Source organism: Anomalospiza imberbis, chromosome 16 (genome assembly GCF_031753505.1).
Source record: "Anomalospiza imberbis isolate Cuckoo-Finch-1a 21T00152 chromosome 16, ASM3175350v1, whole genome shotgun sequence".
Lineage (NCBI taxonomy): Eukaryota > Metazoa > Chordata > Aves > Passeriformes > Viduidae > Anomalospiza > Anomalospiza imberbis.
In genome coordinates, this window is record NC_089696.1 from 16499889 (window position 1) to 16641559 (window position 141671).

The following is a 141671-nucleotide window of genomic DNA, read 5'->3' on the forward strand; positions in this document are numbered from 1 at the left end:
GCAGCAGCTGCCATTGCTGCTGGGGATGTGTCCGACCATCCTGCCTCTCCATTAAACACCAGGGACAAGCCCATGCAGCTCCTGCAACCTCTGCTCTCAATCCTGTTTATTATACACAAAATAACGGAGTGGTGTACGACCCAAACTGCAGTTCCAGGCGCCCGCAGGGGCCTTTCCGCCCGCTCCTCAGGCCGCCATTTTGTGCCGGGGAGGCGGCGCCGCCCGGCGCCTCACGGCTCCGCGGCCGGCAGCGACCCCTGGCGGGCGGAGCGCAGCGCGGCGGGAACGGGGACGGGGACGGGGACGGCGACGGGGGGAACGGGGACAGCAGCTGGGACAGCCACGGGGGTAACGGGGACAGCAACTGGGACAGCGACGGGGACAGCGACGGGGACAGCGACGGGGGGAACGGGGACAGCAACTGGGACAGCCACGGGGGTAACGGGGAGACCAGCTGGGACAGCCACGGGGACAGCGACGGGGGTAACGGGGACAGCAGCTGGGACAGCGACGGGGGTAACGGGGACAGCAGCTGGGACAGCCACGGGGGTAACGGGGAGACCAGCTGGGACAGCCACGGGGACAGCGACGGGGGGAACGGGGACAGCAGCTGGGACAGCCACGGGGGTAACGGGGACAGCAGCTGGGACAGCCACGGGGACAGCGACGGGGGGAACGGGGACAGCAGCTGGGACAGCCACGGGGGTAACGGGGAGACCAGCTGGGACAGCCACGGGGACAGCGACGGGAGGAACGGGGACAGCAGCTGGGACAGCCACGGGGGTAACGGGGACAGCAGCTGGGACAGCGACGGGGACAGCGACGGGGGTAACGGGGACAGCAGCTGGGACAGCCACGGGGGTAACGGGGACAGCAGCTGGGACAGCCACGGGGGTAACGGGGAGACCAGCTGGGACAGCCACGGGGACAGCGACGGGGGGAACGGGGACAGCAGCTGGGACAGCGACGGGGGTAACGGGGACAGCAGCTGGGACAGCCACGGGGGTAACGGGGAGACCAGCTGGGACAGCCACGGGGACAGCGACGGGGGGAACGGGGACAGCAGCTGGGACAGCCACGGGGGTAACGGGGACAGCAGCTGGGACAGCCACGGGGGTAACGGGGACAGCAGCTGGGACAGCCACGGGGACAGCGACGGGGGGAACGGGGACAGCAGCTGGGACAGCCACGGGGGTAACGGGGAGACCAGCTGGGACAGCCACGGGGACAGCGACGGGAGGAACGGGGACAGCAGCTGGGACAGCCACGGGGGTAACGGGGACAGCAGCTGGGACAGCGACGGGGACAGCGACGGGGGTAACGGGGACAGCAGCTGGGACAGCCACGGGGGTAACGGGGACAGCAGCTGGGACAGCCACGGGGACAGCGACGGGGGTAACGGGGACAGCAGCTGGGACAGCCACGGGGACAGCGACAGGGGGAACGGGGACAGCGACGGGGACAGCGACGGGGGTAACGGGGACAGCGACGGGGACAGCGACGGGGGTAACGGGGACAGCAGCTGGGACAGCCACGGGGACAGCGACGGGGACAGCGACGGGGGGAACGGGGACAGCAGCTGGGACAGCCACGGGGACAGCGACGGGGACAGCGACGGGGGGAACGGGGACAGCGACGGGGACAGCGACGGGGACAGCGACGGGGGTAACGGGGACAGCGACGGGGACAGCGACCGGGACAGCGACGGGGACAGCGACGGGGGTAACGGGGACAGCGACGGGGACAGCGACGGGGACAGCGACGGGGACAGCGACGGGGACAGCGACGGGGGGAACGGGGAGAGCAGCTGGGACAGCGACGGGGACAGCGACGGGGGTAACGGGGACAGCGACGGGGACAGCGATGGGGGTAACGGGGACAGCGATGGGGATAATGGGGACAGCGACGGGAACATCGACGGGGACAGCAACTGGGACAGCGACGGAGATAGCGACGGGGATAGCAACGGGGACAGCAACGGGGACAGCGACGGGGAATAGCGACAGGGACAGCAACGGGGACAGCGACAGGGACAGCGACGGGGATAACAATGGGGACAATAACGGGGATAGCGGCGGGGACAGCGACGCGGATAGCGAGGATAACAGCGAGGATAACAGCGGGGATAACGGGGATGGCCGCGGGGCGCGTTGTGGTGGTCACGGCCGGAGCCCCTCGCCCGGTGCCGTCCCGCGGTGCCCAGCAGAGGGCGCTGTCTCCCCGGGCTGAGCCGCTCCTGCCTCCGGCGGGACCGGCCCTGACCCGGCCTGGAAGAAATTTCCCGAGATATCCCATCTAACCCCCATTCCGGCAAAACTGCGGGCTGCTGCTTCTGCTCCTATTGCTTGTGACCTGTGAGAAGGGACTGACGGCCCTGGACGTCAGCTGGCACCAGCTGAGGCAGGTGTGAGCAGGTGCTGCCTGGTGCCCCGATCTGCCGCACGGGGCAGAGGTCACCGCTCGCGCTGCCCGCTCCAGCGCCGGCTCTGCAAACTGCTGAGCCGTTCTGGGCCCGAGGGGGCCCCAGAGACGCTCGAGGGGCTGCCCGTTGTTGTGGCTCTTACCCTGTGGTCCTGTGCTGGCCCCTGTGCTGTGCTGCCTCCGGCCTGGTGCCGTGGGGGAGCCTGGTCTAGCCGCGGCAGTGTCACAGCCTCTCCAGCGGCCAGGAGCTGCCTGTCCCCGAGGAAAACGACATGCTGCATAGTCCCTTACGAGCAGAAACTACCTTGACACGCTTGCTGGGTGGGAACTGGAGCCATTCCCTGGGCTGGCTGTGCTGCCGGCGTGGTTGAGCACAGTGCAGCCCAGCTGCCTGTCAGGCGGCCTGGTACATGGGCACAATGTGCTCCTGTGGAGCAAGGCTGGGTTACAACAACTTCTCCTTTTACCTCTTCTTCCCAAAGGAACACAAAGAAAGGCAATTCTCTGTTCTGGGCTCTTTCATTTTGTGTGGCACTTTACTGCCAAGGGGAAGGTGCAGTAAAAGCCCCAGGCAGGGTGGCAGCAGTGTCAAACAATGGGAGGGAGCTGCTGTGCAGCTGAACAGCCCAGCTCAGCTGAGGTTCCAGATCCCACCACGGCTGTTATGAGCAGCAGCAGGAGCACCGCAGCTGGATCTGCTTGCTCAGGAGGCTTTGCCTGGGCAATGCTTCTGTCCAAGGGCCCGACTGCCTCCAGGGCTGACTGAACTTTCTGTCTGCTGGGGCTGGGGGAGGCTCCTGTCCTGTCTGGTGCTCAAGGGGGAGAAGCAAAGGCTGGTCCTGGGTCAGAGGCAGCTCCCCCTCTCCGGGATGCTCCTGTTGGCTGCTAGGGAGCAGCTGCCTGCATTTAGGATCAGCTGCTTGCCTGCTTGATTCCCGAGCAGCAGGCAGCACTGCACCTGCTGTGAGAGTTCAAGTAAGTTGTGTTTGTTTCTGCATTTCTTTCAGCTGAGAAATTCACTCTGAACTTTTTATCCTGTTTTTCTCAGGCAGGAGAGGCCACTGTAGGTGAGGTGGGCGGTGGTGAGCATCTATGTTTGCTGCCTGTTCATGAAGAGCTTTCCCAGCTGAATTACCCTGCAAACTCCAGTGGTGTGCAGGCAGCCCACATCTGTCACACACAGGCCAGCAGTGCAGTGATGTCGAGGATCCACTCTGCTCTTAATGGTGCTGGAGGCTCCTCAGACTTGATTCAAACTGCACAGTCACCCTCAGAAAGGCAGTGGAGGGAACTTGGGGGCTTGGAAGAGCAGGATTTGCTGCATTCCCTGTGGGATAGCCAGGCTCCCTCTGTGTGGAAGATCCTCATGTGGGCACAAACAAGACCAGACCAGGATCAGGAGGAGATGTGTCCATCCAGCCCTCCCCAGTGCCTGGTTTTGTTCAGGTGTCTGGAGAAGACAGAAGGGGAGTGGGTGCCAAGGGGCCTGCTCAGCAGGTCGGAGCACCTGCACAAGCCCGTGGGGAGCCAGCCTGTGTGCTGACCCAGAGAGCTGCAGCCCACAGCACGGCAGGGAGCAGGGCAGGAGGATCAGCATTCACCTGCCCTCCTCGCTAGAGCTGGGACTGCAAAAGCAGCGCCTGCCACTTCATTCCACTCTGTTAAGCACCTGTAACCGTGACCGACAGCATGGCCCCAGGCAGCTGCTGCTCTCTGCAGTTCCCCTGTATTTCTACTGTGCTGGCAGCACACAGCCAAGCAAAGGATGAGTGTAGCTGCGTAGAGACACTCAGGTTCCTGAGGTGATGTTGAGGAAACTGCAGCAAGGAAAACAACAGCTTTGTAGGGAAATCCAGAGGCGGGGAAAACAGCTGTGACAAAGCCATTGTGGCACAGCTTTCTGAGCACATAATGAAAGCTGGCACTAGGCTTGGGCACCTGGCCCTGCTGGTGGACTCTTGCTCACTTCATGCCCTACTTGCCAAGCTGACCTTCTGGCCTGGTGCCTTCCCTACACCTGTCACCAGATGCATCTCCATGGATGCACTGCTCCTCCCTGTAACAGCCAGGACCATGCTGTGCCCCAGGTACGCTGTGAAGCCAGCTCCTGCCACAGTGCATCCATGCTGTCCCCTGCCTGGGGAACAAGGACCTTGGGATCATTCCCATCCATCCCCAAACTGCCAGAGCAAGTCCTGGTGCCATCAGCTGGCATAGAGGGGAGCCACTGGAATGGCAGAGGATCCCTGGGACACAGAGCTGCACTTGTGCTTTTAAGCATGCCGGATGTGGGCAGAACTACCACTGACACCTGATTAAATGGGGATGGATGTCTGGTGTCTTGTGGACAGTCATTAAATGGACAGACTGTAAAGGATGTGCTGCCCTGATTGTCTTGGGAACTTTTCCATCTCAGTGAAGACAGACAAAGCCACACCTGCTAACTCTTTGCATGCCAAGACTTGTGGGACAAGAGGAAACAGATGGTGCTTTGTATTCACACAAGATGAGAGCAGAGAAGTCTGTTCTGGCACTTCAAGTGTGAGCTAGGCAAAGAGCAGTGTTCTCTATCTTCAGATAAAATCTTCCCCTGAATATGCTCATGTTCTGGCAAAAAACTTTGATTTTTTAATCAAACCTTGGCTGTCCTTCCTGCTGCATCAGCCCTTGTCCCCATGTGACAGAGCTGCAACTGGGAAGAAAGAGCATTTGATGTCATGGAGTAGTTAAATGTTTTGCAGCCCCCTCCAAGCACCCCCTGGGCCTCCCCAAGGGTATCCCCCCACCCCAGCAGAGCCCGCAGGGTAGGAGTGTGCCCAGTGCTCACTCAGCCCCTGCTTACCCTGAGCTGAACGTGCTGGGTGTGTGTCCCAAAGAGCTGCTTCCCAGCAGCATGGGGGACGCAGGTGACCAGGCCAGTGGCTCTGTGCCAGTGGTTGCCGGCAGGTGCCAGGGTAGAAGTGACTCCCTGGCCATGCAGGGCTCAGTGGCTTCTGCAGTGTCAAAGGGAACTTTGGAGCATGTGGCTGTTTTATTTGCTCAGGAGCAACCTGGAGCCCCAGGATGAGATCAGGAACCTGTGAGAATTTTCAAATCCTCCCTTTGCAATAAATCAGCATCTCATTGCATATGTTACTTATCAGCTTAATGCCATCCTTATCCAAAAAGACTAATCCAATTCCTCTAGAGAGATGTGTCTGATTAGATTAATTAATCTATTTGCACTGGAGACTTTCCTAATGCTTAAACATCCTTGGGGCAAATTCCTCTCTGAACCCTGAGTGTTCTGTCTTAGTTGGGGAAGAAAGGGGAGAAGGGCAAAGGCATTGTCGAGGTGGAAAAAAGGCCCTGATGCTGTGGCTGCTTCAGTCAGATCAGAATGGGGAAGGGGTTTTGGAAAGCTGGGCGCTCCTCAGGGATGCTGTGAGCCCTGCAGCTGGGTGCCAGCTCCCTGCCCCACATTCCCAAACCCCATGCTGGACACTAGCAACACCACCCTCCTTCCACTGTGGCACATCTGACCAGGTAGCTCTGCAGGGGCTGCTTCTGGCATTTTTCTGAGTGTCCCCACTTTTTATACATATTTTGAATAGAAAGTTTGCCATATCAAGCTAATCTAACTCTCATCAGAGCTCTCTGTGGACAAAACCCGGATGGAATCAAAATTATGATTTTCTAATTGCCAGCTGGTGTGGGCACACATATTTGTAGCCATTATCTTATAGCCATTATTGTAGCTGCCAAGATAAAAGCTTTGGAAAATTAATAATTTTTGCTCAGGAATTTGCTTAATTGCACCAAGAGTATTGTGCTGGTCAGCAATGTGTATGTGAGGAGCTGGGGGGTGGGAAGGGCAGCAGGGCCCCCTCCTAGGCAGAGCTGGGGCTGGCAGCTGTGCTCTAGAGCCCTGCTGTGGCAGGAGGATCAGAGCTGGGGGCACAGAGCCGAACACCATCCCCACCACTATTCCCACTCTCTGGCAAGGTCTAAAAAATATCATTAACATTTGTATTCAGATGTGCTCTCCCTGCCCCTTCTCGCATACAGCAAAAGAGGTGATTTAAAATTTATCAGCAAGTGTCAAGATAACCTGTGCAATTCAGCATCAAAGTGTAAAGACCAGTGCGAGATGACAGCTGCAGCATCCATGGAGTCACATGTTTTATCCCAGTAAGTACATGAAAATTGCAATGTGCTTTTCTGCAATTCAGGCTGAAGGGCTCCTTTAGCACCGACCAGCTCCTGATATCAAAGTGAATGATTTCTTTCATTATTCCTGGTTATGAAGCCTATTTTCTTGTTATTTGTCATTTGTGAAGCAATTTGGTTTAAAGATGGCTCAAAGCTTTTGTATTGAGCAATCAGGAAGAAAGTAGGGAAGGAATAACTAAAGAGAAGATTGGGATTCTTCATCTCATCCTACATAACGAAACAGGAGCTGTCACATGTGGAGCAAGACCCATTCCTAGCAGCTGGATTGCATGAGCTCTGTGAGGGTCAGGCGATTTCCAGGCTGGTGGGGGTGCAGGAGAGGGGTTCAGCTCAATGATTTCAGCTACTCGAGAACTAACAGCTCCTCTGGGACATGCTGGGAATTTAAGTGACTTTGGAGCCAGCAACTTTCTGCAACTCACAAATTTGGGCTTAAGAGCCAATCAATTGTGCAGTTGTTTTTGCACCACCAGAAATGGAGTATGGATCTGCTAGAGGAATTTTAGAGGGACTTTTTATCCTCCCGTCTGCAGCTGGACTGCTATTCCTCATGCTGAAAAGCCAGCCATAAGAGTGTCCTGAAAAGCAGCCCTGTGCTGCTGCAGGGCTTATATATCGCTTGCCGAGGAGCAATACCGTGGCAGCAGCTAGGAGGGAAACAAGAGGCAGAATCAATTCTCCAGCAAGTGTTGTTTGATTTTGTCATAAACCCCTAATATTCCATATTTAAAAATGTAGCTACTCAGCCTGCAGATGAAAAGCTGTGTCATTCAAATGCCACGGAGGGCAGCTGCAGGTGGTGAGAGCCTGCCGATTCCCAGTGCAGGAGATGGGCACGTGGCTGGCTGGGGCTGCTGGGCTGAGCCAGCCCAGCCCAGCCCGGCCCAGCTCAGCTCAGCTCAGCTCAGCTCAGCGCAGCTCAGCGCAGCCCAGCGCAGCCCAGCCCGGCCCAGCGCAGCCCGGCCCAGCTCAGCTCAGCTCAGCCCAGCCCAGTTCAGCTCAGCTCAGCTCAGCCCAGCGCAGCCCAGCGCAGCCCAGCCCAGCCCAGCCCGGCCCAGCTCAGCTCAGCTCAGCTCAGCTCAGCCCAGCGCAGCCCAGCGCAGCCCAGCCCGGCCCAGCTCAGCTCAGCTCAGCTCAGCGCAGCCCAGCCCAGCGCAGCCCCCTCACACCCTGACCCACACCCCCTCTGCAGCGCCGCGTCTCTGCCGGTCCGTGCGGGACCGTGTGCCCCAGCGCTCCCGCGGCCGGAGCCAGCAGCACGCCCTGTCCCAAAACCGCCCCTGCCCGCAGGACACGCGTCCCTCCCCGCGGGGCTCTCCCGGTTCGTGCGCTCGGCTGGAGCCCTGCGGCTGGGGGTGTCCCCCGGGGGGCTGGGGCACCCCTCAGTGCGGCTGGGCAGCGTCTGCGGGGGTGCCACGCGTGTCCTCAGCACCAGGGGCTTGTCCTGTGGCTGTAGGAGATGCTGCTTGCCATGAAGACCTGCTGGCGTTTTGCACTCCAGATGAGCAGCTTTGCTCCAAGTGCAGAGGCAGGAATACCAGTGCTTTCCACAGGATATTTTTACTGGCTGCTCATGGAGAAGTGGCACTGCAAGTCTAAAATAGCTAGTGATGTAAAAGCAAATACAGGGAATGTGCCTGCAGAGGCCCCTCCTAGAGGAGACAGATTCCATCTGCTCTGGTACCAAGCACATTTCAAAGGAGTTTTAGTCCAGTTTCAGGAATTTGGTTCCCTCTCTGCACTCTGTATTTTGAGACTGAAATGAAACAGGGTGACGTGAGCAGGTTTTAACATGCACACAGCATCCCTCCCCTCTCAGAGCCTGTCACAGGGCAGCCCACAGCAGCCCCAGCTATGTCTGCAGTGGGTCCCTCTGGGTGGTCAGGGACTTTCTTGGGGCTTCCTGCCTTTGGGACTCTTAAGTAACACCTGCATGTTCCTAATTCAATGAAGATTTATGTTTTTTCAACGATTTTTAAAAATAAAATCTTTTCACCAGTGAACACCTGCCCCTGGAATGCTGTTACCAGCCAGAACAGCTCCCTGGTTTTCCTTGTGGTGGAGCCAAGCTCCTGAGACAGTGCCCAGGCTGTCACCCCTTGGTGCTGTCTCCGCGCAGAAGGGGACGTGGAGGAACTAGGAGGGCCCAGAGTGGCTGGGGTAGGGACTGGGGCCAGCACCACCTCTCCCCTCCTTGCCTACACCAAGGCACAGCTTTAGGGGTCCTTCTGCTCCCTGTCCTTTGTCTCCCCACGTTGCTATCCCACCTCCCTGCCCTGTAACATCTCTCCTGGTCCCTACATGAGACATCTGCTGAGAGGAACGTGAATACAATGATCCCCTTATCAAGCTTGCCTTTCTCCCAGGAAACCTGCAATTAGCTCTGTGCTGATTAGAAGTCCCTGCTAATGAAGGGAGCTGGTGAAGGTGGGCTGGGGCACAGCAGGTAATAGTCATGTTGGAGCAATGAAAATTAATTGTAAAGGCAGCAAAAATGTAAAAGCGTGTGGTAAGTGTAATGCATGATCAAAGCAGAGTGCCAGCTCCTGTGCTGCCCTCCAGCCTTGCTGTGCATCCCAGCCCCCTCAGTTTGCCAGGACTCACCGCTGGGCATTGAGCACCTAGACAAGGGAGAATGTTACGCCCAGCTCAGCAAAGGGCCCTGCTGCCTGGTGGCTCCAGGCACGGCAGCCTGGCCTCAGCTCAGTGTCCCCACCCACGGGGACACACTGCTCCATCGCTGGCCATTGGATGGGGTCACCTCACGGACTGGGCAGAGCAGCCTCTGCCCACCCAGAGCCGCAGCCAGCACCCTTGGGACCCCAGGAGCTATCCCCTGCCTGGGACTGACAGAGGGACACCCAGGCTCTGCAGCTTCTCCTGCAAGACACACACATGTAGTGGCTCTGTTCAAGTCTGCATTCTTAAAACTAAAAGTCTGGAGGCAGAAAGAAAGCCTCTTCTATGACTGAAAATTAAAGATACTGCTTCCTGATCATTGTAAAATTGACTTCTAAAAGAAGATACTTAATTAAATGTACCCATTCTTCTGACACTACTCAAAAGATTTAAGTCCAGGAATGATGCAGAGATACAGAGGGATAATGTATTCATGGGGATGGTTATCTGCCTCATAAAGGCATTATGAAAGTAGCAAAAGTAATTGCATTATATTTATGTCGATTCTCTTATTTAACTTGGCTGCAAATGAAGTATTCTGTATTGAACTGCAACCCATTTTAATTTACAAAACCAGCCCTGCTTTGCTCAGTAGTATTGCAACTAATGAAAAATGACTCAAAGGAGTAGATCTTTTCCATATGAATGCTCGTGTAGACCTCAAGCAGGCACTCGATGGATGGAGCAGCTGCTGGGGCTGAGGAGCTGTGGGCTGGTGGGGAGAATGAGCTCTAGCTTGCTCTGAAACTTGCAGGGGTGGAGGGCTCGTCTCCTGGGAGATGCAGCTGGAGGAGCTCCTCGTCTCCCCTGGGGCCTTTTGGGAGCTCTGCCTTCAGCCTTGTCCCTGTGAGCAGGTCCTGCTGCAGCCCGCTCTGCTCCTCAGGGCCCAGCTCTGCTCCCTTGGGCTGGGATGTTCCTAAACTGAGGTGCTGTCTGTCTTGGGCACTTTAGGGAGGAGCGGGGCTGCATGGTGCTGCCCATCAGGTGACAGTGACACCTCAGGCAGCAGAGCTGCTGGAGTGGCAGGACGTGCCCTTCGCCGCAGGCAGAGAGGCAGCGGTGGCAGCAGCCTCCTGTCCCCATGTCACTGCTGTGCACTAATGCAGCCTGATGTTTCTGCACGCAGAGGCATTCCTGAGTGTGCTCAAACATGGTAATTTATTATTATTTATTTACAAGTGACAGAATGTCTTCTGACCTTTCTGTCCTGCTGGGCTGACTCTGAAGCTCTGGCTCTAACAGTGTCTTGTACATCTAAAGAATGCTAAAAGCAATGCTGTCCTGGCCTGAATCCTGGCAGCACGAGGCTGGTGTGGCCACGGGAGGCCGTGTTTGCTCCGGCTGAGAGGAGCAGTTGGAGGCAGCAGTGCTGGCATGGTGGGCTCAGGACTCTGGCTCTGTACCAGTGGGCAGGGAGGGCTCCAGGCCAGGCAGCCTCCCTGACGATCAGCTCCTCCTCTCTGCCATGCTCCAAAGTGCTTTATCTCCCTCTGCATCCTCCAAACCCAGCCTCAGCTGCCTCCATCAGCAGGTCCCTGCATTCCCATCAGTCTCTCAGCCCAACGCTCTGCATAACATCTGAGGGAAGGCAGAGGCCCTGCTGTCCTGGGGCCTCTCCTGCACTCTCTGCTCCATCTCCAGCTGGCAATGCCTCAGTGCTGTGGCCATCAGCCCAGTTCTCCTCACTGGAGCCAGGAGCGCAAGTCCCTGTCAGTTTTCTGCAGCCATTGTGCCCTCTCCTCCCCCTCCTGCCTCTGCTGCTCTGCAGATTCTGGACACCTTGAGGATGCACTGCCCTGCTCTGAATTTTGGCTGAGCAAAACCCTCCCTGTACTGTGGGCAGGGCTGGGAGCCCAGAGCAGAGCTGGGGCTGGAGGACCTGTGATGGGTCTAAAGGCTTCTGCCCTTCCAGGTTTGTCAGGGAAGGTTGTGTTTGCACAATGCCAGGGGTCACTGCTCATCCTCCAGGTCTCTGGTAGTGCGGGGTGGCTCTGCTGGGTGAGCTCCCCAAACCCTGCCCACGGCACCCTGCACAGCCCTGACATGCTGCCCGAGGCAGCTGCCTGGCAGAGGCACTGCAGCGCCAGCCTGCTCCGTGTCCCTCACCCCCTCTGTGGTGGATGCAGGAGCGTGGGTGCTTATGAGGCACATCTGAAGGCCACCGCTGGCGGGCAGACGTGGCAATACAGAGATTTTCATTGCTGGTGACAATATTAATGTTGCGTGATTTACAGTCTCTGGCGCGCTTGCTCTGCACAGCAGCTGCTCGGGCCCATTTGGGTGGTTTAGATCTGTCCTTGAGGGTGTAATAGAGTTATTGAGAGGGCGCAAACATTGATTGATTTGTATTGACTTACTTGGCAGACAGCCTCATGTGGTTGTGTGGGAGAAAACGTTTGGGACAGGGGACCATGGGATAAGGGACAGGGACTCACTGGGTACTTACTGGGCACCCCAGAGCCAATCCCACTAATCTGTCCTGGAAGTGCAGCTGCAATGTGCTGGGCCACATCCCTGCCACTGGAATTTGGTTGCTAACTCTGAGCAGCAGCAGAGCCCAGTGTGGCCCTGTCCTGGTGGCTCGTTGTCAGGTCTGTGTGTGGGCTCTGCCTGGTGCCACTGGCGCTCAGTGATCCCCAAGGCAGATGCATGTGCCTACTGCAGCTAACCCACACCAGATGGTGGCCTGCTCTCTTCATTCCAGCCATCCAAGGCAATCACAGAGCTGCTGCCAGTGTGTGGGCTAAAGGGGCAGTGCTGGAGGGAAGCTTGTGAACATATTTCTTGCCAGCATGACTGATGGCAGGACTAGTGCCCTGCACATCTCTGCTCCCACCACACAGCAGTAATGAGATGGATGCAGAACTGGGATCACTGTCATCAGGGCCAGAGGGCAGGAGCTGTGGGAGCAGCCAGCCCAGCTGCCGCAGCAGCAGCAAGCGAGGGAAATGCCTCCTCAGCTGGCAGCTAGGGGCACAGGGTACCGGTACAGCTGGGCTCCAGCAGCCCATCGCCACCTCCTTCCCAGCAAGGGCCAGTCAAGAGCCCATGAGAGAGGGCAAGGGGCTGAGTGAGTTCAGGGGACCCTGCCCACCACACCTGGCTGCACAGGGCCATGCAGAGCTGCAGCTCTGCCTTGCCCTGTCCACAGCAAAAGGGGACCAGCCTCACACCAACACCTGCAGTGACAGCCTGCTCAGATGGGGACAACCCCCTGAGGGCAGTGGGAAGCTCCTGGGCTGGCGGGCGGGCTGCCCCTGCTCCTCTGGTGCTCCAGGCATGTGCTGTGACAGCTCCCACTGAGTGGCACCCCAAGACATAATTGAATTCACACTTGGGTTTAACTCATTATCCTGTCAAGATTCTGGCATTCCAAATGATTCACACTTGCTTCAGTTATAAGAATTGAGGTGTTTAGACAATTCTACCCACCCGGCCTTCTACCCATCCCCTGCCTGGTGTTCCTGGCTGCCAGGTGTGTAACCCATCCCTGCTCCAGCCCCCCGGTCCGAGGAGGGTCTCCCCTGGGATTCAGCCCTCCCTCTTGTCCCCCTCTCTGCCTGGGCATAGTGAGTGTGGCCCCTCGTCAGGTCCCTCACGGGTATGGTTCAAGGTGGTGCTGGGGACCTGAGTGGTGCAAGCACTCCCCTTCCATTCAGAAATGAGCAGCATTCACTGAAGGCAGCATCCGTCCTGGAAGTGCCCTGCAGACTTGCCAGGAAATTAATAGCTCTGTTTCCTCCTTCTGTGGTGCAGAATTGTAATTCTTCTGGCACAACGAAGAGCTCTGCCCAGTGGTGCAGGAGGGACGGATCGGAGCAGGCTCTGCAAAAGGACATTTAGAACTGAGCTCTGGAAAACATTTATCAGCAGGAATAATGAATAGCTCCCTGTGCACATATGGGACAGGCAGGAGGTGAAAGCTGTGGACAGTCCCTGCTCAGTACTGGGAGGTGCTGCTGGAGCCCACGGGCAGCTCTCCTGACCCCCTGGGATGGAGAGCAGTGCAGGGTGTTGGAGGGAGGGAGGGCATCTCCGTGCAGGAGCTCCCTCATTCTCCTTTAGCTACCTCCCATCAACCTCCCAAATCCTCCCCACAGATCCCACACTTCTGGGGCCTTCTGAGGGCACAGTATCCCACTTTGGTCTGTGATTCTTTTATCCAAATCACCAGGTTGATACTGGAGCAACTTATAAGCACCCAGGACCAACTTTGGAGTGTTTAAATGAAGAAATTAAAAAAAAAAAAAAAAAAAAAAAAGCAAGGTAAGAAACAGTTACATCATTTGCTGTTTCCTTGATATTTTAATTAAATTCCTTGAAAAGAGCCTGAATATTTCCTGCCTGAATATCACAGCTTGTGGCCTGGCACTCATTGGTCCCTAGTCCATAGCCTCTCCCTTCCTTTAGGAGCCCAACTTTGGGTCTGATCAGCCCCAAGCCAGGAATCTTCCTCCAGTCCCCCCAAAATCACTGCAGTGGGGTGCAACTAGCTCCAGCACGTTCCATGCCCTGGGACAGGGGCTTTGGTGAGCTGCCAACGCACACACAGGGACATGCCCCAGACAGACAAGAATACAGGCTCTGAGACAGTTTAATGCCAAGCTCATTTTTGGGTTTTATTCCTTCTTGCCCATGTTGCCCCTCCCTTTCTGTGCTCTGAAAATATAAACCCGCATCACAACTCTACTCTGGGCTCTGAAAGTCATCAGTCAAAGACGTGTAAAATATGTATTTGTAACAGGAACATAAATTCATCATCTTTGTAACAAGTAAATACTTTCTATTTTGAGTTCCATGACAAAGTGTGTATCAAGACATATTATGTGAAATGGACAAGTTAAATTCAATTGGGCCTGAGTTAACATCACCATTAGAAACTTGACTTCTGCATTTCCAAGATTTTGAAATTTCCAGTCCATAATTTCACTGGTGAGGTCACATTGAAGAGATGGCTGGTCTCGCACCTCTGGCAAATCGAGGAGCAGAGGTTTATGCAGCATGTCCTGCTTCTCTGGGAACGACAGAGACAGCTTTCTGTAATCATAAAGGAACGCATTCACCTGCAGATTGTTAGCTCAGCCCCCTTGGTGCAAGTGTGCTCGTTGAAATACATCTCAACTCTTTAACAGAAAAGATAGAAATTCCTCTGCTGTTCATCTCCAGTGTGTATATAACAAACTGCTGAGCTCCAAGCACTGATCTCAAACAAATACTTATTCAATACTCAAGATTTCACCATTACTTTTGAAAGCATAATTGTTATTTTTCTTTTTATACTTTACAGAGGCAGAGAGAGGCAGGGTGGCTTTTCTGGCCCATACCTAGCTTTGCTGTGGGCTGTGCTCCCACAGGGCTCATCCTGTGCCCAGCCAGGACCAGGGCTGTGCTGACGTTCCCCTCCTCAGTCCCTGATCCACTTGCCAGCATGTGGGGTCACTTCTCATTGGGCAGGCCAGCCCTTGCCTGAAGCTGAGAGAGAGTTCAGATGAGAAGTTTTGCTGCTGCTGCTGCTGATTTCAGAGCAGAGCTGGGGATGAGGTGAGGGCTGGGACCCGCTCAGAAGTGAAAAGGCTTCATCATGGTGGATGCTCCAACTCATGGTGAGGTGAGGGCTGGGACCCGCTCAGAAGTGAAAAGGCTTCATCATGGTGGATGCTCCAACTCATGGTGGGGATTTTGGAATCAAGTTGTGACCTGCAGTTGGTCTCAGCTCTTCCAGCTGGCAGACACTGAGTGGCACCTGAGGATAGTCCCATAATTGTCCAGGGTTTCTGTGTTGGCTTCTGAGCCATCCACAGAAGAACTGTGTGAAGTTCCACAGCCTCTGGAGCTCAGTGCGGAGCACTCGCAGCCCTGTGATGCTGGCAGTGGGGCAGTGGCTGGTTCCCTGTGAAGCTGTGCCCTTGCACAGCCTGGAGTGCTGTCCCCAGTGTGCAGCCAGGCCCCAGCTCCATCACTGCTGCCATGGCGTCTGGGGCTGCCACTGGCACCCGCCCTGCAAGCACCCTCACGAAGCAGAGGGCAGCGGAGCAGCTGAGATTCATTAGGCCTTAAATCCTACCAGAACGCAGACACAGGAGCGCAGCGTGTTTGTTTTTGAGCAGGGCACATGTCACAGTAAATGCCAGCGGCCTTGGTGCTCAGAATAATAAATGTGCAAACAGCAATTAACAGTTGCGTCTTCTGCGCACATGCAAAGGACATAATTAGCCAGTTCCATCTGTTAATTATACCTGCCATGGTGCAGATATTCATATCCCAGCCAGAACTCAGAGGAGGAAGGTGAGCTTGTGCAAGCAAAGCTCCTCTCATCCAAACATTAGATCCTTTGAGCCTCTCTTGTGTGTTGCTCAAAGCAGGAGGGCAGCAGCTCCCATTCCCTGCTCCAGCCCCTCGCTGGGGCTCTCCCTAGTGGCATTTCTCCACTTTGTGAGGCCTCAGCAATTGCTTCTCACTGGAAGTACCTGCAGAGCCCTCTGCAAGCGTTTTCCAGAGATAATTTGGCTCGAAGCCCATCCAGGGTGGCTTTGAACAGGGTGGATCCTGTACTGCAGCAGAAGGTCTGGGTCGGAGCCTGGGGACTGATGAGGCTGTGCCCAGCTCAGGCAGAGCAGGAGCATTACACAGTGCTCTGGCAGAGCCCTGTGTGAGCTTTTAGCTCCAAGGAGGTGGAGGATGCATGTGGCTGTCCTGCCACACAGCAGCTGTGGGTGAGGGTGGAGGCAGCGCTGGGGGAAGGAGCCAAGCTTCAGGGATGCTGCTTGGGGGCCATTGCTCCAGCTCCCAGCCCTGCCAGCTCTACCATTAAGAGTAACTCCACATTCCAGTGGGGAGGGCAAAGACCGAGCCCTGGCTCACAGCCCCATTCCTGTGTGCTAATTTCAAACAGACTTGCAGGATGTGCTCTCATGGATCTAAGCAAGCAGCAGAATCTTAACTATCAGAGCTCCTTGCTGGCTGATAAAATATGGATAAAGGAGCCATCACTTCAGAGCAGCAGGAAGAAAAATAATTGCCAAGGTTGGCTCTCATTTGAATATTGTTAAAACCCTTGTAGCGTGGTGATGGCTGCTGCAGGTTCATTCTGCTTCTGGGAATAATTTTGCCAGACAAGATTTCACTCGGCACAGAGCAGTGGTAACAAGGGGTGCCTGCTAATTGTCCCAGCAGCCCCAAGTGGTCTGCCTGCTCCAGTCAGGTCCCCTCCACCCTGGCGCAGGGGAACCTCGGGTGTCACAGCCCCACACACCAACTGGGATGCAGCCCTGGCACGGGGCAGCAGCAGGAAATAGTGTGAGCCATGGAGGAATGATCCACGGAGAGAGGAGCTGACTTTTGGTATGATTTGGTTGGGTTTGAACAGGCTTTTTAGGGTGGGTTTTTTGTAGCTTTTTTTCCCTGAGCTGGTGCAGAGGCTGACAAGGACGGTAAAGTGACACTGACTAATTGAATTCTGAACTAGCAGGAGCAATGCAAATATCTGACAAATTGATTTAATTGCGTTCACGTACAATAAAGCTGAGATCTAAAAGGTCAGCTAGAAAATGGAAAGGGTCCCTGGAGTACTAACAGGAGGAAGCTGACTTTAATACACATTCATCACATTTTATCATCTAATTAGTTCACACAATGCCAGACTGATAGACAGAGGCCTAAACAAAAGTATCGATTGATTATTAGCCACATATCTATCATATTGCCTGGAGCTGGCTGTCAGCACGGCTGGCAACTCCTGCCCAGTGTATCAGCAGAGGGGGGCATTTGATATATAGTTTTTCTATTGCAGAATTTAGACTCTGGAAAGTGTTTTACACAGACACTGAATGATAAAGATCCCTGCAAAAGCTCTCTAGCAAAACCACCATCAAAACCCAGCCAGTCTTGCCTGCATTGAGAATATTTATGAGCGTGTGGGCAGCCAGCCCTGCTCGGTGAGGAGTGTCCAGCCCCAGCATTGCTCAGCACCTGCGCTGCGGTGCTGGTACACTGCTCTGCCCCCTCTAATTCCCCACGGTGCCAGCAAACCCCTGGGACACTCGAGCTCCTTTCCCGTGCTGGTCCAGAGCCAGTGCTTCACCTTTCCTGGCTGGGAGCCTCCCTGCAGAGTCCCACAGGAGAGAGGGCAGCTCCAGGGCGGGCTTGGCATCCCCAGGTGCTGCGGGGCTGAGCCCAGCTCGCGTCCGTGTGCTGGTGGCAGAGCCCCTGTCCGCTCTCCCGGCCCCTCAGCTGCGCTCCCGGGACTGTATTTACTCCTGATCAGTAAAACAGCAAACTTGTAATTCCGTCAGGAGCGGGAGTGGCTCCGGGGTGGCCGGAACCGGTCCCTGTCAGCCGGGGGGAGCTCTGGCATCGCCGGCAGCTCCGGCCTTTGATAACCCACCCTGGGGCTCAGACAGAGGCGAGAGGATGACTGCCGACAGCGGCTCCTCGCTGCCCGCTCCATCCGCCACCCACAGCTGGCTCTGGAGCCACCAGAAACCGGTTCTGCCGCAGCCCAGGGGCCACTTTGGAGGTGTGAGGGGACCCCTCCAAAACATCGCACAGAGCACGGCCAAACCAAGCATTGAACCGAGTCTGCAGAGTCACGCTCCAGTCCTGCTGCACACCTACACCTGCCTTTATTTGCATTATTTTTGTCAGAACATATGGGATGGGACCTCACTAAAACAGCTCGTTTTCCCTTTTCCTTTTTCTCGGGCTTTATTAATTTATATTCAGGATTATCTAATCATTTGGGCTTTAAATATCTACACTCAGAAAAAAGAGATTTGACTATGGCCTGATTCAGAAGAATTAGCTTCTGCAAAGATTGACATGTTCAACAGCTGCCAAAATAGCATCAGACTTGCAAAGAAAATGTCTTCACTTTTTATTGTTAAAAAATGAGTGGAGTTAATAACGGGGATGGGGGCATTGGATCTGCACACAGATTGTGCTGGATCCAGTTGTTAAACAGGCTGAGATCAGACCCCAGAAGCAAAGCAGCTCTCAGTGTGAATGTTCACACACGGAGTGGGGTGCAGGCTGGAGCCCTGCGGGGAGCCCTGGTCAGACCTGGCTCACCTGCGCGGCAGCACCTGCAGCACAGCAGCCACGTCTCGCTCCCGAGCCAGCCCCAGTGCTGGGAAAAGCTTCGCTCGGAGCCCTCCTCTGCGGCAGGGCAAGGCTGGCCAGGGAGCATTCCACAGAGGCTTTGGGATGTGCCGTGCCCGCCCCCCTGGCCGCAGGCAGGACTCCCGGGCTGGACACCGTTGGCCAGCGGTGGAAGGAGCCCGTTCCTGGCAGCCCTCCAGCCGTGCTGGAGCAGCAGCACGCACCAGCCTGCACCAGCATTTCATCGTCATTCTCAGGGCTCTAGGAAGGGAGCAGAAGGGCCTGGGCTCTGACCTGGAGAATGCTCCCTGCGTTCCGGTGTTTAGCCTGACCCTCATTATCTCTCTGAACAGACCACAGCTAATTTATTTTGAACAAAGCTAGAAATAAAAGGATAATCAGGTTATCCCAAATAACCTACCGAGTTGCAATATCTAATCTAATCTAATACAGCTACAACATCTGTATTTTCTGATACACTGGCACATTTGTTTTACAGAATATTGTAATGAAGCTGAAAAACTTGACAATGATATTTCTTTTGTCCCTACCTTCAAGGAGCAATAGTTGGCTCTCCAAAAGAATATAAATTGATGCCAAATGTGGGAAACAGGGTTTTTTTGCAGTAGCTGTCATTTATTCCTGACTTTGAGCAGAAGCCCCCTCCCTGCAGCAGTGAGCACATGTGGACCCAGCCTTTCCCTGGCTGGTGGGCAGCGTCTGGAGCTGCCTTCTGGAACCTCCACATCCCCAACAAGTTGAGTTTCCAGCCAGAGCCCCTCACTGAGCTTTCCCCAGGCCCAGAGCTCAGCACTCGCTGGCCCAGCTCCTCGGGGGTCTCATGCCCAGACCCCCCGGTGGAGCAGTGGGTGTCACAGTGCCACAGCACCCACAGCCACTCTGCTGGCTCCAGCACCGGGCACACATTGCACCAAGGCTGTTTGTTTAACTGCAGGAAAACGGCTAGGTCTGTCAGCTGGGGTGAGAGCCGCTGTGCCGCCCACCACACTGTCCCCTGCTCAGCCCTGCCTCTGCCTGCGAGGGTGCATCAGGGCCTCTGGCTCTCCTGGAGTGCCCTACAGGACCCCCTTCTGTCCTGTGCTCTCCTGGCCACGTGGATAATTTCTCTGCACACACAACTCCCTTGTGGCTCCTTCTGAGGCCACCCAGAGCTTCTCATCACCCAGAGCATCCCTGACAGGCATGGGCAGAGCCCCTGGCCCCTGTGCCCGAGGTTCTGGGTGCAGGATCTGGCCCCCAGCCAGGGTCTCTCTGCAGGTGCTGGAACAGCTCCCAGCAAGCAAAGCTGCACAACAATTGCAGATTTTCTATTTATGCTCTTTTTTGCTTTCAGCTCTTTAGCTCTGCTTATTCTGCAGGGATTATGTGCTACTCACCGCTGGCCGATTGCTTCAGTATTTTAATTCCTTTTTTAGCTGTAAACCCATTTTCAACACTCTTTCAAGGAAAGCAGCAGCCACCACCGATTGCTGCTACTGGATTGAGGCCAAAGGCAGGGCAGCGTCTTCCCAGCTCCAGGGCAGGAACTGTGCAGGGGCCCTGGCACCAGGAGGTGCTGGCTTTGCTGGCTGTGACAGTGGAGACTCTTCCTGAAGTCGTGATGAAACTTAGGGCAGCTCATGTTACAGGCTTTACTTTCCCAGGCATGTTACTTTTATCCCAATCAGTGGCTGTGGCTCCCTGTGTGCCTGGCTGTGGTTGTGCCAAAGGGGACCCTGCCAGTACAGCAGGAGTTGCTGGCTTGGGTGACAATCCATAATTCCCCAATTTTCATTTAAATCGAGCTTTGTGCTGCCTTGATGAGGGAATGTATTAAAGCCAGGATGGCTGATGGTTTTTAAATAAATTCCAAGATGAATTCCACACATATCCTGCATTAATGTAGAAGGTGGAGATAGAGGCTGGGGTGAGCTGAAGCAGAAAGTATACTGTAAATTGAGGCTTGGCACCGAATATAAATGGCAAAGGTTGCTGACTGCCAATAACAGTGAATCAGCCTGAGCAGCAGAGCGATAAGCAGCGAGATGGATTTCCTCCTGCCCGGGCAGGCCGAGGGGACAGCCCTGGCACTCAGGAGCACTGGGCACACGGTCTGTGCTGGTCCTGGGGGGACACAGCAGTGCCACACGGTGCTGAGGTGGGGGTGCCCAGCCATACCTCCCCTGGAGCTCAGCAGCAGCCTCGGGAGAGGCTGAGGCCCTGCAGGTGCCTGTCGAGGCAGAAACACAGCGCTGAGCGCAGCGAGGCTGAGCTCAGAGCTGCTGGCACAGGAGGGCACACCTAGAGGGGCTGGGGGCACCCGGCCCAGGGCACTGCCAGCTGCTGCCAGCTGTGGCCCCACACAGGGCTCTCTGTGCCAGGGAGACGCTGCTCTGCGGCAAACACCACCTTGGTGCCTTGGCAGGAATTTTAAGTGTCTCTCCTGAGGACACACCTTGTGCCATGTGCACAGGGAGGACTTCCCTGTGCCTCTCCCATGGGAAGGTGCAAGGGGAGTTAAGGAGTTTCTGAGGCTTTTGCTCTCCCAGACAGCCTAGGTAAGGAAAGGTGATTGTATCAGCAGCAGGAGAGGAGAGGGGAGAAAAGGAAAATCACCACAGAAAGACAATTCTGAGAAATGAAAAGACAAATCAGAATGTTTTTATAATGAAAAAGGAACCTGCACAAAATTGTTTTTGATTAATTATCAGTTAACTGAACTTATTAAATTCAAATTATTTTTCAGAGGGCCACATGAGAGCTGGGCTAGAGAGCAGGGAGATGTCAAACCCGCATTGCTGGCAAAGTTTGCTTTCCCCAAGCGAGGAAAGTAAGAGAGAATTCTGCCCAGCCTTTGCTCAGCCACTTACCAGGGGGCTGTTGGCAGATAACAGTAGTGTTGGATTGGTGTACTCCAGTAGAATCTTGTGGTAAATTACCTGCAGGTCACCTCCTACCTACCTCTTCACACAGGAATGCTGTGCCACCGGACCCCGTGTTATCACACCCTGTGTGCTCTTATCACACCCTGTGTGCTGTGCTCTCCTAGTGCCAGGCTCCCCATGTTCCAGTGGCAGAGTGATCTGCCCAGGTACAGGGAGGCTGCCTCGGGGGATCGCCTGCTCAGGATCACCCAGCGCAGTTCTGCAGCCCTGGGAGAGGCCTGGATTGATGTTAGCAAGGTGGGACAGCCGCTCTTGACTGCCAGGACTGAGCATCTGAACTGGGTCCCAGGTCCTCCAGGAACCCCAGCTGGAGCGGGGTCCTGCCAGCGATGCTGGGCTGCCACATTTGCTTCTCAAAGGCAGAATAGCTCCAAGGTCACACACAGAGGAATCTTCAGGACTTAGTGCCGGCACTAATCCCAGGTCTGAGACTCAGGAACAAGTCCTGGTTTGTAAAAACATCCCCCAAATCATCCATGTCAGCACACTCTTCCCAGGCTGGGTTTTGCCATGACAGCAGCCTGATTCCTCTGACCTGGAGGATTATTCCAGATTTATGCTGGGATGTGAGAAAACCAAGGACTGATCAGGCCTGATGGGAACAACAGAAGGCAAATCCCAGCTGTCTTCCTAACATGTCCCTAATAATTAAAACCTTTTAACATAATAATTTTGCAAACAGATTTATCACAAATCGTCTGACAGCCAGTCTGCTCCTGGAAATCAACCCTCCCGTCCCCAGCTGGGAGGAATCCACAAAACAGGGCTTTTGTGATGGCCAGTCCCACCCCCCTTGGCTTGCTGGTGCCTCTCCCAAGGACGGTGAAGTCAAACAGATTCAGGCACTTCAGATCCTTGGGGCAGGAATGGCCCCAGTCTCCCCAAGATTTAGGTGAGCAACTTTCAACCTGCAGAAGCTGTTTTCCAGGAAATGATGAGCACTCACTGAAACTCCACGGGAGTGCCACTGCCTCAGGTCCTTGAAGATCAATTTCCATGTGGATCTCTCCAGCTGTGCTCTTGGCAAGGTGATGTGATTCTCTTCTGTGTAAACAGCCATAACTTCAGAATTACCAAGGAAAGACAAGAGACCCCAAGAGATGTGTAAATGACCAACTGTCTCATTAATCAGACACAAATGCAAGCCCAGCAATGGCTCTGGTTGCTGAGCTGGAAAATGCTTAAATGTATTTATTGAGACAGCAGGAATAGTGGATCCCTGCCCAGGACTATGAGGTCCAAGGGCTGGGATGTGGCCATGCTGGCAAGTGGGCCTGGAGTGCTGCTGGCCTGGGCACCCATGTCCTGCACTTGAGTTTGTTCCTGCCTCACCTGAGCCACGGCTCTTCCACCAGTGGGAGTCAGAGCCCAGGAGCTGGACCCCACATTTGCCACAGAGCTGCTCTGTTTGGGATTGTGGCACCGTCTGCCTTGCACAGGCACGGAGGAGCCGGGATGTGTCTGCATCGCTGAGAGCTACAGCAAGGCTGTGCCATCCATCCTCCCAGGTTGCCATGCCAACGAAGAGGAGACAAGAACCGATGTAATTTGCAGAATCACCCTCTTGACACAAAATCCAAGCAGCTTGTGAGAAGTAGGGTGAAAGATGTCAAGGGATCAGGGAGAGACTCTCAGTGCCTCTCTGCATCCTGCACATGGCTGCGTTCCATTTCCCAGAAAGGATTCTGACACCTCTGCTACAGAGCTGGCAGTACAGGACCCAGACACCAGCCCATGGGAAGGTCACCTGGCAGTGGGATTCCATGGGAAATCTCAGCACAATGTACCTCAGCATGTGGTGCTGTGATGATCTGGGTGGGTTGCTGACCCAATGCTTGGAACTGCCTCAGGAACTTCAGTCTCCTTCCCCATTGCAAGGGAAGGAGGGAGAGAAATGGTGAAAATTGCAAAGCCCTTTCTGCTCGTCATCCTCTTATTGTCATGCTTGAAGCCAGCTGGGACTAAGGATGATGAAGACTCAGCATTGTTCTTCTGACCAGCTTCTGCCCAAGGAGGTTCTTTCCCTGGAGAGATATCCCAGGGGCTGGAAGTGACTGCCTGTGCTGAAGGTCTTGCTCAATAGCTGATCGCATCCATGAAGCACAATCCATCATGTCCAGTCATCCCTGGAGCCCTCCAGGTTTGTCTTTCTGAGTGCATATCCTATTTGTATCCTACACAATGACACTGGAAACACCGGAGCTCCACGCTGTGCTGCCAGGAGCGGGGCCTGCCCAGTGTTGTTCCATAGGCCAAACAACCCAAGCAGTGGGGAACAGGGCGTGGGGCTACCTGTGCCATTGCCTTGTGCCCAGTTGTGGGTGTCCCCCAGCCAGAGGTCACAGGATGAAAAGAAAAAAAAAAAATTTCTTCATACATCCTGTAGTGCTGCTCCATCTTCCTCTGCAGCAGCCTCAGCTCCTCAGTTTCTTTTCACCTCTGTGCAGTTGCCACCCTGTGCCCCGTGCTCCAGCCTGGGTCGCACTCACTGCAGACACCCTGTCACCTGCCATATGTGCTCTGTGCCTGGCTGGGGCTCTGCTCCCACCTGGGGTCCTTCCTTGCCAGCGTGATGGACGTGGTGAACGAGTCATGGGGCCTCAGTGTCCTGAACAGCTGCACAACATTTAATTCCATGTTCCTGCTTCAGCCTCTGATCTGAAATCTGAAAAAATACAGATTGCTTTTGGAAGGAGTTTTGGGGTTTTCATGGCTGTCTGGAGCATCTGGGATTACAGGATCAGGTCAGAGCATCTCAGCACTGGGCTGCCATCATCACCAATCAATATCCCAAATTACCTCTTCACACCAAAGGTGCTGTGCTAATTTTCATGGATCCCCTGCATTTCATGCCCTTGGTGTCCTGTCATGCACTGGTAGTTTTAGCCCACAAGCTGGAGCGCAATATGCTTATGAGTAATAGCATCTTATTGGAGTGTAAAGATGTTCCTATTTCACTGATTTATCCTGCACTTAAACTAATTCAGAATTCACTTACTTCAGAAGTACTGGAAGCAAAATGCTCTCTGTAAATAGCCTCACTTTTCTAAACTGATATCGCTGAATGGGAAGATGGAATAACTCGCACTATCTATTTCCCCTCAGAGGGAGCATCGCTGTATTATTTTGACTGTTTTCCATAATGAGGGCTATAGTTGATTCTTCTCTAAGAAAGGCTCATGGTCTGGGAAGGACTAGTTGACCTTTATGGCAGAGTTTTTTGAAGCTCTGCTCAGGTGAAGCTGAAGTTTGTTTCAGGAGCGTCAGGCATCCACTCTGCTGCCAGCCCCCTGCACCATGGGCTGAGTCACAGTGCCCGACTGCAAGCCCTGAGCCCCTTGCTTTGGCATCGTGAGAGCTTTTGGCTTTTCCTTTCCTTAAACATTCCCAAGACTCTCTCAAGTTTATGGGCTATCCCTTCTCACATCATGGAAGAAGATCTGCACCTGGCCAAGAGTGGTTGCATTGCTCAGCTGCGGGAGAAAGTGGCACAGCTGGAAAGGGGGAAGCAAGGAAAGGGCAGGGGTTGTTCCCAGCACAGTGTTGGCCATTCATGGGACAGGGACAAGGAGAGCAGGTGGGAAAGGGCCCAATGATCCCTGCATAGGTATTTCCACCTCCATCCCACTGTTCTTTCCCCGCCCTGTCCTGAACTCTGGGCAGATGCATCTGCCTTTCCTTCTGGGTCACTGCTCCAGTTTGGAGCCAGTCCAGGAGCTCCCCAAAATCTATGCTGGGGATTAGAGAGGTCTGGGAGCTGAGTGCCACTGCAAGGACAAACCTGGCCCATGCTGGCCAACCTGCTAGAGTTGTTGGAAGAGGGACCAGAGGCACAGAGGGGTGTTGAGGGCTGGGGGCTGCTATCTGGTCCTGCTGCCACAGCCCTGGCAGTGGCCAGCTGCCAGCGAGGCCAAGCCCTGCTGTTCCCAGCCAGTGGAACAGAGGAAGAGGAAGGTACAGAGAAGCACAGCAGGGCAGGGGGGGCAAGTGCAGCCTGGTTGTGGCCCTGACAGCCCTGAGAGGAGGTGGTGTGAGGACATGGGGGCTGTTCCCTGAGATCTGTGGGCTGGAACTGCAAGTAACATGCTGGCCTGACATGCACTGACACCAGCTTGCCCAGTCTGTCCCTTGGCACACAGCAAGGGTTTTCTGCTCCCAAATGAAGCCAAATGTTTTTTACATGAGTTGATTCTACCTGGAACTCACTCCTGCAGCTGGACTGGATCACAAACTGAATACATTTGCTGTGTTCTCACAGCAGGGGATAAGCTCAGATTGCAGGATTCATCAGAGAGGACTACATGTGGCAAGCACCCATTTTGTTTCCTGGTCCTTCTCATCATCCCTCAATGTTCTGTCCTCCAGAGCAGGACTGGTCCATCTCTGGCAGCTATGGGATGGGAAATACCATCTCCAGGGAATGCTTTCAGAATCAATCCCAAGTGAAATAATTCAAAATCCTGAAAGAATCCCTCAGGAGCCAAGAGAGTAGAGCCCTGCCAAGGAGGTGGCATGGGTGTTGCTGAAGAATAAATCTTAGTGGTAGCACACTGGGTACCTTGTTACCAGGCAGAGTGATAAATTAGGCAGCTCATGGAAGAGCTACAGAAATTATGAGGTAGGTGGAGGATCTATCTAATAAGCAGGGATTACATTACTGAAATCAGTAGGGCTTGCCTGAGTGGCAGGTGAGGGGGGAGAAGGAACCATACAGGGAAGGGGAGGGATGGGAGAGAACAGATGATTTACAGGGACTCACACTGGCCGGGCTGCAGCATGTGGCCCATCTCCTTGGGCAGCCAGGCAGTTCTGGAGTGGCCCTGCAGCTGCTGAAGGGGGCATTTTAGAAAGCACAGAATATGTTGATGAAACATTTCCAATCCAGCCTCCTGATAGTAATGTGGCAGCAGGCCATGCAGCAGATGAGCTGTGTCCAAGGTCCTCAGCTCTGGACTCTTTGGTAGGTATGTCCCACTTCTTCCCATTTCAGGATTTCCCCCAGTGCTTTAGGGACTCTTCCAGCACCGAGTGAGCAGGGCACTAACAGTGGGACTCACAGGGGTCAGGTGGCAGGGAGTAGGGAGGCAGATGGTCTCATGGCTGTCCTGTTAGATGTTTGTCCTTGTCTGACTGGCTGCACGGTGTCTGATGGCTCAGAATGAGCTCCCTGCAGCCAGCACTGTGAAGTCTGTGGCAGCAGCAGGACAGGGCCGTGCTTGAGTCACAGCTGCCCTGGAGGCAGCCCTGGCTGTGAAGCTGAAGCCACACAGCTGGGGCTGGTCTCAGTGTGATGCAGCTTCTGCAGCCTCTGCCACTCTCTACCAACCTTTGTCAGCCTTTGCCAGTCTCTGTCAGCCTCTACTCCTGTCAGCCAGTCTCTGTCAGCCTCTGCTACCTCACCAGCCTCCATCAGCCTCTGCAGCCTCCACCAGCCTCCGGCCCTGCGTGTCATGCCCTCATCAGGGCTGGGATCGGACAGTGTGACTTCTGAAACTGGGATCAAAGTCACTCTGTGACCACAGGTGACCTCTGCCTCCCTCCCTGCCTCAGTTTCCCTCCCTGCCTCAGTTTCCCTCCCTGTAGCCAAGCGATGATACTCTCAGATACTTTGCAAATCAGAGACAGCTTCTCTGTGGATGCTGTCTTCCCCTTTCTGACTATCATTACTGTTTAGCCCAGGATGGAGACAGCCAACTACCACCGTGTTCAGCACAGACTTGTTATGTCATCCTGCCGTGCAGTCAGCAAAGGGCTGCCTGTGCAAGCCCTGGTCCTCATTCTGTAAGAACCGAGATAAGAGTGGCAGATTATCTCCTGATCCTGTGCAGATAGAGCCACTCACCCATTTTCACCGCTGAGTCCATGACAGATGGGGCCATGGATGGGGCCATGGATCGGGTGCTGCAGTGCCCTTCCCACAGGAAGAGCAGCCAGTCCCGTGCTGAGACAGATCCAGGGCATCTGGCATCAGGCTTGGACCTGAGCTTGCAGGGAGGGAGCAGGCTTCTCGGGGCTCTGACCTTGAGCTGCAGCCCCCTCACGGGGGCACTGGTCCGGCTGAGCCCTGTGCAGCCCTCCTGCCGAGGCCGTGTCCCTGGGGGTGCTGGCTGCGCCAGGCTGGGCTCAGGGTGAGCAGGGCACCACAGCCTCTGGCTGTCTCCATCTGCATCTCCCCAGGGAAAGACAAGGCTGGCTCTCCACAGCACCACAGGGATCTGGGTGGGCAGTGGCTGACTGAAGGAAAAGTGGGAGGGAGGAGGGGGAGCCCCAGAACTGCAAGGGGAGGTTTAGAGGGAACAGGTCTGTAATTCAGTTGTTCAACAATGGACAGAAAAATTCCTGGTTTCAATCTTTTCTTGATTTTCCTAAGGGCTTGTTTGTCCCAACAGTGGCAGAAGAAACCAAAAATCCGGAAGCTCCTGCATTCCCTGTGTTTGCCATAGCCACTCTGATTGCTGGAACAATGGGAGCCAGGGGTGTTCAGCACCTTTGAGTGTGCAAAGGCAGACTTCAGGAGCTGGTGGGACCTTGAGGGACCATCTGTGTCACCTGTGAATGCCTCTCCTCTCCTCTCCTCTCCTCTCCTCTCCTCTCCTCTCCTCTCCTCTCCTCTCCTCTCCTCTCCTCTCCTCTCCTCTCCTCTCCTCTCCTCTCCGCTAGCACACACATCTCAGGCTGACTGGCTTTCCCTCTGGCTCCACTTTCAGGACTATACACTGGATAAATCACATTCCACAGCATATTTGTGGTACACGCATTTTTCCAAGTCCAAGAGCTGTTCCTTTTTTCATAGCAACAGTGAACAGCATATCAGTGAAACAGTGGGTTTGGTGCCTGAGCAGCTTGCCCAGTGATGTCTTCTTCCACATTTGTAATTTTAGGTCAAGGAAATGAATGTAGGTTCCCAGACTGGGCCATTTAGATCACAGGAGCTGCTACTAACAACCATCAGAATTACCAATGATTCTAAACCTGAAGCTGTTTCTATGAATGGGAAAATGGTTTGACAGAGTGGAATGCCACTGCAAAACATCTTGAGTGCCTTCTTTGACTGGAGTTTAGATATCATTGCAGTTTTACTGGGTTTTTTTGCTATTCAGTATATATTTACAAACTTTATTCATTCCCTGAAGGATGTAGAGCACTGTGTGAATTAATCCACTTCTTTTCAAGGTGTTTCATTGCTTCTGTTGAAAAGTAAATAATGAGGAGGAATTTTGGGAGGTTAGTCTCTGAAGTTTCCTGAAAAATATATTCCTAGTGTTTGTAAAAGTCAGGAAATTGAAGTGATAATCTCTGGAACTTAGTACTTAGCAGAAGCAATAACTGGAGTATTGGCATGTAGAGATTCTCAGGCCAGAGACTCTCCTGCAGGGACCACATCCTGGCTCCCAGCTGGGCCCAGTTCTTTACAAAGAATTCCAGTTGCAGTGTAAAACCTTCCAAGAGAAGTGTCCAGTGATATTCCTTCACAAATTATTACAAAAGGAAATCACTGTCCTTGTTAAAATACACCTTTTTCATTGCACTCAAATTAGTCTAATTCCAGATTCTCTTCAATGGATCTTGTTAAGCCTTTGATAGATTAGAGAGCCCTTTCCTGTTAGAGGGTTCCTGCTCTGATCGGTGCTTGTGAATGACAACAGGAGCATGGAACTAGAAGGGACAGCTTGGGCCATCAAATCCCATTTCCCTGCAATTGCTGGCAATGATGTTATAAAGTCCATTTCAAACTCAATCTTAAAACTAATTGCATACCTTGCCCCCAACGCTCCTCTCAGGAATCTGTTCCAGAGCAGCATTTCTCCCACTGTTAGAAACCATCTGATTTCCAGCCAAAAGTTATTTGTGCCAACTCATACCTCTTTGTTTTTGTGCCAGTACAGACTATTATCTGAGGCCATTTTCCTCTTTTTGGTGCTCATCTGCTTGTGCATTTAGAGAACAGGGACATGCTCTCCAGCTCCCTTCTCACTCAGCCAAACATACCCAGGCCCCCCTCAGATGGGCTCTGCAGTCTGAAGATGTCCTCAGAGTCTGACTCTGCTCTGCTTCTCTTCCAGTTTCTGTTCCTGGAGCAAAGGTGAGAATACTGGAGCAGATAATCCCATGTCTAAGCAGTGAGCGTGCCAGCCCTCAGCCATCTCAGCCTTGGAGTGGAGTTCTGCTTCCCCCCATAAGCCAGGCCACTAGCTTTTGCACAGCACCAGCTGAAAGGGCTTCCCAGCCTGTTATGTGTCAAACATGGCTCTGACTGGAGCCTGGTCACCAGCATGTGCAGTCAGGCCCTGCTGCTGGTGCAGGGAAGGGCTCTCAGCTGCCGACCGTCACTTATTGTCACATGTCCCCATGACCAAGGTTCTGGGGCAAATCTCAGCACTGCTGTCCCTGTGGAGATGAGAGCGTCACAGGCATATTGCCCAGGTGGGGCAGCCACAAGTCACTCCAAGCGATGGGAACTTAGAAAAAACTGCATGCAAGGGGTGGCTGTTCCATGGCTGCCCAGATTCATTTCCCTTTGTCAAATTCAACTGATCTTGATCCCTGCCAAAATGTGGGGCATGAACTAGGTGATCTACCCAACCAAACCATCCAGGCAATTCCCAGTTGGCCTTGCTAGATTGTCCACTGCTGCCTGCCTAGGAAGTGCTCCCATTGCTAATTGATGTGCCTTGGAGAGGCAGGTATGCAGGGTAAATACAGAAGCCTCTAAGAGCAGAACTGTCAAATAAAGTGTTACACTCCATCAGCTCCTATTGCATCCATGGCTGAACAGCACTACCCAGCATTGGATAACACTCAGATCTGCCCATGGATGCGTTTGACATCCACGCAGGAGAAATACACACTCTGTGATGAATCAGGAGCCGGAGCCCAGCAGCAGGCATTTAAGGATGAACCATTTGTTTTAGAGGGCTTCACATTCTGGTTATAAAATTCCTCTGGGCTGGAAGCTGGTGCCCAAGAAGAAATTGTCTCTCCGTTCTGCGTGGTTTGCTGTAAATCCTGTTAGTCTCCCGTGCAGCACGTCACAGGAGCTGGAGCCACAGGGATGTCAAGCTGGGGCATTCTGCTAAGCACTGCAGTTTGGGTGTGTTCTCAGTGTCAGAAAGACCAAAGCACTGTGACTTCATTAAATAGAGTCTAGTTTGAGGTTTATCTTATTTTGGAAACTGAAAACTATTTGGGTTTTGGCTTGGGTTGGGTTAGGGCTTTTTGATATTGGGGAACTCAAGAGCAGGCTTGTAGCTGCCAGCAGGTTCTCTGTGGGTTCTCCAGTTTGGAATAAACGTATCTCCATGTATGAGAAGGATTCATCTCTCTCAAGGTAAATCCATACATACCAGAACAATTACACTAGGGGCCATGTGTATGTGCTAAGCAGAGCAGCCAAGCAAAGCTGCTCTGCCAGGGCCTCCTGGGAGCGTCCGTCTGTCCCCAGCCCTGCCGTGTGACCCACACTGCACCTGCTGGGATGCTCATCTAGGCTTCAAGCCTGATTTCTGAATTTGCAGCAGCCTTGCTGTGGGCTGGGGCAGTCCAGACAGGAACCGTGTTCCTCCCGGTCAGCGCCTGAGGGATGCCCGAGGCCAAGTGCTGCTGCCCCTGCAGCTGTGCCGCCCCTGCAGCTGTGCAGCTCCTGCAGCAGTGATGCCCCTGCAGCTGTTCAGCTCCTGCACCTATGCAGCTCCTGCAGCTGTGCAGCTCCTGCAGTTGTGCCGCTCTTGCAGCACTGGGCTGGGGCACGGCGCGAGGCAGCGCCGTGCGCGGGGGACATGAGGCTGTGCATCTGTCAGCTCCAGTTAGTCCCCACACATTCACATTACTGTAATGCAGTTGAAAAGGAATCCACAAGTTACAGAAAATGATTTACAGGACACAAGACACTGCATTTCAGAGGTCTCATGTGTGCCATAAAAAATATATTATGAAGGAATTATCTCCATTGGAACTGGAGCTACACAGAGAGAACACATGTCCAGCTGAGAGCAGCATTGAGCTTTTGTTCATTATGGGAAACATTGGTGCTTTTCCTCTTTTTTTAATGAATACATTTCTCAGCTCCGGGTAGCTACCTAATATTGGCACTTAATTTTTGTTTCCAAATGTTGCTTTTGCAATGAGACCAAGCATAGCTGGGACTCCAAAGGTGCATCACTCTGTGGAGCTGGCCGTCCTGAGGGATTTAGGTCAGGCGAAGAGTAAAGTCAGGGCTCTGAATTTCAGGAATGCAAACTTCCAGCTCTTCAAGGAGTTAGTCAATTAAACCCCTGGGAAAATGCCCTCAGGGACAATGAGCAGAGCAGGGCTGGAAGGTCTTTAAGGGCACTTTCCATGGAGCACAAGAGCACTTTCCCAGGCACAAGAAATCGGGCAACGAAGGCAGAAGTCTGACATGGCTGAGGTAGGGCCTGCTGGTCAAACTCGAGGGGAGGTAGGAAATGCACAGGCAGTGGAAACAGGAAGAGGTATCATGGGAGAAGTATAGGGAAACTGCCTGGTTGTGTAGGGATGGAAACAGGAAGGCCAAGGCTGGAGCTGAGCTTGGCAAGGGACATACAGAATAACAAGAAGGGCCTCTGCAGATATGTCAGCTGAAAAGGAAGGTCAAAGAAAGCAGTGACAGGACAAGGGGAAATGGCTTCACACTTACAGAGGACAAGGTTAGATTGGATATTGGGAAGAAATTCTTCCCTGTGAGGGTGGTGAGGCCCTGGCACAGGGTGCCCAGAACAGCTGTGCTGCCCCTGGATCCCTGGAAGTGTTCCAGGCCAGGCTGGACAGGGCTTGGAGCAGCCTGGGATGGTGGAAAGTGTCCCTGGCCATGGCAAGGGTTGGACTCTATGACCTTGAAGAGTCTCTTACAATTAAAAACATTCCATGATTCTATGTTCCCTATGCAACAGCAAGCTTTGGAGATGGGTTTCCTCTGTAAAACCTGGGCGATTCCCGGGCTTCCCCTGCAAAACCTGGGCCACGGCTCATCAGCTGGAGGAGCAAGAGGAAGCTCTGTCGGCTCTCTCCCATCCAGCCTCACCCAGAACATCTCTGTACAATCCAGTAGTTCCCCAGACCGGTGAGTGGAGAAGTGTCACTGCCTCCAAATTCTCATCCTGCTCACAGGCAGGAAGAGTTACACAGCATTCACAGATGCACAAGGCTGGGGACACAGTCTGCATTCTCCCAGTGCTGGCTCAGAAGTGCAGCTGTGGCCCTTGTATGTGTGAACATAGAACTGCTCTGCAGCTTTTGCCAGTGGGGTCGGTGCTGGCTCTTTCTGGGATGTGCTGCCCCCAGGTAGTGCTGGCAGTGGACGTGCACAATGTTACATTGCTGCTCGTTCACCTGTGAGGGTTTTAGCACATGGCCGTGTTCCTCAGTTCCTCTCTGTACACGGCACTGCCAGCATTGTTCTGCTGTGGGGCAGGACGCCAAGGGTTGTGACATGCTCCAATATCCCAGGACAATACCCATGATGGAGAGACTCCTGGAGACCCCAGACGAGGTGTAGGAGAAAGCTGAGAGACAATAATGCATTCTTTCCTCTCACAAAATACATCCTAATGCCAAACCTGAGAACTGCAGGTGGGAAGTGACAAAACGTGGAGCTGGAAAGAGGTGATGGCTGCTCCAGAAAACTGTGAGGAGAGAGGCTGTCAGCCCCAACCCGCTCCACCAAGGCTGGAGACAGAGTTCCTGGAAGAGCATTGTGCAAGGGTGTAATTGGCTTCATCTACTAGTGCAGCTTCTGGCACCTAAACTATGAACCCTCCATGCTCCAAGTTAAGTTCCTGCCTGCTCCTGCCCACGGTCTGCCACCTCTCCTCAGGATCCCAGGAAAAAGCAGGCTGCCCTAAGAAACTGTCCCAGATCCCTGAAAGGCCAGAACCAGGGACCTGGGCCGTGCTGCGTGGGGCTGTCCCAGAGGAGCTGTCTCAGCAGCTGCAGGCTCTGTGCAGGAGCCATGGGCAGGGGGACAGAATAGACTTCGGGGGAGGTGGAGGGGAGCAGGCCAGAATGAGAGGCCAAGGAGCTGTGGCGCGGGGATTTTTGCAGGGGAAAGGAGGAGGATTTGTAGGGTACAGCTGACACCGTCCCTGTTTCTGGGGCCCTTCGCCGAGTGTTGGCACGAGTGGCTGCGGCAGGGCGGGCGGCTCTGGGCAGCACATGGGGCAGGCGGGGTGTGGGGCAGCCGAGGGCTGTGCGCGGCGAGCCGGGCGGGCCAGCGGGAGGGACTGCGGCAGCTGGCCTGCCCAGGCCGGGGGTCTCCGGGCTGCCCGGCCGCTGTCCGCGGTGCTGTCCGCGGTGCTGTCCGCGGTGCTGTCCGCGGTGCTGTCCGCGGTGCCGCCGCTGCCCGGCCCGGCCCGGCGCGCTCCCCGCGCTCTCGGCGGCGGCGGCGGGGGCGGCGGCGGGGGCGGGCCGGGCCCTCCCCGCGCCGGGAACGCGCTCCCGCCTCCCACCCGGCACAAAGTTTCGCGGCAGGAACTCGGGCGGCAACAGTGCGGAGCCGGTGGCACCGGAGCGCGGCCGCGCGGATCCCCAGCGCCCCGGTACCCGGCGGGGGCCGGCGGCGACCGTGCCATGCGGGCCCCCCCCCCACCGGCGGCGGCGGGGCGGGCGGGCAGCGGCGCCCCATGCGGCTGGGGCGGCCGGGCGGCGGCTGACACCATGTGCGCCCGGTGCCCGGGGCGAGGAGCGGGGAGCAGTCATGTCCCCCCCCGCCCAGCCGGGGGTGCCGGGCGGGCGCGGCTCTAAGGGGCCCCCGGCGCGGAAGCTCCTCTGCATGTGCAGCCTCTCCCTGTGCCTCACCTACCTGTGCTACAGCCTGATGGGGGGCACCGGCCCGGCCGCCCTGCGCTCCCCGGCCGCGCTCCCCGGCTCGGCGGTCCCCGGGGCCCCGCGCTCCCCCACCGCTCTCCCCGTCACGGCGGCCCCGCGCTTCCCCGCCAGCCCTCCGGGCAGCCCCGGCGCCCCGGCCCCCTCAGCCGCTCCGCCGCGGGCCTCCAACGGCAGCCGGGAAGGGGCGGAGGGCACCTGGCTGCGGACGCAGCTGGCCCCCGGGGAGGTGATCACGGCGCAGAGCGGAGCCTTCGAGAGGGACCCGCAGGAGTCGAGCACCACGGACGAGGAGCTGAGCCGGGCCGGCAGCCCGGGCAGCCGCGGCGGCGGCGGCAGCAGCACCACGCCGGACTACGGGGAGAAGCGGCTGCCGCAAGCCCTCATCATCGGGGTGAAGAAGGGGGGGACGCGGGCGCTGCTGGAGGCCATCCGGGCGCACCCCGACGTGCGGGCCGTGGGCACCGAGCCCCACTTCTTCGACAGGAACTACGAGAAGGGGCTGGAGTGGTACAGGTGAGGGCGGAGGGCTGCGGGCGCGATCCGCGGCCCTGGCGGGGAGGGAGGAATGCGTGTCCGTGCGGGGCGGGGGAAGCTCCTGCGTGGTCCCGGGGGTTTCCTGTTGGCCCCCGGTGGGAGCCGGGGCGAAGGCACGGGCTCCGGGACCGCCGTGGGGCCGAGCGGCGGGGCCGGGGCAGGCGGGTCGCCGGGGGCCGCGCCTGGCCGCGATGGCGATGGAAAACGCGCTGTTCTGGTGAGAAAGCAGGAAATCTCTGCTAACATCCCTCTCGGTTGCTCTGAGTGTGTGAGCATACCATAGCACTTCAGCTGCTGTTGGTATAAAATACACCTAAATAGGTCGGTAATTAATAATTACTGAAATAAACAAGATCGCAAGTTATTCCAGGTGCTGCTAGGGCTGAAGGATGCTGCCTTCCTGGGAGCACAGGCTTTGCTTCACAAATAAGGTTTACTCTTTATTCAACAAGTTCTATGTTAGGAAGTTTTTTTTTTCCATTGACAAGATCTAATTCTGTTCATGAAGAAGTGTCTAAATACTGTTGTCTGGTGTTGGGTAACATTTTAAAGGAATTTTATGCTAAAAGTCCTGGTTATTAGAAAACACTGGACTGCAGTAAGGAAATGTTAAATGTCTTGACAGGTTTAGGAAATCAATGGCTTGTGATGGCTCAGTGTTCTTCTCTGTCTTTAAAAATTTCTGAGCAGAATGCAGCACACCAGTAGAACTTAAAAACTCCCAGTAGCTCTGTAGTTCATGGTTCAAAGCAAACCGTACTGGTTCCTGATAGAAGGTGGTCTGTGGCTGAGCTGGTGAAGTTCTTGTTGTGGTTAGTATGGCAGCTGTTTAGTTGCTCTGCAAATGAAGCTAAAAATGAGAGGCAGTAGGCAAGTTACTGCCTGGATTATCTGGTCCCTCATTATTAAAATAAAGTACATGGTCTGCATATCAGGGGTATTTAAAGGTGAGAAACTCCAGGCAGTCTTTTGTGGGGATTGTGGAAGGAAATCTTTGCCATACTTGGTGTGGCATCCGCTTGGCTCTGGTGAAATGCTGTGGGATTTTCTGCAGGGATTTCAAGAAAGTGGACATCAGCACTGAGAAAGTGAGGTTGTCCCTGAGAGTGTTTTTGGTGTGCTGCTCTGATGGGGGGAAGAACTAAAGGACTGGCTATGGTTATTGTGTTTATAGGTATAATTTCAGACACAGTATTTTGTTGTAGTGAATATTCCTGGAGGAAAGGCTTATCTTGAAAAATAAGTTTAGAAAACTGGCTAGAAGAGGATAGAAAGCGGCACATAAAAAAAGTATGGTTTTATTCAAAACAGGCAGAAGAAGATCAAGCACTGAATATGATGAGCAGCTGCTTTTTCATCTTTAAAGTTATGCTACTAGAAAAGGGCTAGTGAGTGGGTGTAACTCCTCTCATGGAGTAAGAGGCACACACAGGTTTTCATTTGCAGAGTGCAGTTTGGTATTTTCTATCCTTGCAGCAGCTTTCTGGTGTATGCTGCTCATTTCAAGCCCTGGAGCTCTGCTGCCTGGGCAGGAGAGGTGGGAGAACAGGTTGGGGCACCCTTGGTGTGCGAGGGTCTGGGCAGAACAGGCTGTGGGATGGGTAAAGAAATGACTGGTGTTCTGTGCCATTGCAGCCCTGGCTGCCTGACCTGCAGCCATCTTCACACCTGCCCAACCCAAACACATGCTTCTCCCCCCCTTCTTCAAGAGTGTTCAGCCTTGCAGGGGCAGGACACTGCTGGTGGTCTGTGCCTCAGCAGCAGCCACAACTTCCCTGGTGCTGTACTGGTGCCAGGCTGTCGTCATGGGCTGGCTTTTAGTGCCATACAAACACAAACCAAAAGCAGAATGGGGAAAGCTCACCGTCCATCCCAGCAGCTGCTTCTTCCTGACCTCTGAGATCACCTGATTGAGTGCACCGGGGAGGCTGACAGCTCATAGCTGTGTCCCAGGTAGAGTAATTGGAGATTTTTTTTCCTGTCCACAGAAATGTCAATGTTTTTTTTAACAAAGAAGCAACTATTAAAGTCATCTCCTTGTGGTGACTTCTGCATTACACACTGTGAGCTCTTAACACGGTCAGGTTTTTTCTTACATAGTGAAATAAGGGAATGGCATACCTTCCAGGTTCCTTGCTTAGGTGTTCAGTCACAGGATTATCTCCCAGTCTCAAAGAGCTGGAGGAAAGGGAAATGCCTTCTTCACCTTGGTTTCTCCTGTAAAATGGAGATGGCACCAGGGCATTGCCATTTCTTTGTGTGTACTCCATGCTGCATTGCCAGTGTCTTTGCTGCCTTGAGATTGAAAAGCCCTAAGTGCTCTGGATGTGTGGTCCAGGATCTCTCTCAGTGGCTGGAGTTGATGCAAGCACTGGGCCAGGGGATGCCAGCTCTGTGCTGCTGGGGACAGGGTGGCATGTCAGGACGGCAGTTCTACACTGCCTGCTCTGTTTTTTCCTGGGAACCTGTACGGAAAGCTGAAGGTTTGTGTGCTGTCTCTGATCTCTTTAGCTCAGTTCATTTGGCAATTGCACACAGAGGTCTTTCCACACACGAACTGGTGCAAACTAGGCCAAGATTAGTTTTGGTTAGTTTCCATTATTCTGCCAGGATTGTATTTATGGTTGCAGTTTATGATTCTGTCCCTCCTAGTGCTGGGTTGTCTGAAGGACAAGTTCCATGGTACAGCTTTCCTTAAACAACATCCAATCTTCCTCTGCTGTTCCTTTGCAAGCCGTTGTCTTTAACTTGCTCCCTCCTTCCCCAGGATATGCCAGCTTTCCTGCAGGAGCTGCTGCTGATTTTTAGCCAGTGTCCAAGTGTCCCCCTGCTCTCTCACGTGCCCAGGCACAGTGATCTCTGCATGTCCCCCATGGCCAGGCTGGACTGCAGGCATTTGCTCTCTCCGGTGTGATGCTCATGCCTCAGTGGGCATGCCCCATGCCATGAGCTCTGCCCTGAGCTATCCTGCATTTGGAAAAGCCCCGAGAGCCTTTCTCAGAGCCAGAAAGGATGGCAGAATGACAGAGAGGCCTCTGAGGCCAGGGAATGGAGATTACATCCATAAATGCTCATTACAAGCACAGGCACAGCATTTGGGACATGTCTGAGTTCCCTGCCTTGGCATGGATCAAGGTCACACAGTCGTGTAGGAATATTATGGATAATGGGAACAGCAAACTGCCTGCAGTATCCCACACCTGGACAAGTTTGTCTCCTTATGGTGCTAGGGGCCTTGATTTGGTCTCAGAGAGGAGAGAGCCCAGGGAGGTGGGCAGGGGTCTGCAGGGGAGCCCTGGAGTGGCTTTGTGTGACTGGAGAAGGAGGGGAGGTGAACCTGTTTGGACTGTGCAGTGGCCACGCTGCCCTGCACTGGCACTGTGGGTGGTGCACCAGGCTCACCTGTGCAGATGCCAATATCTCGGGATGCTCAGATGCTGCTGGTGACTGGTCTGGGGACTTTGGAAGAGAAATGCTGCAGATGGCTGTGTGAAAGCCACACAGTGGGAGCTCCAAGCCCCAGCCTGGGGGGGCTTTAGTTGTGTCTTTCTGCTGGTGCAAATGACCAGCACAGGAGACCTCATCACTTGGGCACCCTTGAGGTTTTCTGAGCTGAGTGGAACAGCCCAGTGTTCCCAGCCACTGTCCCCAGCTGCCTGCAGGCTTAGCATGGTGAGGGGGTTCAGTTATGTCATGTTATGCTTTCAAGGCTATCTTGACATCCTGCCTTTAGCAGACAAACTGGGGATTTGCAACAATATTTTGAAAACAAACTTGCGGTTTTAACACCAATATGATTTCCATAACACAAAAAGAACACCTGAAAGTGGTGAGTTGAAATTGAGTTTTAAGGTTTGCTGACTGGAAGAGTTAAATTCTGTGTGTGCATGCACATTGCTTTACTCCTTGCTTCCTCCTCAGTGGAGCCCTGATGGAGAGGCTGCAGCAATATCTGTGATTAGATCGCATTCCCCTCTCTGCCCTGGGCCTCCAGTGCTGAGCACATGGACAGGGTGTAGCTGTGTGTGTGGAGTGGCCCCGCTGCAGGAGCAGTCACCATGACAGGCAGTGGAGTGGCTTGCATGTCTAATGCTATTTGCACTGCTTGTCTGGGTTTTTTGAAGTGTTCTCCCGAGCAGTCAGGCCTGAGTGTTATTTGGTGAGCTGCTGGCCTCATACAAATAATGAATAATGCCATGACAGGGAGCTCTTCTCTCAGTAATAAACACGTGCTCACGAGTGAGCGGTTACGTGGCGCCGCTGGCTCTGGCTCCAGAGCTGGCACTCCCATTGCATCCCTGTGGACACTGAGCTCGTCTGTATGGGGCAGGTGGCTGTTGTGTGTTGCTATTTCTGCCACGGGCTCTGCTCCCCATGGGGCCGTCTCACCTTCCTTCCTGTGCTGACCTGGTGGCTGGGGCAGTGGGGCCCAGCCCTACGTGATCCAGCCTTGGAGCATGATCCAGCCTTGGAGCATGATCCAGCCTTGGAGCACCCAGCTTTTGCTGCCAGGGCTGCTGGCAGGAATTGTGTCCAGGGATGTGTGTGGGGACCCTTCTTCAACATCCCCTAACAGCTGTTGGGCAGCGATAGCTTGGGGCCGTTTCAGCCTCATCCCACACAGTGTCACCTCGCTGTGAGCTGTAATTGTGTTGCTGGCTAATGCCTGTGCTGTTCTGATCAGCTCAGGGCATTCAGGAAATCAAACCCTTTCCATCAGCACTGTGAGCCTGTGCTGACAGCACTGTGGGAACACCTACAATGGAAGGATGGATTGGGGTCTGCTGTTGCCCACAGGCACAGCTGCAGAGCCTGGGAACTGCTGTGTTTCTCTGCAAAAGGCCTTCCCAGAGTGTTGTACCCACTGCACTTCTGGTAACTTAGGGAAAGTGTATTGATTTTGTTTCTGGGCCCTGCTGTGAGTTGGCTTTTGCTGAAAGGTAGTGACTCAGCTGCCTCTCTCCTCTGTGGATCCAGTGTATTGGACTTTGCTGACACCTGGGTCAGCTCTGGGCTGGGGACTGTGAGCAGGGGTCAGGCTTTGTGCTGGTTGGCCTCCATGTTTCACCCACCTGGGGACTGAGAGGCCATTCCAGCAGCAGGTATGGATTTTCTTCTGCATCCTGCAGCTACTGCAGTGAATCTGCTGTGTGCCAGAGCTCAGGGTCTCCTGGCTCTGCCCCTGCCTTGTGTGCTGGGTCAGGGGAACCCACCCTGCACCTTCCTGGGCAGCAGTTGTCTCCCTCCTTTCTGCTCTGTTTTAGCTCAAGGAATGAATTGTGTCTATTTGCAGTGTTTTATCACCTGATGGTGGTTATCCACATGCTGCTCAGTTGTAGTCATGGGAATGGCAGCTGCTCTCAGCACCTGCAGCCCCTATGTGCTGCTCTGGCTCTTCCTGCAAAGAGAGTGACAGAAGTGCCAGGGCCAACACACTGGCAGGAGAGCTCTGGAGCACCCGTTCCCGCAGGGCTTGTCACTGCTTCTGCCTCCGTGTGGAAGGTATTTGTGGTTGACTGTGAGCACAAAGTTCTGAGAGAAAGGTGGAAGCAAGAGGGGGAGGCAGCAGGGTGCTCCCTGTGCCCCTTGGCAGCCCCCAGGCACCGGCCCCTTGGCAGGGAGGTGTCCGGCCCTGTTCCCTCAGACAGGTGGGGTGGAGTGACCAGGGTGATGTCCCACCACCGAGCCCAGGGGTTCTGCCCTGTGCCCACTCTGATCCCGGTGTGTGTGAGGAGCCTGGGAACAGGGGCAGCCACACAGCTCTCTTGGGAGGGCTATGGACACAGGGCTCAGCACACCAGCCACCTGTGCTGGGGACGCCTCTTCCAATGACTGCTGGAACATCCCTTGGAGCATGTAGGAAACTGGCACATGTCACCATCCCTGAAATCTTGGAACTGTTGCACTGTAGTCTCAAGAACATCCTTTCTCTAGGATTTTGCTCAATAACCCACTTTGTAAACATGCTGGTGCTTTGCTGCTAATGGTTTAAGTGTTGTTTGTGATGTCAAAGTTTGTGAGCATTGCTCTCTTTGTGAGTGCAGTACTGCTCGTGCATGTAGAGTTACAGACAACTCAAAAACAGGCCTGGGGAAAAATAGCCCCTTGGAGAAGCAAAAGGGGAAGTGTTGGGTGGTCAAATTCTCTGGTTTAAATGATACACCTGACCCCTGCTTGCTCCCTGGCTAGCAAGGCTCACTCTGCTCTGTGCCAAGCCCAGACTGGTGGAGAAGGAACAACAGCTTCTCAAAGAAAGTTATGGGCAAAGGCTTTAGATTTTCAAAGTCAAAATTCCAACACAAATTTGTGACACCTTGTATCGACAAAGGTCAGAGTATTTTTCTTTTCATGGATTTCTTTTACCTCGTCTTTTCATGGGGACTCCTTTTCTCTGAGTCATTATTTCATGCACTTCAGCAGAAATTTTATTGCTTTGGGGGCTGGGCTGATTCATGTGGGACATTTTTCACTGCTCAGAGTATGATACACAGAGATAATTTCTTTGAAATTATTTTTGCTTGAAGTGGTTTCAATGAATTGCGAAGGGTATGAGGGTATGAGCATGAATGAATGGCTGAAACATTTGTATGGAGTCCAAGTGAGGAACCTGCACAGTCAAACTTTCCAGAGCATCCAGTGTGGATATTGTAATTTCACTGCTGTGTGCATGTGAGCAGCAGTTCATTTTAGGCTTTTAATCCACTTTAAAATAAGCATTATTTAGGGCTGTATGAGATTTGAATTGGTTTCCCCTATATTTGAAAAAGTTTGAAGGAAACCCCAGAATTACAAGTGTCTGTTCAATCACAGTGAGAAATTCCTGTTTAGATCAAAGGTACCTGTCGGGGGCATGGGGGAGTGGCTGGGCAGGATTGGCCCTGACCCTGCCAAGAGCAGCTCCTCTCCCTGGGCATGGCCAAGCTGTTGCCCAGACTCTGCTCCATGATGGCACATGGGCACTGCTCTCCCCATTTGTTATTTAGGTAGCTGCAGTTTCCAGCTGAAGGAGAGCGTTGAAAGCTGACTGTAGAAGGCTGGGGAAAAAAATCATACTTATGAAAAGGGAGAAGAAAAAGCCAAAAAACAGCCCTCAGAAAAACCCTCCAACCTTTTTTTTTCAAAGTCTCCCATTTCCCTCTCCAGTGTCAACACACCAATTTAGTAAATGTTGCAAGGCACAGTATTTCCCCCCTTGTCATATTATACATCCAGGCATCAAGGATGGATCATAAACTTGCTCTTTATGGCTTTAACATTTCAATTGCTAGTCACATTTTATGTAAATTAAGGTATTTACCTTGACAAGCTCTCTTGTGAAGTACAGTACTTCTTTACAGAATATATTTGGCAATATAAACAGGCCAAATGCTGGGGGTGGATGCAAAATTCACAATTGATTTTTACAGCTAAGTAGGATCCTCCCAAAATATACTGGAGTTGTCTGCTCTAATCTTGTCAGTGCCTGGAGAAACTGAGGCAGGGAGACCTGGGGGAAGAGGAAATAGCAAAGGGACATCAGTTATAGCCACCGACCTACTAAACAGAACAAGCTTTGGATAAAAATAACTCCATCTGCCAGACTTTATTTTGTATTACAGAGATTGCTATAACACATTTCAAGCCAAAATCTGATTTCCATTCCCTTCAAAGCCAGGCTGGACTGGACTTGGCCCCCTCCTTTATTAGCGGTAATCATTTTGGATCCGAGCAGAGCAGTGCTGCTGTGATAACCCAGGTCTGTGGTTCTCCTTTGTTTTAGAGTGAATTTCCTTTCATCTTGCATTGAGATGGGTACAGTAATATATTTAGTATTAGTGTTCATCCACATCTGCAAATAACTTTATTTCAGCCCCAGCTCTGCCCTCTCTGTATTTGTTCTTGATGGACTCTCCCATAATTAAGCCGAGCTGTGAGCACGCTCGTGGGAAGCCAACGTCAGCATCAGGCCTGGCTGTTAAAGCCTGGCTGGATTGCGCAGCCCCCAGCAGGAGCTGCCACCATCCAGCCAGGGTGAGCAAACCCACCCAGCCTGTGTGAAGCCAACATGGGGCCGTGCACCAGCCCCAGAGGCTTTGAGGCTCCTCCAGGTGCTTCTGTGCCCCGGGAGGCTCAGCTGCTGCCCACCTCTGAGCCCCAGACATGTGGGAAGGGGTCACCTCCCAACTCAGTCCTGCGTGGAAGGTGCTGCATCACCTGTGCAGGTGACAGACTGCCAATTACGTGGCTCTGGTCCTGCTGGTTCAACAACAAACTGACTGTTTTCCATCCAAAGTGCTGATTCAAGAAATGCTGGTGGCAGACCTATGGATCCTAAAGTCGTTGCTGCTGGAGGTCTTTAACTGGCTGCTGGTTCACCCCTCCTTGGTCTGTTCCCCGGGGGAGCGCCACCATCGATCCTGCAGTGCCCCTCCCTGCACTGTCAGCACTCACAACCTTCAAGCTCATTTTAGGGCTCTTTATTTGTACCCTTTTAATTCCTGAATTACCAGTCACCACCTCTGCTTCATGCTCTGTGGCACTGGAGCCTGCAGAGCCAGAGGGTGCACTGAGGGACACTGGTACGTCAGGAAAGGGCTCTGGGTACCCTAGGAAAGGGCTCTGCCTCCGCTACGTGAGCTGTTCACCCTGCACAGAAAGGCAAATCCACAGTCAGGCGTGATCTAGAGGGGCTCTGGGGCACCAGGCCATGTGGTGGGGATGGTGATTTTGCAGCATGAGGGAGGATGTTGGAGCCGTGGGTGGTGTTGGTGCTGAGCTGTGCCACAGAAAAGAGGATGTTACATCTGCCAGGGGCCCAGCCCTGAAGGGAAGGCACTCAGCAGTGTTCCTGCTCTTGGTCTTTGTTAATGGCTCCTCCAGAGAAATGGGTATCTGGCCAAATGAGCACAATCCAGGGCACCAGGCACCCAGCAATTGCTGTTGTAATGTGCATGACCCCCAAGGAGCTGGGTCTCCAGGGCAAACCCTGAGGGGCTGGTGCAGTGTGGGGGGCCAGAGACTCCAGGGCTGCACAGCCCCTGGGATGGGGCAGCCGTTGTTTGGGCTGCTTATCCTGTGCTGCCAATGTGGGGAAGAGGCTGCACAGCTCTGTTGTTGGATCTGCTACACACGCTGGGATCTGGAATCATAAGGGCTCCTTACTCAGCTCAAAATCATCTAGACCCTCCCCAAAAAATTGAAACACTGGAAAAATGCCTGAGGCAACATCTTCATTGGTAAACTAAAGCATCTTGCTGAGAATTTCATAGACCCAGCAAATCATAATGCAATTTCCTATGCAAAAGGGTTTATCTCTATCTAAATATTATTCCGCACTGTTACTCATTGTAGGGAAGTTATTGCTCTCCCAGGTTAACTGATTGAACTTTGGAAATAGAGCTGCAAGCTTATTGTACAGACAGGAGCTTGACTTTTATTGCTCCTAAATTGTAGTGATACTATTAGATGTAAGTAAAACATACACTCCATTAGAAAAATATTTAAGTTTGGTACCACTTTAAAATTAAAAAAGATTAAAAGAAGCATCTCTGAAGTCTAGCCCACCATGAAATTGGAGTCTATTTGGTATGTGAAATGTGTGATACAAATAGCCTAACAATTAATGACAAAGGAATAGCTGGGATGGATTTATAGCTTAAACTACCCTGGATTTCACAAGGCTGGAGTGGCAGCAAGGGAAATGTGTTATTAGATCATTACAGGCTTTTCTGCTAGAGCCACTGCTGCTAAAGTTACGGCAAGGTGTTTTATTATTACTCTGTTCCCACATAATACTCTGAAGCACTCTCGTCTCGGGATATGGTCGTCTCAGTGGGAGGCGACCCACGTCTCTGCTGCAGATGGGTTCTTTTGGAAAACCTTAACAGCAACTCCTCAGCCATTTTTTTGCAGTAGGCAGTGGTGAAGAAGTGCTTTCCTGTGGCCAGGCCGTGTAAGGAGCTTGTTCATTAGTGTGTAAGTTCAGAGCTGCTGGCTGTCAGCGGGGTGATGGAGCTGGGGGCTCTGGCTGGTGAGGGCCCCATGGCACCGTGGTGGGTCCGTCTCCTGCTGCCCAGTTCCGGGTCCTTCCCCCTGGTGCTCTGGCATGGTTTTGCCCAGCGCAGCTCTCCCTGTGACCCCTATTAACTTTTTCTAATGCTTGGGGTGTGTTGCAGGCAGAGGTGAGCCTAAAGCTCTTTGCTGTGCCCGGAGGGTAAGGATTTGGGATGCTGGTGTAGGGAGGAAGGGAGGGCTCTGCAGAGAGGTGGATTTCACCAGTGCCTCTGTCTTCTAGTGAGCCTGGGGAGAGCTGAGCCCCCAGTTACCCCAAGGCTGGGGAGACACCCTCACCCTGCAGTGCTGCTGCTGTTGTTGGGGATGGTCTCAGCTGCAGCCCTTTCCCTCTCACATGTGGCTGTTGGTGTCCAGGAGGGACTGAGGCACTGTATGCCCCCAGCAGCACACCCAGCAGCTGTGCTGTGCCTTGGGCTTTCTCTCGGGGTGGGAAAATAGTTTGAGGCAGGACTGGTGTTTTGGGTGCCTTTGGGGTGCAGATTCAGGGCTTGTGGTGCCAGATGAACATTGTATGGCCCTTGGGAGTATAAACTGCATTTCTAATCCAGCTTTCTCACCTTGCACTTCCTATGAGAGTCATCTTGTACTGGTGCCTCTGTGCCAGAGCATGCAGTGCAGGTTACGTATCTCCTTCTTCATTAATGGGATTTATATCCTTGGTGTTCCTTGCTGGATGACTTAGTATTGTAATGAAGAACATGAGTGCTGCCTTAATTAAAATGTAACCCCCATGTTAATATATATGTTGCCACTGAAAATTGAAATTCACTGAAAACTGAATTTAAAAGCTTGTGGCAGGTGTAGCTGGCATCATGTGAAAAGGGAGGTGATTTGGGGTGAAGTGCCCCAGCTCGGCAGCCCAGCCATGCAGAACTGTGCTCAGCCATGGCAGGGGCTGAGGTCAGAGCTGCCTCCAGAGCCCCTACAGTAGGCAGGCAGCTGCCTGCCCCACCACCTGGCACTGGGGACACCACAGCTGTCCCAGGGCTGTGTGCCGCCACCTGCCCTGCGCTCAGTGTTGGTGGGAACCTGTGCCAGTCCTGGTGCTCGCTCCCAGGATGTTCTCTTTTACCAGGGAGGTGCAAAGCAGCTTAATGAACCAGAGAATTTGTTCCACAATATTACTTAAAAAAAAATCTTGTAAATGCAAACATTCCAAGCCTGTCTCTGAGCTGTGCATGCATTGCCATTGGCATATGATCAGTTATGAAGATATTTTGCATTCAAGGGTTTGTGGTTTCTAGGTCCATGAATATTCAGGCTCCAGCTCGCCCTTTTTGTCTGTGTTCCACACCTACCTTTTCCATTCCTTTGTGCCTTTTTTTTTTCCAGTGGATTCAATTAGTTCTATTTGCTGCTTTAGCAATAAAACAATTCCCTCTGTGGCATTAAAATGAGTTTCTTTCATTATTTCATTTGGCTTCTTGTTATATGTGGAAGGAAGGTGGGGAGCTGTGCTCTGTGCCCCAGCTCACAGGGGCTGCCAAACCCTGGAGGATATGAGATGTACTTGGGGCAACATTAGGAATTAATGAAGGGCATTGCTGGTGCAGAGCCGCAGGAGCTGCGCTGACAGAGCCACATTCAGAGCCACCAGGAAAACCTGACCAGTCCCAGAGACTTTCGGTAGGACTTTGGCACCTGAGTCACTGCAGTCTTAATGTGCTGTTCTCCTGACCGTGCTTGAGTTGTTGGGTCTGGTCAGTTCTCACGTGGCCCTTGCATTACCTGTTGGTAATGAAACGCAGGGACTGAGCCCCTGTTTGGCTTGGATGAGGCACAAGTCAATGTGAGCTGAAAGATCAGTTAAACCAGCAGATGGGTTTGTGGAAGCCGTGTGCCTTGTGCATGGCAGAGGGGCTGAAGCTGGTCGAGGGTCTTGGTCCCATTTCCTCCCTAAGCAGAGCCAAGTGCAGTGTGAGGAAAGCACAGAGGCACTGTGAGAGCCAGGATAGCAAGGATCGTGTGGGCAGTGTGTACAGAGAATTACACAGAGTGCCAGAACACTCTCGTCTGGCTACTCCTGGAGTGCCCTTTCAGGGGCTGCAATGGCATTGGGAGTGCGTAGTGCGGACAGAGCCATAAATCATTCGTTTCGCACTGTGCTAAACACAAATCCTATTAGTGCACTGAGGAGCATCTAAGTAGAGAAAAGAAAAAGGCAAGATAGAAAGAGGAAACGAGATTTAAATCTAATTGTTTTTCTGCCTGTGTTTCACCACTGTTTGGCTGGGACATGATGAAACGCAGAGGAGAGCCACACAGGTGGGAGTGGGAGTCAGTGGTGGTCCTGCTCTGCTGCCCTGGACAGCTGACACAGGTGTTGAAGGTCAGTGAGAGGAGATGTGCTTTTGTCTATTCAAAATTATTTTGTAAATTACTTTTCCTCCTCTTTCTGTTACTGGGGAAGGTTAAAGTGGTTGTGCTGATTCCAGTTGCTTTTTCATTCTGAAGTTAAATCTAGAACCAAATGAGAATTTCCAGGCTGGCGGAGGGGCTGCAGACCCTAGGGTCTGACAAGCACCCAAATTTTTGGAAAAAGTGGTTTGTGCTTTTCCTCTCCCCACAGAAAGGCCCGCACCCTTTTGGAAAGTGAGCGGCCACTGGTGCTGGCTGCCTCCAGATGGAACTGCAGATTCAGGCAGGATGGGTGGCTGCCAGTGTGATGGGTTAGTGACAGCAGGTTTCAGAGGGACAAAGTAAAGGAGCTGAACAAGGAAAGGTGTCTATTAGGTATGGAAAACCATTTTAAAAGGGAGCAAAATTAGAGCATGCAGTAGGGTAAGTTGGACTGCAAAGTTCCGTAATTAATCACACTGTTGAAACTTGGAAAGGAAATAAATGTCATAAAAGGATTTGTCTGAATAGATTACAGGCAAATCAGGAAAAAAAAAAAAAGGTGGGGTCATCATGGCCATGGAAATTGTGCTCTTCAGAAATCTTCGATAATCCTCACAATCAATTCTGCATTTCTTTAATAGCACTGTCTTGGATTAACTGCTACCTGCATCCAGACATTAAACAAAGTATCAAGTATTTGTCTCTCAACAATAAGCTTGGAAATTGTTTATTTCCCTACTTGTCTTTTGCAGTGTATTTCAGTCCTGTGACCCAAGCTGAAATCCAACCTGCCCAAGGTGCCCAGCACTTGGTCCTGCTGGCTCCTGCCCCAAGGATCTGCAGCATGGGAGGGTTTTCTCATAAACCACTTGTTTGTTTGTGCAGACGATTACAGTGGCTTTGCTATACAACAGTGTGTTTCTCTGCAGCAAACAATCTGCTTTATGGGTTTTCCTAGGAAAATATCAGCTCGCTATGCTCACTAATATGATTCAATTGTGTTGTGTTATCTGACCTTTAAGGAACTTGCAATCTATAATGACATGGTTCTACAGCAGAGCCACTAGTAAAAAGCCCTGGCTCCTGGGGAATTCCGGCTGCAAATAAGTGAAGCCCAGCTACAGAGGCAGTAACAAGGCACTTTAACCCCTTGGCTGCTGGCCTGCGGGGGTGGGTCGGCATCCCTCTGGCAAGAGATGTGTGTGTGGGCAGCTGGAGGTGGGAGCGCAGTTCTGTCTGTCCCATCCAGGAGCACCCAGAGCTGGTGCCTCTTGCCCCTCTCCCCAGAGGGCACGGTGGGAAACGGGACAGGGAGGCACCTGCTCTTGGCCAGCAGAGCCGCCGGTGTTGGCTGTGCTGAGCGGGCAGGAGGGGGTCACCCATGCCCCGTTCCCTGTGCAGCCCTTGGCAGGGGCGGCGCAGGCTTTGCCTGCCGCAGGCTTTGCCTGCCGCCTTCGTGTGGTGCCACGGAAATGATTAATGCTGCTGTCACTGCCACCCACCCACCATCCCGTCTGTCCACTTCACTCCGGGCACCCTGCCACTTGTGGAGGCACCAGCACGCTCTGCTGCAGATGGGGGACCCCACAGATGTCCTCTTGCCCTCCTGGCGGCATTGGGGTCACGTCACTGCCAGCACTGGTTCTGCGCTGCTGCTGGAGATTGCGGCACTGTCCTGATCTGGCATAACATGGCCTCTGTCCCCCACTTCTCCCTTCTGGTCTGCCAAGGTCCCAGGGAACATGGCACTGCAACCTACTGGCTTCATGGCACAGTGTAAGCTCAGGAGGCAAACTGTTAGGTGCCCACATCATCCTTTAGCTGTGGCTGTTCTTTTCCCACTTGGAATTTATCCGCAAGGTGCAATGTGGAGGTCTGTAGGTCTTGGTCTCAACCAAGACTGGAGTGACCGCCAGAGTGACCCCCGGATCGTAGATCAAACAGCCTGGTTTTCTCAGGAAGGGATGTGCCAGCCACAAGCTCATGCTGCTGGTCCCTCCCTGCATCTCTCCCAGCACGGCTGGGAGGACCTCAGGCTGGAGCAGGACACGGTGCTGTTGAGGAGGCCTTGGGAAGCCTCGGGGTGTCTGTCCACTGTGCTCTGGCTGTATTTTCAGCCCACTAATCACTGTCTGATCCCTCTGATTGCTTCTGTCTGACCTCCCTCCACGGCCGGAATGCTTTACCTAAGAGGCATTTCAGGGATTTTATTCAGCTGAGTGAAAGATGGAGAATAGTCAGGAATCTGTCAGATCCAGGAAACTGGCAAGAGATAGGGAACTTGAGCAGAAAAGCAAACACTCCAGAGATTCACAGAATGATCTGGGTTGGAAAGGACATTGAAGATCATCGAGTTCCATCCCTCCTTACACCCAGGTGCAGGGTGGTGTGGCTGGAGCACTTGCTAGCGAAGACTGAGACCAAAAGATTTTGAAGGATTGGCTTATCAGAAGCTAAGGACAGCCTGTGCCAACTTCTAGGTGCTGGGTTTTAAGAAAGTTTCCTCAGTCTACTGCACCAGCTTTTGGCAGAAATCTTTGTGAAACAACTTTTCCACTGAGGAACAGGAGATCAGAGAACTGTTCCCTTTAACACTTGAGTGTGCATGAACTTGCAGGGATATTGTTTGAAGCTCTGCTACCCTTGTTAAAGGTCACTTTTTGATCCCATCAAATACCCTCTTTACCTGGAGATAAGATTTAAAAATGGAAGACGAAAGAGAAAGGGCTTAAGGAAGAAGGAGAAGCGGGAAGCTGGCTGAGCAGCCTGTGCCTGGCTGGCAGCAGGGGGGAGATTAAAGCAGGTGCTGGCACAGCTGGGAAAAGGGCTCTGCAGGGTGGGGACAGAGAAGAAACAGAGGGGCTGGGGCATCTCCAGGGCTGTGGGGCAGCCCCTTGGCACATCTGGCGCCAGGAGAACTGCCCACCCTGTGCTGCTGGTGCTCCCTTGTCCTGCCAGAGCCTGCTGCTGCCATCGCCACAGCGCCGAGAAAGGAAACCGCGCTGGGCCAAGGTTGTGGCTGAGGTCAATAAATTATACATGACAATTAATCTTAGAAACCTGTGATTCGGGGGAGAAAGGCGAGGACACTGCGGATCCTGAGCTGGGCTGGCAGGCGGGTGCCTTGGCTCCACGTCAGCCCAGGGAAGTCAGTGAAAAACAAGTCTGTGCTGGGATGCTGGGAGTCAATGTGAGTCACCCAGCATGGCTGGCACACTCTGGGTGCCCTTCCCGGCTGGCAGGGGGTGCTGGCTGTCACTGCCCGGGTCGGGGGCTTGTTCCCACTTCCCTGTGGAGTGGCTGGGCTGTGGTCCCAGGGTGCTTGCCTGTGGGAGCTATTCAGCCTCACGCAGGCCAGGAGCCCCCCATGCTGGGGGTTCAGCAATTGTTTGCCTGGCACAATCAATTCCCATTTGAGATGTTTTAAAATGTATAACTGTCTCCTTGAGACTACAGCATTCAGCAGGTGGTAACACTCAAAGCTTTTTTTTTAATCTGTAGTAAGGATTTACAAAGGAAACCTTGACTTTTAGATTGATTTTTAAATAAGCATAAATTTAGCTGTTAGTGCTTGAAGTACATATTGGATTATATTCTTCTGCAAACAGAATATTCTAATTGATCTTGCTAATAAATAATGAAAGCCAGCCCTGCTACATATAATTCAAGGTTACAATGCATTTTGTATCAGCAGCACTAGGGAATTTTTTAACGCTTAAAAGATTATTTCTTTTGAATAAGGAAAAAAATGGGGGTGGGGGGGTGAGACTAAATGCTGAGTTTTTCTCTAGAATTTCCTTTTGTTGTTTTCTAAACTGTAGTTAGCAAGTGTCACTGTTTGAGGCCCTCCTTTACATATAAAGCTAAACCTAAAAGCCTGTGCCTCTCCCCTGTGGCACCCCTCAGCAGTGGCAGCAGCCAAGGATGTGCAGCTCAGCCCTGGCTGCCTGCGGCTGGCCCTGTGGCTGCCTGCAGTGGCCCTGTGGCTGCCTGGTGGGTGGGGTGGGTCCAGCCCCCTTCCCACGCTGTGTGGTGGGTACAGGTGACAATGGCGAGGGCACAGGAACCCCGGGAGGAGCGCAGTGCTGGCCCTGGCACCTAAGAGCAGCTGAGGATTGTGTTATGCTCAGCCTGGCACTGATCAGAGCTGTGATGGGTGGCTTGGCTGGGCAAGAGCAGCTTCAGGGAGCCTCTGTGCTGGGCCAGGCGCGGGCCCTGCGCAGCCTGGGCACGCAGAGCTGCCTCTGGGGCTGGGCTGTGAGCTGGGCATAGCCACAGCTCCTGGCAAGGGTACAGCGCTGCCAGCCAGGGCCGCTGCAGCCGTGCCCAGGGACAGAACGGCTGCCAGCAGCTGGGGCACTGAGGGTGCGGGTTATTGTGGTTTGCAGATGTGCTGCAGGCCCTCGGAGTGCAGAGCAGGCATTAATCACCCGGTGACATTGCAATTACCATAGCGGACAGGCATTTATTCGGCATTGAAGTTGTAATTAGGGGAAATAACTATTTCTTCCCCATTCACGGAAGTTGCAAGTTGCAGCTGGCCAGCTTTGCCCTGGTGAGTTTGTGCAGCTCAGCTACACTGGCTTTGCCACGGGGCACAGAGCTCTTGTGCCCAATGGAGGTGACACCTGCTGTTACAGGGACATTCACAGCAGCTGTCCCCACTCCATAGCACAGCCTCTGCCTCTGGGGTGGCAGCAGTGACTGGAGCAGTGGAGAAGGCAGGGCACCTAGTCCAGGGTCATGCCACCCCACAGGCACCACAGGTCAGGGACACAGGACAGTATTGCTCCCTAATTCCTACAGTATTTCTCCAATCTCAAATGCCCTCAGCTTGAGGACCAGGATAGAGGCCAGGCAGGTACCCAGTGGGGACTGGCAAAGGATAAAGTTGTATGGCTTTGCATCCCACTGGCTGCTGGAGGGACAGCAAGATCTCCAGGGCTAGGGCAGTGGCCCAGCCAGCCAGTGGGTCAGGGCTGAGTGGATGCAAAAGGCTCCATTCTGTTCCACCCCTGTGAGACCAGCTCCTCATTCCTGAGAAGAATGCTGTGTACTTCGTGCTGGGACCTGCCACTCCATTCCCCACTGGGGACAGGGCAGGGATCCATAGTGGCACATGTGTTTGCTGACCCTCTTGCTGCCTCTCTGCTCCTGCTGCAAGAAGCCATTTGTTTGTAGAGTCAAGAGTGGTGCAGGAGGGTGAGCCAGTGCAGGTCTCCCAGGCAAGAGGAGACATTCCTGTCATCCTTTTCCCATAGGCAGCTGGCAATCACTCTCCCACCAGCTGGAGTGACAACATGATCGGCCAGGAAAAGCATAACAATATTAAAGAACTGCTGACACCTCATGGGAAATTCACTTTGAAATATTTTATTTAGGTGTGTGTCTGTGGATTTTTCTGCTTCTGCTCTCCTTGCTCCACACCCCAGGGAGCACTCTCTGGAGTGCAGGCACTGTACTGAATGGGCTCTCGCAGATCTCAGTGGGGAGAGGACAGGGACACAGAGCCAAGCCCATACAGTGTCTGGAAGCTGCATGCCACATCCCATGCCTCCAGGGCTGCCTCATGCCCAGCACAGCCAGGTGTGGCAGCAGGCTGCCATAGAGCCGCAGAGCCCCATGGGCTGCCCAGGCTGGGTGTTTTGAGTGGGAGCAGAGAAATGGAGGGTCATGGGATGAGGGCAGAGGGATTCTTCTGGGTCTGGCCAGGATGAAGGGCTGCTGCTGCTGGTGGTTGTTTATTAGCAAAGCTTCTCATGGTTTTGCCTTTCGTCTGTTCTAGGAAATCGTGATAAATATGGATTTGAGTGCACAGGGAGATGGCATGGTTAATTAGAGTGGAGTCCTGGGAGTGGGATCTCCTGGGCTGTAATTGCACCCTGGGGAGGGAGCCCGTCCTGTAGGGACCCTCTGCACACTGCCAGGCTGTGGGACCTGGGGCTATGGACTTCCCTCTCCATGGATCTAATTGTACCTGCCTCACAGGCTTGTTTTGTGAGTCTGAGTTAATTAATGCTCATAAAGCCACTCAGCATCTTTGGAGAAGAGCAAAGGTATTGTATCTGCACTTGGGATTTACTAGGCAATGCAATTAGTTTAATTTCAGAGAGTTATCAGCCAGCCAGCCCTTTCCACAGCCACTGTGCTGTCCCTGTTTACCCACTGTCACAGACAGGTTCACAGAGAGCCAGCTCGTGCTGTCTGCCAGGGAGGAGACAGCAGCACTCTTTGTCTGCTCCTCCTGAGCACCTCTTCCCCCCTGCCCCATCCCTGCTTCTTGCATGATCCCAGTTGTCACTCTTTGTCCTATTAATGGCCTGATGTCATTGTGACCTGTGGCTCTGGTCACAGCAGCCACCAGTGCTGTCGTGAACAGATGAAGAATAAGTCATCCCATTTATCCTCAGCTGTTTACCTCACCATGAGTTCCGGTGATGTCAGTCCCTCTCCTCCAGCTTCGAAGATCTCTGGTGACAGCCCTGCCCTACAGCCCAAACTACTGGGAGCCCAGATAAAGGATGTGAATCCAAACTAGCCTTTGCTCTTGTGTCAGTCTCCTTTTTTCGTGCTGCTTCTGACCAGCAGATGTGTGGGACAAGCTCTCTCTCAGGCTAGGTCCAAGCTCTTTTAGTGTTGGAATGTTGCTGTGTCCCAGAGACTTGGAAAAAGCAGAGCAGTAAATATTTCTGTCACGGGAGGAGAACAGGGTGAGCATGGCTGGGGCAGGCGTGGCTCAGCCCAGCCTTGCATGTCTGCAGGATGAGGTGGGGTAGAGGCTGTATTTATATATATCTATATGTATATACATGTGTCTCTGTATGTCTGTATACATTTATTGGGTTAAGAACTTGAGGACCATCTGTTCCAGCTTTTGGGGGAAGCTAAAGCCATTTCTGGCATATGCTGAGGCTGTAGGTGATTAATCACCGAGGGCTCAGTGGATTGCTGCCTTAGAGTGGGGTTTGCTCTGCAAACCCCAGAGGCTGGCTCCACCACCCCATAACCTGAAGCCAGCTTGGTCCCCATCACCCTCCCTGGCCATGGGCAGTAAGGGCTGTGGTGGGTGGCAATGTCCCTTCCATGTGTTGCATCACAGGGCCACACAGCTCCCAGCCCTCATGGAGGGGAGACCTGCAGACCCTGAGTTCAGCCTGAAGAAGTTAGACTGGTCACTTCTTTCCACGCTGCCTCAGGGACAATGTCTGGCATCAACTTTTGTGCCCCATCTCTGCACAAACCATTCTTTGTCACCAGCTCTTTTTTCCTGCCAAGACATGAAAACTGAGACCTGTCGCCTTTCTCTTTGCCTTTGCAGCAGATGAAGATGTCAGGAGCCTGACTGGCTGTTGAAGAAAGAGATCTGCCATTACCTTTTTCCTCCTCCAATTTTTGAAATAATTTCATAGGAATCCAATTTTCTCTTTCATATTCACTTCTGCAAACAGATTTGAAAAACTCTTTGTTAGTCAGAATCATCTCTGAAATGTACTGCTGTATTTCTTTTTGCTATTCTAATTAGCCTTTTAACTCAGCACTGCTTGTATTTATAGCTGGCTAATCCTCCCTCTCCAGGCCCCATCCTCCTCCATAGCGGAACATTTCCACTGTTAGAAGCCATTTCCTCTTTCCTGTTTTCTGTTTCCCAGTTCCTTTTCTGTCTCTGTTTCAATGCTCCAGCTCTTGACAGAGCTCCCTGATCAGACGCAGGGTCCCCTTTGCTGCAGCACCTTTCCTGGAGCGAGATTCAGCTCCAGGCTGGCACAAGCCTTTGAGCAGCTGCCTTGATTCTCTCCTTCAAGATTATTTCAAGACCATCTATTTTAGCTCCTCAGCTCCCACCATCCGCTCCTGCAAAATGGGCAGCCCAGGGTGGGCACGGATGTAGATGCGATTGCCTTGCCCATGCCGGTGTGGGCAAAGAGCCTCTGGCCCATTTTTGGTGGCCACGGTCGTGTCCTGCCATTTTTTGCAGTGCACGAGTGTGACCCCTGTGTTCTGACCTCCCCGGGTTCCTCCACTCAGACCAGTTCCTGCATCTGTGCAAAGGAGGCAGTGGAACCACATTTTTGTCCTCATCCATCATCCTAATTAATCACCATTGTGTAGAATACATTTTTACTTTTTGATGCTTTTATGTACTTAGGAGCCAGGAGGAATCGTTTTGCTGGAGTATTTTAGTAAAACCCTTCAGCTTAGCATTGGGAAGCATCACAGTTTGCCCGGGATTGCGGGGGGTGGTGGTGTGGTGGTAAATAGAGACTTATCCCCCAAAGCCGGGGGAGAGCACCCCCTAAGAACCCATTTTGCTGTGTGCCTCTAACCCTTGACTTAGGAGCAATTCCCTTGCTAATGCTTTAGCTCTGCATTTATGAAGCTTAAGATAACTCAGAGCTCTTCTGGAAGAGTGCCAAATGCTGGCATAAAATATCAAAATGTCTTGTATGGTACAGAGCTTTATCTGTGGGCTGGAGCTGTGGGGCTTTCCCTTTATGTGGCCCTCCTGCCAGAACTCCTCAGAGTGGGCTTTCAAAGAGCAAATACGCAGGAGATCTGCTGGCTTAGCACAATTCTAAATGCAGATAAGGCTTAGAGCCTCACACCAGGTAGGAAGATTCCAGCATCAGTTAAATGGGCTCGATTGTGCAAATCTCTGGCTGTGGCAGGGAGAGATGGGGAGCACTGACAGATGGTCTGGCACAGGCAGCACAGGGAGCTGCCAAGGCACCCTGAGTAAAAGACCAGGGTCTTGTGGCAGACCCTGGCAGAGTCTGGGGTGACCTGGTGCTCCCAACTCCCCATCCCTCTGGGGCTGGACCCACCATCGTGGCCACTGTTTTCACACTCCCTCAGCATGTCATCTTCCCCTGGGGTGGTCTCAAACTGTCTCCATGAATAGTAACCACAGAAGTGTAAATTGCTAGGGCTGAAGAAAACAGCCCCTGGCACAGGGAGTGGGGCTCAGGGCAGCCTCTGGTGTGATGGGATTGAGGTGTGTGGGGTGGGCTCTTCTGCATCTGAAGTCCACCCATGGTGTTGCCCATCAAACTCTGGGAGACAGTGCTCCCTCTCCACACTGGAGAGCTGGAGCCCCAGGCCCATTCCAGCATGGTAGCTCCTGTGGAGAGGAAGGAGAAGGTCAAGGAAGAGGAGGGTGTTGGAATACGAGGCAGCACTGAGGGCAGGGTGAGGAGATTGTGTATGTCAGGGACTCAGATGAGAAGTAGGGGAAATCAGGACTTTGTTCCTAATACCACATTTTTAAATGTGCAAATCTGTTACTACTGAATTATTTGCTCCACATAAAATATTAGTTCTTGTCAAGATATATCTTTCCTGTGCATAAACTGTGTAGTTTGATGCCATGGTTTTTCTTATTCAATCTCTCTGCTCCTGAAAATTCATCTACATTTTATCATTTGCTCAATTTTCACATTTGTGTGGCATTTCTGAGATAGTAGTGGCATCAATCCTCTGCTTTGGGAGTCTCAAAGCCCTGGTGGGGAAGAGTGGCTCAGAGTGCCCCCAGTCACAGATCTGCCCCTGGCATCAGGATCCACATAGCAGGGTTTGGCACTGATGGATGGGGCAGGGAGGGCAGATGTTTGTGGGTGACAGCTTCCCAGGGACCCGGGGATTTGTTCCATGAGTGGTGCTGAGAGGCTCAAATGTGCACTGTGGCCAGAGGCACAGAGCCTGGCTCACTCCAGCTCACTGGGTACCAGGGCACAGTCCTCAGCAGCCTCGGGCTGAGGGCAAAGCAGCTTTTTCAGGTTGAAAAATTGTTTTATTGCATGTAGCACTGGGTCACAGCATAGGAAAATATTAAAAGAGGTAAAGCAAGAAATTAGGAGCATATTTAGCCAGCAGGATTGGACATGGCTGCCTCAATGTTTTACCTATCACAGGCATCTTCAATTCCAGCTTCTTGGTGTGGATGTGATGCCTCCCTCATCCAGCCTCCAGATCTGGAATCTCAGTGCCCTGCTGCTGCCTTTGGAATATGACATGGAGCTGGAAGAGATGGCTCAGGCTGCTCCTGACCCTTCCCCAGCCTCCCCGGATTTGCTTCTCAATCCTTCCCCCAAGCTGGCATCCCCTCAGCTGGTGTTCCAGGCTCACAGCCTCCTCAAGACCTTGCAGTAAAACTTCACACATCGTTTATCATGAGACGTATTAATGGTACAAACAATCTCTTAGCTTCCTTTTATCTCAGCAGGCCCACCATGTGCTTTGCCCATGACTATTAGCAGCACAGATGACAGTTTAGGCAGTGAATGGATGTTTTCTAGTTTCTTTTCCTTACCCCATTGTATTAGTGGGGGTTCTACCACCAGGCTAGTGTGAGAGTAGATGAGGAAGTTTATAGCATGCAGGGGGTTAAAGTCCTCTGTGTCATTGGGGTTAAAGTCTTGTATGTCATTATGCACAGACCAAGATTTCTGTCTCCCAGTTCAGTTGGTGCTTTTTAAGCATCATAAATCTGTCTTCTTGCTGCTGGAGCCAGCAAGAAATCACACCTCACTGTGTCAGTCTCCAGTTGGTCTCTTGTCCTGATTTAAGCAAAACCATGCAACTGGTGTTACTGTATGGGAATGCAAACGTTAACGCCTCATCTGCGATGCTGCTGGTGGTTCTGCAATCATTAATCTAATGAAACTGGTAATAACTCTTGGGAATGTGGTTCTGGGTGAAATCTCAGCTCAACTAGAGACACGCTGTGCAGCCTGTCCGTTCAGGCAGTGATTTGTCATCTGCAGGATGGAGGCACCTGGAATGAGATGACTCCTGGAAAAACTCCATGCTGCTTCTTGGTGGGGAGCAGGCTGGGAAAGGTTTGTTGATGGAGCTGCAGCACTGCACCAGCAGACCCGGGCCACCCCAGGGTAGGGATGGGCAGGTGTGGCCTTAGCAAGAGAACCTACAAAGCCTGAAGTCTCCTTGTTAAACCTGACTGGGCACCTTGGAGCCAGGTGTGGCAGCACCTTTCCAGCAGTGTGAGATGTTCCTCCAGGTGGTTTCACTGTCAGAGGCCAAGGGGAAATGCAAGTGCTCATTCTCACTCTCGGGGAGGAGCTGAGAAAGCACAGCCAGCAGAGAGGCAGGAGGTTTCTGCTGCCAGGAAAGGGGCTTCCAGTAATTTGCCCCCTTTGCAAGCAAGCCTTGGAAAGGTTTACTCCTGTCTGGGGTTGATGCACCCTGATGTCCATGGTAGCACCCTCCCACTGCTTAGCCAGGGATGTACCCCACACTGGGAGGGGTACATCGGGGCCCAGCAAGGGCCCAAGCTGCAAAACCCCAGGGACACAGAGCCACAGCCGTGCTCTGTTAAAAAAACACCATTCTGTTGTCTTTATGGCTGGAGGCTTTCATGAGAACATGCAGTTTTTGTCTTTACTCCAGCAAGAGGAAGAAGGATGCTTATAATCTGGTGCTGGAGAAATTGGCTGAGAATCAGAGCTCTGTGCCAGCCCCTTTGCTCTCCCAGAATCTGCAGCAGAGATGCCTGGGAGCATTTCTTAACCGTTCATTTTGCCACAAAAAAAAAAAAAAACAAACCCAAAAAAACCCCAAAAAACAAAAAAGCTGCTAAATCAAAACCTAAACAGTTTGCAAACTAAAGTTGATTTTGATTAACCTTTGGATTTTAAAGTGTTTGGGGGAAAAGTTTCATTGTTGATAGAACATCTTCTCTCAGCTGTGTTGGTGAACAGGCTGGAAAATGAGTCAGAATGTGAAGGCTTAATTACTTCAGGCCTAGCACGTAAAAAACCCCAAAACTAATAGGGCTGAATTCTTGGAAGGCTACATTTCCATAGTCACCAAATAATTTACTGAGAGATGATAAGATGTTGGTCTTTCATCCACACAGGAAGAGCATTTTATATTTTAAAATCTCTTCAGGGGAAGAGAGCCATTCCTGGCTTGTCTGTAAGCAGAAATTCCTTCCAGACTGGCCCCAAGAGGTGATCGTGTGAGCCAGGCAGACTCTGGGAGGGACCAGGAGCTGATTTCAGGCTGGCAGCCCTTTGTGCCCAGAGGTCCCACTCCCCAGCACACCCTGGCCAGGAGCCTTGCCCAGGGACCTCTTCCCAGGCAGCCACTGTGGATGTGGAGAGACTCCTAATGTGCAGAGATCCAGCTCCCTTGCTCTGTGCTTGCCCTTTCCTCTCTGCCCAGGCTGGCACGGGGTGAGTGACCGTGCCAGCTCTGGGAGCTCCCCATGAGATCTGCCCAGCTACTGAGCCCTGTTTTAGCTGTTGCCTCCTCAGAGGCCTCCCAGGATGATGCTGGTTATCCCGCTGGTTTTATGCACTTCCGAGGGGGCAGAGGGAGGAAAGTTTATGGCTGCATTTATGAGGAGCTTGAGATTATCTGCATACGCTAGAAAAATCACAGAGGCTATATAAAAAAGGGAAAGTGCCATCCCTCGGCAAGCGGAGTGAATTGGTATTAGCCTGCAGTCAAAGAGGATCTTAAATTATTGTTGTCTTTTTGTATTGCTGTACAGTAGTTTAAAGATAAAAGCCATCTGGGAAGAGTTGAGATAAGTTGTGGGGGGAGCCAGGCGAGCTCAGGGCTCAGACACTGGCTGCAGTGTGCTGGAATGAACCCGCTGCCTGTGAGGGTTTGTGCTTCACCCCTCTGGGCTCAGGACGACAAACACCCCTGGAACGCCCAGGAGTAAATCCTACCCGGGTGCTTCAGCCTTCCACGCAGCTGCCTCTGCAGATCCTGCTAACTGCACCTGCCTGTTGCAGACACCTGCTCATGAAGCAGCTCTGGCTATAAATAGACTTGCTGTCCTTGCTGTGTATTATCACTACTCTTTCCCCAAAACAGAAGCTGCACACCCTGGGCTGGCTTGTCCTCATGTCCCTGTTGCCTGTGATATCTTCTCCATCACTGGCACAGACCAGACGAGGTGTTTTTTCCTTCTCTCCAGCACTGAGGCATGTGGCTGGGCATGTGGCGAGTCTCTCTGGCTGTCCTCGGGTGCAGGGGACACAGCTGAGGTCTCACCCAGAAGAGGAAGGGGGGCTGCGGGGCCCCATACCAGCTGATTGTGGGGATGCAGGTGAGGCCTTTGCCGGGCCCAGTACTGACTGCAATAAGGCTGTCGGAGTGAGAAACCCTCAAATCAGCTGGCCCCTGCCTGGGTTGGTAATTTAAACATGGGTTTATCAGAAATAATTAATTTGGCCTGCAGCAGAATGGCGCAGGTAGAGCAGCAGGAGCTGACATGTGGTGGGAAGGGGAGATGGTGGCACTCGTGCTGAGGAGCCAGGAGTGCCAGTCTCATGGCAGCCCTGCTCCCCTGCTCCTCTCTCCCCTTCTGCTGCCACCCATGGCTCAGTCCCACAGGATGGTCTGGGAGCATTGCTCCAGGCTGTGGTCACTGCCTGAATATACAAGTGGCATTTTGGACCTTTCCTGAGAGGAGGGAGGGGGAGGTTTCTGGCAGCTTTACCCCATGCAGGGAGTGTGTTGGGCCCCACGAATGCCAAAGCAGCAGCAGTGGCGAGCAGGGACAGCACACTGTTGGAGGAGTTGCCCTGCTGGGGCTGTTGGGAAGGCAGCAGTGGAACACCCGGGGATCCTGTGCCAGGGGCAAAGCCTGGGTGGCAGCGGTGCTGGCTGCTGAGCCCCTCGCAGCTGGGGCAGTGGGGGCTCGGGGAGCACAGACGGGGCGGAACGCTCGCTCACGCTGGCAGCCCAGAGCACTCTGCTTTCCAGACCTGTCCAGGAGGGACACCCACCGGGAGCAGCCCCAGGCAAGGTGCTGGGCTGGTGGTGGGCACGGTGGGCATGATCTGTGCTGCCTGTGGGGCTGAGGGCTGGTAATCAGCCCTCCTGGCAAGCATCGAGGCATTACTGTAATCTAGTCTGCAGGAGATAAAAGCTCAACGAGCTTTGTGGAGTCAGACAAGGATAAGCACTGACAAAGTCTGGAATGTTTTTGCAAATGATAATGGCTCTCCTTAATAAAATGCCAATCACACCAGTGGGCAGGGCTGAAAGCAGTGGCAGCGGAGGCTTCATGGCCTATCGCGCCTGGGGTCCCGGGGGTCCGTCTGCCCCCCCAGGCAGCTGCCGCTGTAGGTGTCCCGGATAGCACTGTGCTGATGAGGCACAACCTCTCTGGGTCCCTCGGGCTAGCTCCCAGCTGCAGGCAACCTTAGCGAGCACTCTTGAGTGATTTCAGCTCTGTGGGTTCAGCTCTTAGTGATTTCAGCTCTGAGCTCACAAAGGTGCCTCGGCAGACGCAGGGATAGAGAGAGGAGAAGCCTGTGTAGAGTTCTGCAGCGGTGTCTTTATTATCAGGGTCCTGAGAAGGGTTCCAGTGACCGCTCTTCCCCTGAACTGGGCAGAGATGGGGGTTTATGTAGGGTACTGGGGTGTTGGAAATTGTCCAGTGGCCAGGGCTGAGGAGAATACGACCTATAGCCTTACAGAGAGACAACAAGGGTCCGAGGACGGAAGAGGGGCTGCTTTGGTCCACTCATCATGACTCTGCATTCCTTGTCTTAGGCGGGTAACGGCCAGGGAGGCCTTGCAGGGCCCCTGACCGCTACAATGGCCATCCTGAGCATGGCCACCGCAGCCAGGGAGCCAGCCACAGGCTGGCTGGTGGCAGGAGCTTGTAGCTGGCCATAACACTGATCTGGCAGCCCGAAGGCTTGCCCAGCTCCACCTCAGGGAGCAGAACTCACCAACTCCAACGCCTCACCAAGGCCCACTCCCAGCCTAGGGCCCACTCCCACCCTGCAGCAGCTGGGAGCAGCAGCCCTCTCCACTGGCAGTGCCAGGACCGACCCTTCTGCTGCCATGGGATGGACAGTGCTGAGAGGGACTTGTGGTCTGTGCCAGCCTTGCTGGGACTGAATCACCGCCTGGGCACCAGCGGGGCTGGAACACAGCTCAAATCTGACAGGACAGGCGCAGAGCAAGGGAGTCTGAGAAACTACTGCTTATTCCCCAATGGCCTCAAAATATGTCTTTGTGTGGTGCTGCTTTTTGAATTGCTGCATTCACACAGCAGCTTGAGGAGAGTGATAAGGCTCATGAATATGAAAATTTTTCTCAGATGGGGGAAGGGGGTTTGCTGGGATCTGGGGTGCTTTCCTGAAGCACTCCTATCCTGCCTTTCTTGGAGCACATGGAGGTGAAGTCTGAAGCAGTCCCCAGTGCTCACATCCACCCTGGCTCTCGGAGCCAGCACAGTGCTGGACCAGGGGCCCAGGAAGGGTGTGGAGGAGCTCTGTGAGGGTAACAAGACATTACCTGTGCCTGTGTACAGACACCCAGTTTTCCAGCAGCCACTGTGGGACTGGGCTGCACGCCGTGCTCTGCAGAAACAGGCTCATTCAATTCAGCACGCACTGTCCCCTCGGCAGCACAGTCCAGCATTGTGCTCTTTGCCCAGTGCAAATGGCTTTCCAGTTTCTTGGCTGTGAGCACTCCTCACCTTGCTAATCTGCCTGCCAGCTTGAAGCTAAACTTCCCCTTGCTCCCTGCAGCCATCTGCACGCAGCAAGAGCCTGTGGCTCAGAATAGACAGGCAGGAGCCCTGCTGCTGGCGGGGCTCTGTGTGCCCCCAGCCACAGTCTGTGGCAGCATGACTTGGTGTGTCCTGGGAACCCCCACTAAAGCTGGCCTGGTTTAGTTCTGCCCAGCATCTCAGATGGCTCCAGGGCTCAGTGTCAAGAGCCCCCAGTGCCATGGGGCTCAGCTTCCCAGTCCCCGGAGCCCTTCAGCGCCACGGTGCCCCCAGTCCCGAGCTGTGAGGGACAGTCACCACCATTGGGCATGGGGCTCAGCATGGCTGCTTGTGGCACTGGGGCTGCCCCCGCTGCTCCAGCCTGCTCTGCACACTTCCACTGGTTATTGATCGCTCTAAAAATCTTTAAAGATTAACTTCTGGGAACAAATATGACATCTTTATGGAGAGCCAGAACAAGCTGCTTTAGCATTCGGATGGCTGCTTTGCTGCACGGAGACATCTGTTTGCACCAGGACGCGCAGAGCAAATGATCTGTCAGCGTTCAGGGGGCGCGTCCTGCGAGCAGCTGCTCCCCTTGATGGCAGGTACAGGTAACCTTGCCATCCGTGCAGCTGCACAAGTTGTGCTTGTCACACTTTTTACTACACCAAGTTCCTGGCATGTGCTGTGAAACCAGCCAGTGTTTTCAGTGTGTTCAGCCTCCAGCGTAAAGCCGGGTAGGGCATGGCCTTCCAGAAGCTTGGAGGGAGCAGCTGGCAGCAGCTGAATACATCCCAATCCTTTGGATTGACTTCTTTGCCGCAGCTAGAGAGAGCTTTTCTTGTGGCCACGATGGCAGAGCACACCTGGGAGCAGGGAACTCTGGCTCCCCGGGGGAACAGGCACCACAGTGCAGGACAGTGGAGTCCCCACGGTTGTTCTGCAGCAAGAGGATAACCTGCTGCAAAGAAATAACTCTCCTGGTGCAAAGCCCAACCTGTGGCAGGGCAGCAGACTGTGTGAATGAAGGCACCTTTACCCAGAGCAGTGAATCATCATTGGAAATCACTCAATGATTTATGTCAGGAAGAGCAAGTCACATATTGGGTCATCCTGCTCATCTCACTAGCCAGCATTTGTGCATTCCCTCTGGGATATTTGCCAGGGATCTCTGATCCATCTCATGCTGTGGAGTTTTCCTCCTTTCCCTGGGATGGCAATTCCCTGATTAACATGGTTTGCTTCCAGAAAACTTTCTCCAATATTCAGTCTGCGTTTTCCTTATGTTAATTTCTTGCCTTTACAGCACCTGATTAATAACTCTGTTTATGCCACTAGAATATTTGCAGACCATTGCCATTGATGTGGGGACACTTAATAGAAGAGATGTCCGTAGGCCTAATTGCTTAATGAAGGGATGAGGAACATTCTCTGTTCCCCTGGGTTCTGTAGGACCAGCAGATGTTTCTGTGGTCTGACTGTGTCACTGCTGATGATCCCCTGGGCTGGCTCCAGCTTTCTGGTCAACTTTGTGTCCCCTTCTACAGGCTCCTTATCCCAGGGAATGCTGCTTCCACAATGCAATCCAAAAACAGGACAGGGTTTCTGTCTTACTGACTTGCAAATTAGGGTAAAAACTCACAGGGAAGATGCCCAACAGTGAGTGCCTGGGGAGTCCAGGTTCCTTGGCCCCACTGTCCAGGTGTGTGTGCATTTGGCACTCCCTACCTGTCAGTTCTCTCTCTGTTTCCTCAGGTCTGGCTGTTGTTTTTGCTCCCCAGCCTGTGGCAGTTCCTCCTCCACAGACACGTAATGCTGCACATCCCTAAGCAGGTGCTGAAATCCAGCCCCGTGTGCATTTCCCAGTTATCCCAGTTTTCCTGTGGCACTGCTGAGGCCAAACTCCCTGTGCAGCCCAGGGCACCAGCTGGGCAGTGCTGGCACCTGAGCCTGGAGATCAGTGTGGCTCCCTGCTGCTGCCCAGGCATCTCCTCCTCAGCTTGCAGAAGCTCAGTTCCCCTCCTTGCCTGAGACTTTGGCAGCCTCAAAGTAAAAAGAGGCTCCAAAAGATCTTCTGACCCCCTGCAAGGCTCCCCAGCCTTCTTGAGTGGAAGGAAAGGATCCATTAATGTTTAGCTTCATTTCTGTTTATCAAAGAGAAAAAAGCTTTTGTCAAGCATCAAAGTGGTGATTCAGGACACAAAGCAACTGCTCCTCTGGGCTCCTGAGGAGCCTGAGGAAGGAAAACACTTGTTCAAAATTCCCCACTAAACTGGTGAATCTGAAAATCCCAATTTGTTAAAAGAAGAGGATCAAGAAATTCCCTGTCTGCTGTAAGACTCTCTGGAAGTCTGGAGCTCTATCCAGGTCTGAAATCCTGGGCAAAAAGGATGCTGGAATTGCACCCTGTGGGGATTTGGGACTCCAGGCTGGGCTGAGGCTGGAGCTGGAGCCAGCTGTGCCCAGAGCCCTCAGACAGACCAGAAAGCTCCAAACAGGCTGAAGCAGCTGCAAGGGAAGTGTAAAATAAACATGTGGCCTGAAGTCCGGATGTGCAGTTTATTTTAAAACCTAATAACTCCAGATAATTGATAGTGGAGTGCAGTATTTTCCATGCGTTGGATTACAAGCGTCTGTCGCTCACCAGAAGCTGTAACCTTGAGCTATGAGACATTATTGGCAGTATTTAACACAAATCTGTTTTCCATCATTGTCAAATCCCACTTCAATATGCACCACAGGAAGAAAGCCGAATACTAAATTGATTTCTCTAATGGGAAGTGTTCTTCAGGAGATACCGACCTGTGTGGAGATGCATTAATAGGATTACAATGGAACCTTTTTATTTTGCTTTATTTTTAATGGAGATTTCCTATTCTGACACACCTGTGAGATTCTGCTTGGCCACAGACATGGTGAGTCAAAGGCAAGGCAAGGCAGCGTACCATGAGGGGAGTGTTTATCTCTGGAGATGTGGCTCCTGAACGTGGGACTGTTACTGTGGTGGCTCTGCCAAGCTGTGGCTGCAGGGAGCAGCCAGGAAACAGCAGCATTTGCCAAAGACCAAAGGAGAGCTCACCAGGTACTGCTGACTGGGATAAGGTGCTGCATCCTGCTGGCACCTGAGAGCACCCAGGACAACCCTCTTCTCCGGACCCAGCAGCCCTTGGGAGGGCCTGCAGAAGCATCTGGAGAGAAGCAGAGGAAAAGGGAGCCCAGACTCAGCGTGGAGCTGGGTGTGGAAGCCAGAGGCTCAGCACCAGCCTGTCACAGTGCTGGTGGTGTGCCCAGGCAGCCAGTGGCCAGTGGAATTGGCAGCACTGGCCACCGTCCCCACAGGCACCAGGTGATCAGTCCGGGGATTGCTGGTGCCAAGCAGGCAGGAGGAAGGCTTGCCTTCTCCAGGAGAGTGGAAATTCTGTGAGCGCCAGGGTAATTACCTTACTTCAGCATAAGCTGATTGACAGGAAGCTAATTGACTTTTAAAAAGTTACTGTTTGTTCTGCCCGGGCCAGAGAGAGCCCAGTGAACTTTTCTCACTTCCTCCTGCTGACACTGCCTCAGCTGAGGCTTGGCTGGGAGTCCCAAGCTCGAGCGATTGAAACCCTGCAGCTCTTCGGGGGTCTGTCCAGAGGGATGAGGAGTCGCGAGCTACACCCACCCCGCAGGGCTGGTGCTCGTGCCACAACCCTTGAACAGCAGGTTCAGCTGGCAGCTGCTCACTCAGACATAGCTGGGTGCATGACAGTGCCACATTAAAATGTCTGTGTCAGAGTTGTGGGCTTCTGCAAGGTTGTTTACAAGTCTGACTGGCAAAGCTGAACCTTTCCTTGTGATATGCTGAGGATTTATGTCTGTAAATATTGAGGGGATGTGTAGGAGGCGTGATGAGTAACGGGGCCGTGCAGGGCAGGCCCTCCACAGGCAGAAGGTTCGCTCCTCGCAGCTGCCCTGCAGGGCTGGATGCTGCTGCCCAGCTGAGGGTCTCAGTGGCACACAGGGGCTGGGCTGCACTGAAGGATGCTGTTCAGGCATGGAAGAGCCACCAGCCATTTGACAAACAAGGCTTTATAGATTGACAGGAGCACATTACATGTTTTCAAAGGCAGTATGGTATGCTCTGGAGCTAATTTGAAGGAAGGTTTTGGATTCAGAGACCATGCTGCTCTGGCATACCCTGACATAAGTGATGCTGTTGCCGTGGCAACTCCCCAAATCTTCTCTTCCGCTCTCAAAACCCACCTGGGTCTCCAGCTGCCCTGGGAATGCACAGGGCTAGTGCTGCACACCCTCTCCCTGGGCAGCTGCCTTTGGCTTTGGTCAGCAGGACTCATCCTGCTGTCCTGCGGCTCCAGCCCATCAGGCACCTGCACTGCTTTGCTGCAGCTGCCCCACTTCTCCTCTGCTGCTTGTGCAGCACTGTGCCCTGGGTGGGTATAAGCAAACTGCCACTGTGATGGATAAGAAAATCACAGCGTCAGTTAGAGCAGATTATAGCTTTTTTCTCCCCTGACAGGAAGGAGATGTCTCTCCATACAAGCCTGAGGTTGCTCAGGGCAGCCACAACCTTCATCCATCACTGCTGGTCCCCAGGCACTCCTCAGCCAGAGATGCATTTGGTGGGAAATGCATCCACGTGGGCTGAGGCTTTTAAGGTGATCAGAGCTGATGGAGACCGTGCTACCCTGAGCTCTGTCTCAGGCAGGAAACTTGTCCTGCTGCCACCAAAGAGGAATGGCCTGTCCCTTCAAGCTACAAAAGGCACGGTAAATATGGAGAGTCTGGAAAAGTCCCAGGTGACAGTGGGAAAAGTGACTTGGCTTCAGCCAGCATGTGTGCCCAGACTGGCTGCAGCTCTTGGCCCTCTCCCTGCTCTCAAGCCCATGCAGCTGGGGTGCAGTGTGAGCACCTGCCCGTGGGCAGTGGTGATAGATTCAGACTGAGCATCACCAGCTGGAGCAAGAGGAGCTGGGTCTGCCTTAAAGCAAGGTGTTCATGACCAGTCAGATATCCCAGAAACATCTAATGGGATTACTTGTGATGCTGAGAGTGTTGGGTCTGCTTCAGCTTTGTCCTGAGCTCAGCACAACCATGAAAGGCAGAGCTACCAAGTGTCCTGCGTGGTAGAGCCCCTCGAGGGCAAGGGTGGTCACACAGCAGCTGAGACTAGGCTGTTAGGGGGTTGTTGTTCCTGGCAATGTGAACAGGTTTCCCGGGGAGGCTGGTGCCCTTGTGGCAGAAGCTGTGCGGGGAGAGCAGTGCAGATATGCAGCGTTGGCACAACAGCACACACCCATGCCAGAGACATCCCTCCTCACAGTGCACTGGCAACACCGGGGCCACTGGGCCCCGGGAGGATGTCCTCCTCGTTGAGTGTGAGCACTCTGAGGGGCACAGGCCGTGCAGCATTTGCTGGGAGTGCATCGGAGTGCATCGTCTGTCAAGCAGCATTGATCCGGGTCTGTCTTACCTGAATGAGCCGTGGCCCCAAGCAAGTGCCAGGAAGACATTCCACTTAAAAAGCACAATTAGGGCTGTGACACAATGGCAGGAAAGGAGCTCAGCAGCGGTGGTTAATGTTCTCACACCTCTGTGTGCTGCAGTGGGGCTGCACAGCTGCCTCTGGTGCAGGATGGCCGACCCCAGCCCTGCTTACCTGCAACAGCTGTTTGCTGGAAACTTGCAAGAAACTTTCAAGTATGGAGGAGAAACATTTCCTCTAGGAAAGTCTGTGGAAATGCAGTGCTTGCTGTTAGAACTGGACCTGTTGGTGTGTCCCTGGCAGCCAGGAACCAGGGCAGGCAGGAGCTCAGGCCGGGGCAGGCGTGACATGGTGCTGCCCTGCAATGACAGTGCGGGGTGGCACTGGGATGGGGTGTGCCACAGTGGCTGCGTGCAGCAGGACAGGGCACAGGCTGGCAGGCTGGTGGTACATGGCGCCACTATCAGCTGGAATGGAGCCACTCACAGAACTGTTCCCTGCTAAGACTGTGCCCATTTTCCTTCCATGTAATCTGAGGCTTCTTCAGCTCCTTCCCAGCCATGCTGTCCCAGTGCCACCAGCCCAGTGTCTCTGCAGGTCGTGCTTGTGGTCCCAGTGCCAGGACCCTGCTGCTGGTGAGTGCCAGAGATTTCATTGTCTGTTTGCTAATGGATGTGGGCATTAACACGATTATTTTGCATAGTAATTGGTGGCATGTGTAGCAAGGAGATCACCATGTGAGGAATGAGAAATGAAGAGGTTTACGGAAGCGGGATACTTGGGGGTTGAGACAGGGTGTTTGAGTGGCATGAATCGGTGCTCTGTGGCCACGAACCCACCTGGTGTGGGCAACCTGCTTCCAGTGCTGCCCTGGCTGGGGGTTGTGGCTGTCCTGAGCAGCCGGCGCAGTTCAGGGTGCCAGCCCGTGTGATGGCAGGTGCCCAGCGCGCCGCTTGGCATCCGCCACAGGCAACGGCGGGCGGAAGCTTTCCCTCCCACGGCACCATACGGGAAGGCTTCTGTCACTGTGCCACTGCAGAGAGAGGAATTTAAAAGTGAGGCAAGGCAGGTTCCTCTGAACTGCCTCCAAATACCCGCCTAAGAATAGTATCTCCCTCCAGAAGGGTGGCTGGCTCCAGGCTCTCGTCTCCGCGCGCTCCCAGCACTCCATCCCTCCTCCTGTCAACCTGCGGGCTGTGACCAGCTGCCGGCATCGATGTGTGAGGGGCGGGGTGGGATTTAGGAGTCACACAGACGGCACGGATCTTCTGCAATGTAAATCTGCACTCCACCTGCACAAAAGCAGAAGTCATGGATTTATTCCCTAGCTTCTTCCCCTGCTAATAGCAGGCCTTCTGCTCTGCCTGTGTTGTCGGGGCACAGCAGCTTTACCAGGTGATAAACCTGGCTCGGTGAAGCCTGACTTTGTGTCAAACACGGTGATATTCCCCAAGCACAGCCCCAGCAGTGTGCAGCCTAATGTCAACCATGCAGCTCATGGGGTTAGGCAGTAGAGCCCCCGTGTCCTGTCAGCTGAGATACAGCAAATCTGGTGTATGTGGCTTGGGAGAGGGGGAAAGAAGCTGGCAGGGGCTTCCTCCCTGTGTGCCTTCCACTGCAGACTTTTACCTTTGAAGCAATGTGCTGGAAGGTTTCCTTGCTGATTAAAGCCCAGCATTAGTATGCAGATGAAAACGTGAATCAGCCTAGAAGAGGCTTCCTGGGCAGTAGTGGAAGTCAAGGATTTAATCTAGCCTGATCTTGGACGTGGTTTAAACTCCTCAAAACAAGAGCACATAACCTGCTGCAAAGGTTTCATTTCAATAAACCTCCCGGTCAACAAGCTCCAGCAGCCTGTTTGCCTTTGCAGTGATGGTCAGCAGAGGTGAAGGTCCTGGCGTTGGTCCCTGCACCCCGTGCTGCTGCAGCAGTCCCCAGCTGCTGCCAGGACACATCCTGGCATCCCTCCATGCCCCTGGGCTGTGCTGCTTCACTCCAGCACCTGGCCGAACCTGTTCATCTGAAATGCAGTGGTCTGAGCCTTCAGCCAGCTCCAGCTGAGCCGCTGGTGGTGGCTGGACCCTCTCCCAGGACTGTGGTGATGAGCAGGTGAGCTTACTGCTGCTGTTCAGGGACCTTGGGACCTCTCTTCTGTCTGCCTTCTATTGCTTGTGGGAAAGCCTTGCTTCATGCTCTCCGTGTACCTTTGCAGGACCCTCACAGCTGTTTATGGGACAAGGACAGCTCCAGCCATGCTGGAGTTCTGCATCTCATCCTTTCAAGTTGTAGTGTTTATTCATAAGAAACTAATTGTCATCTCTGTGCCAGGTTCTGGAATTTCTCCTGCCAAATCCTGCATACACCCCTTTGATACAGAGGCCAAAGCTGTGGAAGTGCCAGCTAAGTCCCAAGTTTTGATGAGAATTTGCAGAAGCTGAGATTGCCTTGAGAGTCTCCAAATCCAAAGAGAACTCATGGGCTGCAAAGTCAATGAACTGCCCCTCCTGAGGGTACCTGGGGCAGGGCAGAGCTGATAACGTGTTTGGTGGCCACAGCTCACAGGAGCGGCTCACAGCCATGGTGGGGCAGAGAGTGGGGCCCCTCCTCACAGCCCATGAGCCTCCTCACAAGCCTCAAGAGGTTCCTTGGCCAGGCTTCAGTGTGGCAGTGGTGCTGCCTTGTTTCCAGGGGAGCTGGGGGGAAGCAGGGGAGGATGCCCTTACCAGCTCTCAGGGATGGCACCCGGGCACAGCAGACCCCAGGCCCCAGTGCAGTCAGGCTGTTTTGGGCAGCAGGAGCAGTGCAGGCAGAGACGGAATGTCTCTGGACAGAAAACCAGGTGACTTGATCAGCAAGCACTTAATTAGTCTCTATGTTAAAGTCTCCATCCATAGCAGCTGTACACAGGAGCTGTGAGGACAGGAAGAATTCTTCAGCAAGAACAAGCAGTGAGACTGTGGGTTCCCAGACCTTCCCTCCAGAGTTGGAAAGCCTTCACACCAGGAGCACAGCCAAGAACTGCTGGCAATGCCAGGCAGCCGAGCACAGCCCTCGCTGCTCCATCCTTGTGCATAAATTACCTCCAGGCTCTGAGCTAAACAAAGAGCCCTGAAATAATTCTGCATTTTAATAAAGTCAGCATTCGTGCCACTGTCGTCCTTACAGAAAGAGAATTTGCATTTCCTTCTGCCAGCTTGCCCCACACAGCCCGCTGGCACTGAGGCTGGTGCACTCGCCTGTGTTCACACCAAGGACGATGTTAGATTTTGTTTCTTAATCACTGTGACACCAGAAACAGGGTAGAGCTGCCCAAAGCCCCAGACTAGAGAGCACACCAGTATCTCCAAAGCCCTCCAATGTTCAAGGGTGTCTGGAAAGCAGCGCTCTCCAAAACACTTGTGCTGGTGGCAGTGCATCTCCGTGTGCCCCCCTAGATCCCTCTGGCAGCAGCCTGTGGGCAGGCTCATGCCCCATGGCTCTGAGAGCCGGGGAGGAAGAGCTGGTGCTTGCACTGGTGGTCTGTATTCCTGTGAAAGCTGGAAGGAAACAAACTGCAGTTTCTCCCTCCCAAAGGGAAGGGATCCCCTGGGCTTAGAGTCTGCCACCAGCTGTGCCTCCAGCAGGCAGCATGCAGTGAGCAGCTGAGCAGCGTCAGAATTCTGTGCAGGTGCTGATGGGTGCTGGGCAGGTGCTTCCCCGGGCAGGCAGAGCAGAGCCACGTCTTCCTTCTCTTTGATGGGCCTGTCACCCCTCTCATTTCCCTTCTCAGCCCCCTGACCTGGACACACAGGCCAGGGGGGCTTGTCTGCCCTGAAGCAGTTGGAGTTGTCTGCCTTTCCAGCTGGAGCTGAGACTGGGGCCAAAGCACCAAGTGTGTCCTGCTGAGGGTGCGGGGCTGCTGCAGCAGAGGGGCTCCTGCCTGCTCCAGGGTTTCCCCTCGTTCTGTGAGGGTCCCCAGCCCACACAGCTCTGTCCCACCAGTGCTGGGTTGCTATGGGCTGAGCAAACCTCTGGCTGCAGCAGTCCCTGTGCATCCCTGCAGGGCCCACTGTGGGTCCCTCTCCCACCTCTTGCCTCCATCCCAGTCCCCTCTGCTGGCGCCTGCGCCAAACCCTGCTGTGGGGGATAGCTGCGATCACAGCTTTCAGCGTGTTCAATTACTGCCAGTTAATGATGATTAATTTACAATTAAGGGTCTCTAAAGGGTACTGTGTCTGTTAAATAAATATTGATCTTTCATTTGTGGCCACAGATATATTGCCCCAGTTATGGGAAGCGCTGCAGCAGCAAAGCCAGGCTCTCCCAGAGAGAGACTCCCTGCAGAACCCAAGCTCACAGGACTCTTGGGAGACTGGGGGCTGCCCAGTGCAGGGGACTGGGCTTGCCTCATCTCAGGAGCCTGGGCTCTCAGGGCTGGACAAGGATCATGATATCTGGGGTGTTTCAGTGCTGACTGGAAGTGCTCAGTCAAGCGCTGTTGGTCCTGTTCCCATTTGCAAAAGGGGTGTGGGAATGGGGATGCTGGAGCTGGTGCTTCCCTATTGCATGGCCCTTAATTGGCCTTGTAAAGTAAACAAATTGTCCAGAGGCTCCAATAGCAGCCTGACAACAAACTCCTCACAGAATATACAATGTGTTTTCCACCCCCATTTCAGCCATGCTCTGGAGTCTCTGGCCAGCATGGCTGTGCCACTGCCCACACATGCATGCCACACTGTGGGCTACCTGACTTCTGTCTGTCTGAGCCCATTCTCCAAGAGGTATTTTTCTAAAAATCCCTTATCAATTACTTTTTAACCATATGGCTCTTGCCCTTTTCCGAGGCATTGACCTCAAATAAACAAAGGCCATTTCAACCATTTGCCAGAGTTATCCAGTCCTGAATGCTGGAGCTCAGCAGGGATTTCTGCAGGAGTGTAACACTCTTCTTTCTCACCTGTGATTCTTTTCCACATGCAGATGAGGTGGAAACACCATCCCACCCCACCTCCAGCCTGTCCCAGGCAGCCCCTGAGTGCGCCCTGCTCCTTCTCCCTAGCACATTCCCAATCATTGTTCCCCCATCTCCCTTCCCCTCTGCAGTGCATTCCTTGGAAGCAGACTCACCAGGAGAACACTCTCTGGCTTTCTCTTTTATTTGAGGCATGTGTTTGGAACAGTGCTTTTGTTCCAAATGAGCACGTTGATTCATTCAGAAGTGCAGTTTCTGTTTTTGAATCAGCAGAGCTGTTTATGCTCATAGTGTCCATAAAACTGTTATTTTAGTCCTGACACTGATGCTTATGAATAAAATTTAGATCTCATTCAGAAGAACATTAGCTGTAGCTATTTGGCTTCTCGTTAAAGCATTAATTTTATTGAGACCACATTGCCAAGCAGCTCCTTCTGCGTCTTGCAGCAACCAAGTACCTTGAAGTGGAGACTTGGGTAGGACCAGATTGCAGTACGTATCCCCCAGACCCTCGTCTCCAACCACTCCATCTGCAGTTGCTGGATGATGGTGGGAACCTCCCAGTTCCCCCAGGTGAGCAGGGCACATGGGAGCAGGGGAACCATTCTCAGGGGAGATGCTGGGGTCTGCCAGAGGCATCAGGAGCTGACACAGTAGTGCTTGCTCGTGCTGGGTGGATGTTGGATATTCTGGTGCCAATTAGCTCTCCTATGTATTTATTGCACCTTTTTGCTCGAAGCAAGCTGTTAAATGTCAGAAACACTTTAGCATTTTAGCAGAAAGATAATTTTTAATAGATTCCACCTACAAAAAGGAGCTGACTGGCAGAATATTAAACTCAGGGAGATTTATTTTTACTCCGTGCCTCCAAACAGCTTGAGATAACCATTTTTGCATGTCTCCTTGCTGATTAATGCTGCTGTCTCTTGCCTGTCCTCCTCTCTTGGTGCTGTGGCAGCTGTGGTCTCTCACATCCCATTAACCTTGTCTGCAGAAGGGATACCTGGCCAAAGCGAAGAATTAGCCCCTGTAATTAGGAATGTAAACATCTCACACTGCCTGCTAACATTCACACATCCTTCCCTCTGCCTGCTACCAGTGCTTGTTAGGGCAGGATACCCCTAGATAGGCTATTCCTATCATCAGCTTCCCACATACCAGCTTTCAATAATTTCTAGTTGAATAAAAGCCCAAATAAAGCCCAAATCAAACCCAAAGTAGTTTTGGTTCTTTGGGGACTAAGGTGGATGTTCTGTCAGTGCTGCTTTTGCTCTCGAAAAGTGCACTGGCAGCTGGTGAGGTTTGCTGGGACTGTGGAGAGGTTTTCTCTTCCTTAGCAGAGCTGATGGATGCCTGGGATTCATGGCTGGCACTGGCCACGCAGTTGTTGTTAGTGATGGTGATGTCTGTACCCGGGCACTGTAGCTGGTGGCACAGCACCAGGCCAGCCCCGAGTGCTTCCACAGCAGCACCGTCTGAGGTGTTGCAGGGATGTCACCTGTCACCTGTGCCTGTGGCCCAGGTTTGATTTTTGGGTGAAGCTGTATCAGTCTGTTCTCAGCATGAGCAGTGACTCCCTAGTGCAGGATGGAGCAATTGAGTCATTGTTCATAATGCAGCAGGTTCTGAAAATTCAGGTGACTTTATTTGTTTCTCGGCGATATAATGAGCTGTTTTGAGTGATGCTAGATTTAATGGCTAAATCAATGTGTGTATTTAGTGTTAGCCTTTATTTTAGCACTAAGTGACATGAGATAAGCAGACTTAGAGAGTGTTAATTGGTTTGTGTTTAGCATTTACACTAATCAGACTGTGCAGTGCTGCCCAGAGCTCTTCAACACTAGTAATTCTGTTTATCCAAACCAGGAATTGTTTACTCTATTGACTGGAGAGGCATCAGGCTGTTTTTTCACTCACTTGGATGTTACACTACATGTGTGAATTAACAGAGAGCCCTGGCTAACCCCGAGTGGTGCTGCACACAGCATGTGGGGAAAGGTGGCTGAGCAAACCCTGCTGAGACAGAGCGCAGCAGGGCCCCTGTGCAGGCAGCAGGAGCAGGAGAGCCCTCGGCACGGCCCTCCTGCCTTCGTGCTCCTGCCCTCGCTGCGAGCAGGGCGGGAGGCAAGAGGAGCCTGCACCCCTGTGCCAGCCCTCTGCCAGGTGGAGCTCCCACCGCCCCATTCCTGCATGGAGCCACTGCCGAGCTCTCGGCAGCAGCATCACAGCACGCTCTTCCCGTGGACCACACGCTGGGGGGCTGTGCCACGGGGCTGTGGGCTGGGATGCTGGGGCTGTGCTGCCCAGAGAGGGGAACTCCTAGCTCTGCCGGACAAGTGTGGATGTGCCAGGACCCTCCTCCGCAGTTGTGGCTGGACTGCCTGGCTGGGCTCACATCCATCCTGTACTGATGGGAGCAGATGTCTGGGCAGGAGCCCACCAGAGCATCCCAGCGACAGCACACTCAGGCCAGCCAGCAACACACAGCACAGCTGCCTTCAAAATGGCTTGAAAATTGCCTCACCGTTGCTCTGTTCCCATCACCTGGCTGGTTTTATTAGAGTTGGTTTTGGATCATTTAATTTTTATCTAAACATTCACTTCCCAGCTGAGCTTTTGGAGAGCTCTGGCTCCCTGGCTGCTGCTGAGCCCCTGGAAATGGAACTGCCTGTAGGATGTGCTGACAGCCCTTGCTGCTGCTGGGACCTGCCTCCTGAGCTATCCCTGGCCCTTCCCTGTGCAGCTCCAGTGCTCACTTTGCTCCTGGGCCCCTGACTCTTGCAGGGCTAGGTGTGATTCACCTGTGAGAACCCACGGTGTACTTCCCCAGTAGGGATACTCTGGGTAAGAGAGGTCGGACATGCCACAGGCTGCTCCTGCTCCAGGCTGCTCTAGGCTGTGCTGGGAGGCACAGCAAGATGAATTCCCTTTTATTTTGCAAAGTGCTGTTTTACTGATTTCTGCCAACCAGCCCCAAACTGGGTTGCGGTGCCCCTCAAGTGCCACCCCTGGGGACAGTGGAGAGAACCCAGAGTCACCATTATCTGGAGCTGCACAGCATCCTGACAGTCCCTGGGATGGACGTTAAATCACTGTGTGAGGGCAAGCAGAGGGATGTCACCGGGGCTCAGAGAGGAAGCTCTGCGGTACCGTTTGCACTGACTGTGTGATCCGAGTCAGAATGAGAATCATAAATCTTGATTATTCTCTGTCTCAGCTGATTTGAACCAAATGCCTTGGACAGGGATATAGTTCACATCTCGCTGAAAACTGCAAAAAAACTGATTAAATGTACAAACTGATATCAATAGCATTCTATCTCTGTTAATGCCCAAACTGTCAGACTTTGGGGAGAGGATCCTATGTGGGCGGGCTCTGTCCCAGCCCAGATCAGCTTCCTGAGGGGTTTCAGAGCTTTCTCCCCACTCTTACTTATTTTGGTACTTCGTTCCTGCAATCCTGGCTGTTATTATGACACTGTCAATTACAGATGGCATCTCTGATTCTGATTGCACTTTGCTTACAATTAAGCATCCTATAGAAAATGGAAATGCTGGGTCATTAACATAGTGTAATAATAAGGTAAACCATTCAATTATGGAGGAAAAACCACTTTGAATAATAAGGATATTGTATGCCTAAAAGACATTCAGATGCCAGTGTATTACCATTCTTGCATACATAATAAATGAACTTAAAACCAAAAATAATCAACAGAAGCAAATAATAAATAGCTGTGCCCTGGCAGCAGCCTGGCTGGCATTGCTCCCTCCAGGGGCAGGGGAGCAGTTCTGGGGTGGGAATGGATGCGTCTTGGATCTGTGTAGTCCTTGGCAGTTGTTTTGGGAGATGCCTTGGCCACTGCAGGACTTGTCTGATGCTGGAACTGACGTGGTTCCCACTTGCATGGGGAGGAGGCAGAGAAGGGGCTGGGGCACTGGTGTGCATTGCTGCCTGCAATAGCGAGGGGAGCACTGGGGCTCTGCCCAGGGCATCTGCTGGGCTCCAGAGGCTGGATGCAAACACTGGTCCTGTTTAGATTAAACAATGGGATATTGTGCAGTTGAGAGGCTAATGCAGTTGGGAAGATCTCGCCACTCAGTGTCTCTGTGGAGGGATTTGGAGCTGGCTTTCCTAGCTCCAGCAACTGCTGAAAGCCTGTGACCTCCTCACCTGCCCCTTCATCTGCTCTGCCCTGCAGCACCGATGGCTTGCATGGATCCATCTCACTGACAGCTAGAAAAGAACAGGAAACTGCAGGTGTGAAGGTGCAGAGGGTCATGCCCCTGGCCACCACCTCTGACCAGCCTGGGGCACTTGTGGCAGCCTTGATGGTGGTTTTGTGTCCAGCCTTTTTATGCTGGTCCCTCTGGCAGGAGGGCAGGAGTCCCTCTCCCATCCCCGGGTGCCAGCGGGGCTGGAGCTCCGCACAGGATGTGAACGATTACTGCTGTTTTCAGCCTATTTGGCAGTATCGCTCCTCCATAACAATTCCCAGCCTTTTAGCTGTTGATGGCTTACCTATTACTCTGGCGCTGCGTTAGGATAACATCCAGATACATCTGAAGAATAGAATTTATTTACTCTTTTCCCTGAAAAGCTTTTAGTATGATACAGCTGCGGTGCTTTCACTTAGGCAGCCATTATTGCCAGGGTGTTTTTCCTGGTAGAATTAAATTTTCCAGAAGATGAAAAAGGACTTCTCCTCAGGATATGCAGCTCCAAACCACTATATTTTAACATTTTATTTCCCTGGCCTTCTTTGGGAAGGGCCCATCCCCTCTTTGGGAAACTGGAGTGATTTGAACCAGCCGGTTGAGTCTGATCAGTGTTAGGTGTGAGCTGCGCGGTGTGCACAGAGCTCTCCCCATGAGTTGCAGCTTTCCCACATCCAACTGGCTGTTCCAGGTACTGCAGCCTGCAATTCCAACAGCATCTGTAACTGACAGTCTTGAAACTTCCACAGGCATCACTTAGCAACCGTCAGGGCTGGGCTGGGTGGGAGCGCTCCTGGTGGGAGCACTCCTGGGTGGGAGCGCTGCTGCACGGGTGTCCCTGTTGGCTTCTGTTGCTCTGCTTGAGGCAGGAGGGACACGGCTGGGGCTGGGGGCTCATCTTGCTGCATGTTGGTGTTGAACTCCCAGACTGGGAATCCCAAGGGAGTGGGAAGGGAGCGTGGGTGATGGCTGCTGCCAACAAGGTGCAATGCATTGCACGTTTCAGAGAGTCTTCTGTCCTGCAGAGATTGCATGCGCATTACCATTTCATGTAGCTCTGCCCCGTAGCTGAGCACTGGTATGGGGCAAGCAAAAAACAGTGGCAAGTGAGTGAACTGGCACCGAGGGGGCTTGAACTCCTGTGTTGAAGGGAAATCTGGACTGGGAGCAGGCTAGCTTGACTTGAACATCCTCAGTGAGGGGAGGCAGGCCTCAGCCCTGCCTGCCCGTGAGTCCTCATTCCAGCACTTTGCTATAACTGTGACTAGTACAGTAATTAAATCCAGTAGACAACACTAAGAGATTCCCGCGAGTAGAATCATGGCGCTTCTGTAGGGAATGGTAGTGAGACTTCGTCAAAATAATTTTGTCAGCAGAGGGGTTAGAAATACACATTTCCAGCCTTTTTCACAGCCTGTTCCATGGCTGACCACTGACCAACAATAAATCTTGCACTAAAATTGGAGAGATTGGGCCAAATTTATCCCTGGTCAAACAATGTCACACGGAATACACATCTCCATCCACAGAGCTGAAGCTCCTTTGCACAGCCAAAGCCAAGGGGTGCTGAGGGCTGTTTGTGACACCTGAGGAGGTGTGTGCTGGCACAGGCGTGCCCAGTGCTCCCAGCCTTGCCAGGAGCTGCCCAGGTGGAGGAGCCAGCATGCCCCTGTACATCCCACAGCTGCTGTGAGGACGGCACTGGGGAAGGGCAGTCCCCATCAGGAAGCACATCAGGCACTTCCCCATCAGGAACCCCACAGCAATAACCTGAGCCTATCCAATTTGTGTGAGAGCTGTGCAGGCAAGGGATTTGGGCACAAGGCAGCAGCCACATCCCAGAGATCCACTTGAGGAAAGAACAGAAGAAAGCAAGATTTAGCATTAGGATCATAATTTCAGATTACATTGTGCAAGTATCAACAGTCTATACTCATGAGAGCCTTGGGGAACACAATGCTGCAGCAGCTCTCCCAGCTAGCCTGATCAGTGAGGGCTGGTTTTAATTGCAGCTGAATGGATCTAACCTTGTGATGTCTGTTCACAAAGCATTGCCAGATTAATAGAGGTTCCATAGATGCTTCTGCTAAAAGACTTTAATGGATCAGCTTAGTACTCTGCTCCATGATTATAGCATTCCTACCCACCTATCATGCCTGAGCCAGATGGTCCCAGTGAAATCAGAGCATATTTATATTTTTGTCTGCTACTCAGCCACCTGCCCACTGATTTTGTTGCATAGTGGTAGGAGGAGAGGAGACTTCCTGAGTGCAATTTGCCCCCCCGCCCCTTTCCCTAGCCCCGGTATCTGCCCCACCTCCTAAAAGACCCCGGAGGGGCCACAGGCTCTCCCGAGCTCGGGGTGCCAAGGAGGCTTGCCCGGCCGTCTGGAGGGCAGCCACACTCCTGGCCAGCAGCTGGCACAGACACAGCTGCTTCCCCGGGTGCTGGGGGTTGTTTCCAGTTCCATTGGTGATGAGAGCCATTAAGAAGGTACAAGTACTAAAGAGATCTTGAGCGATGCCTATAAAACCTTTGAATCCTTGACAGAATCAATAGCAGGTTCTCAGGAGTAACTTCTTATCCAGGCCAACTTAAGCACATGCCAATGAGCCGTTAAAGATTTTGCATTTTGTGGAGACACAGAAGCCCTTTCATTGGAATTGTTGGACTCTAGACTAGGCGATATTGTGAAAAATCACATTAGAAATAGCCTGTGCTCCGAAGGACTTTCCTCAGAGTCTGGCACCGGGGTGGAGGGGAGGGCTGGGCTGCGGAGCTGAGTCCGGGATGTGCAGATTGCTGCGGTGGGCAGCATCTGTCCCCTGCCGGGACAGCAGGCCAGGGGGACTGCCAGGAAGGGAGCAGGGGAGCTGTGCCCCATGAAATGGAGGTCCTGGGGTGGCAGCTGAGGTGCAGCCGAGCTGCCGTGGGGTTCCTGAGCCCTGCCAGCAGCCCAGGAGCAGGAGGCAGGGCAGCCTGTGCAGGTGGATCCACACCGGGGTGCCCGCAGCCCCGCCAGGCGCTGCCCCCTTGCCGCCTCTCGGATACCTCTGCTTTTGACACGGATTCCAATTTGGCATCTCGGTTGCCATGGCAACTCCAAGCTGCCATTCTCTGATCGGCTCAGCTCTCAGTTAGTCAACACTAACATAGCACCTGCGTTGGTATGGCAACCTGGGACCGCGCTCCATCGGCCGCGCTGCGGACGGATGGACGGACGGACGGACAGACGGCTCCAGGCAGCCCTGGACGCACTGGGAGAAGGGCTGGCCCTGCTGAGGGACACTCCCAAGCCCCAGCTGCTTCTTGTTCCCTGGCTGCACTGGGGTCCGGGGCTGCACTCACCCCAGCTGTAGCGTCCTGGGCTCCCACATCCTGCACGGCCTAGGGGGAACCTCAGCAGGGACATGGCACAGAACAAGGACGCGTCCTTGCAATCCCAAACTGCCCCTCACAAGAGTGTTCTGCACGGACACAGAATGGCTTTGGAAACTCTGCGAAGAGGGAAAGCTCCTTATTTTGGAGAGGGAAACCAATGGTACCCCACTAATTTGGGGTTACAAGCCCTGCAAAAGCAAGTCACAGAGAAGGGTGGTTCACCCCCTTCTCCCAGCCACCAGATTCCTAACCATTAAACTCTTCCAGTGAGTCTCCTGGGGATAGTTTGTGTTCCTTTGGCCCTCAGTCTGAACTGGCACCCGCTTTTCTGAAAGGGCTTTATAATTTGCGTTTGGTGTTTTTTAACAGACATATGTGAGCTATATGAATTAGAGCACTGTGAATCTATTAGGCAGCGACAGATGCAAGTTTTGTGTCTCTTATTAGAAGGGATTGGCTTCTGAGGTTTAGTGATGTGCAAAGGATTGGACTTTGGAGAGATTAAAATTATTTTCAGCGTTAAGCACAATATTTCTGAGCTAATGCACTCACTCTTGAATATAGATTCACAGACTGAAAAGATTATAAAACATTAAACCTATGTAAATTCAGCTGTAAATTTATGTTTGAACAAATTCAACAAGAGATTTGACTCGGGGGCTTATAGCAAATGGGTTCTGCTTTTAATGCGTACTGCGGGCTCAGTTGCAATGCCGCTCTCCCCTTGAAAGTCCCACGCCTGCTGAATTACTGGCAGGTCACAGCTGACAGCTCAAGCAATTATACTGGAATGTGTTAATAATAAAATGAAAAAGGATTCATGTTTGTCTTTTCAGAAGACAAAAGCAGCTGTTTGCTCCACCCCAAGGAGCAGCAGAGAGAAGCTCTGTGGGCAGGTGACACTTGCAGCACCTGGCCATTTCCTCTTTCCATGGCAGCTGTGCAAATCCTTGTCCTCCTCTGTGTTTCCCCAAGCCCTGGGAGTTGCTGTGAAGTTTTTTCTCTTGTTGAGAACATGAAAATACAGTTAACAAAAACTCCTTTTGAGTGGGATTGCAGGAAACCTGCAACATGGTGAACAAGCTGCCTACACAGAGATAAATGACAGCTGTGACTGAAGGAATAAACAAGATAATCTGGATTTAAATAAACCACAAGGGGATTTTGGCAACATGCAAATTCACAAATTTATAAAATGTATCCTTTGAAAATAAAGAGCTTGTTTGAAACCAGCAGTTAAGAGCAATTACTACAGCACATTTTTCCAATGAGGGCCTCTGCTCCAAGCCAGGGCAGGCGGGAGCCAGCTGTCCTGCCTGCCGCCCACAGTGCCTGGGGGCCTTCCATGCACAGAGCAGAAACCTGAAAGAGTGAGAGCAGCAAGCCCCTGTGCAGCTCAGGGGTGCTGGGGGTGCACAGAGCAGTCTGCCCCTCCTCAGCCTCTGGGCACAACACTGGGGAGTGAACAGGAAAGGAGAGAAATATCAAAAGCCCAAGCAAGTACTCAATAATACATATTGGATCATCTGCTTGGAGGACGAGGTAATTCCTGGGTCCAAGGCCAGTTTAGTTTTCGCATTGCACAGTGCAGTGATGCTGCACCAACAAGCATCATAAGGAAGCAGAGGGTTTGTTCATGCCTGTGTCAGCAGAGCTCCTGCCAGTGGATTGTTGTCACTGCTTCCCTTTTTCAGGTGAGCAGTGATGAAGAGAGAAGAGGTGCAGGTGGGGAGACACCAGTGGCAGAGCCATGAGTAGACATGTCCCATTCCAGCACTTCACCTCCTGCAGTGCCCTGTGGAGTTGTTTCAGGGGCAGTCACTCCCTGGCCGTGCATCTTCGGCAACCAGACTGGCCTCGAAAGGGACACAAACACTGCAGGGAAAGCCAAAATGTGTTCCAGAGGGAGCACAGCCCTAGCCCCATGCTGTAAACTGCTCTGCATCAGCCGCTGCAGGAGAGCGATGCAGAGCGTTGCTGTGCCTGCACACACAGAGCTGGTTAGAATTCTGCCGGCACACAGGCAATTAGGGCAGAGCACATGGCAGCAGCTCTGTGAAGGTTAACTGCTCTGAGGAGCATTCCTGCCGTGCCAGAGGCTCGGTTGCTCCAGCTTTAACACCCTTGTTATTCCCAGCAGCAGGAGCCGGCCATGCTGTGTGCCGCTCTCTGTTTGGCAGCAGTTATTGCGTGCCGCTGGCTGCACGCAGGGCACCTGACCCTAGGGCTGCAGGCTCCAGCCTCCTTTGCCTGCACAGTGCAGCTGGGCTCCTGCCCCAGTAGGGCAGCATATGGGGAGGGATTCTGAAACACAGCAGAGTTTGGGGTAAAGCCTTTCTGTATGTATGTCCCAGAGCCACAGTCGTTCCGGGCTCTGCAGGGCCAGGGTGTCTTGAGGACAAACTGTGGCTTCCAGCTTTATGCTTAAAACTGTACAGCAAATGCTGAATCTGCTTCTCCTCCTCTTTTCCTTGAGCGTCGCTTCCCCATTTTCTCTCCTCAGGGCCAGCCCATCCATCTATTTGTCTTTATTGTGCATGGAGTTAAACACAGTCCTTAAATGTAGCAACACTTCCAGATTATTAGTTCTGCAATTTCTTGGCTCCCGTTTATTATGGTAACATCATCTGAAGGGGCAGTTGTAATTAACATGTTTGTTCATGCTTCTTTTATAAACTCCCAGTGTGTTTGTTTTATACAAACCAAACCAAATGCCCTGGGGCATCTGGTGCTGCTGTGAGGAAGGGACACCTTTGTGGCTGTTGTCCTTGCTGCAGGTGGGTTGCTCCCCATCCTCCCCTAGCAGCTGATAGCCATGGGCTGTGAGAGTGGGCATGGAGCAGTGCTGCTGGTGGCAGCACCTCCCACTCCTCCACCCCCCACAGTACAGCAGTGGGCACCCAAGGGCTCATCTCTGATCATACTGTGGGTCTTGCTGTGATGTGCATAGCCATAAAAGCAGCTTCCTTCCCACAGGGCTGTTAAATCCGGGTACTGCATTCCCCAGGGAAGCTGGTCTCTAATTCTGCAGCATCTGCAGTCCCCAAGTGCTCCTATCCCTCTTAATTTTTTTCTTAATTTTTTTTTCTTAAAGGAATAAATACCTCAAGGTACGTAATTCTGACTAATCCTTGCTCTCTTCCATGTCACTGCTGCTCAAGTGGCTGATGCAAGGCACGCATGAAGCACCAGAGTGCTCTGGACAGAAGACAGGCTTGCAGGCCCCTTGCCATTGGGAAGGCAGCTCCAGCGGGACCTGATGCCACAGGGATGGGCTTCCCTGGCCACCAGCATGCTGGCCCTGAGACAGGGAGTCCTGCAGCCCTGCGGCTGCATTGCTGGTACTCAGACAGACACTGTTCAACAGGAAAGGTTCTGCAACAGGACAGGGGCAGCCACAGGAATGCCAGCCTCTTCACCCAAAATGCTGAGGACACTGACAGCCCTGTGGCAGCACCAAACCCACCCTCACTCTTGCCTTGGCAGGAGACCCCTCATCGCCCCTGTTCTCAGCAGAACAAGCCTGGTGGGCTGGATGGCACCAGCAGTGAATACACAAATTACAGAAGCATTAAAAGCAGCTGATGCCTTTAGCAGTCAAATACGAGGTGACACTGACAGGCACATGTAGCAGGCTGTTCCTATCATCTGCTTCTGCTCCAGGCTTCAGCTGTGTTATTCCTGAAATGGGTCTTCCTGGGGCCCAGCAGTTTGACGTCAGCATTACTGTGGCTGTCGCTGCCCAAGGTGCTCTCACAGAGCCATTTCAAGCCTATTCACGTTATTTCCTCACCATATGTTTGTACTAAAAATAGTTGCAGTACAAAGGGATAATCCTGCAAGGCCATGGGCATTGCCATCCTCCATGTCTGACACAGGAGATCTGCCCAGTGCCGTGAGTGCTTCCCAGGGGCAGCAACCCCATTCCTGTCCTTGGCACTGGGGCAGGGCTGGGGCTGCCCACAGCCAGGGCCACGGTGTGGCTGGTCCCTGGCTGTGCCACAGCCTCCAGCCCTGGTGACATCTGGCAGCACAACAGGTGTGAACGAGGCTGTGACACTCCTGCAGGGGACATCTTGTGGGTCCCTTCCGATTCAGCTTATTCTGTGATACTGTGATCAATTAAAACCCTCTGGCTGGCTATGATAATCCTTAACTGGTGGCACTGGGACAAGAATTTACCTCTTCATTTTCTTAGACATAACTGCTATCTCACTGCAGTTTCATTTTACAATATGGTAATATGCTATCCAGGAAAATCTTGCTACATGCTAATTTATCCAGTAGGCAAATTCCTTTTGGCTAATAAAAGTGCTTGCACAGGAAGCTCAAAACCCAGCAGCAATTAATTATTGACAGAGCATGTGAATTAGAGATAAAAGAAAAGTCATTCTTTCTCACATACAAGGTAGTAAATAAATTTAATTATTGTACTAGAAGCAAGGGATCTTATTCTGTATTAAGTTTTATTAGCTGAGACATTTAAAAGCATGTCATCGTAACAAAAAGGTCCTGTGTAATCCGAACTGCGCTGCTCCGTACACGGCTCTGGAGTGAATAGGCTTAATTGAGCAAATGGGAGCAGATGGCTTCTGAGCAGGCAGGTATTGTGCAGGTTTAGTGCCAATTAGCTTTGGTCTACACACGCCTATGGCAAATTGTCTGCATCATGTGTCACCAAGGCTGACTTTACATTTTGGGTGCCCACCGTGGCCAGGGGCTGAGCAGAAAAAAAGCCAGAAAGACTTGGGTCTGGGGGTCACACAGGAGTGACAGCATCTCTCCCCCTGCATGTCCCATCAGCACCTGCACAAGGTGCCCACCCCTGCCTGGCTCCTCGCTAACCACCTCCTCTGCTTGTGCACAGGAATGTGATGCCCAAGACGCTGGAGGGACAGATCACCATGGAGAAGACCCCCAGCTACTTTGTGACCAACGAGGCCCCGCGGCGCATCCACAACATGGCCAAGGACACGAAGCTGATCGTGGTGGTGCGCAACCCGGTCACCCGCGCCATCTCGGACTACACACAAACCCTCTCCAAAAAGCCAGAGATCCCCACCTTCGAGGTGCTGGCCTTCAAGAATCGGACTCTGGGGCTGATTGATGCCTCCTGGAGTGCTATCCGCATTGGGATTTATGCCCTGCACTTGGAAAACTGGCTCCAGTACTTCCCTCTCTCCCAGATCCTGTTTGTCAGTGGTGAGAGGCTCATCACTGACCCAGCTGGGGAAATGGCCAAGGTCCAGGACTTCTTAGGCCTCAAGAGGATTGTGACAGAGAAGCATTTTTATTTCAATAAAACAAAGGGGTTTCCCTGCCTGAAGAAGCCAGAAGACAGCAGTGCTCCCCGGTGTTTGGGCAAGTCCAAGGGTCGAACTCACCCCAAAATAGACCCAGATGTCATCCACAGACTGCGGAAGTTTTACAAACCCTTCAATGTCATGTTTTACCAAATGACCGGCCAAGATTTCCAGTGGGAGCAGGAAGAAAGTGATAAGTAGAACCACAAAATCAGGAAAAAAATATTTTTTGTTTTTGGGATGTGAATCATCATTTGAGACCCAAAACTCTCTTGGGGCCAGAGGCTCAGCCCTGTGTGTAACAGGCTCTTGTGTTGTCAGGGCTGCAGCAGAAGTTGCCCCACATGTGCAGTTCTGGAGCTGTAGTGGCCTGTCACCTCGGGCTGCACTCGGGCTCTCCCCAGTGCTGAGCTGGGGATCAGGTGGGAGGAGGAGGAGGAGGCAGGGGGAGCACGGCTCCTCAGGGTGATGGGGCACTTTGTGTCGACATTTCGCTGCTGGTGTCCCCCTTGCAGCCAGGCAGGCAGGTCCAGACCTCCTGCCACGGCAAGCTGGGCGAGAGGGTGGCTCCCAAAACCCAGCACTGGGACAAACCCATCTATTTGATTTCTCCTGCCCTGCACTTTAGTTTTGCCCAAACAGCAGCAGCATCAGATCTGGTAAATTCAGGCCTTGTGCACTCACATGCACACTGGTCTTTGTGTGTGGAAGGAATAAAGCCAGTTATGCTGCAAAGGAACTATGTACAGGAACTTCATTTGCACCAAACGTTTCAATTACTACTTGCACTAAAACTAGAATTTACCAAGTGCCACAGACACCTGGTCTCAGCTCTCCTCTGACTGATGGGTGCAATTCCACTGTTGGAAGAGAGTTGTTCCTTCTTTGGTGAGATCAGGACTGGGGTCCCCCCAGGTCTCCACCCTCCTGGAAGCTGAAAGCACACTCCAGGCTCCCCAGGAGTGAGCCAGGTTTCCACTGCCAGCCAGGCTGCCAAGCACAGTGTGGTGCCACACGTGTCCACACAGCACCTCGTGGCCGGGCTGTGCCATGCCCTGCTCCATGGTTTGGAGCCAGTGTTGTCAGTGGGGACCAAGGGGGTGGCTGCAGGTGGGGGCCTGGGACAGCCCTGGCACGGGGTCTGACAGTCAGGACCCCTGACACTGACACTTGTTTGCACCTTGGAAATGCGATCCCTGCTGCTTGCTGTGGACAGCTGGGGTCGCAGAACAGGGAAGCAGCCTTCATCTTACTTCAGAATTACAAAAGAGCAATTAATTCCCAGGGCAAGCACTGCTCAGCGCACAAAACCCGTGCTTTCTAGTGGAAATGATCAAGTCACCCAAATTTGCAAATGCTGGTAGAAACTATAGGACAAACTTGTATCCCCACCCGATCCCCCAGTGTCATGAGAGCTGTTTGCTGGGCCCAGCAGACAAGAGCAGAGCTTTCACACAATTCCACCTCCACTGCTGCGGGAAACCAGCAGAGGGGGAGCAAAGGTGAAATGCAGAGCTGCTGAAACGGTCCCTCACATGGTGATTTCTCAGGGCACTCAGATACTGCTGGCAGCTCTCTTTGCTCTGATGAGGGCTAAGACTACCTCCAGCTTGGGGTGTAGCCACATGAGAGCCCCCTCGCATTGGGCAGGTCCCCGGCAGAGGTGCAGGAAGGGGTTGCTGCGGGAGGACCAGGACTCCGTTCTGGCTGAGGTGAAAGGACTCCCTACAGCTCCAGCTAACCAGATGAAATCTGGTCGCGTTCCTTGGGTGACAAGCTGACCCTGCTCAGGGTTTCAGGGTCTGTCGTGTGGCTCACTGCGCCATGAAACGAGCAGTGCCTTGGACTGGATGAGAAGAGCTGAAGCCATTTGGACCATTTGCTACGTGGCCCATGCTGAAGGGACACTGCGAGGTCCCTGCTGACATCACGTCAGTTCCCATCAGCCCGGTCAGATTTAAAAACAGCTCCTGACATAGCACAGTTTTCACAAACCCACAAACTTCCAAACTACTACAGGAAAATTGGAAGTATATAATAAGAATAATCTTATGGTGATTCACATGTTATTAAAATATCAGAACAGGTCCTACACGAAACCTGTTGTTGCATAATTTGGTGCAAGATGCTGTGTGGAGGACAAGGAGCTCCAGGCCCAGTGTCTCTCTGAGCAGAGGGATGTCTGGGAGTCTCTGCCTGTCCCTGGAGAGCTGCACCCGCAGCGTGGTGCGGGACTGAGTGCTGGGACTGGCTCTGGCTGCCAGCTGGAGGGGCTCAGCTTGGGGGGATGGAGGCTCCTGGCTGGGGACACGCTGCACCTGCTGGGCCCCTCTGCCTGCCCCCACCACACTCACTCCCATAATTTCTGCCATATATTCAGAGGTTTATTTTTTATACCAGATGCCATCTCCAGCTCGGCAGGAGCTGATGGGTGCCCACTGGGAGAGGAGACCCTGCTCCTCTGCCCTGAGTGCCTGCTCCATGGACACCAACCCGTCAGCATGGTGGGTCAGGACACTCCAGCCCCACGACCCTCTCCCCAGGTGCAGCTGTGGTGCCACCAGCACTGCAGTGCTGGGAGGGAGCAGGGGCATGCCAGTCACCCTGGGCTGGGGGCAGGGGACTGGGGTGGGCTGGGGCGTGCTATTATTTTGTTTTGTTCTTTGGAAATGTGCCCCATGTATGCCCCACTGCAGCTGGGGCTGGATGGGGGGATTATTTTCTATCTGGCCAGAGAGAGGCCTGCCAAATGAGAGTCAGGTTAATAACACTTTTTTTAGAAAAAACTATTCAAATGTCAGCATTAGAATACACAGGAAATTGAATTTTGTATTTGGTTTCAATTAGCAAAGCATAAATTATATTTAATTTTATACACAGACTGAGTGATTCATTGTTCTGGAAAAGCTGGTACTTTCTGGTTCAGAGACTGGAAATGGAGAGTGGGTCTGTTCTGAATCTTACTTGCTGTGCTGTCACTGCCTCCCCAGTGCGTCTCTGTCCGTCAGCGTTTCTGTACCTGAACGATGTGACTGTCCTGAACTGAACCCTGGAACCCCCAGCACTAAACAATAAATCATTGTAGCAGCTGCATTTCTTGGCTCCATTTCTCTTGCCCCCCCCCACCAGCAGCACCAACACCCCATGAGCAGGAGCCACAACAGGACAGCACTGGCCGTGACCTGCCAGCCCAGCTGGCTGCTGTGACTGGCCCACAGGCCATGGCCCACAGCCAAAAGGGCTGGGCAAGGCACAGGCTCAGAATGAAAACCAGGACCTGGGCCAGCCTGCAAGTCCTGGTGTGGGAGAGAGAATTCCCCACTGACCTCTCAGTTTGGGGTGCACCTCCCAAGGCCTCAAAGAACAAATCCCGGAGCAACACCTGGAAGATTTCACTGGCTGCTGATTAAGGATAAATCAGTGAAACAAAAGAGAGGGATGAGAGAGGGCTGGCTGCCAGGGTAAGAAATTTGGAGGAAAATTTTTTAATCTTATTTTGTGTGCACAATTTCCTGCTTGTTTGAAAAAAGGTTATTTCACAGCATGATCCTATTGTGTCATCTGATAAAAACCACAGAAAAACTTTTATCGACAAAATTAGGAAGTAGTGAACTATAAAATTGCTAATTATTTTCTAGTAAATTTACTTTTAAATAACTTTAGACACCAATTACAGGCACCATTAAGCACCATTAACACTGGGTATATTTACCAAACAAGGATGGAATACTTATTCAAATCAAGATCATTTTGGTGTAGATTCTGCTGTTTGGAAAGCAGCCCCCTATCACCAGATATTTAAAAAGCCATCAGAAGATCAGTTACACCTCAGGTTCCTAATCTTTGAGTGTTGGTGTGATGCAATTCAACCCTTGAAGGAAACACCTGTGAATAGGAGCTAATGTCCTGAGGAGCTGCCCCGGTGCCGCGGTGGAGCACCGGGCCGGTGTCCCCCTCTCCCGCGAATCCTGGGAAGCCCCTCTCACATCCAGCGGATCCAGCTGGCTCTTGAAACGCCTCCATCCCTGCTCCGAGCAGGGTTAACCCTCTTGGCACGCCTGGTCCCAGACCGGTGAGCCCCGTGTGTTCCTGTGCTGCAGCGGTGCCTCCCGCTGCGGCGTGGGCTGCGGTCCCCAGCTCTGAGCTCGCCCCGGCTCTGGGCTCGCCCCAGCTCTGGGTTCGCCCCGGCTCTGGGGTCGCCCCAGCTCTGGGCTCGCCCCGGCTCTGGGGTCGCCCCAGCTCTGGGCTCGCCCCGGCTCTGGGCTCGCCCCGGCTCTGGGTTCGCCCCAGCTCTGGGGTCGCCCCAGCTCTGGGGTCGCCCCAGCTCTGGGGTCGCCCCGGCTCTGGGTTCGCCCCGGCTCTGGGGTCGCCCCGGCTCTGGGTTCGCCCCGGCTCTGGGTTCGCCCCAGCTCTGGGTTCGCCCCAGTTCTGGGGCCTTCCCGGCTCTGGGCTCGCCACCGCTCTCCGAAACGCCGCAGCCCGGGCCCTCGGCGGCTGCCCGGCCGCACCGCCGCTCCCCGTGCCGGACGCTGCCCGGGATGAGCAACGGCGCTCGCCTCCTAATTGGAGGTTGCCAAGCGGCTGTCAGAGAGCTGGCTGCAAAGCTGCTACCTGCTCCCACTTTCCTGCTGTCATCTTTGACATCCTCATTATTTATTAACTGCCCTGTACCCAACAGGCTGCCACTGGTGCAGAGATGCTCAGATTATGCAGGTTCGATATGCTGCCTGCCTCCAAGGTCACGTCCTCCAGGATGTCTTGCAAACCAGATTGAAGAGGTACCAGCAAAGATGCAACATGTTCTGTATTGCTGATGCCAGATTTCAAACAGAGCCCTTTGAATAAGGATGACTTACTAGATAGCATCATAGAATCATGGAATTGTTTAGGTTGGAAAAGGTCTCTAAGACCATTAAGTCTAACCATTCCCCCGGCACTGCAGAGACCACTGCTAAGCAATATTCCCAAGTGCCACATCTACATGGCTTTTAAATCCCGCCAGGGACAGTGATTTCATCACTTTGCTGGGCAGCTTGTGCCAGGGCTGGACAGCCCTTTCCATGGATAATTTTTTTCCTAATATCCAATCTAAACTGAACCTGATCCCTTAGTTGTCTTGCACATGTTGTGTGATGGCACTCAAGGCAATCTGTCCTTAAGCTTCCTCAGGCCACCAAGGTCAGACTGACAGGTCTGTAGTTCCCTGGAGGAATTCTGTGCCTTCAAGACTCCCAAAGAAATCTGTCAGCCAGGCTCCTCAACAGCCCAGCCTGCCCTCTGGCCATGCAAGGAGGCAGTTCTCCTGGCCCCTCCTTACTCCTCCAGGAACACAAATACTATCATTTTGGGTTTTCTGTGCCCAAGATGGGCTCTGATCAGATGGTGATATCAGGCCCTGCTGCTCGCTGCTGTCCCCATTCCTGCATGGAGCTCGGAGCATTCTCTGCACCAGCACCAGCAAACACAGGGCCCAGAATGTCAGGTGAGAGCTCCTCCACCAGCTTTCATATGTGGGACCCTGGCTTTGTCTTTACAGCCGAGCCCAGGGGCTTGGCAGGGTTATTCAGCTGGGCGGTGCAGTGACCTGTTGCAGCTTGGTCAGCAGGAATCACCCTGACCTTGGCCACTGCCTCCCTGGCACTGTGCCAGTGCTCGTGACCCTGCACCCTGCAGTGCCGTAGCATTGGCACCCTGGGCCAACAGACTGTGACATCCTAGGCAGAAACGGCTAAACAATCTTACATCCCAGATTTCCTGGGGCCCTGTGCTTGGGGTTTAGTGGTTTTGCTAACCTCAGAAACTCTCCCTCTATGAGTCACTTGCTGGGAAAAATTTATGATTAGAAAATTTTTGGTGCCTTTTAAGATGCTCTTCTAACTTCCTGTACAGGAAGAAATACTTGAGGGTCACTTCACAATTACTTTATGCCACTAACAGGGATGTTTTGAAGTTTTAGCTGCAATATAAGGACTAATACCAAATCTCAGCACTTGCCCATAAGTACTTTGTGCAAGGACAGAGGCTGACAGATGTACTACAGATTAACAGATTTCTGCTCTCACCTCCTCTGGGGCCCAGAGGGAGGGTCACTGTGTGCACAGTCTTCAAGGAAATGGGAATGGAGGGAACTGGATTTGTTGCAGCACCTCATTTGTGACTGAAGTCATTATGTGCAGAGAGACGTATGGGTAGCTGAAAGACAGAATTAATATAGTAAGTAATCCTCTCCCTTTAGCATATCTTTCTGCATGAAATAATGGCTTAATGTCTAACTTTTCTAGGCACATGCTTTTCCTCATAACAAACACTTATACGAGATGCAGCTATTTATGTTTCAAGGCAAAAAGTGTGGAGTGTAATGGACTCTACTCTGACTATCTGCCCATGAAGAAATTTCTTCTATCATGGGAAATGAGAAAAAACATTTTATTTGGAGGCAATTTCTTTCTTTTTAAGCCATTCTTATCTTTCTGCCTTGTTCTGTGTTGGAAAGGGTATTTGCTGGCTCGGAGTCGCCTCCCCTCATCCCCAGCAGGGATGCCCTCGCTGCTCCTGAGCACTCCTCACAGCAGGCACACGGCCTCGGGGGTTTTCCTGATGCCTCCAAGGCAGCGGCACTGGTCTCACGGCTGCGGTGCCTGGCCACGGCTGCCCTGGCTGCTCGGACCTCAGTGAGGAGCTCCCGGCTCCAGGGCTACTTTTACCTCCCACAGGCTAAATCCAGAGCAGTGTGGGACAGACTGCCCCACACTGGAGCAGTGTGGGAGCAGGGAGGCTTTCCCTGGCAGTGAGGTTTTCCCTGGCACTGACACCGCTTAGCGCACTCATCCAGATGATGCAGGAGATGTCTGTGTAAAGAAGGCAAACGGTACATCTGGCAATTTTCCACCCAACTGACAGTGATAAACAGGTATAAATATACCCCATTAATAGTGTAAGCATCCTTCAAAGCTTTTGTGGAGAGGCTGTGGGGCCAGCATGTGGCAAGGGCTGGTGCTGCAGCTGGGGACCTGAGCAGCAGGTACAGAAGAGCCACCAGGTACAGCAGAGCCACCAGGCCTGAAGGCCCTCACTAGCAGAGGCAAAACAAAGGCTGGCAGTGGCAAAGGCAGACACTTCCCAGGAACAGAAGAACCTGGGAAGCCATGAGTGCACCTCACAGCACTGCCAGGGCAGCGGCATCATCTTGTTGGGTGCCAGCTGAGCCATGCTTTCCCAGCCACTGTGGTCACTGCCAGCTCAGCCCTGGCAGGTCAACAGGTGCTCAGGTGTCCCACCCCAGGGACTGACATCTATCCCTCTCCCAGGCGACTCTCTGTAGCACCCAGCAGTGCTGAGCAGGTAGAGCTGGCTGGGTTTCAGCCCTAGCTCAACAAGGGAAAGCTAATGGCAGGGTTTTGCCTTGATCTAAGAAAGCTACTGCGGGATAAATTGCAGTTAATGAAAAGAGTGAGGAATAGGGAGTCATGGGGGTGACCTCACTCACCTCTTGAAGGATTTTTTTCTGAGAGAATAAACAACTGAGAGCAAGTCCTTTGTCAAATTCAGCTTTTTCCAGGGAATCTTTGCTTTCACATGACATGTGAAGCTGGAGATCTGGATGCTGTGCCTGCATCAGAAACCTCTCCCTGTCCAGTGCTGTGGCAGAGGATGGAGAAGTGCTTCATTTCCTCAGTGCTCCAAACTTACCTGTGAAGAACTGTCTCATCACAGTTAATTCATGCCAATTTAATCTAATTTCTCAACAGTGTGTCTGTCTGCTCCCCCTGTCCCATGTTTTGGAGGCACGGTGGGTGCTGCTGGAGCAGCAAGACTCCAGACCCGGCCGATGATAGGAACCGCTCACAGCAGATGGTCTCCTTGGAGCAGGGCAAGTGATTTACGGTGCTTTGCCCAACTGCTGATGGTTTTGACTGCCCTGTGGGCTGGCCTGTTTGTCCAGCAGGTATTTACTGCCTAGCAAAGGTTTGCTGCTAAGAAGTTTGCTTTGTCTTAAAAGACCACTGCATCCCCCGAGACAATTGTGCCATTTCTTAGTCCTAAGCACTGGCATCAGCACGGCCCTGCCTGACATGAGACCAGGCTGCTCAGACACTCCAGGAGTGACCGTGCAAAGAGGCTGCAATTGGAGCATTTTCCAGTTCACACAATCTGCCAGAGTTCACAGCAGAGGAGAGTCCTGCCGAGAGGGGTTTCACAGCTCCAGGAAAACTGCAGTTCCCAAGCTGGAGAGCAGGCACAGCAGCAAGCACTTGGCTCATCCATTTGGTTCAGGGCCATCTCTGCATCTCTGTAATATAGAAAAACAGTTTAACTAATATTTTTTCTAGCAAGATTTGATAATAAAATCATAAGTCTGGTGTTTTCCTTCCAGATACGACAACTTATGTGGAAAAGTTGATTTGTAAGATTTCCAGTATAAGAATTACTCTCAGGAAGGAAAAACCAAACAAACCCAAGGCAGTGCTCCCAGAGACATATACTAGAAATCTTATAATGCCCCTGAGAACTGTGAGTTTTAACCCCATTCTGCTATGGAAAATGTCTTTCCATGTAACTCAGAGGGAATGGCATGTGCCACTGGCTCGTCTGTTTTGCTCTCTTTGCAGCAGCAGAACTCTCAGACCAGCCAGTCATCTTTTGGTCCTGTCAAAACTGCAACATCCAGTTATTATTTTAAGCACAGAAAAAAGCCCACAGCAGTGTGAGCTGCAGCCCTGACCATGCACACAGGCATTCCTGAGGGGGCTGCACACACACCAGCACTCTGCAACAGACAGGCAACCATGGTGCCCCAAGCCCTGCGGCACAGGAGACTCTTCCTTCTGCAGCAGGGAGTGAACAAGCTGAGCTGCACCTTTCTGTGGGAGGTTACCGGTGGAGACAGATCAGTGGCACTGGTCATTTGGCTGCTGGCCCAGTGGGGTGCAGCCTGATTGGAGATGGTGCTCATGGCCTGATAGCCTGGTCAGGCCAGGCTGGGGGCCATTTACACCGTGGGCTACAAATAAAGTGCTGTTGCCACCTTTCACCATCACCAGGTACACACCAGCTGCTGGAGCCTTCCCCCTGCCACCAGGGAATGCCACCAGAGTATCTGGCTCTCTCCACGGGCACAGCTGCTGGGACTCAGTCCACACAGCACCTACAGCTTCTCTGCTATTCACCATCTTGTTTTATGTTTAATGAGTTCATGTAACTTTTTGTTAAGCAGCGAGGAAATGTTTTCCAGGGAAGCCACTTCCAGCACATCCTCTGTGTGTAGGTTGGATGTTATGGAACAGTGGCTCTGTTGAATTCATTAGCATACAGCACTTCACTTACTCACCTAATCTACATATTTTTCTCCAAGGGTGAGGAAAACCTCCAGGTGCTGGTAAGAAGCTCAGGTGCCTGGGGCTCCGGCCCCAAGGCAGGTGGGCGTGGACAGATGTGGGGCAGAGTGCTGTGGCTGCCCCATGCCATGGGTCTGACAGTGGCCGAGGGGCTCTGACTGACCGTGTTCTCCAGCCAAAGCACAGTAAATAGGGCTTGCATGAGGCAGTGCTACCTCCTGCCAAAACTCTCACCTTCACCTCCTGCCTCTGCCCAGGGCTCATGCTTCCCCATCAAGGGGACCATGCCAGCAGTGTCCCACCGCCCTGGCCCCCGAGAGGAGGATGAGCAGAGCTGCCTCACAGCTCCCTCCTGGGCTGTGCTCACAGAAAGACACACACATGCTTCTGGACCCAGGCATTTTTTCATCTTGGCACAGAATTCTTCTAGAGATGATTATTTGAAAGATGAGTCACCAAATACAATAGCAAAGACACATCCTTGACTTACTGGCAGAGAAGGGATGTGACCAGCATTAAGTCTCCATGCAACGTCTCCATCACACAGTGTCTGGCGTTTATTCTAAATAGCTCTCAGTCTTGAGCAGAATTGTTTTTTCACATCAGAAATCCAGCTACTTTTTCATAAGAAATGTTCCTTAATGAAAGGAAAACCAGACAGTGTTCATGGATGTAAAAATCATTAAAGCACAGCTATGTGCTCTCTGCAGCTGCTGCCTGTTACAGCCTGTTTGTAGAACACAGGCATACATGGAGATGCACATCAGTATCCCTGCACTGGGGGTAGCAAGGCTGTGTCCCTCAAATGGGGCATAACCAAAAGGACACCTTCGTACACGGAGTCACACGGAAAAGCCAAGGGGAAATTGGTTCCAGTTCCTCCCAGGGTGAGTCTGTCTGGACACAAGAGGAAAATTTTTCACAATGAGGACACAGACACAGAAAAATGTCCCCAGGGAAGCAGCCCCTGCTCAACCCCTCCCGTGCGGGAGCGGCAGGCAGAGCCGCAGCAGAAGCCCCTTCCCTTGGCCAGGAGGGAGCAGGGGCTGGGTTTCACTGCCCCTCTCCTGAGCAGGGGCTGCTGTCTGGTAGCCTCCTTCAACTCAGCAGAGTGTCCTGACCTTGATGATGTTGGTTTAACTAGGATATGAAATGCAAATATAGCCTAAGCTCAGTAATTCTGGCACCCAGCAGAGAGCCTGAAGGGTGGAACGCTTCCCAGAAGGGTCAGCAAGAGCAGAAAAAATTATATAGAGCAAATAAACAGAATAAAAGGCTTCTCACTTATCCTGGTGCAGAGGGCTGCAGCTCCAGGGGACCGCAGGGGATTGTGCTGCTCTGAGGCTTATCCTCAGGGACAAACTGCTGATTGGGAGACAGAGGAAAGGCGAAGGGCAAGGAGTCAATTTGTTTTAAAAAACTGCAAGCCAGGAGGAAGTCACCCCCACTTCTGCTTCTTGGCCGATTCTCTGTCACCCATCACCTCGCCCCACAGCCAAGGCAGTCCCCCCAGGGATTTCCCAGGATCTGAGGCCAGACCTTTGGAGAGGGGATAATGTGTGACCAGCCTGGGGAAGGGAGGGCAGCCCTATCAAACCTACCTCCCCCTGCTTAGAGGAGCTGCCACCACCAGCCTTGTGGGGACCTGAATATACCCCAAGCTACTGCTACCGGACACAAAAAACCTTTAGAATTGTACAGATTAAAATACCTATTTTCAAATGGAGGTGGGGCTTGCATGTTGCCAGTAATCTTCAGCAAAACCATTCAGAATGCTGATCCTGACTCTACATCGGCCAAGAAGAGCAGCTCACACACTGTAAGGTGTAAGGGCCACAGCCCGGGGTGTTTTGGCCCCATAGCCCTGGGGGGACACAGTGCTGCCAGCTCTGACACGGAGCAGAGACAGAGCAGACAGCAGCCCTTTCAGCTGGCTGTGTTGGACACACATCCCAGGTGTGCAGCTCTGAGCAACCCATGAGCAGCAGACCCAGGGACGCACACCTGAGACATCCTCGCTTCCAGCCGGCCCCTGGCACTCCCTGGGGGAAGCCCGGAGGGGACACGTCTGGATTTGGGCAGGCTGAGCTGAAATGAAGGGCATGCCGGAGGCACCGGGGGCAGAGCCAGAGCAGGGAGGGACCTGGCCAAGGTGCAGCCCTGGGCTGGTGCTCCTGGGTGCTGTTGGGCGGCCCCACAAGGCACCGGGCAGGGGGAGCCCAGCGGGGCGGGAGGCTCAAGCCGGGAGGAGCAGCCTCATTTAGGCATCATGACTTTATTAAACATTTAAAACACAAAGTACAACATTTATTGGGAAGAATCGCTTTCCTACCAATTACAGTTAATAGGGTAAAATTAATGTACCAATTAATACGGCTGCTTCTAAACTTGGTCTAATATGTTAAATACTGTTCCTATCTCTGTAAATGCAGTGAAATAAAGTGATGATCAGGATAGGAGCTAATAAAGTTTTGCTTCTCTGTACTTAAACTATTTGGCATCACTGAGTTAAGGCACAGGAAAAAGGAGATTATTTAACATTTTAAGGTTTGTAAGACCCATAAATCATTTCATACATGCCATATTTGTTGAAAAGGATAGAATACATTCAATTTTACAGTATATTAAACTTCATCTAATTTGAACGTAAGAACAGACCAGCAAAATAAATGACCAATTTCTGAAGCAGAAATTACCATTTGGCTGCTGCCATTATGAAGCTGCTGGTATTTTATCATGTTCTTAACATAATATTGCTTGTCTATTGATGCATAGTTATAGTGCTAGTCCAAATTGGAAGGCGGTGAAAGAGGACAGTGCAGAGGGTTTTTTTAATAGGCGTCATTTGTCAGATGTTATTTCAGAGGTCTTTGCATTGATGATAATATGCAGATTAAACCAGAAGTAAATAGGGAAAAAAAGAGAGAGAGAGAGAGAAAGGAAAGCAGAAAGAGAATGAGAATTTCAGCCCATTTTGGCTGCAGCAGGTGGACCAGCCCCTGTGGGACCAGATAGCAGTAATTTGGGTTTTAGGGTTTTTTCTGAAACCTCACAGTACTTGACAAAAGGAGATTTCCTTCCTTGCATCCCAATGCTGCAGGGGCCACAGGGAGCGTGGGAGCACTGAGTGCCAGGGCAGGACTGGGGGTGGAGCTCCTCCCGCCCAGCACTGTCCCCCCCTCCTCACTCTCCCTGCACCATCCAGAAACCTGAACGCAAATAAAAATTATGTTTAGTTTGCAAAACAGGAGGAATGCACCTCCATCCTCTAGAGTTCATTGTTCTGCTAGACTTGGTATTATAGTGGCAATATATTACAGAGAAGAAAAATCAGCTGGCTGCTGCCTCCAGAATGACAATGGAAACCACAAACACGCTGGAGCTGCAGCTGCCCAGAGGGGAACTGCCAGGGCTCTGCGGGCACTGGGGCACTAGGGTGCTTATGGGGAAGAAGTCCCTCCCAGTCCCAGGGCCACAGCGTCCCATGGGACAAACAGACACCTCCTGTGCAGCAGGCATGGCCACGCTCCGGACAGGGCAGGCAGGGACCCAGCAGCCCTGGTCACTCCTGCTGCTTCTCAGCCATCTCAGGCTCTTCAGGCAGCAGCTCCTCTGCCGGGGCAGAGCACCCTCCCAGGGCAGGGCTTGACCCCCAGGATAGGGCACTACCCAGAGCAGGGCACTCCACTGGCACCAGGATCAGCCATGCCCACAGGCAGAGGCAATCACTGACCACTGACTGCTGACCACTGACCGCTGACCACAGCACCTGCCCCAGTGCTGCCCAGGGGCACAGCTAATGAGCTGAAATCAGCTTCATACCAAACCCACCCAAACAAGAATGAACAAGGGGGTCCATTTGTGTTAAGGACAGTCATCCTGACCCCTAGTCCTCCCACTCCCTCCCTGCGGGGCTTCTGCTGCCTGCAGGCTCCAGGAGTGGGGCAGAGCTGGGGCAGCAGTGCAGACCTGCAGAGTGCTCTGCGCTGGCAGCTGCTGAGAACCCCCCGAGCCTGGGTCTGCTTAAACCAAATGAATTGCTCAGATATTAGGAGTGGAACTGGGTTCTGTGCCTGCAAATCTGCACAGGGATATATTGTGCTTTAACATAGATTTCAATTACTTCCCAACCTTCAGTGTGATGATGCGACATTATGCTCTACTGCCAGGGTTTGCCAGCATGCTCCTACTTTTATTTCTCCTGTTAAATATGGTCTTTGTTGCGCTTCATTGATCTCTGAGCATATTCTGCTGTTTACAACTTTGATAATCTTTGTGTAATCTTCAGGGGTAATTGAATTCTGACAAACATAGCGGAATTTTAAACACCACACAGATTTCAGTACATTGAAGAGCCATGATGTGAAAGTCAAAACTGGAAATGGGGAGTAGCATTTGCTTTCAGAGTCTGTCCTGAACAACAGGAGATGAGCCAGGCTCAGAGCCCAGGGACATTGACAGCAAGTTAGGAGACATGACTGGGAGTGGGACCAGACCTAGCCCAGAGCTTAATCCCAAGCAGACAATATAATGTCATTTAATAACTTTTTAATATACACCCCCAAGACACTTCTGCACTTGCACAAAGTCCCAGAAATCCCACTGGGTCTACTCTGCTAGGATAGGATACAGTCAGCGGCTACCAATTTTCACTAAATACCTCGGGAATTGCCCATGTACAAATAAATTATTGTTTTTATGGACATATATTGTGAATTAGACAAGGGGGAAAACGTTGCAGTTGGATTTTGATGTAGAAGGTTTTTTTGCAGAGCCCATGGGGCACATGCATAGCGCTTTCATAATCATTATTGTTATTTATTATTTGCCAGCACCAGGAACGTGCCCAGCCCAGCAGAGGCCAGATGGAACACAGCTGCTGGGCAGCACTGTCCTCCCAGTGCCCACAGGCCTCAGGCATCCACCCAGCCTCCCGTTCCTCGCCAGGACACCAGTGCCACATCCCTTGCCCCAGCCTGTCCTCCTCTCCCCCACACCAGCCCCCAGATGCTGCCGTAAGGCACAGCCTCCCTCTTGGTGTCTGGAAAAACAGCTGTCTTGCTTGAGGACATCAGATTTTTGATGCATTTTCTACAAACTTTAATTTCCCAAGCCCTCCTCACTGAGGATGCAGGGGGACTGCTCAAGCACGCTATAAATTAGTATGCCAGCAGAGCTGCTGCTGGAAGGAGGATAAGCTCAGCCAGACAAGAAGGAGCCTCCAGAAATCTGAGTGCTGGAAGGGAAAACTTGCTGGTCTCCTGCTGTTTGTGCTGGAGCTCTGTGTCTCCAGTTTATTGCAATAGCACACGACAGCCTCGGTGCAGCAAAGATTTTCTGCTGAAGGGTCTGAGCTGCACGGAGGGTCCCCATGCAATCGAAAGAAAAGGAATTAAGGGGTTGTCTGGTCTGAGAAAAGGGATATTGAATCTAATCTGAGATGGTGTAATTTGGAAATCCAATTGCAGTTGTCCATCAGCAAGGGCAGCCACTGGTGAGGGGAGGCAGGAGGCTGTGGAGCACCAGAGCAGGGAGGGCTTAGCCCCACAGGACCCCAGGAGCCCCTGGGGGAGTGCAAAGCCTCCGTCACCTGCCACAGCCCACAGCCCTTCCCAGGGCTTTCACACAGCGAGGCACTGGAGCCCCATGCAGGGCACAGCGCTGCGAGTGGAATGGAGCAGGAGGGAGGCGGCTCCGAGCGCTCCCCACCTTCCCTCTCCTTCCCGGGAGATGGAGCAAGGGAAACGCCAGCAGCACACCCAGCATGGCTCATCCCGTCCCCATCCCACAGCACGGCTTCCCCTGCACCTCCCTGCCTTTGAGTGTTTCAGGAGAGACCAGACACCGATTACAATTGATTTAACATTTTCTGCTAGAGTTTAACTCCTCACATTTCACTTGCCCGGGGTCATTACACTGATATTTCACCAGAAGCCTGACAATTTTTTAAGCTCCTGGATGGACCCAGTGACCGAAATGAGGCCAGAGTCCTCTGCCAAGTGGCCCTTGGCTAAGGCTCCTGCAGACCACCTGCAGCTCCCAGCTTCCCCTCCTGCCTCTGCCCCGGCGGAGGCTCAGAGAGGATTTCAGATGCCAAAGTCCGTGACTGTGCACAGGGCTTGGCAGTAAGGACACAGTCCAAGTCAGATTGCAAAGCCAGCTGTTCCCTGCTGTGCTGGGTGCTGCCCATGGTGGGCAGTGGGTCTTGAGGCCCCTCACCAAGGATGGTGCTGGCTCAGCAGCCACCAGCCTGCTGGGAATCGCAAGGGGAGCGAGTAGAAAGGAGACGCATGAAGGTGCATCAGGGCTACCTGTCCCCTGCCCACCAGCTAGCCCCTGCAACATCCACAGGTGAGGAAAGGAGGGCAGAGAAACAGACTCAGGCTCAGTTTATCTCCTGCAGGACTTGAGGGCCCTGATGGAACCTCAGCACTGGCTCTGCCCTGATGGAGAAGTGGGGAGCAGATGAAACCTCCCTGCAGCACAGCACTGAGCATCCCCCCAGCAGGAGAGCTGGAGCAGAGCTGCTCTCAGCTATTAGCTCCCCACATGTGCTTTATTTCCTGAATTAAAGAGCAGAATTATAATGAGACTTGACGTTAAATTCCATAAAAAGTCAAGCTAATCAGTGACCAAACCTGTAATTGATTCTTTTGCTAGTTCAATACTTAATGCTACATGTTAAGCAATAGGATTTTACAATTTGCTAGCACTTCACTTACAGAGAATTAAGCAATAAAAATCTATTCAGAGTACAAGCAGCAGGAAGGAAACCACAGCTGCTAATACGTGAACAAGCCAATAAAGTGGCTCAAACACTTGCATCAGTATCTTGTTTTTCAGGGAACCTACCCCTGTTTGATAGTGAAACCTCTTTAACACATTCGAGGGAGGTGTGAAACCCTAGGGAGGCGATGCCGAGGCGGGGCATGCCGTGGATGAGGCACAGGTGGCAGCGGATCCCTGCCAGCCCTGGGGCTGGAGAGCTGCTCCAGCTCGGGCAGCCCCCGCGGGGCACTCGGGGCTCGGCCCCGAGAGGAGGAGAAGCCACCGCGCTGGGGCTGCGCCCCAGGTGCACACCCAGCACGGCAGGGGCAGCTGTGCTGGAGCAGAGACTGGCACCTGAGCCAGGCACCCACTGCCCACACAGGGAGCAGAGCTCCTGCCAGTCGTGGGTCAGGAGGCAGCACTGGAGGGGACAGCACAGGTTGAAAAATGCAGCTTTTTAGAATTTTTTTTTTTCTTTTCAGTCCCCTTGCACTATTTGTTTGATGTTATTCAAGGCAAAATTCAGACCAAGGAGACAGCTCCCACAGCCTTTTCCATAGACAGGTACCAGAATTCAGTTTCAAACAGTTTGTGTTTTAAAATGTAAAATCACCCACATCCCTCTTTGCCCAGTTTGCCCACCAAGCTTTCCTCCTTTGGGCCTTTCTTGTGTTTCAGCACAAGTCAAATCCTTGTCTGGAGCCACATGGTGCTTCTGCTGAGTGTTCATCCCCCAGCAGTGACAGCACATCCCTGGGAAGGGAACACTGTCGCCTGCCCACCCCCAGCAGGTGACTGAGCAGCTGGATGTGTCCTGCCATGCCCTGCTGCTCTCAGCAGTGCTGGGGCACGGTGGGAGTGCAGCGTGCTCCCCAGCACTCCTGCCCTTGCCAGCACCTCAGCCAGGCCCCGTACAGTGAGGCAGGAGAGATGCTCTGGAAACACAATCATTATTGGGAGGGGAAAGGCTGCGCTCCTGGTCTCCAAGGGGGTTCAGCTGCCTGCTACAAGGATTCAAGGGATATGCTGAGGCAGATTTTATGAATTCCACTGAAGCTGTGGACCCGCTGCGTTAGGCAAACACCTTGCCCCTCGCTGTCAGAGCTGCTCTACTCTGCCCAGGCCAGGGACAGCAGGTGCTCATCAGTAGACTGCACATCGTCCACAGCTTTTAGTACTGGCCCTGCACATCTGCCTCAGAGCCCACAGCAACACGTCCTGCAGGCCTAGAGCCCCTTTCTGGACTCTCTTCCAGAACATCTTTCAAACATATGCAGATGTCCTAATCTGAGCACCCAGTGCCCAGCCACCAGCCCCTGACTGCACCAGCTGAGCCAGCAGCACACTGCTGATCCTCAGGGAAGCAAGAGCCTAGGAAAGAGAGTTAGATTAGGACCAAATCTGCCTCAGATGTGAGTGCATGGCCCTGCAGAGTGTCCTGCCAGCAGACCTGAGCCAGGAACACCATGCTGTAGAGTTGAAATGCTGAAACATGGCAAGGAAACAGATCTACAGCCTGAGAAACAGCTTCTGAATGAAAACTTTAAGTAGTAGTAAATCTCATTTTTAATAATGCATATTAACACTGCCAAGAGATGTGGCTAAAAAAATAAAATTTCTCTGGGCTGGAGAAGAACATAGAGAAATCAAACCCCATCAGTAGGCACAGCACTTAGCTGGGGGTTGTGGCTGCAGGGAGCCCCAAGAGGGGCAGCAGGTACAGGGTGATGGCACAACGGAGTCCCAAGGAGCTGCTGTCACCACTGTCAGACTGCAGGCAGCACTGCTGGGTTGTGGAGATTATATCTTCAAAATATACCTGGCTAAAGGATTCATGTCTGACAGCTTCAAGTGTTAGACAATTTGTACAGCACAAGAATGTGTCTGAACACTTGTCACTGCAGACTTGTACAGGGAGCTGTGGCCACACACTGGGCATGCCCTGCATCTGTTACAGGTGCATCCATCACCATCCACAGGCACTGTATGGAAATCACTGTGTACCCAGGAGATGTGCTGCTGCCACCCCCACAGCGAGGACACCTGGTCTCCATGCCCTGGGTGCATTCCTGCCCCTCCACAGCCCTGCTCCAGCTATGTTCTGACTGCTGGCAAGGAAGAAAAACACAACTTTGGATGCAACATTTCTGCTGTCTCCAGGTGAAGCAGAGCAGGAAACTGGAAATGCAGGTGCCTGTGCAGATGGGAGGAAAGAATTGCTGTCTGTGCTGAGCCAAGAGCTGTCAGGAGCAGACAAAATCATGATCTCGGGTCAGTTCTGGTGGACATTTGGAGACTCAGGGCTGCTTCAGGGCTGTTATTTTGTGCCCAGGTTGGGAGCAAGAGCAGTACTTGGAGGTGTCAGTGTCAGGAGAGGTGGGTGTCCCACATGTGCCAGCCAGGACCCAGAGAGCTGCGAGCCACCTGAGCATTTCTCCAGATGGGATGCCTGGAGGGGCAGCAGGTCCAGCTCTACTATTACCAGAACTCAGGACACACATTTGGTATTTGGGGCTGAGCCTCTGCTCAAATGCTTTCCACACTCCTGTGTCATTTCCCCTACAACACTGAATACCTCATCACCAGGTGTCTGCGAGAGCCTTCGACCATGAAATTATATGGCTCTACCTTGACCTTAGACTTTCCACAGTGACCATCTCCTGCAGAATGCACTCTGCAGCTTGGGGGCATTTCTCTGAATCAGCCAACAAAAAATACAGCCTCAAAATGTGCATCTCTGCTAATTCACGAGGATGCCTCCCCTGTTTCCAGAGCAGCCCCAGCACAAGGCCAGGAGCTGGCTTGCTGCAGCAAGGGCTCCAGCAAGGGCCCTCTCCTGCCCTCAGCACCTCAGGCCGCAGGGGATGCTGCAGACATTGATGACCATGCACGTTGCCCCATATGGCTCCAGTGAAGGCTGATCCCAAAGCTCAACTGCACTTGCTCCCAGTTCACACCAGTATCCCTCCAGCTAAGCATGTGTCTCTTCCTCCCACTGTGCCTGCAGAAACAGGCACCACCTACCAGGATCCAAACACTTTTATTTGCCCAACTTCTTCCAGAGGATTTAAGAGCTATTCATCTCAAAACTAAAAAAATCCCTAATGTGGTGTGCCACAGAGCAGGAGGCAGAGGGGACCCACAGTCGTATGCAGGGACTGGGCTCAGGAGGGCTGGCACAAAGCTCCCAGGGCACTGTCAGCTGGAAAGCAAACTGCATCCCACAGGATGCTCCTCTGTGCCAGAAAACCAACCCCCTTTCACCACCCAGGGGGAGAGAAGAGCCAAGACAGACCCCCGAGTCCCCCACCCAGGCAGAGGGGCCTTAAAAGCAATGCCCTGGTTCCCGGGGGAGGAGAGAAGCCCCTTGCTTTTCCCACCACTCTCAAGTTGCTCCAGCAATCAGAGGCATCTGATCTTCCAGGAGTCTGATCGAGTGAGAATGCCAGTGTCATTACCAAGTTAATTAGAAAAAATCAAATGGAGCTTTAAACATTTTTATAATACATTTGGGTCTTTTTGGCAGGATTATTGCAATCTTTTGGGTTTCCATTTCCCATTAAAGCATTCTCAGTAGTGCACATATAAAAACTATGTGATCTTGGCTCCTTGCTGCCTTTTTTCCTTCCCTACCCCCCTTTTTTTTTTGGGTAAGATTTATTAAATATTTTAATCAGTTAAATTCTGGCAGCTTAAACATTTTCTTTAATAGCCTTGTTAAATGTGGATTAGATTTAAAATCCCTGCCTCTGAACTCTGAAGCAGCAGTATTTATATGCAATGTTAAAAAAAATTAAAAGCTTTACAAAGCAGTAATTACTCCTTTGCTGCAGGAGGAGGAGAGATTGACTTTCTAAGTTATTTTTAGGCAAGTTTTCCAGTCTCACCGTTCCCAGACAATACTACACAAGTATCACTTACTCCTCCTGAAGGATTCCCTTCAAGGAATGTCAAGGTGTGGCATGCCTCAGATGCAAAGCCCACACCACCAGCTTTGGTTGGTTTTGTGCCAGCAGGAGCAGCCAGCAGCCCTTGCAGCTCGCTGCTTCCTCTGAGCACCCCCACACAGCAGCCTCTCCCAGGGGAGCGGGTACCCAGCAGCACGGCAAGAGGGGCCAGGAGCAGCCCAGCAGCACGGCAAGAGGGGCCCCCCTTATCTCCCCCTTTATCAGCCGAGCCCAGCAGCCCCTCGCAGCCCCCAGCTGCTCCCATCAGGCGCGATGGGCCAAAGCTTCAGCCCCGGCTGGGGCAGTCCCGGCTGGGGCAGCCCCTGCCCCTCAGCCATCCCCCTAATGGCACTTCTAAGGCTTTTGCTGTACCTGGGTGATGCGTGCCCTGACCATCACCCAGCTCCACGCTGTGCTTGCAGAGGACACAGAGCCCTGGTCTAGGGTTACTTGAAGTCCAGAAAAACCTTCACGTGCCATTAAGAAAAGCTAAAGCAGAAGGGAAGTCCCTTGTCCCCTGTTTTCCCTTCCTTCCCCGTCCCTGCCCCAGCGGGAATTGTCCCGGGCTGGGACAGACCCTGTGCGATCAGAAGCTCCCAGGGAAGGCAGCACACTCCGTCGTGGCAGGGGCAGCATCCATCTGTCTCTCTCACAAAGGCATGGTGGGCTGGGAAGGGCAGGGAGGGTAAGCAGTGATTTACAAAACGCTGCTGGCAGCAGCTCGGGCGCGCAGAAGCAGAGCCAGCGCCTCAGGAAGGGCCACGGGGCAGCAGCCACTGAGCAGGACACACATGGGGACCACAAAGAAAAGCCCCATAGAGGGGAGGGTGACCTGACCGCCCCTCACATCTTCTGGAGAGGCTGCCCTGGCTCCTGGGGGTGGGCTGCTTCAGGGCAGTGTGTCCTGCTGGGACAGGGGCAGGTGACAGGACAGGGCAGGGTGAGCCCCACGCACAGGACTGCAAGGTGTGTCCCAGCAGGTGTGCCCAAGTCAACAAGGCTTTTCTGGGAGAAGCTGGGACTGCCCCTCTGGATGGTCTGGAAGGCAGCTGGAGGGTCCAAGGGTTCCCAGGGGGTGCTGAGAGGAAAGATGCCAGGCTTGTAGGCAGCACTCTGAACTCTGGGGTAGCAAAACCCACATGAGGGAGGGAGGGAGAGCTCCCCGGGCAGCGCTGGATGGCCGAGCTTGCCCTCACCCACATGAGAGCAGAGAGGAGCCCACACACAGCCCTGCCTGGGCAGCACTGAAAGCCCTCAGCACGTGTTGTTGGAAGGATGAGCTTTGCTGAATGTTTCTGAAGAACAGAAGGTACCTTTGGGAGCCTTATCTGGGTTTTAATGAAGCTTTTTGCCATTGAATGTAAGTCAATTTTCTTGGAGTGATTGCCCTATCTCTGGAGGGTATTGTAGGAATAGGTAAGACCTAGAGAGGGACAGGAGTAATATCAAGGACTAGAACAATTCTCAAGCAAGGAGAGACAGAAAAACAAGGTAGAAACAGAATGAATAAATAATAAATGGTCTTCAAGAGACAGTCTGGGAGCTCCTCTTATCCCACTCTCATAAAACAGAGGAAATATAATGTCAAATTAAAAGGTGGAATAAAAGGTAAACACTTTCCTCATGTGAGCTGTAAGAAGTGCATGGGGCTTGGCACGATCCCAGACACTCCTCAGGGAAATCAGCTCTGCCTCACAAGCTTCAGCCCTGGGATGCAGAGAAAGAGCCTGGGATCTGCTGGTGGCTTTGGTCCAGGTGGCAAACTGGCTCCCTCCTGCAGCAGAGGCATCTCCCTGAGCTGATGAGAAACTCAGAGTTGGAGTTCTCAGGCTGAGGTCCCTGCAGCTGGATGATGTGTGGGAAGGATACTCTGCCAATGCTCTTACTTGTCAGTGCTGCCCTCCCACCCTGGGGTGCCAGCTTCCATCCTCTGGACCTGCAGCTGGTCCTGCAGGGACTGTCATGAAGCCACAGGTAAAACAGGGGAGCAAACAGACTGAAGAAATGCTCATGCAGGAAGAGGCCATGAGCAGACTCTGCCTGCCGCAGCCAGCCCTGTGAAGCTGGCTCCTGGGGACGGGACTTCAGGGAACAGAAACTCCTTTCAGTTCTGCACCAGAGAACGAAGACTTTCTCCTTTTAAAATTCATAAAACAACGCAGACCGTAAGCTACAAACTGCGGAGCTCCTATTTACATATATCACTGCAAGAACACAGTGCTCGTTATGAATTATTTAGCATGATGCACTCTCACACCAGCCCTGCTTGCTCCATGCCCTCCTCTCAATTAGGCCTTTGTGGCAGAGGGGTCAGTAATAACAGGTCACTTAACTGTAAATAAAAGTGACACTGGGAGATATGCTGGAGTATTTATTTGTACTGTTGTATTACTGTAAAACTGTGTTCATGGAGATCAGCTCCTCACACGTTTACTTGTCATGCAAAAAATGTGTTTAGCACAATGCAGCTGACACAGCTGGAGCCCAGCAGATGTGGCTGTTCCGTGTGGCTGCTCCTGGCTGGGCACTGAGCTGCTGTGCCCCGGAGCTGGGGCAGCCTGGGGGCTGCTCACCCTGCCCAGGCCAGCACGGCGCTGCATCCAGCCTCAGGACAGACACCGTGCGGGCATGGGAGAGCTGCCAGGAGCAGTTACTAAAATGAAACATTTTGTGACAAAGAAGCAGATTGCTGACAGTGAGCTTGGTATGTCAATTTATTTGGCTCTCTAAAGGACAGCGTTTTAAGGAATTTTGGTGCTTGTCAACCTGATGCCTTTAATGTTATTTAAAAGAACAAATTCAGTAAGGATGTCCAGTTCTTCATTTTGGACCAAATTAAGCACCTCCCCATACAAAAAGGCTGCCCTTTGTTCTGTGTTTTATGGTACTCTCTGCTTTGTAGAAGTTTTTGAAAAGTAATTTAATGTTAAGTTAATGTTTCTGGGCTTTTTGAGCTGCAAGCAAATAGAAAAATCAGGTATTTACTCCCCAGGAAGTAAATCAGGTTTTTACTCACCCAGGAAGCTCTTTCCAACCTGGCAGCCCCTCCTCCCCTCCCTGCCTGGCACCCTCCATCCCTCCCATCTGCCAATCTCCCCCAGCACAGCTGCACTGCAGCTTGCCCCTGCTACCTGACTCAGGGCCATAGTGGGGACCCTCTGGCCTTCAGCCAGGCAAGGATCACAGCAGCCTTGGTCTGCAACAGTCCACAAATTCACTTGCCATCAGTGGGATCAACCTGCATCAAAAATTAAACTGCTGCCTAGCGGAGCTCCATTGTCAGCAGGTGATGCTCCTGGGATCATCCTCAGTGCAAGGGGATGGAGAGGAGCATGGGATGAGGGTCCCCAGTGCCCAGCACGTCCCTGTAGAGTTGTACCCCTGGTCCTGTGTCCCCAGAGGCTGCAACAAGCCCAGCCTTGCTTTTCTCTGTGCCTTTGTAAAAGGGTCTTAATCCCAAATCCCATGGAGGGGCAGCAGCAGCACCTCCCTCCAGAATGCCAGGGTTGGCTGCTGCCTCCCTCCCTGGCCTGGCAGGACAGGGCAGTGGGGCAGGGGGCTGCCCTACCACTGTGGAACAGGGCTGGGATCCCTCACATCCAGCAGCAGCCCCCTCCCAGTGCTCAGCATGGCTTTTCCCAGGAACTGTTATTAGCTCAGTATGGGAGATGATAATAACAAGCCATTAATGGGAATCTGTTTGAGTGCCACTGTGTGGCAAGATCGTAAATTAATGGTCGTTTCATTTATTGTCATTTTACCCATAACAAGATGCTGATTTTCCTCCTGGGACAATGAAATTGATCTGTAAGAACCATAAATCCTCCCCCGTGGTGTGGCTGGAGCAAGGTGCTGGATTAACAGGCTAATGGCAGAGACTTGAAAGCTCATGAATCACGTGGCAGCGGGAGGAAAGGGCAGCTGTACTGGCATCACAATGGCTCCTGTGCCAGAGCTTTCTGCAGGCTGACAGCGAGGTATGTCAGGCATTAGATCGAGAAGATCCAAATATTCCTCAGTGGCTTGTATTTTCTGTTAATAGAACATTTTTAAAGGCAAACCAAAATGGTCCAGGACACCTTGTTGCCTTCACCCCATTGAGGGTGTCCCAGACAGATGCTGCCCAGCCTGCCTGCACACCAGCAGCTCAGGATCAGCCAGGAAGAGGATTGATGGCTTCTGTTGCCTTTACCTGGAGCATAAAACAAAAACACATTGAAAATTTATAGCACGCATTGAGCTGAAATGCTTCCTTTACTTTCTGTTCCCTGCTGTTCCCAGGACCCCCAGCCAAGTGCCTTTACTCTCTGGACAAGTCTGGCTTCACAATAGTGACGCCTGGGAGAAAAATTAAGAAGAGAAAGTTTCTCATAATTAAGTCTTTAAATGGGAGAAGGAATTGGAGCTGTCAGGGTGATGAGTGCCCTCCTGATCCCGCTGCAGAAGCACTGCAGAGATGCACAGCTCGCTCTGTGCCTGTCCTGTGCTGAGCTGCTCACTGACCCACCCAGCCACTGTCCCAGGCACACTGGTGAGAACCCCCTTCTTGCACCCCACAAGTGCTTTAACCACCTGATGCCTGTTGGAGCCCTCACTCCTTACCCTTTCCCTTTCCTCATCTTGCTCTCCCCTTCACAAAATGAGACAGCCTTACCCAGCTCAGGGCACGATGTGGCACCAGGGCTGGCTGGGCGGAGCATTCCCTGCCCAGAGGGATCCTTCAGCAGAGAAAGACACTGGGGAAGACACCCCTGGGACCCTCTGGTGCTTCCAGGAGCCCTCTGCAAACCCTTACCTCCTGTGGAAAGGTGTTTAGAAGGCCTTACAGCTATCTGGACTTTCTCCTTGTGTAATTCAGCAGAGATATAATTTTAAATATAGCTATTTTTCTCACTCAGATATGAGAAATATTAACTGGCCAAACTTTGCTGTGGCTGTCACCATCCTTTTAGCGGTGTGATTGCCAGCAGGGATTTATTGTCCTCCCCACACCTGGGTTATTTGAGTTTTACTTCGCTGCAGGGCCAGGGCAACAATAAATTTCCTTTTCCTCTGGAACATGCTCTAACCTCTCATTTTCCAATAAAGTGTTAAACCTTGAAGCAACCACACTGGCCTGGTGCTGGAGAGGAGTGGAGTTCCTGCTAAGCCAGGGAACTGCCTGATGTGGGCAGAAGGGCACCCCTGGGGGCCAGGACGCCTCTTCCCACAGTGGCTGTCATGAATTCCCTTCCTTTTCCTGGGGGAGCACCCTCCCCACGCAGAGGCTGCGTCCTGCCTCTCCCTAGCAGCCATACCCAGCAGGGGAAGGTGCCTGAAGGCATCAAGGGAGGGTGTGCAGGAGTGCAGGTGTGTGCCCACCCAGCGAGGCCTGCCCAGGACCGTGGCAAGGGGGAGCAGCCCAGGAGATCCCCCACCCCACAAACGGTGTGTCCCCAGTGCAGCCCCTGCCACACTCCTTCAGCACACAGCAGGCTGGACCTCAGCCAGTGGTGGGGGGACAGCAGGAGCTGCTGGCAGCACAGAGCTCATCACCAGCACGGAGTTCAGGCTGTTAAAGGGGTCCCAGCCAGCAGCCCCCACCCCCACCATTCCAGCCCTTCCTGCTCCTACAGGGCTGCAGGAGAGGCTGACGGGGCAGGAAGGGTGATGGGTGGGTGGGGGCTGCCTCTGCTGCTGGCTTGTTACACAGCCAGAGGTGGCTGCAGCCCCAGGTTCCACTGGCTGAGCTGGTTGGTGAGTTATGGCAAGGAGCCGTGTTGTGGAGACACGGCTTTTCCAATATATTCTGTTTGGATTGGCAAGTTGGTCTCACTCTTTCTCAACTGACTGATAAAGCACTAGACAGGGGATTAGTCCTCTTGGAAGCTAAAGAAAGAGGTAATTTGGGTTGTTTATAGCCTGCAGGGGTAGAATCAAAATGTACAATACTGAGAGAGTCAAACTTTTACAGCGTATGGCAGAGCCATAACTCAGAGCAAGTATCACACATTACAGTCCTGTGAAATGCATTCCTGTGACAAAAGGCTGGAAAGGCAGAAAGAATGAGAGAAATTAATCTGTTCTTGGGACAAATATTGTAATGAAGACAGGAAATGCCAAGAAAACTAACCCCTGCCCGGTTCAGTGCTGGAATTAGAGTGTTTAGCCCAGAAGTCCTGGCTCTGTGCTTTGGGCAGTGTTGGAAACAGCCCCCAGCCCCAGTGTCTCTGCAGTGTGAGTAGAGGGGAACCCCAGCCTGACCTTGGATTTTCTGCACTAAAGGAGTAACAGCTTTCCCTCAACTGGGTTTTGCTGGATTTCCATAGCTATTAAATCTAATTGCTGAGATAGAGTTATAAAATTATAATTTTAACCATGCAATTTAGATGGAGTAACCGGTCGCCTATTTCTGTGATTATCCCTGATTATTAAATGAACAGCTGCCTCCAAATATGTTTGCAACAAACTAATTCAATGAATGCATGTGCCTGAATATTCATGGCCCTTATTCGCAGCACAGACTTTTTCACTGTGACTTTAAAAGTTAATTTATCCTGGCAATTTAAATAAATTCACTTCCATCAGCCTTGGTTCAAGCTCCAGACTCTGACACTGAGTTTGGCAGCAAGGAAGGTGTCCCAGCCCCTGCCTCAGCACACACACCAGCCCAGTGTCAATTCCAGGCTTCTCCTGTGTCTTGTTTGCGGGTTTGACAACTCCTCTCTGCACAGAACTAACACAGTGTGACACTCCACAGTCTGTTTGGTTTTGCTTTTCCACTAAAATTTGCAACCATGCCAAGCAGTCAGGAAATAACCCTCCCTCCCCAAGCACTGAAATATGGGTACAGCTGGCTGGCACGACAGCCAGCCGCAGGCTCCCCCGGCTGCTGGGTCAGTGTCGGCTGAGCAATGGCTCCCAACAGCTAGCAGTCATCCTGCTATCAGGAATTTCGTTTTCCTCCTTGCAAAGGAGGCACCATGCATTGCCACCAGCCAGAGTGAGGGTGCAGGGGCCAGGAGCATCCCAGGCAGCCAGCACTGTTTCTGGCCTGCAGTGTGCCAGGGGTGGCTGTGGAGCAGCCCTGGGGCAAGGCACCACTGCACTGGGGGGCAGAAGAAGGCAATGGGGCATGGTGCAAGTGCCCTGTGGCACCTGGCCACTTTGGCCACCTACTGTGGCCCCAGTTAGGGGCAGACAGCACAGACTGGGGCAGAGCTGTGCCAGGGTCTGGCTCCCCATGGGTCTGTCCCCAGCCTGGCCTCCAAGAGCACTAAATGGATTTCTTGGCCTTAAATCTCTGTGTACTCTTCAGAGCAAGCTGCACTGCTACTGACCACAGGAGCATTTTAATAATAGCCTCAGCATGATACAGACTGCTTAGAAACCTGAAAGTACTGCCTGAGTGAGTGCCCAAGAACTGTTATTTCATCTGATGCTGTTTGTATCATGAAGCTCTGGAATTCCCCCTGAGGTCTTCCAGCCACAGTGGCAGCATGCAGCCTCTGGACCCCAGCAGAAACCTCCTGCACTTGGGAATGTGCTAAGCTTTACATACTTACTGGAGAGAAACAGCAGCTGCTGAGGAGGCAAGCTCAGCTCCCAGGACACATTTCTGAGGTGCCTATTAGGCAAATGCTGGCAGCACATGCCTGGGTTCTCCAGGCAATCCATCCATCCTGCCCCTGAGGAAGATCAGCAGCCACTCCACTGGAACAGGCATGCACCAGCCTGGAACACCAAGCCTAGTTGGGGCAGTGACTTGTGCAACCTCTGAGTACAACAGCTTTCTCACATCCCCACTGACATGTTCTTTGGCAAGCAACCACCTTTAAAAAAATGTCTGTTTAAAGCTTTTATTAAAAATCCAAGGGGAAAAAAAAAAAAAGAAAAGAAAAATATGTTAAAGCATTTGAAATGTAAAGTAAGGCTTTCATTTCAACAGCATCCCTGCTGCCTTTTGTCTCCTCCTGTACAGAGGTTTCACAAAAAGAGCCACAGTTTGACAGATGTTCAGATAATATTAAAGAGGGCAACATCTGATTGTGGGGGAAAAGAAACAGTTCAGCTGAGCCAGGCCAGAGCTGTTGGACTGTGACCAGCTGTTCTGCAGAACCAAACACCAACACAAAGGAGGGCTCAGAGGGGCCTGCCAGCCCCTGCTAGAGAGAGGAGAGCATTCCACAGCCTTCCCAGCTCCTCGAGCCCAGCATGTCCTCCCAAGGGACATCCCTCCATCAGTGTGTCCTGGCTCCCCAGGTGCAAGGGTCTGGGTCTGGCTGGGGGTCCCCCACCTCTGTAGTTCCCATGGCTCAGGCAGTGCTGTCTCCCCAGCTGTTCTGAGGGTGCCTGACCCTGGGTGCTGAGGCTGCATCCCTTGGGCTGTTTCCCATGGCTGGGCAGAGGAACAGGCACCTGCTCCAAGAGATTGCCCTGTTGCTGGGCTCTGCTTGTCCCAGGCATCACCTAAGGAAACTCATCCCTATGTACCTTTGGGAGAAAAAAGACTTCTCCTCAGTTCCTGTATGGCTGCTCTCAGCCCTGTGTCCCTGCTCTGTGGGGTTGTCCCCATGGGCAGGGCAGCAGCAGGCCCTGCCCTGGGACCAGGGGCTTTGGGTCTCTGCCCTGGGAGAGAGGTTCCGCAGGGATGCCACTCTCTTGCAGCTAGGGAGGCAGGAATAGGCACCAAGGAATGCTCCTGCTGTTCTAACAAGGAACAATAGATTAAAAAGCTAGTTAAAAATTCATCCAGGAGAGGCAGAGTTTCCCAAGCATATCAGAGTTAATATTTATAAAGGGGATTGTTTCTCAGTCTCAATTATCCTAAAAGCTTGGTACAACTGATGCATGGGAGAAACCACGAACACAGACTTGTCAAGGGAAAACCATTCCCTGTGACCGCTAACAAAATGCAATCAGATCTACAGCATGTGGAGCCAATTGATTTTCAACAAGACCTACAATGTAAACAAATGATTGATTCTCAGCGCTTTCATTTCTGAGCAAGCAGCCACACATGTTTCCAGCTCCCGGTGCAGGTGAGGCTGGAGGTAAACGCGACTGCAGTGGGGCAGCTGCAGCACTTTCATCACCAGAGAACAGCAGGAGCTTTGATTTTTGTTTCCCCGGCCCCTTAAGCAGCCACTAAATAATGAACAATTCCTCATGTAAGCAGCCCCCGATCATGTGAAATCCTTCTGCTGCCAGTGGTCATGTCAGACCACATTCTGCCTTCAATGGGAGTCAGTTTTTTATTGCTTTTGCATTTTCCGTCCTCTGATGTTTCCAGGTTTGCTCTGATTTACTCGAGGCAGATGAGACAGGAATATCTCCAAGAGCTTTATCACTGCTTTGTCAGTGGCTCAGCAGTGCACTGGTGTGTGTCTGTGCCAGCCGTACAGAGGCTGCCCAGACTGCTCCCCTCTCCCTGTGAAACCAATAAGCCATACTCCACTGCACAGTGGCTGTTGGACCATGCCCCTGGGTATGTCAAATTAAACCTCAACCCAGCACGGGCAGACTGCCAATATCAGCACCTGGCCCTGGGCAGGGGTGGGCACCCGGGAGCTGGGGCTGCAGCTGCCAGTGCAGCACCCAACTCCAGCAGTGGAGCCACAGGACCCCAGGGTGTCACCCACTGGCACGTCTTCTTTGTCCCTTCACTCACACCCCTGGTTGCCCCCTCCAAACTATTTTGGTGCCATGGAGGCACCAGTGCAGGACCTCCATGTGCTCCCCTACCCTCCAAGCCCTGCTGGAATGCTGTTAGGATTACTGATGGAGTAATGCAGGGGAAAAGTCACATGTCCATGAACTGCGCAAATTATTGCTGCAATAGGTATAAAACTGCATTTCCAGAGCTCTGTGACCTGCCTGTTTCTGCCCCGTGTGCAGAGGGATGGACTGTCTGGTGCTTCTGCAGCACAGGGCTCCGAGGGTCCCCAGGGAGGAGGAGCCACTGCCCCATTCCCAGAGCCCTTGGGAACAAGGGCCTGGAGCTCTGCTCTCCCGAAGGTGCCAGCCAGCTTATACCAGCAGCAGAGAGCTGCCCTCGGGGCTGGGGGCCTGCAGACAGCCACGTCTGGGTATACAGTTCCTTCCCTTCAGAGTGGGAACAGTGTGGGGCTGCTGCCTTGGATGTCCGTCTTGGGCTACAGCTGCCCTCTGGCCACAGAGCTGAGTCCTTCCCAGAAACAGCCTCCTCTTTCCAGATCTCTCTGGGGCTGGGCATTCATGAGGTGGGGGCTTCCAGAGGTGGCAGAGCTGTGGGGTTCCCCACCTGACCACCCCAGTGGTGCATGTGGTGGGACATACGCTGTGGGGAGGGTTGGTGGCACCTGTGGCATGCCAGGGCTGCCAGGCATAGTGCCTGCTCCTGGTGCCAGGGGCTGGCATCATTCCCCGTGAGTGGGTGCAAATTCTTCCTAAAACACAAACAAAGAAGGAGGCTTGCGTGGGCACTGACAGATTCCTGTGCGTAGAGGGACTCCAACAGGGCCAGGAGTGTTCCTGTTTAAAATTAAAATGGTCTTTTCAAAGCAAATTAAAACTCCTGAAAGCAACCACAAACATCTGTGATCTCCTCACAAAGGCCTTCCTGGCTATTTTAGAAATTACCCTGTGCCCATTATAGTATCAGCATAATTCTGCCTCTTTATTTCAAGCTTGCAAGATATTTATATTTCAAATAATTTTTGCATAGTTCAAATGTGAATCACAAGCTGGTTTTTCTGCTTATGTATTAATTGCATGTGTGTGTCCAGTACTAAGCCTTATTGCCATGTAATTTGTACAATGTAATTAACCATGTAGAAACCATATTATGTTGTGTTTGGAAGTGTTACATCCAGTTAATCTAATTGACTAATAGCATGTTTTCATTTAGCAGCACGTACTGTATTTCCAGTGATTGAATTAATGTCATGTTAACGGCTGCTTTTTGCAACAACATTTGGCATAAATTGCATTAAAAATTGATGCTCGTACAAATGTATTTTGAATACAGCTCAGCATGTGGCCTGGGAAAACACTCCTGCTGTTTATAAAATCAGCTCCACTTAAAAGTGCACTCTGAAGCACAGCACCGCTGCCCTGCCCATGCGCTGGGACCCCCTGGGCCACTGTCCCCCCATGGCCACTGTCCCCCCTGGACCACTGCCCCCCCCCATCCCACCCCGCATCTGAGCCACCCCAGCTGTGATACAGATTCCTTCCAGCTCCTTGGGCTGGAAGTGCCCAGGGCTACACCTTCACTTTCTGGGCTCTTGTGACGGGTTTTAAAAGGACTCTCTGTTGATGAGGTTGTGGTGGGCAAGCTCCAGGCATGTGCTGGCAAAGGCAGACCCAGAGGCACCACCTGCCATGCCCTCAGTGAGTGCCCAGGGCTGCACCTGGCCAGCCTGCCTGCCTCCCCCTGGCAGCCACAAGGACAGGATGGACATGAGCTCCACAGCCATCCTGCCCTCCCGGCCATGTTCACAGGTGGTCCCCAGGGAGGTGGCTCGATGCACCTGTAGCCAGGAGACTCTTGCTTACCTGGATTTGCTGTGGGAAACAACTGGAAGCACAATGCCCAGACCACTCTCCACAACTACCCCCTCTGCAGGGGCCAGGAGAATGGCCATGGGCAAGGCCCATTGTGCACAGCCAGGCCAGGTGTCCAAGTCTGCGGCCACAAGCCCAATGAAGGAGCCCAAGGCTCTCCCTGCTTCTCTTTGACAGATTAAAAATCTTAATTTTTTAAATTCTATATCCATCAGTGTATTCCGTTTCTGCTGGGATGGAGGGAATTGGTTTAAGATATTTGTGAAAGCAAAGCTAAAAAAGAACAGGAAAATTGTTGGTTGTGGTGGCATTTGTCCAAAGCCAGGAAAGCAGGAAAACAAGGCACAGATATATTTGTGCAGATGGCAGTTTGATGTCTTGTTTCCTCACAGATATTTGGCATGTCATTGCAAAACCACATTTTCCCCACCTCTATAAGCACCACTCTGGAAAACTGGGGGGGGCTGTAAAAGACACCACAAGTGGTCTGTGAGCCAGGGAGAGTTCACAGCTTTGAACTGTGAAAGTTCAAAGTGGAAGAAAGTTTCCCTTCCTTGGTTTGCTGTCTTCTTTGCAGGCTATACAGGCTCCATTCTCCATCTCTCCTACAGTCGCTGCTGATCAGCTCTGCAGGTGAGCATCCTGTGGAGGGCGACTCACTGGAACCCCACTCCTGCTGCCGATATGCAGCTGTAACCCTACGGCATCCACGTCCCGTGTGGCAGCAGCAAGGAACCACCACAGCTGCTGCGAGGGCAGCGGCGTCCTGCAGACCCTGCTGGAATGGGAGAGGGCAGCGGTGTCCTGCAGACCCTGCTGGAATGGGGGAGATGTGGTGCAGAAGGCAGCGCTGAGCGGGACAGCGCAGTGCAGCAGGGAACAGCCTTTGCCTCCCTGGACGGGGCAGCTGTGGGATGGAGTTCAGCCAGGAGTTCAGCATTCAGCCAGGAATGCTGCTCTCAGGAGCCATCCCTGTGGGTTTCAAAGGCAAAACATGGACTCAAGCTCCACTCTAGAATCAGGACAAAGAGGAGTGACAGCCTTGACTCATGGCAATGTACTTCACTGGACCCCAGTGTGTTATTGCATCCCACCGAAGATCTCTGAGAAACGAAACCATAACCAGAAAGAAGCTTAAATCACAGAACCTCAGAGCAATTAAAAGTCATGTTCGTACAGAGCCATTAGCGCTGATTCTCACGCTCTTTACATAGGAGCAGAACATAATAATAATTTCCAATTAAATTATGCTTCTCCAAGGTGCATTAACCACTTTTATCCATCCAATTAATTGGATGCACCTCTGCTGCATGGAGCAGTTACACCGCTCTAGAGAGAAAGCAGACAGTTAATAACACCTGCTGCTGTGGTGCTAATGCAGGAACACTCTGCTGTCAAACCCACGGGCATATTCACTGCAGACTGTCCACCCAAACACAGCTCTGTGGCTCCCTGCTCCTGTGCTGTCCTGTGCTCTGTTCACTCCTGCAGTGTCACAGGGGGATGCACCAGTGCCTGGGCTTCACACCAGCACTTGGATCTCGTGCTGCCTTCCTCCCAGGACATGGCACCTGGCAGTTCTGTGGAAAGTAGCAGCCTCTGTGAAGAAATAGCAGACGGCCCAATTTGTGCAGGGAGAGCTAGCCTGCTGCCATGACCCAGGGATGAGAGTTTAGTTACTTGAGAGGGATGTATGTTTCCATCCAAATTTTTTGGGCACCCAATTCTTCAGACTCCTCAGTGAGAAATGAAGGCAGATTCCTCGCATGCAGCAAAAGTGATGTTTGTGCAACACAGCAGCAACAGCAGGGCAGCACGTATATGAAATACTGTGAGTGGGACACCCAGACATGCGTGGTGGCCTGAGTGTGTCTGCAGAGAACTCACAGACACGAGGGCAGCTGCATCTGGGATGGAGCACCAAGGTGCCTTCCCACAAAGAGGTAAGAAGAGATCTTTACAAGAATTGTCTGCTGACCTTGGGGCTTTGTAAATCAGGTCAGTACGGTTCCATGTGCCCTACCCCCTTCTCATGATTGCAGTTCCTCTGTGGGAGCAACCACTTGGACATCCCTTGGGGATTGAAGTAATTCTCCTGTGATAGGAGGCAGTGCAAGCATGGAAACAGCCAGGTGCACCCCGAGCAATGCACATACGGACCCCAGGTAGTGACACTGGGGAACAGTGAAACTGGGTGGGCACTGGAACATCACCGGGGTCCCTAAACCACAGACATGTTGAAATGAGCAGGAATGGGACAGAGGCAGCCCATGTCTGAGAGGCAGAGGTCTTTTCCAGGAGGCCTGATGAGTCTCTCACCTGAGCCGGAGGGGAGGTGTTGAGATGGCAGAGGTGTGTGTGTGTGCATGCTCCCACATGCCTGTGCCCACACTGCAGGGATAGCAGCATTCCTACTCATTCTCTCTGCAGGCACGGATAACGTACCCTCTGGAGCATGCAGTTATCAAAATGTTATAAATTGCTGCCTTTTAAATAGTGTGGTAATTTGCTAGTCCATTACAGGAGGAGTTGTAGGATACAAGGAGCACACTATGAAAATTTAAGCCTTCTGCGTCAGTGCTGACCTCTGCAGCTTAGGTGCTCTCAGAACTGCTCCATTGTGTCAGCCTGCCCTGAGCAATTAGCCACCAGTCAGCACTCATCAGCGTGTCACCGTGCCTCAGAGGACAGCGGGCCTGGCAGGTCCCTTCCCTGAATCCTTCTCCAGGTTCCAGTGGCCCTGCATCGCCCGCCAGTCACCGGGAGCTGGTCCCGGCAGGGAACCACAGCGGCTCCACAGCCACCTCTCCTCTGCAATTAGCGCCTTTGTATAGACACCACTGGGAGCTGGAACGCCTCATTTTAGCCCAGCAGTTTCATTCTCTAAATTCCTCAGACTCGGGAGCAATCCTTTCTCGTGAGAGGCTGTGTTTTCAGGGGCAGTGCAGCTGCCCAGTGCTCCCCATGCAGGAGGCAGCCTGCTCCAGCATGGCAGCACTGATGCTTCCCAACTGCACCTGCTGCTCTGGGGCTGGGATAGCTGTGCTCCCCATTCAGTGTCTTGCTGGAAAATTCAGCTGGACATTCAGCTCACACCAGGAGAATTATGTTCATTATACCAATATTGTGCAAGGCAAAGGGATATGTCTCCTAACCCGTGTTTAATTTCTCAGCAAAAATCCCTCTGAAACTAAACTTCCCCTTCTTTTATGTGCTTAGATATTTTCTCACAAGCTGCAGGAGAAATCCATGTCCTGGCACACACATAAAAGCAAATGCAGGAGCGATATGTCCTGGCAATATACACATCATCCCTGGAGATATATATTTTCTTGCTGGGGAGGAAATGCACAAACACCAGCTACTATTTTTTCTCAATATATATACACCTCTCAGGACAAAAATAAACATGTGAACACAGGACATGCTACTCCCAGGCTTTCTGCCCAGAGCCAAGGTGACAACCAGCAGTTCAGAGGAAACTTGCACACAAGTTGCGCTCAGCCAGCTCATTAAAAACACATCAGGGAACCTCCAGTACCCTGGGAACCTCAGCAGCAATTTCTGATCCTATCACACACAAAACACATGGGTTGCTGCCATTTTGCTCTAGCAAAACCCTTCAAAACAGGAAACTCAAGAATGGGTGGCGACAACATGGGGCCAGAGGCTGGCACAGCCCAGAAGGGACCCCTCAGGCCCACCCACCATGCCTGGGCACACAGTGCACCCGCTCTCCTCCCAAGGATGAGCCAACACTTCCACCATGGGTGGCTGTCCTGATCTCTGTTGCTGCGGGACAGCTGTGAGCCAGGGCAGGACCTCACTCGTTTGCATCCACCACATCACATTCCTCACAGAAGCACCATCAGGGAGCTTTGTGGGATCGTGAATATGAATTGCTTTGACCTCACTTAGTCTGATATGGTAGAGTATTAAATCTCTATTTTTCAAGCATTAAGCCTGTGTAATAGAAGGATGCTGTGAGCAATTTGCAGTAAGATGAAGGGATATTACTGTCCTGGGAGACAGACAATCCAACCACATCCACAAATTGATAACAGAGATAGTGGCTTAGGTTCATGCTAGCTATTAATTAAGGGCATGTTTTATGTGTAAGACAATAGCAGCTTACACTGGCAGGTACTCGCTGGCCTCCTCTCCCCTGCAGTGAGCGGCGCTCCTGGAGCTGGAGTGCAGCCAGGCGGGTTCATACCTTGCTGAACCACAGTTCACATGTGTACATTTGAATTTCTGACAGGAAAAATTAATTTCTCAAGCCTTTAGCATTCGCAGCTCCAAGAGCAGCTGTTCTGGCTGAGGAGCGGTGGGCAGCTGCTGGAGCTGTGCCACCAAGAGCAGCGTGCTAGCCCTCCTTCCTGGGACAGCCAAAGGCTTGGCCAGCCCAGGGAACCAGGGTGCTGAGAGCTCTCACATCTCTGGCTGCTAATGAGCACTAATCATGTCCCAGGTTCCTCCTCTGCCCTCGGAGCTCACTGCCTGGTTAGCTGGCTGATCCACAGCTCTTAGCAAAGAAGTCCAGTACCAGGTTTCACTCCTCTTGTCTTGGCTGTGGCAGCATCCCACTCAGCTGTCACCCCTCTCCCACTTGGTGCTCTCAGCAGGCTCGTGCTTCCTAGTCCCTGGGCCAGGACTCTCATCTCACATCCACTGATTAACTTAGGATGATTACATAGCCACTAATTTTGTCCAAATCATCAACAGAATTTTATCCTTTAACAATCTTTTGCTCCTCACCCTAGAATTTAGCAGCAAGCCTGCAACATGCCCTGACAGCTGACCCCCATGCTGGCACAAAAGACCTACCGTGGCTTCAGCTTCGCTGAACAAACCCTCTCCCCAGCCTCAGACAGGTTCCCTGAGCAGGGCAAGCCCATGCAGGGACATTTGCCCTTGGGAGTTCACAGCCATCCACGGCACAAGGTGAAACTTTAAAGAGGGCAAGAACCAAGAGACCCCAACCAGTATCCCCGGATCCTGTCCAGCTGCTGGAGCCAAGGTAGACAGCAGATCCAGAGCACCAGCAGTGCCACAGTGTCCAAGTGCTCTTCTGGAGAAGGTCTTCCCAGCAGGATGCTGCAAAGCCAAACAGTGCAGGTCAGCCATGGAAAAGAACATGGATGAACCAGGGGGCTGGTCTGGGGGGACAGAAGTTTATTTTTTTCAGAGGGGACTAGAGAACAGCTGGAGAATTGATGAGGTAGCAAGGACAGGAGATGGCTCCAGGCTCCTTCCAACACATTAGAGCCCCTGTGCTGGGCCACAGGCAGGTCACACACACCTTTCTGGAAAACTCTGTTCAGAGATGGGGGTAACTCTTGGCAGGAAGCAGCAACCCTTACAAACCATGGCAGCTCCCTTCAGGCTCTCCTGATAAAGTGTCTCCTGGCCACTGGCTCTCAGAGACATCTGTCAAATGTAGGGTATGTCCATGAGCTGGACAGAAGCAGACCAGCTCAGGCATCCCCAGCTGAGCAGAGCAAGGACAGGCAGGCAGGGACCTGAGTAGGGGCTGTTGGAGAGGGGAATGCTGGTCAGTGGTGAGAAATGGAAAAACGAGCAAAACAAAGGGAAAGAAGGACAAGAAGGCCACTGAGGATGGAAGGAACAGCCCTCAGAGTGGGAGACTTCACAGCTGCAGACATATCTGGCCACAGGTTCACCCTGTCTGCAGGGTCTCCTTTAAAAGCTCAATGCAAATGTCCTTATGAAGCCAGAACATGTCCTGGGGTGAAGTGACTCTCCACCCAGCAAGTGTGACACACCTGGCACCTGTAGCCACATCCCCACGCTCTCTGGAGCCAGTATCTGCACCACACCCAGCATCCCAGGCTGCCTGCTGCAACCCAGCTGCATGTCTGATCTTGGGTGAGAAATTTCTCTTTATACCAGGCTGTCTATTCAAGTCATAAAAATAGGCTTTTTTTCCTTCTGTAAGTGCAACACTTTTCATATTTTTACTTCCAGCTGTCTAGATAGTATTTCACTTTTTTCATTTCTAGTACTCGCTCTCAGTTATTTAATGCGAATTTCTAGGGCATGGTGCCCTTAGCAGACATCAGAGCAATATAACACAAGAAATCAGATATACACTGTTCTAGGAGAAGGCAGGAACAAAAAGACAAACTAGGCTCTTAATACATATGGTGCTTTTGATTCATGGAATATAGAAAATTGTATTTGATTACATCTGTAATGGATCCTCATAACTTTAGATTAGGCTTATGCTGATGGCCCAACTAATGGACAGTTTATTGCGGGAATAGATTTCATCCTATCATATTTTTTCCTGGTATCAATTACTTGGAATGTTTAAATATCTCATTTCTGTGGATGTTTATTGCTTTAATTTTCCTTTCTAAGAAAAGCCTACATGCACACAATACCGTGGTGCTCCTCTTCTAAGGGACAAAGAGCTACAGGGCTGTGCTCCTGGAGCCCAGAAATGCCCATCATCTCTGGCTGCACAGGCCGGGAGATCCACTCAGGAGGTTCACATCTGCTGGCACCACTGTGACACTAAGCTGTAAGGGAACACAGCCAAAGTTCCCTTAGCAGACAGGTGCTGCTATGGGGAAAAAATAATTAATTTTTTTTTGTCTCGAAAGCCAAAGGACTGTGTGGGATTGCTGCCACAAAGTCAACAGCAGAGCTGATGATAAGAGAGGTTGGAAGTGAAGATGGTTTAGTGGAGAGAATCTCATTTGCAGTCAACTGAAATGGTAATATTATTAATAACAATAACAGCAATAATAATTTCAACAACAATTATTCAATAATAATATTATGAAACCCTGAAGAGAAATGCTTGTTTCCCAGTAAAGAATTTAGGAGGCTGTTGAAGCACCACAGATGTTACCTATTGATCCCAGAGCCAGAAGGATAAGAGGCTAGTGGATTTTTAATTTTTTTTTTACTTGCCTAGCTGTAATCACGCCTGAAATGCTATCCAAAAAAAAACCCTGAAACAAACAAACAAAAATGCCCAAAGAAATATAAAACCCCTCAAAACATAAAGAACTTCTAAGCAAAGAACAGCAACAGAGAGATCCCAAACTACAAAAAAAAAAACCCAACAAACCAAATAACAACAGCAAAAACACAAACAACCCCCCCAAAAAACCCCAAACCCCAACAAAACAACCTTGCAGAGAAACATACTACCTTTGTCCCACTTTAACTACAGCTGTTTGACACCAGTGATATCAGAATGATCCCTGCTGTTAACTTTACACAAGTGTGCCTTGCTTCATTCCAGAATTGATACCTGCTGGCCAAAGGAGGGCCATGAGGTTGATCTCCGTGAAGAGCAGCAATCCCAGATCAGGAACAGACACTGATCATCACAGGCATCTGTCAGGGCAACTGGAATTGGCAGGGAACACAAGCTACACATCCCAAAGGATGCCCAGCAATGGGAATTTTTACTTTTTTTAACCTTTAGCTGAACTCTTCCATTTGCCCTGCATGCTGAGAGGGTGCCGGGGCTCTTCTGTCCCAGTGGGTTTTACTGTCACAGCCCCTGTTTCTCGGGGAAGAAAGAGCCTGGCAGCAGGGACACACGATGCCCTGTCGAGGAGGGCAGGGTGGCGTGCTGGCCGCAGCAAGAGGCATTTGCTGTTGCGAGCTGGGATCACTGCACCCTGCTCCTGCCTGCTCCTGGAGCCTTTTCCCCCACCCTTAGTGAAGCCCCAGCCTGAGCTGCAGCCCCCACACACAGAGCCAGCCTGAGCATGCAGGCTGCTCAAGGACATGGGGAAGGAGGGGACGTTGCCTGGGGACAGTCCCCCACAGGACTGGAGTTTGCGAATGCCAAGCCACCTCAGCTAGCTCGGGCACACTCATTCACACACAGGTGGCATGTTACTGCCACTTCAAGAAGAGAGCTGGCTCCACTTTTTTTTTTTTTTTTCATTAAAATGCAAATTAATTTAATAAAAAGTGGAATTGTAAATTAATGAAGCGCTTTAAAATTCTACATAATACAAGGCTAATACTTACTCTATAGTATTTCCTCCAGTTAATACCACTACTAACTCCCCAAGTGGCACCTGCTCCACCAGTCTCACTGACTGACATGGGGTCAGAGCTTGCAGAAATGGACACAGTGCCTTCATACACTGGTCCAGCTTCTGGGGTAGTTCCCAGCCTTCCTCGTGCTCAGGAATCTCACCTTGCAGTACCTGCCTGCACCCTCGGGGCCAAGGCACTGGCGAGCAGAGATGCTGCCTTCCTCTATAAATAGCAATGGATCCCTGCAATTTACTGCAGCCCAGCAGTTCACATGGAGATTGAAGGGGTTGCTGCCCAAACCAGCCCTCCCAGCATGGTCAGCTGTAACAACAACCAGGGCTGCCTCGGGTGCTGAGCACCCACAGAAACTTTAGGCATATTTGAACTTAAGAGAGACTGTGGCTCCACATGGGTTTTTTTTTTTTTTTCTTTATTTTTACCTCAATACAAAAGGTTCAGGTATTGACTCCAAAGCCAGCCCACTGTGGGGGGTTGCTCTGCACAAAGGGCTGCAGCCAGACAGCCCCACTGTACTGCCATTGCATACCACCATGAGCTGCTCATGGATCCCCCTCACATCTGGCTGGGCTCTCAGCAACCCCTCTGTCCCCACAGCTGCTGCCCCTTCACTGCAGGAGGGAGCAGAGGGACAGGAGAAGGCACCCAGGCAAGGCTGGCAGGGGGCAATTACTGCTCAGGACCACCTGTCTTCAGGGCAAACCTGGCTCAAGGAACATTACCTTGAGCCAGGTAATGCTCATTACATTGAGCATACATGTGCAAGGCTTGTTCTCTACATCTTCCCTTTCTAACGTCTACTTGTATGGAAACACTGTAGGAGATCCATCCTTAGAAAATTCATCCTTAAAATAGAGTAGAACCAGAGAAGCACGCTAGGAAAATATTTGGCAAAATGAATAAGGTATTTCCAACAGGATCTATCCCTCCTGACTTACAGCTCCACATCTGAGACCATCACCTTCTGCTTTTTTAATAGCAAAAGGAAAGAAGAGGCAATTCTGAGAATAATTCAATTCATCCCTGAAGTAAGCATCTCAAGTAGGTCGGTAAAACACCAAAAAACTGCCCTTCCCTCTCTGCTGGTGATGAAGTGTTCAGGCAGAATACTCCTGGAGATGTGGCACTGGTACATCCAGAGCTGGGCAACAGAAGTCCTTCCTCTCACCTGTCCTGGTGGGACCCTGCTCATCCCCCAGGAGAGCCCACGGCTGCACAAGCTCCTTTTCCTCTGACCACACAGGCTCCGTGCCGCTGTTAATCACCCACCACACTCCTTTACTGCCGTGTGTACACCACACATTATCCCTTAAATAAAGCTCACCCACCCTATTATTGTAATGTCAACCCTGAACCTGAGATAAGCCCTACAGACAATTTATAATTACACAGCAATAGCTCTTCTACGCTGCACGGAGGGGCCATCGAGAGAGGATTTAGGTCTTTCACGGAGCCAGCGTTTGACAGGTCTCTGCTGTTATTTCATCCTGACAGCTTCTTGCCACCCGACTCCTCCTGCGACAGCACACTCGGTCTTTGTTGTGTGATCTCAGGTGAAGAGAGCACGTAATGGGTAATAATTGCGGGCGATTACTGTTTACTTGTTAACTCTGCTTGGCAGAGCAGCTGTGATGGACACAGGGACTGGAATATTCCCTTTTATCGCCTGTAGGACTGAGAGTGAACTGGTGCTTAATTCAAAGGCTGAAATCTATAAAAAATAAGACGAAACCCATCATTAAATTTCTCTTAGTGACTATGTGCATAATTCATCCAAACACCATCAAATATAAATGGCCTCGTGTCAGGCTGAGCGGTGCAGGCACAGCACAGCCGCTGCTGCAGGAGCCAGCCCTGGCCGTGATGAGCTGGCCCCGTGCGAGCCCTCCGGGGCTCCCGCGGGACACGGGCACCGTGCTGGCACCGTGCGAGCCCCGGAGCTCCCGCGGGACACGGGCACCGCGCGGGCACCGTGCGAGCCCTCCGGGGCTCCCGCGGGACACGGGCACCGCGCGGGCACCGTGCGAGCCCTCCGGGGCTCCCGCGGGACACGGGCACCGTGCTGGCACCGTGCGAGCCCCGGAGCTCCCGCGGGACACGGGCACCGCGCGGGCACCGTGCGAGCCCTCCGGGGCTCCCGCGGGACACGGGCACCGTGCGGGCACCGTGCGGGCACCGTGCGAGCCCTCCGGGGCTCCCGCGGGACACGGGCACCGTGCTGGCACCGTGCGAGCCCTCCGGGGCTCCCGCGGGACACGGGCACCGTGCGGGCACCGTGCGAGCCCCTGCTCCCGGCTGGCCAGGCACTGCGGGCTGCATCCACAGAGCCCTGTGCCAGCAGCCCAGCCCACGCTGCTCTTGATCCCCAATCTCCCTTGCTGGCATGCTGTTGACTAACATTTCCCCCCCCCTCTACAGTTAAAAAGGCTTGCACAGATTACAATATCCAAATTCTTTATTGCTCCCTGCCAGGGTCTGAGCTTTGATTAGGAGCTGAATGCCCTCGATTTCACCAGCTACAGCCTGGTACACAGCCCTCATTCCACACTGCAGATGTCAATCTGCAGCTGCTTAGTGAAGGCTTGCAACAAGTTTTCTAGAAAGTTTTTTCCAATTATTTGAAAAACACCAAGCTGTTTAATAAATCACAGAAAGTTCTTTTGCAAAAGTATCCTTTGAACCATTAGATATTATTTTGAATGCCAATTTTTCTTCCCACCTTATGGCAGGATAAAGATACCCCACTCAATTTTCATCAAAAGCACATGAAAGCAATTAAAGCTCCTGTAGTTTCTATGGAAATAAGGGATGCAAATTGGGATTGTGTGGTGCCTTTTTTCTTGAATTTATCCATAAAAATGCAAATATTCTTCAACAGACACTGAAATATTTGCCTTGTTTTAAGGGAGCAGAATACACAGACGAGGCTCTTTTGTCCACTGGCTCTTCTAGCAGAGGTTTGACAGCCTGTGGAGCACAAGCCTGCAAAAGCTGAATGAGTTCTGCCAGAGCACGGATGGCAGCAAAGCTGACTCCAAAAGATGTGAGCCCAGCCCAGAGGACTGGGGCTTCCCCTCACGGCTCCTTCAGTCACCAGCATTAGCAAATGGCTTCTCCTGCCTTTTCCCTCAAGGAGACCCACCTCACCCCCAGGTACTGCACTGACCCCTGCCCATAGTGCCAGGTCACCAGCCCTGTGGCACTGGATTAGGATAGTGATGTCACCTCCTTGGTGTGGAAAGCATAAGCCAAGGGACCAGCACAAACAAATCACATTTGATTTGATGCATCTGTTTTACTTTCCTGCCAGACATTTCAGAGCAGAGCATCCAGTACACAGCATCCTACTCTGTTGCTGGGACTCATCTTGTCCTGCAGCAGGGATGGATCAAAACCCTGCAGCACAAGGTTTAATTAATTCCCTTTCAGACTGGAGGGCACAGAAGAGTTAATACTAGCAAAGGTCTCTGGATTATTCCCCGAAGTGCCATCCAGCTCCCTCCTCTTTCTGCAGGCTGAATGTAGTGAGCATCACAGAGCATTCACTAATAAATAATCCAGCATGCTGAGGAGCTGCCAATCTGCAGCTGGGCACCTCATGCCTGTCAGCTCCGGGTGCTAAGTGCCTCCCATGTAGGAGGCTGGGGCTCCTCCCCAGCGTGTGCACGCTGCCTGTGGACTTACCGATGTTGAAAAGGTCAACAAATGCTATTTCAGATCACTCCTGTTTGCCAGAATTGATGACAAGCCCTGGCAACTCAACTAGTAAAACTCTAAGCATGAACTAGAGCATGCTGCAACTGCACAATTATCAGCCTGCAATTAATTAATTGTGCTGTCACTATATGCACCTGAGAACAACAGTAAGATCAAAGAACTGAACAGAGATCAAAATGATTTGTAGATCACCTTACTTACAGCTGAAAGTGCCAATTAGATACGGAAAAGACAGAGTCTGGCTTAGCTGCTTAACAACTCTGGGAAAGAAAAGTCACTCAATTGACTGTAGGAAAATCCCCGTGAAAGCTGGATTGCTTCCAGCCTGGGCAGAAGGGAGCAGTGATGGACTGTCCATTGACGTCTCCTCTGCCAGGGCACAGGATATCTCTGTGCCTGTTACACTCGACACCACCCACACCTTGGGCTGTGCTGCAGTGAGCTGGGCAGTCCCAGCTCTGTGCTTCTGGGACCCAAAGGCCCTTCCAGCAGGTCCAGGAGCCCCAGGAGAGCCAGGAACAGGAGCCCAGCTGCTGGCACATCCTCTGCTGAGGACCCTAGTGGGTGGTTGCTTGCCTACCCGCAGCACTGTGAGGCTGAGCCATGCAAGGCAGCTTGTGGAAGTGGCTCTGGTGACAATGCCCAAGGTATCAGTGTGCCAGTGATATTTCCCAAGGTGTCAAGGGCTGACCCACAGCACCATTCTTTCCTGCAACCTCTGCAAGCTGCTCCACACTGACTGAGCCAAACATGGCTGTAGTTATGGTGTTGATTTATCATTTTCTGTAAAATTATTTGGAAAACACATTTCAACTGCACTTTCCTAGCCTCCAGGAGTGACTTGTCCTGCCTGTAGACAGTTTCTCCCCTCTGCCAGCACACTGAGGGTAGCAGTGAGGAATCCTGCAGATTATTAGCTTTCAGCAAGCCACACTCTAGCTCACTCAAACATATGAGCTCCCTGGAGGAATTAAGAATTCATTTCTGGCACATGTTAACCTGGATGCCATGTTTGTGACCACAGAGAACAGCTCTGACTACTGGCCTGGTCTGTCTCATCTCTGAGCTCCAGGCTGAGATGATGCATTAGGCTGAGTTCAAGGGATGCTGCCCTTCCAGGGCTGGCTCTGTGAGTCCTTCGAAGTCCCCACACTCCTCACCAAGCACCCAGCTCCTGAGGCCAGAAAATATCTGCCCAGGTGCCTAGAGGACAGGGATTTGGTGGACTCTGCTGCTGGCACAGGAGAGAAGGTGCCAGGAGGAGAAATCCCTTAAACAGTGGGTTCTGAGTGTCAGGTGCCAGCCCCCCACGAGACAGGTCCCATGCCGCAGCGAGGTGGCTGCAGACACGGGGAAGGCACCACTGCGCTGACACAGACGGCTGTTCATGTGGCTGCTGTATTGGGTGTCCTTCCTTAGATGTGCCAGCCTTGTCTTCATTGTCTCCTGTTTATCACATTGCTTAATTCCTCTTTTTAATTGACTCAGACATTTTTTAATTTCTCTGTTTAATTGGTGCAGACTGAGAGGCTGCAGGCAATGTCATCTTCACATCATCTCTCAGAAACCTCGCCAACGTGAGGGTGACATCATTGGCCATACACAGCAAATTGTGCAGAACCTACAGCCTTTCCCAGCTGGGGCCAAGGAGCAGGAACAGGGAGCAGATTAAAATCATGGATGTCTGCAGGACAAAGGTGATTAGCAGGGAGCTGTCCTGGGCTGTATAGGAACTGCTTTCACTTAACATACAAGTGGGGTGGCAGGCAGACAAGTCAGCCTCGAACACAGATGACACAACTATGTACATCGTTCAAACCCAGAAGCTCCTGGAGGGAGCTCCTGGAAGGAGTTTCTGAGGCATCTCACAATGAGGTGAAAGCAGGTGAAGACAGGGAGCAACAAAATCCTGCCAAGACGTGGTCTTGGAGCAGAGACTGCAAGGTCTATTTAAGCCACATGTTTTTCTTAAGCAGTAAAGATTCAATAGATACTTGAAAAACTATTGAACAAATGTTCCTTTGTATTTCAAAATGCCTTGAATCTCACGTCTTGTATTTTTCCAGTCACATGAATTACTTGAACAGATGCATTTATCTCTCTGGGTTCAACAGGGACAAGCCAATGGCTGCTTCATCTGCCTGGTTTGACAAACCCAGGGGCTTCAGGAGGTGATTTTCCACACAGGTTTCTTTCAGTGGGTGCTGGACAGGACTAGAAGAGCTAGAGGTGAAAAATGCAAGTTCTGACTTTCCCTGGAAAGCTGTGAGTTTTTGGAGATATGCAGCACTTCTCACTGAAAAGATTTTTAATAGCTTTGACCTTTGTGGGGTCTGTACAGTCTCCTTTTGTCAAAAAGTGTATGTGGAAGAATTGTGGGAAAGAGCTGAAGATAATACACATGCTCTGCAGACTGCTAGGGGATTACAGAGCACTCCTTACTTGCTTGGATTATTGTTCCCAAGTTTAGGCCATCAGCATCAGCTGCTGCAGGTGTATGAGGATTTATCATCAGAAAGGGCAAACCATTGCTGGTCATGAAGCAATATAAATATTAGTTATTGCAGATGACTTATAAATAAATAATTTGAAATTACAAAATTAATCAGACAATTCATATGACAAATAAGTATTTGATCAGCTCTGTCTGAACCACTGTGGCCAACCAGGCATTCTGTGAAGAATCCCTGAAATTTATGGGAAGCAATATCCCTTCATCTCAGGAGGCACAGGCACAGAGAGCAATGGCCTGAACATAAACTGTGGAACCTGGGCACTCCAGACAAGGCAGGTTCCAGAAGGTTCCGGGGGCAGAGGTGAGAGCAGCCACAGGGCACAGCCCCGGACTCCAGCACCCACCAGGCTGGTGGGGACACCGACCCCTGCAAGGGCACGTCCACACACAGGGCACTCACGAGTGGCCCTGAGGTTTTGGGCAGTGAGGGGACTGTTGCCAGCCAGGTGCTCACATCATTTTCTAACTGTGCCAAGCTAACTTGAGCAGGAGTTTATTTTTTTCCAAACCTACAAAATGAGTGTGTGTCAGTCTAATAGCTCTGTGTATTCTAAGCCTCATCTGTATTCAGCACATCATCAAAATGAGAGGAAGAAAATAGCCCCTGAAAATAAAAGTGTGTGAGAGAGAAGGAGACACGAGCCATTAAAAAAGCAAAAAAAGCTTCCTGCATGTACTCTGCCAAAGGGGGTGCTGGACACAAGTCCTTCCTGCTCACATTCCACATCTCCAGTGTCTTTATCAGAACCATAAGCACTGATGTTCCCTTGGGCTGGCACATTGTGAGGAGTGAGGATCCCTTGAAAAGGAAAGATTTCATGTCCCATCTGAGTATTTTAAGGGGAAGCTTCCTATAAAATCACACACATGTAATTTCCCTACAGTCTCCAAATCCCCAGCTGCTTTCAGCTGACGTAAAGAAAACCTGTTACATATTTTACAACTCTTGCACTCCCCAGGATGGGGGGATTATCTGAAGCCACGAGGAAGGTCAAACTTATCCTGATATCCAACAATTTCATGGCTGATTTTTTTACAGGAGTTCTAATGTCACAAACAAAACAGCAGCAAGCTTGCCAATAGCAGTGACCCCACAGTCCCCAAGGCCCGTGGGACAGGGACACAGCACTGGCTCATGCTGGACGGGCCCCACAGCAATGAAGGGGGGGACCACGGCTGGCGAGACCCTGCCAGGCCAGAGCCACCCTCACCTAGGGGCTGTGTCAGCCCAGCACTAATTTGGCCAAAGCCTGGTTTGAACATGTCTGTGTTACCCCGCAGCACGCTCCTCTCCCTGGAATGCCAGGGCTGATCCAGGCTGGATGTGGCAGAATTTTCAGGACTGATGTGGATATTTTCTACTCTGTCAACCTTTTATTTAAATGACATTTGGCTGCAGTGCTAGAAGTGTGATATTGAAAATCAATAGCTGGAAAGTGTTTGAAAGCCAATCTAAATCAAATATTACAATATGGTGAAGTTAATCATCTGAAATTAACCTTATAACTGCTTGAATCGCTCTAATCTATAAAGAAAATCAATATAAGCATATCAAACCCTGCTGTGAGCTGCTGTCTGTTTGAGCTGACCACGCAAATGGAAAATAATAGCCAGGGGATGTTTATTGCTCCCTGTATGTTAACACTTATAGGGCTGAGATGGGTAGATGAATTCCCCAGGGAGATGTGGTTGTGAGATGCAGACAAAGGCTCCTACTCCAAAGAGGTCCAGCAGCTGTGAAGACCCTCTGAGCCACTCTGCCAGCAATGGATTTCAGAGAGCTGTGAGTGACTAATAGGCTGTTTCATGAGGAGAATTGATTCTCCCTGAATGAAAACAATTGCCCATACACAGCACCTGGCATGCCCTCGGCTCCAGCTCTGCTCCAGGCTACACCACAGTGGTGCTGGCATCCTGCTGGTGGCTGGACTCAGCTCTGGGCACCAGGTGAGGACACAGCTACACGGGTCGCCAGTATGACCAGCAGTCTTCCACCCAGTCAGCAGCATCCCCAGCTGTGGCAGCTGCACTGTGCCCAGCACAATGCTCTGCCTGGGTGTCCTGGCCATGTCACAGCAGCAGTCCCACTGTGACAGGGATGTCTGGGAGAATTCGCCCCTGTTGGAGGCTCTGCTGACTGTGTCACTGTCTCCCAGTGAGCAGCTCCAAACCAAGGGTGGTACATACCCACCCTGGTGGGGGCTGCATCCCCGTTGGGGGGGCGGGGGCACAGGCGACAACCCACCTTGTCCAGCTGCATCTCCAGAGTGGCCATAAGAAGGCATTTACTGCAGGCTCTGGGGTGTGACAGTGATAAGTGCTTTGATAGCAGACAGATATCTATAAATAACAACAGTTTCTCTCAAACCCCTCATTTTAAAATAATGAAGACATTTTGTAAAGTGACAAGTGTCTCAAACATTGAGAGTAAAAGCTCAGAGAGGCTCTTTTTGAAGTTTGGGAACAGGTAGGAGGAGTGAGATCCCAGCAGCAATTTGCATGGTCTCAAGAACCTGGGACTAGTCAGAGCCAAAGAGATCAATCACAGGCTTTTCCCCATGCTCTTCATGGGCACCAGATTTGAAGAAGGGTGAAGGTTTCTGAGTAGATGCCATTGTCCAGGGAGTGCAGCTGCTTCACACCACTCCTGCCTGTGCCAGGGTAAAGACAGTATTTGCCTCCAAGGCCTGCTTGCTGAGGAACTTCCTGAGGTGCCACAGACCCCAGGGTGAAATTATTTTCTGTATTACAATAAAAAGAAAAAAAAATAGTGCCAATTTTTCAGCTGCCAATCTGGCATGTGTTGGCTCCCATCTCAGTCTTGGGCCAGTGGTGTGGGCAGGCAGCCAGCCAGCAGCGGCAGCAGGCGTGTCCCATGCAGAGAGGTGATAGCTGGACAGAGTGTGCGACATCAATGACACACATGCAGTCCATGGTGCCCGTGCAGCTCACAGCAGCATCTTCCTTGTTGTTCATGATTTACCTTTTGCTCAGTGTCCATTCCTGAGGTATTTCCTGCATTCCAAGTGGAGATGTGAGCGATGTGGATGATGTGCTGTCCTAAGGAGGGGCAGGAGAGCAAACGTAGTAGTGGGCAGCAGCTGTCCCAGAAGTGAACACACCAGCTGGGAGGCTGAAGCTGCTGCTTGAAGCAGCAGGTTGCCAGGGATTAGGAATGGTCCTTTGATATTGGAAATGTGTTTTAATGACTTTCCTGCAATATATGCATCATTTGGGTTCCTGTGGAAAGGTGTCGAACAATTCCCCCTTTTCCTCACCCAGAGGGACATCAGGACATGTAAAAAAACCTTCACTTTTTCATACTTTAAGCCAAACATGTTTTAAAGAACTGGGAGCTTTCTCAGCACTTAAAAAATTCTTGCTTTCTTTAAATTAAAAGGACAAGCTGCATTTTCAGAATCAATACTCTGAATGTACAAACAGCTGTCCAGCTGAGGAGGCTCAACAGCAGAGCTGGGCTCTCAGAGGTTGCTCAGTGGTGAAGCTTTCTGTCCGAGCTGTGGAACAGGGCAGCTACAGCCCTGACTTCAGCAGAGCCAGGCTGTGACACTGGCAGAGGTCATGACTCCAGCAGAACTTGGTTCTCCACAGCACAGGAACCCCTTATTTTGCATTATAATTTATTTTAGAGTTTGAGCTTTCTGAGGAAGGGACTGTATCTAATTCAGTGTGGAGTGAGTACACACTGGCCAGGACAGAAAATCTGTGTCTGCTGAAGCTGTGAGCTCCTGCACAGTGCAGAGAGTGAAGTAATGGCAAACATTAACATTAACATTCATCCAGGGGTCTCACAGCAAGAGCTCAGGGCAGGGTGGCACAGTGCCACCATGGGGAGAAGGGGTTAGCTGCCCACATCCTGACTCTGAGCCTTCACACACCCTCCAAAGAGGAGCTGGGATAAAAGCCCCTGGACCTGGTACTGCTGTGAGCTCCTCCTGCAGCGGAGGAGCAGCGTCCTCAGCGACCTATGAGAGGATCAAGCTCAGCAGGGTCCCTCTGCCTCACCCAGTCCGTCCCTCCCACTCTGCCGGGAGCATTCAGGGGCAGGCAGAGATGCACCGGCGGGTCAGCAAGTGCACAAATGTAGTGCAGAAGGCAGGTTTTGCCCAATGTCACTAACACCATTCACAGCCTATTGGAGGGGACAATTGTCCCATTAAGAAACCCAAAGACATTCTGGATTTCTTAAGCCTCAGGGCTTGGAAGCAGAAAGCATTTACTGCCTAATTAAATTTTCATATACTGGCAGAGTACAGCTCTTCTAGTGAATCTGTATTGGACAGTGTGCCAGATTTCGCAGAAAAAGAGCAGGCTCGAGTTGCCTGGGGCTGCCGGCGTCAGCTCCCGGCTGGTGTGAGAGCCCCGAGCCTCGCGGTCACAGCATCACCTCCCCGGAGCTGCCGTCCGCTGCAGCTCACGGATGCGCCACCCACCCTCCGCCGCCGGCTAACAGGCGGCATCTCAAGCCAAGTGGCTTTCTCTTCCTAGCAGAAGAACTCCTCTGGTGGCTTCGCTGCTCGTTTTTAAGGGGCAGATAGCAGCCAAAAGGGCTGACCCTGCTCCAGGCAGAGGTGAACACTGTGCACCAGCTGGCAGTGTCCTGGGCATGTGCCAGGCTCTGGGTTGTTGCTTTCTTTGTGCTCCCACTTTGGCCCCAGCAGCACCCACTCTTCAGCACATGGGCTCCCTGCACCTGCGACTCTCAGAGCCAGGGTGGTTCCTTGCCTGTCCCCACTATGCCAGGTCAGAGCTCCACACTGGGCTCAGCCTTCCTAAAAAGACTGCTCCTGACTCTCCTGACTCTCCTGGTTGTCTGCTCAGCTGCTCTGCACACCAGGACACAGATGGAGAGCCCAGAAGACAAGCTTACTGCTCCTGGACGCCCCTTGTTACCTCTGCCGTGGCCCCAGCCATTACCTGATGCCCTGATTCCTTGTGGCACGATGGGCACAAGGAGCCCAGTGCCATCCCCACCTGGACACAGCCCACCGCACAGACGCGCACGACCAGCAGGGTCTGGGACCACTGCCACACTGCTGAAGGTGCCCAAGGGCCATGGTCCCCAGCCCTTATTTCCCTGGTAAATAAGTGCCTGGAAAGCACCCAGTGGAGCCCAGGGACAGGTCTTTGCACTAAAGCTGTCATGATCATTCACAGGGCAACTCGTACATTCTCCTGTGCCATGGCTCTGCCACCACGAGCTGCTGCAGGAAACATTCCCACAAGACTTCCAGAGCACAGGGCTGAAATAAGGTGCTGTCAAAACAACCCAGGTTTGTGCAGCTGCTGCCAGGAGCTGTTGCTGTCGTATTGTTCTTTAGCAGAGACACAAGCATTGGAGCTCAGACTGTGGCAGGCGTTTGTGACGGTGCTGGGGCTGTAAGGGAGCTGGGAGAGTCTCCAAAACAACCCAGGGCTGCCACTGGCACCAGGCAGGTGCCAAGGGCAGAGCTTAGCTCTCAAGCAGCATAACACAGAGCATTCCCACTGAGCAGGTCACATCCAAACACACTCTCTGTGGGCATGTAGTGCCAAGGTACAGACCCCCAGCTCTCTGCTCCCAGACAGGGACAGCACTTCCTCTCCACACACATCCATCCAGCCATGCCTTCCTCCCTCCCTCCCTCCTCCTGGCCACACATGGGGGTCCATCACTGCTGCCACTGGCCTTCAGCTGAGGCTGAATGCAGCAGGAAACCTGCACTGTGCAAGATGTCAGCCACACACATCCAGCTCCAGAAAAGCTGCTGCTGGAAGTGCAGGAGGGTGAGAGACAGCAGCAGCCACTGTGCACTGCCCCACCACAAAACACATGAGCACACACACACCCATGCAAACCCGCTCCAGAGCTGCTGCACACAACATGAAATCCTGAGCAACTGAGTAGTTGAAATGCTCTGTTTCAGTCCAGCCAAGGAAAAGCCAGTATTTGATCAATATTTTCCACAACAACCACTTCCATGTGATAAATGTAGTTATAGGGAAGAGGAGCAAATTAACCTTCTGGTACAGATGGCAGCTACTGCCTGGGAAAAAAGATGGCTCAATTCTGCAGGGAAGCAGGGAAGGGCCATGCCACAATTCCTGCAAAACTGACCAGTCGAGGCAGCATCTGGAAGGCATTAATGAAAACCAGCCCAGGAGCAGACACCCACCTACCTGTACAGGGGGAAGGCAAAACCAGTCACTGAAAGTGGCAACTGCATGACTCAGAAGAAGCTGAACCAGGAGAAAATATATGAACTTGGGACAGGTGATAGATGAAGATGACTGAGGAACTGAGCTGCAGCACCGTGAATGTGGGAAGATAAAAGGCATCTCAGAAAGTGCTGCCCAACATCAATCGTTCCACCGGTGACAAATTGTCTGGAGTCAGGGTAGTTCAGCAGCCATCTGGATCAGAGATTCCATCACAGATTTCTCAGCCACAGGCAGCTGGATGCAAATGGCAGTGAGTGGAGATGTGCAAAGGGTGCATTGTGTAAGGTACAATGCACAGGAGCAGTGCAGCCCTGGGAAAACCAGGAGCCTGAAAAGTGGAAAGATGAAAAGGCAATTGTCCATGCTAGAAGAGGAAAGGCAAGACCAGCACATGGTGAGGTCCGTCTTTGGGCTGACCATCCATAACTTGCTCCTTAGGCCTGGAGAAGGCAGAAAAAGAAAAAAGGAAAAAAAAAAAAAAAAAAGAAAGAAAAAAGGAAAAAAACCAGCTAGAGTAAAAGATCAGAAACCTCATGGGGATGAAGACATCAATTTCTCTCTGACCATGGATCTCTGACCATTCAGGTTACATTTACTCTTCTCCCAGCTGTAAATGTGGGTGAGAAGATGGTTCACTGCTCCTGCAATCTATCTTGAACCTGATTTTGTCTGTATCTGAAAGTAACCTTGTGCTGTGTCAGCCTCAGCATCAGAGTACAGCAAGAAGGATTCTGTGGAGCCTGGTCCATGAGCTCTCCCGGAGCTCTGTTTTCCTTCTGAACCTCATGCTGCTCCTCTGTCACTGCCAGGCTGCCTGGCTTTGTGCTGCTGTCACTCTTGTCTTGGGGACAACACCACAGGCTGCTCAGAAGCTGGTCCTGTGTAATAGCCCCCTAGACTGGCTGGGGTTTTTCTATCAGATCCAAGCCGATTTTGCCTCCTGGAATGAGTGACAGATGCAGTTGCACACTCACATCCTGTAAATGCCTCTCTGCCATCAGCAGTGATCAGCCCCAGGTGCTCCACAGAAAAGCCAGAACTGTTACTACAAAGCACTGCTGGGAGGAGGCCCAGAGCACCTGCACTGCACAGCATAACCCTGCTCTGCTCCAGGGCTGACACCCTGCCTCACTTGAGTCTGCCTTCCAGGCAGGAGATCCTGACCTTCGAGGTCTGAATCCTGCCCTGGAAAAGGTGATCAAGGAAAATAAAGGATCAGATGTGACCTGGTAATGGTGAGCAGCAAGGCAGAGGGGTCATAACATTTTGCTGAAAGAAGATGAAAGCCTGTTTGTGTTCTGGCTTCCCACTGAAACAAATACACAAGGCATGAATTTGCTGAAAATTCATTAATGTTCTGCATATTTCCAGGAATTTAATTTATCAACTAGTAACTGCATAAATAGAACAGGCAAAAATGCTGAAAGTAGATTAAACATTGATGTAAGTATATATTGATTTGAACATTTCTGTGCCTTTGCTTGTGACACATCAATAAAATTAAATAATATCTTAATAAAATGTCTTGGTAATTATGTCTTTTCCCTTGTGTAAGTGTGCCCTCCAGCAATGTAATTAAAATCAAAATTACATTAACCCTCCAGTGACCATTTGACAAAAAAAATTAAGAGTCTAGAGATTTCTCTGAGCTCTCCCACCGAGCCAGATCACTCTTGGTCACACAGCTTGCACACTGCACTTCCATTCTGATGGCTCTGATCGTGCTCACTCACAACATGTATTGAGTGATACCCAAGCAAGTCAGAGAGCTCTGCATGGGAGAACAAAATGGTTCAAAGGTTCATGCAGGCTCTGGGAGGAGCTGGCTCTCATTCCCTGGAAAGCATTCCCATGGCACTCAAGCAGTGATGAGTCAGACAGGCCATGGTGCCTCCCTGGCACAGAGCAGGAGGCACCTCTGGGCTCTGCCACTGCCATGGGACCTCTGCTGTGAGGACACCCAACTGACTTCTCCTGTCCTGGACGCAGAGAGCCATGGCAAAGCTAGAGCTGCCTGGATTTGCCCACCTGTTTGGGTGGCAAGCCCATGCCTGGGGTGCAGAAGAAGCCCAGCCCTCCTACCCAGCACAGGGGCACCTGCCACAGCTCTGAAGCAGCTCTTCAGAAATGTCACCAAGAACCTTTGCTGTTTCCAGGAGTGATTGGAGAACGGACCAGTGAAAGACCTTGTCATTCCCATTTCACAGGGGGGAATGGCCATTGTCCCACTGTCAGAGACACCGACAATGTGGCCTTTCAGGAACCACCCACAATCTGTTTGCGGCAACTCTGCTGTGCCACACTGTCAGCTTGTCACCTAAACTTGCCATTCATATAACCTCTTAGTTGTCCAATTTGTCTTTCTGTCATGGACCATATTATGCTCAGCACAGTGACTCTGTGCATTTTTATTGCTCTCCTTAGTTAATAAAGCACAGCTTTGGAATTTGGGGGAATTGAGAAGACATCTCTGTCACAGCACATCCCTGTCCTTGGCACCCAGCATGTCCCACCATGCTGTGGTATCTCACCAGAGCAACCCATCAGTACAGGAACAAAACTGCTGCAGCCTTGATAGGGCTGCCACACAAAAACACCTCCCAGCCTGCTCAGGACACCTGCTGCAGCTGTCACAAAGGCATCTGCTCTTGCCTAAGACAGAGATGGACATGGATTCCACCACCTCTGGGCAGAGCAAAAGGTCCACAGTGAGACAGACCTCAGCTTGGCTTTCACACTTTCTGCTTCACTTCTGGACTTCAGAGTGAGAGGGGATTGCAATTGAGTCCTGCCTGAGGAACAGAGCGATGCCGGCTGTGTGGATGGAGGGAGGCCAGGGGATACTGATAGCTCCAGTGCCAGATTCAGCAGCAGATGTGTACTGCAGACAGGGACTTGGAGGCTGAATTGTGTCAGATCAGAGGCTTCTCCTCCTGTACTGATGCTGTGAAGTGTTTGTGCCAAGTAAATGCATCTGTGTCCCAGAGACTGTGTCCAGGACATTGGTGCATCTTCACTGGGTGCTAGACCCACAACTTTCAGGACTGAAGGCAAAACCTGCCCCTATCCCCAGGAGACGATCATAGCTCCGTATTTGATCTGAATCCAGCACAGCAAAGTCTTCAGGTCCTGGCTGGCAGCGCACAGCATCCTTTGAGAGGTGACTGCACCCTCCGCTGTGCACCTGTGGGTATTTCATCTGAAGGACTTGCAGAGAACTTTGTAGCCATTCATTAGCACAGAACTTCCTGGCAGCATCAGCTAATGAGAGAAGAAAGACAGATGAAAAAGCTGCTCCTAAAAACCAATATCAATCCTGAATTCACAGCAAAGTTTTTTTTTTCTGCTTATTAGGTTTGGAATTAAAACAATTTGGCCTACTATTCTGCTACTCTGCATATCTAATAAGCAGACATTTTTCTATTTAGATACAATTACAAAATAAACCTTGAGTTGTACAGCAAAGAGCTTGGAGTTTCTGCCCACTCACATTTTTATTGAAATCCTTTTAACACTGTGTGCCATACTTCAGCAGGCAGTCAAACACCATAGTTAAAGCCCCAGTATGACATTTTACACCTGACTTAACCAGCGCTAGATTATCAGCTGTTGGCACAAGAGTGCATTTTTTACAACTTGCTAGTCTCTGAA

General features: G+C 52.3%; 2 protein-coding genes and 3 long non-coding RNA genes across 5 annotated transcripts in view; 3 read left to right on the plus strand and 2 right to left on the minus strand.

Moving 5' to 3' along the window:
• Positions 1-2000, plus strand: part of LOC137483938 (uncharacterized transmembrane protein DDB_G0289901-like) — a 2265-nt gene extending 265 nt beyond the window's left edge. Inside the window, exon 2 of the mRNA XM_068207428.1 lies at positions 191-2000. Within this exon, the coding sequence (XP_068063529.1) occupies positions 191-2000 (1810 nt within the window). The remainder of the gene's footprint in view (positions 1-190) is intronic.
• A 29256-nt stretch (positions 2001-31256) lies between these two features.
• LOC137483928 (uncharacterized) lies at positions 31257-32219 on the minus strand. Its single transcript, XR_011004677.1, has 2 exons — positions 32008-32219; positions 31257-31530 (listed from the first exon to the last, which is right to left on the minus strand). It is a non-coding gene; the product is annotated as an uncharacterized lncRNA (long non-coding RNA).
• Positions 32220-33776: 1557 nt separating this feature from the next.
• Positions 33777-89027, plus strand: HS3ST4 (heparan sulfate-glucosamine 3-sulfotransferase 4). Its single transcript, XM_068207415.1, has 2 exons — positions 33777-34706; positions 85503-89027. Exons 1-2 carry the CDS (start codon positions 34063-34065, stop codon positions 86137-86139), a joined length of 1281 nt encoding a protein of 426 aa, XP_068063516.1. The 5' UTR covers positions 33777-34062; the 3' UTR covers positions 86140-89027.
• On the minus strand, positions 77752-79586 carry LOC137483929 (uncharacterized). The gene is made up of 2 exons (XR_011004678.1): positions 79025-79586; positions 77752-77955 (listed from the first exon to the last, which is right to left on the minus strand). It is a non-coding gene; the product is annotated as an uncharacterized lncRNA (long non-coding RNA).
• A 29022-nt stretch (positions 89028-118049) lies between the features above and the next one.
• On the plus strand, positions 118050-118783 carry LOC137483385 (uncharacterized). Its single transcript, XR_011004450.1, has 2 exons — positions 118050-118147; positions 118502-118783. It is a non-coding gene; the product is annotated as an uncharacterized lncRNA (long non-coding RNA).
• The last annotated feature ends 22888 nt before the right edge of the window (positions 118784-141671 follow it).

What these genes read in the sequence shown, in the direction of transcription:
- HS3ST4 (XM_068207415.1), top strand. Translation starts at nt 34,063, where the DNA reads ATGTCCCCCCCCGCCCAGCCGGGGGTGCCGGGCGGGCGCGGCTCTAAG. An exon ending in AAGGGGCTGGAGTGGTACAG is followed by an intron (nt 34,707 to 85,502) that starts GTGAGGGCGGAG and finishes GCTTGTGCACAG; the next exon opens with GAATGTGATGCCCAAGACGC.